Source organism: Falco punctatus (assembly GCF_963210335.1).
Source record: "Falco punctatus genome assembly, chromosome: 1".
Classification (NCBI taxonomy): domain Eukaryota; kingdom Metazoa; phylum Chordata; class Aves; order Falconiformes; family Falconidae; genus Falco; species Falco punctatus.
In genome coordinates, this window is record NC_137580.1 from 25292566 (window position 1) to 25414461 (window position 121896).

Below are 121896 nucleotides of genomic sequence, written 5' to 3' on the forward strand. Positions count from 1 at the left end.
TTTATGTAAGGTATTGTGAGAGAATGACGGAAGCGTGAGTATAAATCTGCCTTTTGGTGAGAGGAGAAAATATGCTTGCTATTTCGTTCAAGCTTATTCAGGGGTAGAGAGAAGGGTAGGCAGGCATAATGCTGAGTAGTAAGGTAGGCGTTGCCAGTATCCACTAAGGAAACTGGGGTGGTTTCTCACATTAGTAATGGTTCTTCCTCTCATTTTCAGGTGAACAGTTAAAAAAAATTCAGCTTGACACTGCCTGAAACTTTTAAGAGCTTTGGGGAAAAGGTCCAGTATCATAGTTCAAAGCAAAACTACAATGCTTAGGAACACCTTGGGTTTGAAAGGATGCGAAGGCTGACGCTGGGGTTAGCCAGGCTGTCCTAGATGCAGCTGAACCTTGTAAAAAGGCTTCTGCCCTTGTCATTCAACACTTTCCCACCCAGGGGGAGGAGGTTGCCTCCCACCAAACTGATCCCTGGTCTTGGCTCCAGGAGGAAGCAAGCTGAAAGCAGCAATTTCATTCACCAGCAGGAGCCTACCTCGCATCTTCTGTGGCCAGACCACACACACCCCTTTCTCGTTCTACCTTCCTTGAGGAACAAATATTGACTTGCATGGTGAAAGCATTCCCCTCTTCTCATGGGCATGTGAGTTACATCCCACATAAAGCTCTGCTAGGTTCTGTTTACCCCCCCTAACTGTCCCTTTCCCAAAACACAGCTCTCATAGGCTCCATTTTCTTCCCTGTAGTGAATTTCCCCCCCTCACCCCCGCCCAAGAAAAACTATACTTCTCCCTCTTCCTGCTTGCCATGTGAATGAGCAATGATTCTGCTGATCCAAACCTTCCAAAGTGCCAAACCCATTCCGTTTGTCTTTTTATTCTCATTGGTTGCACATAAAGATCCTTTGGAGTGTACTGGGGTCAGAGATGCTGGCAACACCTCCTGGGCTGTAAATCTCAGCCAACCCACAAGGTCACTTGTTGTCCAAGAGGTCCATTGTTCTCGCCCTTTGTCACGAGGCTCTTCACACTCTGGGGTGAAGTTTCTCAGCTGGCTTTGTCCAGGCTCCGTGCTTTGTGCCAGGAGAGGGGTGCCTTTGCCCTCAGTGCTCAGCGATCCCCCAACACCTTCCATAGGGTGAGTACTCCTTGCAAAGCCAAGGTCAAGGCTGCCATCTACTGAGTCACCAGAGCTGCCTCTAGTGACACCTGAGAGTGCCTTTGAGGTTTCGACCGTGGCACAGCCCTGTAGAGAAGGATCCTAGTCAGCGCAGGATTCAGCAGGACTCTTAGATCTGATTTTTTCATAAGCAGCATCAATCTCTTGCACTGTGATTATAGACACAATTTTTTTTGATAGAAGGACTTTAGTGTGAGTTTTCTTGATGCAGTCTTGCTTATTAAGGAAGACTCTTCTTCAAAACAACCCCAAGGATGTTACTCTGCGTTACCTGTTCATAATGTGGGGCTCCCACAGTAGCTATTAAAAACTGCTGCAGAGTGTTGTGCCCCAGATAAAACACTGGGGAAACCAGCTGCACGGTAAGTCAGGTAAACGCTCCTGAGCCTTAAATGCTGATGCTCTGACTAAAGTGATTTTTGACAACTTGAAAGGATCAGAAAAGAAGAGCTTTTTCCCCACCTCTCAGAATCTTGAGATTAAAAGCATTTGGTCCCCAAGAACTCTCGTGATCCCTGTCAGTATAACACACATACACAGGCATAGAGTAATTCCTGTGTCTTCAGCTCTCCCAAGTAAGTTTTTAACGCTGTGAGGAATTAATTCTACTTGAGAAGTGCCTCCTCAGAGCTGCATGCTGCCTGGTCTGGTTGTATGGATCGTTAATTGCATGGCTGCTGAAATCTGCAGATTTCCATTTCTGTCCCATGCATACTCACAGAACTTGATACGAGTCAGGTAAATGATACTGATCTCCTCACTTGGAGACTTCTTTGCCGGATGAGGCATCAGTCCCCTTGCACTTCTCACATCAAATTTTAACACTGAAGCAACCTTCTCTTTATTCTCAGACTCAGGTCTCTGTGTACATAAGGTGGGCTTTATTGTAGTCAGCTTCAACAGTCTGTAAGTTAGGCATCTCACACCTATCCTCCATTATAGCCAGCAGAAAGAAACATCTCCAGTGAATGATTCATCTGGATTGTTTTAGGTACCTCACTTTAAATTAATTTCTCTATAGAAATACCTTCTCCTTCACTGTCTGTCTCAAAACAGCTAACTGAAGTTTGGTACCTGTCCTCTCAGCGGGTAAATATGGGGTGGGTGAACACAGCATTAGTTTCTACAGGTAATTCAATACTTCAGAGCCCCCTGAAGTAGAAAAGACCGCAAGGGATAGACTGTATAGCAGTGGAGATTTAGCAACTGACGTCTTTAACAGGAGTGGTACTAGAGGCCAGATTTACTAGAATCATATTCTTAAAGCAATTAAGATCTGATTGTATAATGAATGAATTGGAGATCACCACAAAGCTGTTGAGTTTCCCACCCTTGTTTCAAGTTGCAAGGACCTGGGATCATCTCATTTAAGCATCTGTTGCAAGTACAATTTATTGTGCCATTGCTGGGAGGATTGTGATAAGGGAACAAAGCTGCAGAGTTAATTAATTAATGGAAGTCAGTGGTGGGTGGGGAGCACTTCGAGGCTACGGGGTTCTCCGTACCTTTCACAGGGCTCTCGTTACCTTGGAATGTACTCACGGCTGCTGCCATGAGGTATGATCAACTTTGATCTGCAGTCACAGGCCTGCTTACAGCCAGTGGGTGTGTTAGCACTCATCTGTCGGGCTTGATGGAAGGAGCAATTAAAGCCCATTTATGTAGGAGATAGCCTCGAAACAAGAGAAGTCAACACCCCAAAAAATCACACGACATGGCCTGCGCAAAGCGAGGCTGCATGGGTGGCTGGCAGGGTCTTGCTCTTCAGCTTACGTTCACTGTGGGAAAATGTTTTGTTGCTGTTTGTATTAAGCAAACTTGTTGAGGAAAAAATTGTTTTCCTTGTTTTTTCCAATGCCTGTTTTTAATCAGTAATTGAGTAAGCCCAGATAGCTTTTAGGTTTAGTTGAATGGAACTCTAGCCTGACTACCTGCTGACAGAGGCGAGGCTGAAGAGCTATGAGTGACAGCACTGAAAAGGCAATGATAAAACTTCAAACACATCACTTTATCAAAGCATGATTCAAGGCATCACTCAGCAAGCTGCTACAGACGTAAGTTATCAACTGAATACCAAGCACATTCCAATAACTGCCTCTGAAATGAGGAGAGTACATTTCTTACTCAATATTGGTCAATATTACATCCTTCCCCTTTTGCATAGATATGAGACCTTTTTTTCTTAGCAGACATGGTAGGCCTGGGACTCTCTGCAAGTTCTGGGAATGAGCAAAAGCTTCTAACAAGAAGAGCTCCACATTTTTAAAATGTCTCTATTTGTTTAGAAAAAGAAACAAAGAATACTTGCAAAAGCTACGGCAGTCCAGTGAGGAGTCTGGACTTTCAGAGACAAAGAGGAGCCATGGGAGCTGCTTCACTACATGTGCGTATGGACTGGTTTGTGCTGTCCTCTCCCTACAAGAGCAGTCTCCCCAGATTCAAACCTGAAGTGACGAGAGAGGGAACCATGGGCTGGAAATGCCCTTTGTTTCTCTGCGTGGATTATCATGCAGTGAGTCACCGTTGGAGGAGAAAGCAGCTGTCAAGGGCACAAGGGACGGACAGCCTGCTGGAAGCACAGCTCTGTCCTGACCTATGCTGCCCTGCAACCTGGCCGCTGCTGGCAGGGGACTTGCTCGTGAAGGCCACCCTTACACACCTTTTTCCCCTCTTCGGAGAGAAAGCTGCCTAAAGCTCATGTGCCAAAGTGCTTTGCGATACAGGAACCTTATGTTACTCAGTGAAGCCACAGAAGGCCTGCCACAGTGCTGCATCACAGTGCCGTATCTTTAGCTTATTTTCTGAAGGAAATGAGTCTTGGCTATTGTCAATGCATGTCTCTCTTAGTCCCTCTCTAACAACAAGTCAAATTCAGACACACATCAGGGATCTCAAGAGTATGATGTTCATGTCTGTGTCATGAATACAGCTCACTGGAGAAAGAACAAAATCCCTCCAGTGCCTCCACTAAGTAGAAACTGCCAGTGCAAGCTCACCTCAAAAAGCCTGCAAGCTCCAGCTCTAGACACCAGTCTGGAGGAAACCTGGGATCATCAGTCCCTGGGGAGCAAGTCCTTTAAACAGGCAACACAGGGACAGACAGAAAAGTGAAGATAAGAAAACTGTAGGAAAAAGCCTTTCTAAAGCTCAAGCCCATCCTTCCTTTGTTCTTGCTCTGATCACAGTGTTTATGCAAATAATTTGATAAGCCTTAAGAAGTTGAACCGGTTGGCTGTTGACTTAAGCAGTTGTCAGCTCACTGGCTGAGGGCACCCACTGGTCCAGCAGGATGAAAGGTCAGCGTGAAGCTATAGTCTAGCTTAACACTCCTGACCCATGATCTGTGCAACACAAATGAGAGAGAAAGTCAACAGAACTTTTCCCATCACCTTTCTCTCTGACACCAAGCCACTGTTCTATTTACAAGGCTCAGGCAGCTCATTGGCCACAAAGCACGGTTGAAAGTGGTCAAAAGAGCATTCAACTACAGCTATACGTTATAGACCATATCAAGCATGTAAAAAATAAATGACTGGGCCTCATAACCTTGATACTGCGTAGAAACCATATTATTCTCACAAAAATATGTATTACAGACACTTTCTCATTTGCCAACTGATTTCTCAGCTCGTTGGATGCACTGAAATCATGTTTTCAATTTTTTTGTCCACAGCCATGAGGGACGGAAACCTGTTTTAAGGAAAAAAACCTGAGATTCCTGCCTCATTCAGAAATCCCCATCTTCTGGGGTCTTAAGGAGCACTCAAAATATTGCCAAACTAGCCAGAACTGGCAATTCTTAGTCTAGCATGTCAGAGAAGTTTGCATGGATTGTACATACATATAGTTATGCTTATGCCAAGCATTTTGTCTCCCAGCCTGCTTGAAATTTACTGATGCCTGGAATAAAGTTGTCTGCTCATCTCAGAGAAGCAGCTGCAAACATGGCCAGCGAGTCCTGGGCATGTGAAGTGGGCTGAATGCCGGCTGAGCAGCCCATGCGGCTGGGGATCTCATTCACTCAAATCACAAGTGAAGGGCAGGGACAGTGAGCTGCAAGGGTCCTGGACAATTGTTTAGCAAATACATTTTACTTAATCCTATTAAAACATGCAGCCTTACATATCTCGCCAGCGGTCGTCTCCCTCCTCCACCCAGGGTCCAGTTGCCTTTAAACAGCAGACAAGATTCAAAATAAGATGTGTAGGGAAAACATACCCTTCCTTTCACTAAATGGTATAAATGGGACTCTGTGGAGAGGTCACAAATCCAGCTGTGCATCCCTTCAAGAGCTTCTCTAGGGGAGATACATTTTCTGGATCAAGGCCCTGTCTGTTCTCCTTCTCTTCCTAATTTATGAATACCAGAAAGCAACAGCATCCTAGCTATGCATTTGGTGGGCGTAAAAGAATGACTTATTAGCTTAATGGAGAGTTATCTGGGCAATAAATGCATGAATAAGAATATGTGACAGTGAGTCACCAATTGATTGTATGCCTGGGTGGAACAGATGCAGGTACCGTTTTGCTAGGGATTGGTGTAGAGCAGGGTTCAAGACAGGTTCAGGGAGGATAGGATGCTTTTTTTATAGCTTAACTAAAGATCTGTAGCTGTAAGATACAGTTGCCAAGTTTCTCTAGATTCACTTCACTAGCAACATCACCCAAATAGGATGAGTCTTGCTGGATGCAAAGGTCTCGGAGCTGCTTAGATAGGTTTCCCCTACAGGAGCCATCTGCAGGATCTCACAAAGAAAGCACAGTCTTGTCCAAAGCGTGTCCAAAATGGGAACTAACTCTGAGTATCAGCAGGCTGATTTGGTGCAAGTTGTGCGGACGTACTGAACCACTGGACAATCCCGCACAAGCCCTGCACGTTGCTACACTCAGATCACCTCAGGCTGAGCAGCAAACCCACCTGGGGCCGATGAGGCTGTAGGTGGCAGGCTGCCATGCGGAGGGGCTGCAGCCCCCCGTGTACCACCCCACAAGCTGAGGAAGTGACCGTTGTGCCCCCACGCCATGGCAGACTCTCCAGTTTGCTCGTGGCCCCCATTGCACTTGCGCTCCTGGTTGCCAGCTGGTGAATGTGCACCGAGCTTCTCCTTGCCCGTTTGCCTACAGTCCTTAGTCCGTTCAGCCCTCCTGATGGTCTCCCGAAACAAATGTAAACAAGAGGCCTCCGAATCCCTCCCTCCCTACCCAACAGACAGCAGCAGTTCAGTCTCCCACATGTATGCCGGTCACCCACAGCACACAGGACAGCTGCATGAAGGGAGATAAGCTGGTAGGAAACGCCTCAACTGGACTTATTCCTTGGAGGCAAGGAGCCCCTCTTGTCAAAGTAGATCCTGGGACTGCATACCCAACTTGTCAGGAAGGCTGGTGCCAGCATCCTTCCAGATGTCCCCCTGCCATGCTGGTTTTGATGAAGCACAGCATGTGGCAGGACTGCTTTGAGGAAAGTGTTTGAGGTGACACCTGGCACCTCCCTGTGAGCTGAGTGTGGAGAAAGCTGCGAGAGCAGCATAGGCTTGTACAACTCTCATCAGACCCTCTGTGTCCAACCCTGCCCAGTGTCTACAGCCCCTCTCACATGTCAGCCAGCTGGTTGCATGATCTTCAAAGCCTGACATGAGGCTGAGCTCGGTCATGTTTTGGTGTTGCTATAAGCCTGTCAGGGCTTGTGGCCTCTGCTGATGCTGGCAGGTGGCCTTGGGTGTTCCAAAGCTGTGTCCCTCATGCCTGTGCCACCGCTGTACCTAAAACCTGTATGGTGTCCCATAGCTGTGAGAAGGATGCATGTGCTCCCTGAAACTCTGGGCAGGGATCTTCATCTGGGGGCTTACTGCTGACATTTTGCTTCAGAAGGAACTTTTGTGACTCATCTTGGGTAAGTGGTAGCTCTGCATCACAGCCTAGGGCTTTTGGTTTTGATGCCTGTTATGAGGAGGAGGTTTGGGGAGGAGGATTGTGCATGCCTGCCGAGATACCTCAATCTAAATGTTCAGCAGTCATGAGATCCTAAGTCACTAGCTGCTTTTTAAAGCTCTGGCCTGGAATTTCTGATGGATGGTAGATGCCACAAAGTGATCATGTGATCAAGTGAATCCTCCCAGTATATGAGGGAGTTACAAAACTTCGTTGGCACCATTACACAACAAACAATTGCAGCTGGTTTGGGGAGAAGAGTCTCCACCCTGAAGTATGGTCCATACCACTGCTCTGCTCACGTTTTTCCAGGGACTGAACTGGATTTGCAGGTGCTGGTGAAGTTGCTTTATGTGAGGCTGTACAGTAGGCAGGGGCTGCAGCTGACCCGGCTCAGTCTGTGGGTCTTCTGATAACCATGAAAAAGGGTGACCAGGCCTGGTGATGCAAAGGAGGATGTAGGACTTCACTTCTGTATGGTCACGTGATGTTTCTTGCCTCAGGCTTAATGCTGACTTCTACGAACTCATGTGTGGCCAGTACCAGTGGAGCTGTGGTGTCATCTACAGTAGTGCTGTTAGTCCAGAATCACTGTGCTCCCCACATTAAGCCCATATCATTTATGGAGATCCATCCCATCATTCTCATCGGTGCAGTGACGTCTTCTTAGAGGATGATCTTCCCCCAGCAAGCTGAGCCCAAACCCCCAGCCCACCTGAATCCCAGCAGGGAGTGAACAGGCAGCACAATGCACATGTGACTCCAAGCACTGGTGTTTGATGTGGCTCACTGCCCCAGGGCCAGCCAAATTCCCACCCGCCACGGCACTCGGGGTAACAGGACAAACAAGCAGTACCGACATGACAGCGCTGCCAGGTGTTTTGACACTAATGAGTTGGGGGAGTTCACAGCGGAATAACAAACAAACAGCACCAATGGCAAAAATACTTTCCCGCTCTGTCTAACAACTCTGCAAAAGCCAACAGCCGATCAGTCCGCGGTGCCACACACGTATTAGGACTAGGTAATTGAATGAAATCATACGGCCTCATGATGACAAGGCACAGAAGTCTATAGGGCATATTGCCCAACCCTCTTAGCGTCTTCCTATATCTGGAGTGGCTACTCCTCTAGGAGAGAACTGCCAAGGGTATCTAGCAAGGAAATAGCCAAAGTAATACGATTTCTTGGAGCAAATACCTTCAATCAGACCTCAGAATTTAGTTCAACATTTACGTACATCAATGCTGTGTGTGTAAATTGTGGCATTAGTGTAAAGATATGATGAGTAAACTTTACTGTCTGATATTTTTTCCCCCTGTGCCACATCTGTGCAACACCCAGTGAGGTCAGGGAGCTCTTTAGAACATTCCACATCCACCTTGCCAATTCATACAGTCTCAGAAACTCATAGGATTTGATGAAGCTGAGCTTAAAGAGTTTGTAAATCCTTTCTGAAAAAAAAAAAAACAAAAACCAGGCCACAATAGCCTGTAAAATTTTACACTCTTGCTTATCAGAGACTTAAATCTAGTTCTTTGTGCTGGTTTTGTATTCACCTTATATCTAAAAGAAAATACACATAGCAAAAATGCAAATACTTCATATCTACAAAGCCAACAGTCAGCGAAGGTGAAACAGTTAGTGGCTGTTCCAGTGCTTTCCATATGGCAGTGCTATAAACAGCATTTAGTCTCGGGATGAAAGCAGCCACCAACAAGATACTCAGAAGTAACAATATCAATTAATTTAAAATAAGCTTTTCATTGTTCCCTGGAATTGTATGCCTCAAAGCTTTGTAAATGTGGTACTGATTTAGAGTTTTGTGTGTAAGGTAATATTCACTTTCAGTGGTGCAGTTCTCCTCTCTAGGGTTGATTTTCTAGCTCTTTATATCTGTCTTCTATAACAGACCCTAGTCCCCTTTGTTTGGCAGATCATGAGCAAATTGCCTGTAAGGTGCTTGGTCCATGAAAAACAAAAAAAGACACTGAATGCACTCTTTTTTTTAATTATTTAGAAAGTTTTCTTTCTTTTTTTTTTCTTTTTTTTTTTTTAACTTGTCTTGTTATGTACCACAACAAACATTGTGATTTGTCACTGTAGGATCTTGTTCTTTCCTCAAAGAAACAGTGATAACATCAGTAGGCTGCTAGGGAACAACATCATTTGATGTCTGCCACTGGGCTGGTTTGCGTGTAAAGGTACAGTCTAGCTCTCCTGAGGTCAACACAGAAATTCCTGCTCATCTCCATGAGGATCAGACCAGTATTGCTAAAATGGTTGAGGGTTTTGGCTTTTTTTCAAAAGACCAGGATCCAGGAACATTTAATGTGAATCACGATCAGTGCATGGGCAAGTCATTTGTGCACACAAATGCAAATCAGACATGTGATGGTTGTGGTAATTATGGGTTCAAATCCAGCTGCCATGAAAGTGGGCATTTTCCACTCAGCTTAAGACTTCCCGTGTGATCTAACTTGAGTCCAACAGACAGAGTCCTGTCCACAAGCCCAGTTCATTCACCTCTCTGCCTTTTCTCGTGTGCCACAGAGAAGCCAGGAGTAAACTACTGGGGCAGTGCATGCCTACCAAACAGCTGAGTAACTTCTGTGGCACCTGTGGACACTGGCATTTACAGCCAAAAGTCATTTGGGAAAAAGGATGTGCACCTAGAAGAGCAGTGAATCCAGCTACTAGTACGGCAAGGAGCAAGGCAGAGGCCATGTGCCACCACTGTCCATTTGAAGGAGAAAAGGGAGACTGGGATGACTGAGAAGCGTACTGTCACCCTGGCTTTGAGCTGGCACATCTCTCAGAGAACTGATCTTAGCTGCCAAGGGCTCGAGCTTGCCACAGGCCACTGTCACCTGTGCCCTGAGACGGAGAGGAGAGGAGAGGAGAGGAGAGGACAGGACAGGGGAGAGGACAGGGAGAGGACAGGGGAGAGGAGAGGGAGAGGAGAGGAGAGGAGAGGGAAGGGGAGGCCACTGCTTGTGCCAGGAGCATGTCCAGAAGACTGCAGGCAACCCCAGTAACTTGTGGCTTCCCTGGGCATCAATCAGGCTCCTCTCCGATGAGGTCGGTGGGCATGTGTCAGCCGTGCAGTAGCAGACATAATACAAAAATCAGGGCCCGAGCCTGAGGATCAAGGCTCTTTTCCAGAGGAAAAAAAAAGGAAAAGCTCCTCTCCCAGTGCTACACCCTTCCTTTCCAACCTCTCCCCTAAATCCAGGTTACCTAATTCCAACATGATTTAGCTCATAGCTGCCACTTTGAAATGCTTTCCTCCTGTCACCCTTGTCTGCCCTCACTATTTCTTAACCACTCTGTCACATGCCTTGCATCATATGACTTAATCGTTTGGGACTTTGGACTCGATTTACATATATAAACAAATAAAAAGATACACACCTGCAGTTGCTTTGGCCAGCTGGCAACTGCCTGAGCAGTATCTGCATTCCTGGATCATGACATTTAGCAGGGCACTAGATGTGACTTAGGCAAGGTGCTCCTCATCGATAGCCATTGGCAGCAACCAGTGCCTTTGATCACCCTGGCCCTTCTTCCATGAAGACGAGGCAGAGCAAGAGAAGGCTCAGAGCACCAAATCCAGCCATCTCTGCTCCTTTTTGTGCAAGCACCTTGCGTCTGCTCCAGCACGTGGCCCAGGAAATTCAGCCAGTACTGCAGGAGTGGTTAGGAGTCTCCATGCAGGAATTGAGATGCAGATGTATCCCAGTCATACACACAGGTAGCAAAGACAGGGCATGTTCCTGAAACATCCTGTCTCCATCCGCTAGCTTGCAATAGGAAAGGAGAATTGGAAGGGTGTGATGAGAGAACAGACACATTGATGTCAAACTCAGACTTTTAAATATTTAATAACCTCCTTTTGCCTTCTGCATATGGCAAAAACCTCAGCTATGTTGTCATTATAGTGTGAGCCAGGTGGCAGTTATGGCCCAGGGTGCTTCCTTTGTCCCTGCTACATGAGCTGTTTGAGTGCTCAGCTGTTAAGCTTAGATACAGCTTGGCAAGAGCACGTTAACACCAAGGGCCACCATCAAAGCATCCTGATGTTTAAGTTTGGTGTGCAAATGTCAAAGCTTGGCTCCTGTCTTGAAAACTTTTGACAAAAATGGTTCCAAATATTTCAGACCCCAACTGAACACGGCTCAGAGGCACAGAAAATCTATAGATGGCTATTGCACTGAGAAAATGCAGACATTTCTTCCTGAAAGACTTAAAGAAAAGAAAGATGTAATTAAAGTCCTGCTTCGTTTCAAGGACACATTAAGTGCTTTGCACTTTCTGGTGAGGGATTTTGGGTGGACATGTGAGGAACTGAAGTTAATAAATGATCAAACGTGTTTTTAATAATTAACATTTCTTGTCATTGAGTGAAAAGCATTGGTAGCTCCTGTGGCAGCAATGAGAGCACTCACATGTTTTAAGTCAGGTGTGTGTTTAAACACTTGAGGCAATTAAAACTCCAGGGCAGTGCAAGTTTCATTAATAATCCAGTGTTTCACCACAGGATACCCTAATTGTTTCTCATCAGGAAGATGTGATCCCAGGGACAGAAAGATTAAGCTTTGAAGAAGCTCAAATGATAACATTCAAAGCGCTACCCTAAATGATAATGAATTGCCTGTTCATCTTGTAGACTTTGATGATAGCAACCAAAACACATGCATGTTGGGCAGCTGGTTTTGGGGACAGACTTCCCCTGGATTGCAGCAAATCTCCGGATAGCAACGTATCACAGTTTAAGGAGTCCCAGTACAACATGACACTTTGCTCTTCCAGTTCAATTTTCATAAGACCCTTGGGTGCTTTGCAACCCAATAATTAAGCCTCTCCATTGAGAAATAAGCATGTAAGAGCAACACAGCATCTCAGCATAAGCAATGAAAAATCTAGATGATTGATGTGATTTGGGAAATCCTTTGTACAGATAGCATCGATCCCTAGTCTCAGGTAGCAACTCTAAACTTTACCCAACGTGGTCATCCTTGCCACATGGGAACTGTGCAGAAGGCACTGGCTATGAAGACAGCTTTGGAATTAAAACAGCAAATGAAAGCAACAGAGACCACCAAGAGAGATAAAGACCATCTCAGGGGCACCTGGGGAATGCCTTCTAAGTCAGGATGCATTCTCTCCACTTAACCCCTAGCCATGTTGGCTGCCTCTCCACACTGTGCTGCTTGTGACTCAAACACCTTTAGCCAGGAACCATGCAGGAAGGGTGTCTGAAGCCAGCATGCAACCACACAAGAGGCCAGTGTGTGAGGTAACTTCTCTCTCTTCATTTCTCACATTTAGAGAATCTCTCCCTGCTTCATTCCCTCTAACCTCTGTTGGAGAACCAACCATCCACTACATGCTGCAGCATGAGGCGAGGCGGGTTAATATCCATGACCCAAGCAACAAAACAAATCAAACTAATGGTCATCACAACCCCTTCTCACCGTGGCCCTAGAAGGCATTTACTCCTGTTCCCTGCAGGGCAGCTCAGACAAGTGACATTTGGGACCAAGCCCCAGGTGGTCAGCCTCTGAGGGGACATAGGCAAGGACAGCTAAGTTTCTCACCCAGCAGATGACTCCTCTGGCAGGGTTTTATTCTGTGTTGTGTTTTAAGCTAACACCAATAATTCTTCTGCTCCTCACCTGCAGAGGGTTGTAGGCAAAAGTCATGTTATAAAGACAAGAAGAAAAAAAATATTGCCATAGTGAAAATGAAAGGGAACTGAAAGTAAGGCTGTGAAACTGCTGTGATAGACTAGAGAGTAGGAGAGTTGTGGTGCATTCCAAGGGATTGGAAAGTTCTCCCCAGACATGTGTGGTGCTGTCCAGAGTAGGTTACGCAGTAAGGAGACATCCCCATGGAGCTCTAGCAGATTGATGGCACAAAGAGAACACCTGGTGTGGGTAGCAACTGGAGCTTAGCATCATGGGCAAAGTAATTAACTAATTAGAAAATATAGGATAAACACATGGTAGAAGCTGATAGGAGGATACGTGACAGAAAGAAGATGGAACAGATTCAGCCTACATGAAGGGTAATCATGGGATATATTCAGAGGGCTGGGCAAATGGTACCCTCGCAACATGCTGGTCAGCCACCGGCTGTCACCTGTGTCACCCTGAGTCAAGGGGCCTTCCTGTCAAACCCTCTTTGGAGTCTAGCCTTATGGCTGGGCAAGGCTGGGAGAAGTTGGATCAGAAGCTGTCTCTGGAGCACTTGAGCTATGGCCGGTGTAGGAGCAGCTGCCCTCTGAGCTGCTGATAATGGGAGGGGCAGACCCTGGAAGTAGCAACCACCAGCAGCACCTTGGCATGTCAGCACAAAGCACCTGGGCACCTGGTCATTGACTCGCTGTGACAGCAAACGTGCCTTTCTGCATCGACAAGAACTCTGGGGAACAGACCCCAAAGACAAGCGGCTGCTGCGTGCGCCAGCAGCAGCCATACGCTGCATGAGGCGAGGAGGGGAGTGTGGAGGAAGCCAGGCAGCTCTTGGGGGTCTGTCCAGACCAGTGCTGCAGCAGTGGAAGCTGAGATGTTTTCCCAGGGCAGGTTAAAGCCGGACAGAAGTCAGCATTAAAGGCAGATCTAGAGATAAAAAAGCTCAGATTTACATAGATTTACTTCGCCACATCATTCACAAACACACTTTGATCTTGAGTCATCTGTTGCTATAATTACTAGAAGATGGTTGATGCAAACACACTTCCCACTGTGGCTGGGTCACTGCAGTGGGGACTTGCTTACTCTAGCACTGACCCAAGCCTGTGTTCCCATTCCTGTCTCTGTTCAAAGGGCTTCGCGTGGCGTGTTATCCAACAAGTGAATGCTCTTTGGATATCAAACCTTCTTGACTGGCTGTCAGTTAGCCCATGCCACGTGTATGAAGCAATTGCCATAGAACAAGGCTCTGGTGTAAGGGAGAGCTATAGAGAGAGCTCATCATGGGCAGACAAACTACTAAGCCATGCCTGGGGGTAGCTGAGGATCAGACAGTTGGGGTGCTTATCTGCGGGTGATCGCTGCACCTTTTGATGTTCCCCTGCTGCTGTTTGGACAAGCCTATTAAAGGCGCTGTTCCAGAAAAGCCACTCCACTTTACGGTTTTAGCAGAGTAAGACAGGATCTGATCCTCAATGTAAACATGCCTTCAATAAAACAGGTGCATTTTATCTTCTGCAGCTCCCTACCTCGCAGCCTGCCTCCACCAGTGAGGTCATTCCTGTGTGCCTCCCGCTGCTCCCTCTGCCTGGGGATGGCATTCCTACCGGACAGGCCACAACTTGCCATCGTTTTCTTTGATGCTGCCTGCAGGCTGCAGAAGATATGCCAGTGTGGGGAAGGAATTGCTGCTTCATTAAAAAGGGAGATGGGGAATCATGAGGAGTAAGGTTGACAACAGAAGAAGCCTCTAACCTCCTAGGGACGAGAGAGGAAGGAGGTACTTCAGAAACGCTGCCTCCCTTGAAATGACATGCAACCATTACCCCAGGGGCTGGAGTTCAGTCTTAATGAAAAACAGTTGCGTACTACAAAGCATCTTCATAGAGGAGCCAGCATTGTTGGTTTTTGTCTTGAGAGATAGCTGATGCGAAATGGGTACTGACACAGTCCTTGGAAACAGGCAGCATTAGAAGAGATCAGTTGCGCAAGCACAGCAGCATGGACTGCCGGGGCGCATCTGTGGGGAGTCTGCAGGGCTGGTGCTGAGACACAGACCCATGTGTCCCTAGGGGCTGCCTGAAATAAACGTAACATTGCTCGTTCCAGAAACAGGACCAGAGTGAGATGCAAACATCTCCGGTCGCAGCAGAGAAGAGGCAAAGAAGGCCTGCAGACACACCACTCCCACAGAGGGTTTTCCTTTAGTAATCACTTGAATGTTCAAATACTTCCAGCAAAATAACCCTCTTCGTCTCAGGCTGTATAACCCCCTCCCATCTAGGTGCAAAAATCTTTCACTTTCTACTAGGCATGGTGAAGCCTCGCAGAGAGACCGTGCAGAGCATGGCAGCCACTTACGGGAAAGAGGATTTGGCCCCAGCTGTTTTCTGTGGGGAGGGAGGAGGTGTTTTAATGAGGAGGTGGTCAGGGAGACCGGACACCACTGCCTTCCTACAGTTAAGTGTGCAACATCCCACCCATTGTAAGTCAGAAATTGCCTTGGCCCTATCTGAACTCACTGTTCTTTTTGTCTTTTCGTGCCAACGGCAGGAATGACATCAGAGACACTGAGTCATGAGCAGATGTGCCTTAGATTCTGCCACGTTAGCCTTAACGCTGTGCCCTCTGGTCTTTTAGAAAAAACACTTCCTAAAGCAGGTCTCTGTCACCCATGTTTGAGGCCAGTTTACCAATGTAGTCCATTGCCAGTCAGGAGAAGGCTTTTTACTGGTGTTATCAGTTTGTACTTTGCCGTATCAGTGGTTGCCATCCATGCAGTTTCACTTGCTCCCAGGGCAGTTGCAGTCAGATTATGTATGTTAGCAGTTGCCACATGGTGATTTGACTTAAACAAGTAACGTAACAAGTAGCGCACAGGAAATGAGAGGAGAAAGTATTTACGGGAAGTATGATTTTTGAGAAACAGGCCACTTCCCAGTGAAGTTTGTTTCAGATGCTTTGTTCGGAGGCTCTTTTGCTTATATGTCACATAATTTTTCAGGCAGAAGGGGGAAGTCCCCTGCATACGTAACCGTAAGGTTTTTTATAATAAAACCACAGAAGAGGCTCAAGTGGGAGTACAGGTTTTGAAAGGCCAGGATTTCACAAGCAGAAGATCCATGCTGCAAGTTCCAGGTTCATCCTCCCTCTTGCAGTGGCGATACGATCTTTAAGGAGAGACTTTTCCAGGTTTCTTTTGTCTTTGATAAAACTTAACTAGCTCACTCCAGTAAGTCGCAGTCCAGAAAGCCTTCAGCTTGTCCAAGACCTCAGTACATCTTTGACGTCCTCAAACCTGAGCAGCAAAGCTTGGTGTATCAGTGATCTAGAGCTGGATGCGAGTTCCTCCCCTTCCATCCATGGCTGGAGGGTCAGGGCTGCCTAAATCATTCCGGTGTCGCAGTCCACCTGCCCCAGTGAGGAGCCCAGGACAACTAAGGGTAGTTGTCAGCAGTCATCACAAGCAAATCCACAAGGATATCAATTAAGCAATGCCATTCACCATTCCAGCTGCTTGAAGCCTGAGTCCTGCTCTGCTCCTACACCACCCAAGGCAGCTCTGCTCACGAGAATTCAAAAGTTTTCCTGTAGAAAATCTCAGGAGTGAGGCCCTGAGGCAGGGACTTGACATAGCACTGGCCCTTCACCGCTTCCTGCTCCTCTCCCACTTCCTTCTGTAGATCTTCAGCTTTCTTAGGGCATCCTCAGTACCCTTCTGTGCTCCCATTGTAACACAACAAGAGGGATCTCTTCCAGGCCCTGCCTGCTCCCTCCCAAGACAGCAGTTCTCCAGCCCCACCACTCCCTTGTCTCTCACAGATCTGTTGCTACACACAGGAGTCAAGCCCTTGCTCCCGGAAAGCCAGGTCTAGCTTGTCTTCTGGATAGAAAAGGAAAAAATTATGTTTTCTGTTCCAGTCTACCTGTTGAGATGCACAAATGCTTCCTCAAGGCAAAATGTTTTCTTGAGGCAGGAGGCTGAGACATAGGCGGCAGTCTGGGATCAAGACGCAATACGGGAACATGTTCATCTTTCACATCATGGTGCACGGTGCACCAGTGTTGACCAGGACAGGTGGATCTGCTCGCCTGCCAGCCTCTTGGCTTCCCAACCACTTTGTTGTGTGGGGTATTCTTCCTCTTTCTTCTATTCAGGTTTCCTCTTCATAGGGACTGCTCCCCTTCCCTCATCTACCTCCAAAGACTAATTTTCATTAATTTCTTTGTGTTACAGTTTGCCTTTCACAATTATGTTTAATACTGTCTCAGATCTTAAATGCAATATATCACTACTACCTTTTGACAGACAAATGTTTTCACCATTGTCAAAATGAAACACACTAATGTTATGGCAACAAAGCAATTGCGTTGTCAAAACAGAAAGATCATGTTCTTTAGGATTCCCGCTCTGTGGGAAGTTGCCAGCTCTGGAGTTTTGCTCCTCTCTGACCATGGGAAATTATGGGAAGTCACTGCTGCATGAAAAGAGGCTCCACAGACTTTAATCCTCATGTTTTTCAGACTTCTCTGGTGACTATTAACACAAATCATTGAATACGTATTGCCTAGGTCCATTCCAATTCAGCTGCAGGTGCTTTCTGGAAGGAAGGAACATCTGAGATCTCTCATACCTGAACATAATTCACTTTGCATTAGCATCACCAAACCGATGAGATATTCCAAGCCAAATCTCTGCAAGGATCAGTCACTAAATCTTGTACATGTTGTAACAGCCCAGTTAACAGCTCCCTGGTAGGAAAGCAAGTGGAAAAGTACTGCCAGGACAGACTTCCCTCACTCCCTCATCAAGGGCCAATGACACAACATCGCATGCCTGGTATCCTCCGTTTCTCAAGCATCCTGTGTGCTAGGGAGGGACCTCTTCGAAGTCTGCAATAGATGGAGCTGATAAAGTGTGCCCACAGCAACTACAAGGAGTTGGTAGGTCACATGAGGCATAGTTCAAGGTGGCAGCATCAAGAATTATGTCACATTTCATTGATCCATGTATCACCGCCTCAATTGCGGAAAGGATCAAAGCATCTATAAATAGTTAAGTAACCTGTACCCTTGTGAAGGACTGTAAGGAATACCAGTTTTTAGGTCACAAAACAAGCAATTATGTGCCAAGAGGAAACTGCCCAAATATTTGCAATGCGTTGTTGCTTTTCTCAATTTCACCTTCATGGTACGTCAGTTCCAAAGGGTCAATTATGTTTCCAAAAGATACATGTTTCTGTAATTATACTGGGTCTCCAGTTAAACTAAGATGTGCCCTGCGATCAGACACCTGACAATGGGAAATACTGTGGGTAAGGCAGGCCAGGTAACCCATGAGCATCCTCATGTAATGACCGCCTTTCATTTCATGTAATTGCTGGTCTGCCTTGAGAAGCACCGCAGCTTTCTCAGGCTACCACAGAGCCAAGCTTTCTGCCTCTCCTCCATGCCTTGATCATTTCCCAGAGCCCATCAGGGACCAAGGTTTCTGGTGGTAGTGACAGGAGGCAGCAGAGAAACATGGTGGTGTCCTGAACCCAGAGTGGATTTCACTGGGAGAAGGTGGCAGCATTTTAAATATCTGTAGACCCAGAAAGAAGGCAAATGGGATCTTATAACAGACCCAAGGCATCTCACCTAAAGAGGTGCAATTCCTTTATGTTTGATTCTCAGTTTTTAAGTCACTGGATTTGAAATAGTTTGGGAAAATAAAGGCATGTGATGCAAAGGAAAGCTTGGCCCAAGATCCACACCGAAGGTTTTCCTGGCTCACCCTGCCAGCATTCACAGAAAAGAGCTGTCACATAGGGAGCTGTGGGTCACATTTTCCATCTCGCCTGTGGAAAGGGATGAGTGAAGTGTGGCATCTCCCTCCGATGACAGCACCTGAGCAGTGAGGAGGTGCTGAGCCACTGAGCTGGTGTCCAGACAGCAGTGGAGGGCTAGCAGTACACTCCTCTCCTGGGGACCAGAAAACCAGCGTGGTGGCAGAGCAAGAGCCCCTTCTCACTTGTTTCTGCTCTGCCTATTTAGCCCGTATCCAGCCAGACATGCATCTGACACGCTGGCCTCGTCGGACATGAGTAGTTCTGCTTCTGAAATGAGTAACACTAACTGGGAGAGAGGTGATAAACAGCAGCCCACTCCATGAAGCTGTGTTTACTTATGGCAACCGCTCTTGGGAGTTGTGTAACTCTTCCAGCCTCTGCTTTGAGGCCTGCTGCTCCAGCCTCCCTTTTCAATATTTGGGGTTTTTGTCCTAGAGCTTTCTCATGATGCATGAGGCTACTTTGCTGGGAAACAAAGGGAGGGGAAGCCCACACGTGGGGAGAGCCCCGGCAGCAGGAAGGAGGTGATCAGCAGGTGGCAGCCAGAGCTCCCACCCACAGCAAGCCCTTCCCTACCAACAGGAGTTTCTCCTGTTCTGAAGTTTATTTGGAAAGCTCTGTAAATACTTACTGATTGCCTTGCATAGACCCATTGATATATGAGGAGCACTTGTCAATGTAAATATGCTCCCTTGGTACACTGAGAATTAGATGACGAGACCAAGCTCATACCTCTTGTAGGAGCATAGCTCGTCACCATTGCAGCCCCTCTCTCCAGAAGCCTTAAGTTATTCTTTTCCCTTTATTCATGGTGAGCGGTTTCTGTGCTGAAAAAATGACATGTGAAAATGTGGTGTCTGGTCAGTTTTAGGTCCCATCTATAGCACTAGCCAGAGAACTCTGAAATTCACCCAGGCTAGTCCACCTTTGTCAGCAGACAGTTAAAATGAGTTCTCATTTCCCAATAAAAGCATACCTGGAAAATGAAAGGAGTAACGTGCCACTGCAGAGACACTGTCCTTCTGTTGCAGGGCCTAACCTGTGGGTGTCGGCGCTGATGCACGGAGCTGGGAGCCACAGCATTTTCCGGCAGGACAGGGAGGTCATGGAATACAACAAGCTGTAATGGAGCCAGGTGCCTGGTGGGACAATGTCCATAAAACAAAAAACATTGAGTGAGTGTTTGTTTCTGCAAGATAAATACCCGTAAAGTGAGCTGGAGCCAGTGTGAACTCACAAGGGTATGCTGGGGCAGGGGAGGTGTGTGGGCAGGGAAATGGAAAACTGACCGCTAGTAGGAGTGGGGGGATTTCAGAAAAGACGTGTTACTCTAGTGAAGATTCAGGCTAGGTGAAATGGGATGCTGGAGAGAGAAGTCTGGGACTGTTGTCCCAGCCAGCTTCCTCCTTGTGGAGTACTGGCCATGTTTACAACTGTTCTGCCTTAGCCGTAAAATACGCACCTCTGCCTGTTGCCCTGCAATCTTTGTTAGCTTTTGGATCTCTGTGAAGGAATAGTAAAGGCAGGAGCAAGGATATTTATTGTAAGCAGTGATCCTTGAAACATCGCATCCCGGTTCTACCAAGAAATCTAGCCTTCCTTGCAGCTCATGGACTTAATTCCCTTTCCTCATCCCTCAGCCAGCACTGAATGCCCTGAGGCTGTGACACAGCTGTGTAGAGAGATACTGGCTGGTAGAAGTGCTCCTTTGACACCTGCATCATGATGAAGTGCCATTGACTCAAGGAGATCAGGATCAGGCCTTCAGAGAGGAGGGAGGTAGCAAGGGTTGATTTTTCACTCATTTGATAACGTACTGTAGAACTAAGAGTGAACGTCACTCACATTCAGTCATTTGCAAATAATCGACCTAAAGTAAACCATCCCCAGTAACTTCTCCTTCGGGTGGAGGCAACTTCCAGGTCCTGGCTGGGTGGGGGATTTCCTGTCTGCGTTTAGTTTGTACCTCTTCCAAGGCTTGTGGTTTGCCAGGTGCTTCGTGCCTTCCGTTAACACCTGCTAGATATTTAACCCTTTCTTAATTTTATGACTGGAGGAATGAGTTGTGACTTCTGCGGCTGGCAGAATTCATCCTGGCAGATGAATCTCTGCCACTTTTCTCCCTGCTGTGAGCCAGAGGGTTTGCTCAGTTTTATTTCACTGAAAATTGCCTTGGTAGTGTAGAAACGGAAACCAAATAGACAGAAAGAGAACAACGCAGGAACATAGCTTCCGAGTGATCTTTGTTAATTTGCCAACGGGCTATGCAAGCCTTGCATTCTTTCTGCAGACTCTAAAACAAAGCACCCTCCACCCTCACAAACAGAAAGGAAAACTCATGAAATCTTCCCTGGCTACGCATGAAGCTGCTTCAGATGAAGCTGGATCAGTGGTGCCTGGGAAACCTTTTCCTGGGCACAACAGAGGAACCAAAATCACCCACTTTCCTAAACACCTGTGAGCTGCCAGTATTTATGAGTACACGTAGTCAGTTTGTATTCTGAATTAATAGGGAACCAGCTTAACCCTCTTGTTACCCAACTCCAAATCATACCAGATCAACACAGTCAGCTACAGCAGCCTCCTCTTTGGAGCAGGCAACCACAGAAACTCACTGGCTTTCAGATGGGACTGTCGGTTTCACCGAGCAGAACGGGCACTTCGTCTCGGTCCACTTTTCAGTCGAGCAGCGTTTGCACCTTGTAGTCTGGTGGAGCTGCATCACCTTGGAAGTGCTGCTTTTATTTTTCAGTTTCTGCTTCGCAGAGTAGATATATTTAAAATATATCTGCTGTGAGCAGATACATTTAAAAAGCTAGATTGAAAGAGGCATTTTCCTCTAAGGAGGAACAAAAAAAAAATAATCAAAGACTGTCTTTTGCGTCAACCTGAAAGCGTGTTTTCCCCAGAGTGAAAGAAAGACTCATAAAAACTTTGTTTGGTGTTGACCAAAACATTTCCTTTTTTCAGCATCTAATCCCAGCTATTTTTGCCACAAACACATTCAAAAAGGAAAAAATCCGAAAGGTTTCCTTAAAAAGAAGCAAAATGATATGAAAACAAAACGAAACAAAAATGAAGAGTGCCACCCCCTCCTAGTCCTTGACTCAACCAAATGTATTTGCCAAATCCAAGCTATAATCCATGTTTCCTCGGAGTGTGTTTCTTTGAGCATAGAAATAATCCACTGGATTAAAATAATATTAATGCATCCAGGGGTGGTATTTGAATATATTCTTACCACTGTTCCCTTTCAAGTTTCACACCACAGTAAAAGATCTTTACTGTTTTGACAAATACTAAGTCACAGGCTTAACAGGAGCTTCTCACCAGCAGCTGGGCATTGTGCCGTGGTCCCATGGGGGTGTCCTGGGGGCAGCTAACCCCAGCACCACAGTAGCTCTCTTTCCAGATAGATACTGAAGAGGAGCCCCCGTCAGTACAGTTTCTGAGGTAACGGGGAGGAGCCCCCCACCCTGGTGATGCCAGCTCTTGGCACGGAAGGATCTTTGAGGCACGTGGAGGTGTTCCATCGGACCTGTGGCCATGGCAATACATTTTGAGTCCTAGGCAGTTTAAAGGTACAGTCATGGATGTGTGTCTCCATACTCATGCAAAATCCATTTCTGAGGTGCAGTGTTTGCTTCGCATGCCATAAATCCATCTCCAGGACACATCTCAGTCTGTATCATAAATACGCAGTTGACATGAATGCAAACAAGCTGCTTTTTAAGCACCACCTTTCTTGAGCCCCATTCAAACCTTCGTGTCATAACAATGACAACAAAATGCTTCTACGAGGCCCCTGTTGTAATGACTTTTGAATTGCACGGAGAGGAGCTGGAAGGTGTTAGCTGACAGCATCCTGAATACTAAGTCACAGCTACCACATCTGATTTGCTTCTGCTAAATCCAGAGCAGGCTCACTTTGGCTAACCTCTGGCTTTTCAGCAGGATGAGCAAGTGCGTGTATGTAGATATACACACATACGGATGTATTATACATACATTATAATATATATGCAATTGGTTTTGTTGGTTCAGGGAAAACTGTGAAGTCAGGTTTGGGAAAATACATGCTCATTCTAGTTTCCTCACCGATACCAGGTATAACTAAACTTCTGGCATTTCGGTGTTAAACAACAGGCCTCCCCACACAGCAGAGCACAGCTCAGATAAACCAAAACTACTTAGCACAAAGCCAGAAATCGCCAGAGACCAGGACACCAGAGCTGCAGCTGCCCTGTATGCCATCTGCCATCGTGGTCTTCAGAGTTGCCGGGTCTGCAACTCCCAGGAGTGAGTCGTTGTGTTTTGAGGAAAACAAAGACCCTGGTACAGGAGGGCAAAACTGCTTCTTGTACCCTCTGCTGTCAGCATGGGGTGTGCAGGATGTTAGCGTGAGGCCGTGTTACCTGTAAGTCTTTATTCTGCAGTGGCTGGAAGCTTCTAAAGAAATCCTCCGCCACTTAGGGCTGGGCAAAGGGAGCACAGCTGAGTCAGAGACCAGCTCCTGGCACCAAGGTCTGCGCGGCGTGTGAGGGATGGCTGCACGTGCTCCGGTCATGGAAAGGCAGTGGGAGGGCTGGGATCTGTCCGAGCAGCCCTGGGTTCCCCAGTGCCTTTGTTCACACAAACCGAGCAGCTCCCCTCTGCGGGTGGCGATGGGACAAAACCCAGCTCCACACAAAACAAACACCCCAGCGGAAGCTGTGATTTTACAGAATACCTCCCACTGCCAAAATCTCGCAGGAGATTGCTCACCGTTTACTCAGGAGACAGACCTTGTCTTTGCCCACTTGGTCTTCTGCCAGGCCCACTCAGTTACGGGCTGCTGCCCGTTGCTCTGACATGCAGCTTTTGTCTTCTGAGGTATTACAAGAACCTGGCTTGCATGGGGCAGCTCCTTCCTCCCTAATTTGCCTTCTGCTTTGATCCAGAAAACATTGAGTGACAGGATCTCTCCTGCTTTCGCTCGGCTGAGGTGTTGGAGGGGCTGAGCAGCAAGGGGCTGTGCACAGGTCACATGAATGACATTGTCTTTAGGCCACAACTGCAAGGTGGTCCCCATTTCTCTCCCCATTAGGGTAGCTTTTCCATCACACCAGCAACCCTCTCTCTCTTGCTCTCTCTTGTTCTTTGGACAAAGAATGGAGAGATGGAGGGTTGAAATTGTTTTGTCCCATGCTTGCCTCTGTCCGAAGGGACTGGACATAAGGGGCTGCTGTGGAAAGCACGTAGGTGGCACATGCATGATGTGAGACCTTTTAGGAGAGAAGCCTTTTGAAATGGGGATTTCCCTCCCTCTGTTTCTTTCCTGAGGAGTCTAAGACTCGTGTGTTTCTTTGGGGCCTAGATGGATGCAAGACACGCACACGTGCCTGGAAATCTGCCTGGAAAACCACGGTCAGAGACGCAGGGAGAAAGCCCTTCGAAGTGGCTTCTTCCTTTTGAGCAGCACCACGGTCTCTGGCAGGGCCACAGGCTCCATGTGTGAGCCCGCAGTAGAGGCAGGTCCCCAGGTCTTCAGCAGGCTCATGAACTCTGCCGGGTGCCTGGCACAACAGGCACTTAGAAGCCCATATTTGCCAGCATCCTCCAAGGAAAGGGGTGCTGCTTTCCCCTGCTGGCAGAGAGGGCTGGATGTAAGGAATGGCACTGGCAGAAAGCGGGGATCTTCTGTGCGGTTCCCGGTATCACATTGACTTATAGCTTCTGTAAGTCCTGTCATCTTCTCATAGATGGAAAGATGGGCTACATCAGTTCTGTTGCCCTGACGCTTCATTTGGGACATTCTTCAGGGAAATACAGCATCAAATCTACAAGTATTTGTAGAGAGGTCATTCCTGAAACAGCAGGTACCTGGAAGCACCTGTTTTGACTAATGTCCTGTCACATACCATGAAGCAACAGGGAGGAAAGAATAACAGTCACATTATCTGCTCAATCAGAAGTCAGCACAAACCTCTGACAAGGAGCTGGGAATGTCACCAAGAACATTCAAACAGGAGTTGAAGGCTGAAGAAAAATCCCATATGTTGTACAGTATTGTAAGGAACATGGTAAAAGTTACATTTCACAAGTAAAAGCAGAAATGCAAGGGAATTACTCACTTGGTCTTTTCTGCTGTCTGCTGAGGTCAGAGCGGGAGATTTTGAGAGCAAAGGGCAGATGTGACTCAAACATATATGAAACTTCACCAGGAAATTGTCTCAAGTAGTCACGTCAGAGCACTTCACCCACAGCACTGGGCCCAGCTCGGACACTGGCACGCTTTCGGTGCAGGTGGGAGGAGTACCTGTCTTCAGATGGACAAGTCAGTGATTTGTACAGATGATGCAACCAGCCCAGGAGTGCACATCTAGAGCATAGCTTTGGACAAAGGGCATCCTTTTGAACCTCTCGGGTGTCTGACAGAGCTGCCATAAGTCCAGCCACTTCTGTGGGCTTGCAAAGCGCACTGTAAAGTAACTGTAAAAGTAAATTTGTGACACTTCTTGATGTTGGGATAGCCCTTCAAGGCCACCGACTCAGAAGAACGTAGCACTGTTGGCAGGACAGCTCAGTACCATCCATTCTTCAGGGAACAGTAATGCAGAGTCCTCAGGGCTGCACAGAGGCTTGAAGCGAGGCCACGTGTGCAGTGGCACAGCCACGTCTTGGAGCCCACTCAGTCGGCCAGTGCAGGCAGGACAACCTGTGGAAGTGGGACCTCACCGCCCCCACAGCACAGTGGTGCCACATGGCCGTAGCTGACGTACGCTGGCTTCAGCGTACCCAGCACACAGGATGGGAGGGTCAGGCTGAGGGGTGGCACATGATAGTGTCAGTGATAGGTCACTCTTCAGCATCCCAGCTTTATTTTAAAAGCAAGCCAAACCAACAGATGCCTGTGCTGTATCCAGCTACGGTGGTTGTGGTGGAAACACCACCAACACAACACACCTGGTCACCACCAAGGCAAAGCCTGATCTGCCAAGAGCTAGGAACGACAGTCCCAAGGGGCCTTGTTACCCTGTTCCCCTTTGGCTTTGGGCATGCGCTCACATGTGTGGGGAATCGGGAGCCACATGGGCTGAACATCCTAGAGAAAAGGTGCCTCTAGGTCCGCTCTTGGATTATGAATAACATTTGGAAAATATCGTTGGGGATGAATGCATAATCTCCCTGCTGAAAGCTTCTAGCCTGTAGATGAAAGGTACTTACCCTTCTCGTACAACAGAGCAGACAGTGGGGGACAGAAGAAGCAGTTGCTCCGGGGCGTAGTGGTGGCAGGAGGAAGGCAGACCTGCTTGGGTGGCCCAGAAATTGCCACAACTCCCACTAAGTCAAGCCTTTCAGAGCCCAGCCCCAGCCCCATTAGTTCTCGGAGGGCAGCCGGTTGTGTGGCCCACAGCTACACGTGTTCAGAAGTAATTTTAAGAGCAAGTAGACTGGGCCCGGCCAGGAAGAGGAGTGAGTAAGTGGCTACCTGCAGCTGAGGTTGCTCAGAGTGGAAGCCTTGTGTCAGTTGCCCAACCATCACCCCCTTCCTTCCCATTGAAGTGCATTGCGTGCAAGATAAAATCAGTTCCAGACAGCTTATGACAAAAAGTTGCGTGTAGGTGTCTGAGAGATTTTAAAAAAATAATAGAGAAAGTTTGTTCTTATCCAAGCGGATTTCCTGGAGTGATGAGTGAGCCTGGCATGTTTCTACTCTACCTTTGGCATGTGCCCGTACACCTGGGCGGGCTGACACAACTCTTCCATTTGTACCGGGGCAGGAGCAGTTACGCTTACAAGTACTCTGTCCTTGCCTCTGCTGCACCAGCCCTTGTGCGTCCCTGCTGTGCACCCTCTGGAGTGACTGCGCTGGAGGGAGCAGGGCAGAACCAACCCCCGTGGAGAGCAGCTCAGCGCTGTCGCCTTGGGGTGCCGTACCTGCTGTCTTTGCTTGCTACTCTGGGCCAAAACCCACCATCTCCTACCATGAGCAGCTCTGGGAAATCAGGCCCTTGGCAGCCTCCCGTATTCCTGTACTCGCTGGTGGCTGTGACAGGCAGGAGGAGCCCTTTGTGCATTCACCAGGCATCCTAACAGATGCCCTCTTCTGCAGCCACCTGGGAAAATGTTTTTCCCACCACAGATGTTTGGGAAAAGAGCTCCCCCAAAAAGAAACTAAGAAACAACCCTCCCAACAAATAAACAACTTCCTACACTTAAACCTTTGAGGCAGTCCATTCTGGTTCCTGGTGTGTGTGAGCAGAGAGAAACACTGACACATTCTGCAGGAAAAATGTGGAAGAGCTGGCATTGGCTTTATTTCCAGATTTCTTTTCCTTTTTTGGACTTTAAAGCAGCTTAGAAACTTTTAACAAGATACCTCGAACACCCTCGCCTGCCACTGGCGCCCTGTGTGATCTCAAGCATGCTGATATTTCTGGTCAGATAAAGCTCTTCATCAACCTGGGTGACTTTTTACTAACTCCTTGATTTACTGAGATATAAGGAAACGAGAAGCCCTCCAGTCACCTTTCAGTGAACTCAGGAGCAGCAACTTAACAAAAAGAAGTCGGGGAGAGGGGGGGAGGAGAGGATGGGAGGGCAGCACAGCGCCCGAGCTTGTCCTCAGCCTGGCAGCTCGCTGCACCTGCTTTCTCACCTGCATGTCCCTGGAGCCCCCCAGCCAGGGACGTTTGCTCCATAGCCACATACAGCACAGCGTGCATCACTGAAGTTTGCAAAAACCCAAAGGAAAGAAGTCACGTGGAGGTTAAGGCAAATCAAGCCACTCATTTGTGGAGGTCGCACAGTGGATCACTGGCAAAACAGGTCTTTTGCCTTATTCAGCACTCTCCCTCTTAAAACTGTTGCTTCTGCGTCGCAGAGTGGAAAGACAAGCCTTCAGGTTCCCACGTCTGTCACCACAGCGGTGAATGGCGTTTGGAAGGTTTCAACCCAAGTCCGCACAGCGCTGGCTTCAGCCAGGCAGCTGGAGCACCAACAGGCTTCCTTCTGTCCCACCTAAGGAGTAGGGACAGGGCGACCAACCACCCTGAAACTGCCAGGCACATCCGTCTTTACTGGGGAATTCAGTAGGAGAGCCCCATCCGCTGCTTACCGGATACCCAGCAGAAACCCCAGGATTTCAGAGGCCACCGGGCGGGAGCACCCTAACGGGGCACCACCGTGGGCATGCGACGAGGGTGCCCAGGAGCAGGGAGCCCACGCTGGCTGTGCCCTCCCGCAGGTGCAGGCTCAGTGTGCATGCCCGGAGCAGCACAGCTCTTCCAGAGCCCAGCCTGGCGCAGGGGGCCCAGGCACAGCACAGCCCCTGCCCCGGCCGCACTCTGCAGGTGGGTGCCAAAGCCAGGTCCCATTACCAGCGCCGGTTCCAAAGGGACCTACTGCTCGGCTCAACTCGGACTGTGCAGCTGCTAGAACTGTTTGTGGTTGAGAATGACTAGACTTAGGTAGCGGAAGCTGTATTACAGCTGTTTGCTCTGCAACTCTGTTTAAAACTAAAAGCAGCCCCCGATGGAGCGTGGAGCCCCCCCTCCCCCGCTCGGCGCCGGGGCTGCGCGCCCGGGGGCTCCAGCCGCGCGCGTGGCGACCGTGACCTCTGGCGGCCACGCTGCAGCTCGGCCACCAGAAGCGTTCCCCAGCATCACTGTGGCAGGCCCAGCGAGCTGCAGAGACACGCCGAAGGATAAACGAGGTCTGAGTAATTACCTCCGCAGCTTCCTCCCGCCCGAGCCACACGCCGCCCGCCCGAGCCGCCTGCAGCAAAGCTGCTCCCTTGCATCCTCATTTCTGGGCCTGAAAGCGTGCGGATGAGGAGCGGGGTCCCCCAGGAGGGCAGGTGGAGACCGAGCCTGCGACTTTGCACTGTCACCAACCAGCTTGCCTGTGTTGCGGGAGATGACACGAAGGCAACATTTGGCTGTACTTTGGGCTCAGTTTAGACTGAATCTTGTCATGAGTGGTCAGCAGCGAGAATCTGTCACCAAGGTGCGCTTCACCTTCCTGAGGTGCAGGAAGGCTCGTACCAATAGCTTAAAGCTGAACATGTCTCAGGACACATCACACACACCCCATTTGGGGGGAGCCCCATTCCCCCTTTGCGTTTGGACCTTATCCGTATCCAGGAGCTAAGCTCTTTACCCAGTGACATGTCCAAATCCAGGACGGATTTACTGGTGTAAGTACACGCCGCAGAGGCAGCCTGCAGCATCAGAGACGTGCGCATGCAGCGGTGCGGCCCTTCCTCCGCTGAAGGGGCAGAGATCCTACCGCTTTGCACCTGTTGTGTGTCTTAAGCTGCAAACAAGCAGCTATGCAGACCCTGCGTTCCACACCACGCTTTATTCTGAAAAAAGAAGTGTGAATAGACAGGACGGGCTAAAAGCTGGGGTAAATCAGATGCAGAATGAATAAGAAAGGTCTTTCAGGTAACACCCCTGGAAATACATTAAGATACAGGCAACAAATCTGTTTGCAGGGGGAGGAGCAGGTGACTGGGAATTCAAGAAGCAAATTTAGTCATGCAAGTGCTGGCAAAGCTTCTCCTTAGACTTGTGCACTTCTGCAAGTTGGCTCCTGCTCTGTTGGAAATCTGCGGCCATCATGATTGAGAAGTGCACAGGCACCAGCTGTCTTTGCCCTGGCGTGGCCCACATGGAGAGCCAAGAAGCTGAAGAGCAAGCTGGTTTCCTATTGTGGATGCAGAACTTGCCTTCCTTGGGCTCACCACACGGCTCTGTGGTGTAAGACAGGGTGTTTAGAAATCCCTGCCCTGCCAAGAGACACCAGACAACCCAGCAGCCATCAATCAGGGAAGCTCTGGGAACCCCTCGTTGTGAAACTTAGATATCTAAGAGCCTTCTTGCTCTCTGGATGTGGGGCGTAGCGCTCCCGTGACGATGGGTTTAGATGAGGGCAGAGACTGCGGAGCCAGGCACGTATCCATACTGCCCAGCTGATTTTCTTGGTGATGCTTCCAGGCGCAGCGAGGGACTTGCATAAAAGTCAGATTGTTCTTCCCTTGCCTAAATGGAGACGCAGCAACAGGAGAGTCAGAGACTGTTCATTCCTGTAGCATGGGCCTGATTTTGCAACGTGTGTGCTCAGTGCCAGCCCTGGGTGCTGGGAAGCACCTCTCCCACCTGGTCTGTCACGTAGCCCCAACACCCCAGGTCAGTACGGAGATACTGATCTGGCTGCCGACATGGCTGGGGGGGGGTGTCTCAGCTGTCCTGCACCTCAGGTCTCACTGATGATAGGGGCCAATTCATTTTTCTTTTTGCTAAGCTCATCTGTCGCTTGCTGTCACAGAGGTCAATCTGAGGCCCCTGTAACACTAACCCTTGAGCACACCCTTTCTCAAGAATCTTCCCGGATCCCTGAGAACACAGCAGCCTGAACAGCAACAGCTCTTCTTGACTGGTGCTGGTATCTCCCTCAATCGAGCAGGCTGTCTGCCCCATGATTTATTACCGTTACTAGTGAAACACATGCTGCCTGCAAGCAACCGTTGATGACCACTGCCTGTCCCCTCTTTGCCCACCAGTGAAACTTTCAGTTTCAAGGCGCAACACTATGCACCAACGGTATTTTCAGCCTTGGCCTGACCTTCACATTAACCTCAGGATCCAAGTCTGTTGCATCACAGTTTACTCCCGGTAGGATGTCCTTTATCACGAACAGTGTCATAAGGTTATGGGTTTCTTATAGAAGTGGTAGGAAGTGATTACAGGCTTGGCCAGACCCATTTCTTGTTTCTGAAATGTCATTTCAAACAAACGTCATATTCTGTGTCTGCTTCATGGAGCAAAGGAGTCCAATATGTGCAGAAAAACCTACAGCCTTCCCCGCAGGGCTATATATTTAGCAGAGAGCAGTTTGGAAGTGGCACAGATACCTACGTAGTGACACAGATTTACCACTTGCCTCCAGAGAGGGCCTATGGTTTTTCAAAAACCAGTTTTGTTGGATCGATGAGCTACAGCATCTTGGTTGCTGGGGAGTCGAGCTGTAGCTGTCCCTTCCCAACACCCTTTTCTGCAAAGGGTGACTGACGGGGCTGTGTCACACAGGCCACACATGCATTGCACACACACAACAGTTCCACACAGGTAGGTGTGATTTAGAAACATGCAAAATGGCGTAACAGAGAGAAACAAGTAGTGTGACAGAGTCCCACCTTAAATAGCAGTTGAGAGGGATAGCCAGCAAATAAAAAAATGCATTTCACATCTCTTTTCAGAAAGGAGTTGCACTACAGATGAAAAGCACACGGCTCAGCCAACCGCCGGGGCTTCGCTCTTGTTTGGTGGCATCATCCTTCTGCATCTGCCATCCTTTCACTCATGAAAAGCAAGAACAGGAGACAAGGTCCTGGTTCTCCTCTAGAGTCTCTTGGGGGCTGGGGGAGGAACCACCCTCTGGGATAATGGCAAACCTTGCACATGGGATGGATTGGTTCAGCGAGCAAAGTGGCCAAGGGAGCGCAGAATGGTGAATAATTCCTTCTCACTGGAAGGGAGAATGATGCTGCTGGTGGTATGAGTGCAGCTGACCCATCCTGAGAGGCGTCAGGTTTGCCAGGATCAAGTCCCACTCACGCTGCCGAACACTGACTGCGCTGACAGCTGGCCGAAGGGCTTTAGTGAGCAGCCGTGTCTCATGGACACCCACACCTGCACGCTGCACAGGCCGGGGATTTGATTGCTTGGCAACAAATTCTCCCCCTCGACCAGTCTCCAACCTCTCAGCATTCAAATTTTCCCTTATTCCTATAGTTTAAAGGAAGACATTAATTCTAGTAAAGTATTTACAAAAAAAAAAAAAAAAAAGAATCTCTTCAGCCTGCACACACTGCTGAACACTCTAGTTTGATTTCATTTTCTAGGAAGAACTTCACACAAATCAAGAGGATTTAGCAATTTTTGAGCTTGCAGAAGACCAGCGGCAAGCTGAGACCACGTAGCACAGGTAAGGCTGCTTTTACTTCCCTTAAGTCCTTACTTTGCAAACAACTGATCCAGAAATTGGTGTAGCAGCCATCTTAAAGAAACTACAAAGCCTTCCCATGTTCAGATCAGGCAGCACTGGACCTTTCCTGAAAACCCCGGCACTGAAAGGGTATGTATGAAGTGACCCACACTGCCTGGGTCTAGACATGGTGCATAAGCACCAGCTCTGGACTCCAAGCAGGTTATGTTGTTCTACTGTTAGCATACAATAATGAGTACTTGCTTCTGCTCATCACTGCTGGTACTCGCTGCAGCTCAGTGCCCTTGGCCTGTTTATCTGTATCAATGTCAGTACGCGAAACAAGCAAGCTAGAAATCTGTGATGTATTCACCTCCTGACTATCATCAGCTGCTTGCTTTGACAAAGAGACTATGTGGAAAGGATCCAGACACTGCGCAAAATGAGGAAAAACACCCCACATTATGTCCCAATCACGATGGAACAAGAAAAGATTCCAAAGAACTAAGAAGAAATCTAATTTTCCTGACACGGCCAAGAACGAGATTCACAGAGTCAAGCAAATACCTCCTGGGCAAAGGCCACCCATCTGACAATAATACAGTTATAATCCAGACGTGTCTACTACCTGCAGGAAGATACACCACTAGAATGATGCAATAAAATAATCAACAAAACAGGTTTTCTAATTGGGAAAAGCACTTTGAACAGGCTTTAAAACCTGTTTGTAACCAGTTTGTCTGTCTCCTGAACTTCCTACCCCACCTAGTTGTCTCTTCCTTCGTTTTTTGCAATTTCAAACATTTAGAAGATGCATCCAAAAGGACAAGCCTAACACTGCAGCGAATGGCAACAAAATAGCGTTGCAGCATGCCATCTTTCGGGAGCAGCCCCGATATCCAGGTAATAGCCAGACTAGCAGCTCCTTATTAATATCTGACCAGACCATCAATCCCATGCCTTGTTCCTTCACATACTGAGTCTGTGTTTATGCTTATTTTCCAGCTGGTTCCATCTGATCAGCATAAGGAAAAGGTTCATTTATTTTCCCTTATCTTCCTTTTTCTGTTCCCTTTCCCTCTCCTTTAGAGAGGCACGCCTGCCTCCTAGGGCACGGTCACATTCTGAAGAACAACTAAGAAATACCTGTATATTTCTGCCCACAGCATTTTGAGAGACCTTGCAGAAAGGCACCCAGAAGATGAAAGTAAAAACATCTGGGGTGATGTCAAAGGTGTATAGAACAGACAAAGAGCCTGCAAGGTCACAAATCACCTAGTGGGATGTGGGGAGGGAAAAGCAGATTTCCTGGCTGGTCCAGCTCCACAGGCCGCATCAGCTTTCCAGGCTCTCCATAGGTGACAAAACCACGAGGCCTCCCAGCACCACTCCACTCCTCCACTGCCACCTTCCCTCTCTACCAAAGGATCCAACACTTCCAAAGAGAAGCACTGCTTCGCAGGACAGCTGGCAGTGATGGGGAAAGAAATTCAAGCAGACATAAATAAGTAGGTCTGCCTTGTCAAAGTAGGGTAGGAGAAGCTGTCGCCGCGTTTGCGGGGGTGGTGCTGCTGACAGCAACAAAAGGCAAGGCAAGCGCTCGCAGGACACCTGCGTACTGAAGCTATCGCCTCTACCAGGGTTCCTATAAAAAAGCATTTTTTTCAAACTGACTTCCCAAGACATGCAGAAAGGAGCTCCCATTTCTTTGGGCGATAACACAAATGGTTCCATGCAAGCTTAAACTCCTTAACACGCGAGCCTGCCCTTCCTTTCCACTGTCCTATCGAAGTGCTGTTCATACTGGCATCAGAGGCCCAACAAGCCCAGCTGTGGCCCTGGTTAGATCAAAGCACCTCTCGGTGACCTCCAGCAAGCCCCAGGTTAGGCTCTGGGTTACAGTAAAAATCTCTCTGCAGTTCTTATCACCACCATTTATGTAAAGAGACATTGAAACTAGCAGGACAGGTCCATCCCCAGTCTGATCACTAGCTAATCTAATTGTATGTTTCGACCACAGTGGAATTAAGTCCAGTGGGAATAGTTAACAGGCCTTGCAGCTGGTTGGGAGACAGCACAGGGAGCAAACAAATACAGCAGTAAACGAGAGCAAAACTATCTAATGCTTAAATGCACTGAAAGGAGAAAGGGAAAGGCACATGTGGCTGCCGATGCTCAAAAGTAGTTCAGTTTAAAGCTTACAGAAGACATCATCATGGCAAAATTAGATTTAGGCAAGTCTCACCTCACACGAGCATTAGAGGACCTAACAACTAAAATGGTCTAGTCACTATAGAAAACCAATACCATAAAGCCAGATTTAAGTTCACTTTCTCTTTAATAGATTATAGGCACCATGCTTAAAGACTCCCATTGCATAGTGCCTGAACAAGAAACCTTGTCGCAGAATTTTCAAGGGCTGAGAAATACCAGCCTATATCCATGCACACAGTGGGAGCTCGATACTTAAATTCTTCTGCTATTTGTAATAATCCCAATCTTGTGACTGTACTACCTGTGAGTAAGGATGGTAGTGTACCAATTTACCTACTTTGTTCTAAATCCCAACACAGAAAGCCTGGGCATCAAGTTACACTACTTTCTATTATTATTCCCCTGCTGACTTTAAAAGCCATGCATCTCTCAATCCTGTTTGTCACAAGAGCTCCAAAATACCCTTGGCAAAGCAAATACCCATCACTTCTCTTTGCACTGGAAAAAAAAAAATAATAATTAAGACCCGTTAGCTGACAATGCTGCTATTGTACCACCTTCTGCTTAGTAAGTGGCCACAAGGTACTCTTCTGTTTCATGTCAAGAAGTGAGCGTAGTCACACTAGGAAGAGAGACTTGTCTAACTCACTAAATTGGGCTGAAGTCATCTAATGTCTCTGTGATGACGGTTTGCAAACAGCAAAGCTGTCCGTTGTTTTAGAACTTCTTTACGTCACTGAACAAGCAGCAAAGCACTCCAGGCCGCCTGTGTTGTTTTTTCTACCTGTAGTTTGCACAGCTCCTGCCTTTAAAAAAAAAAAAAAAAGTACTGCCTCAAAACCAAAGTACACTTATCAATAAATCTATCTGCGACTCTTGCCGCATCAGAAAACATGGCAAAGTCATCTAGAATATCGTTCAGGGGCCTGCATGCTTCTGTCCTCATTTTTGGATTTTGCACAGAAAAGAGATGGTGGAGAGGCAACACTTGTGAGCTGCTCACTCACAGTTCCTCGTTGGCGTGCAATGTTCAGCAAACAGCAAGTCACACTGAAAATAACAACCAGGCCTTGTTGTATGGAAGTAAGCCCCCCCCAGTCACACAGTATTTCTGCTCTTGTTCTACTGTTGCTTCGCAACCTTGCTCTTTTCCAGATAAATCTGCCCCAGGACAGAATGCAAGAGTGGAGCTCATTTAAAGTACTCCTTCCAACAATTTTATGTTAAACACACATTTAAGTGTATGACGTGACTTCAAAAAAAAGTCTTTCTTTCCTGGCCTTCCTCAAATTATCATGATTAAGGAATCATTTATTTTTTAAAAAAGGTGTAAAGGGGGTTAAGAAACTGCTGCAGTCTATATTGTCAAAAAATGCAAAAACTGAACCAGCACCCCTATGTACTCATGACAGCCCCAGTACATGGTGTTTTATTACTTTCATCTGCCACCCTAGACTAGTTTTAGACAATTTTACGTGCATATTAAAATATACTTTATTAAAACAGGACAAGAAAATTAAATGAATGAGGACTAAGTAGACATACCTATTTTTATTACCAAAAAATGAAATAGATGCATTTACGGTATTGTTTTTTCTTTTAATTTTTTTTCTTTTATTCACTCATCAAGAGCCAATAAGTTATATAAATCATAGTAGTTTTCATTTCCTTACTGAAGTAGTCTACAAGATTTTTACTTATTGTTATCACGCTGACTCGGTAGCACATTTGAACTCTAGAAAGAGTGTATTGGTCTCTGTTTTTCCGTAAAGATTCTTCTTAAAAACGCTACCTTTCTTGCGCAGGTTTCCGTGAAACCTCTTCCACGTTACCAGCATAGCGTTGCGGTTCCCCCCGGGAGGTTCCGAATGCAGCCATATCAGGTGTCAAGGCACTCGACGCTGTGCAGGTCCGTTCACACCTAGAGAGCCAGCCCACGAGGCTGGCAGTGGCCACCACACACTGCAGCCACCCCAACCCTTCTACCTCACCACGGCTCTTTAAAGGAAGCCACGAATTATACTGAAGCTCCATGCTGAAGGCAGGGGCAATGATTCCATTTGACAGATGTTAAACCAAATACTTTCGTATTTAATTATGTTAAAGAGTTCCAGAAGGTTAAAACCGTAGACAAATGCACAGAACTTCTGCCAATGACAATGAACTGAGGCAGCAACATTGTCATCCCCATGCTTTAAACTGTGTCTAAAGCAACTTCTAAACAAGTACAATTTGGGATACTCATGTAGAACTTAAACAGTGATTTTTTTGTTTGCTTTACCTAGTATGAAGGGGTTTCGAACACTTCAGTAACTTATAACTAGTCCCACGGTTGCCATTTTCCCATCTGCTTCTCATCAGCAGATATTTTGCTTTGTACACCAATAATAGATTATTTTTTCTGCCAACAATGCAATCTAGTTTTCATGGTAACACTCAAAAGCATTCTAGTCTTGCTCCTCTTCATCCCCATCCTCATCTTCATCTCCTTGATCTCCAGATTCTATATCATCCTCATCTTCAATCTGAAATTAGGAAAGATCTGTTGTGAGCAGTAACATCCCTTAACTCTGATCCAACCTTCTCAAGGAAAGACAAATGCTGACAGAGTGAAAATATGCTTAAAACTAACCAAATATTATCACACCGTAACAATTAGTGCTTAATAAGGGCAACAGTCATCTTGTAATGTCACACAGTTTTTAACTTCTCTGCTAAGGACGGCTGACAACTGGGGACAACCGCCTCCACTCAGCACCATCGGTTCTGCCCCATACATTTGAGGAAGCAACTTTATATACGCTTCATTTTCCCATACAGGTGCATGAATTAAACCCCACATTCTTCACCAAATAGGCTGGGGAGGAAAATGTGTCTGTCCAGTGCTTTGCAGTGCCACAAGTGAAACTGCTAACGTCTTCTAGGGTACTTTTTTTATTTAAGTCATTTAAAAGTCAACAGACTCAAAGATTCCATGGCTGCACCTAGAGGATCCACACTTGCTACACATGCCGTTCAACAGAAGTAATGCCTCTGCCCACCGCAGACTCTTTAAAACCTAATTCCTGCAGCTGAAGCTAAACCACATGACTGCCAAATACCGAAACGTACCCTTCCTTCCAGAAGGATGGCATAAATGACAGAATGACAGTCTCCCAGTTGGAAGCCCAGGCTCTAGCCTGGTGTTGATCCACAGTATCTGCAGCACAACAACTAGTTCCATCCACCTTACAGACACATCCCCAGCTCCGAGTCACAAGGATTCTGGAAAGAAACCTCCTGGAAGACAAGGCTCCCAGACACCGCCCCAACAGTCTGCAGTGCTGCTTAAGAAGCAAACTAAAGCTTTCTGGTTCTCACTTGTATTATCTGTGGAACGATCCCTTAGGATTGTAACACAGCCATCATCTGCTTTCTAGTTGGCAACCAGGATAAACTGCAGCAAGGCCAGGTATTGTTCCAGACATACACATGACAAGTAGTTTTCCTCACAGGAGTTTGGTGGGTACCTCTCAACATCCCTAAGCCAAACACTTCCTTCAAGAGGCAGTTACCATCTTTTATTGATGGCTGCCAATACAAGTTGAGAAGGCAACTCTGGTAGATTCGACAGCCCTCTATTTATAGAAAGAGGCCTCAGCAGACTTACTGGATCACGTACTGCTGTACTCAGACCTGACTCGGACCAGAGAACTCACTGGACCCATTGTTCTGCTTACCGGTACACCAAGATCCTTCAATTTGACCTTCAGTGCAGACAGTTTCTGATCCTGGTCAGCCAAGAGCACCAGAAGATCATCCTGCTCTTTCTTTGATTCTGCAACTTCTTGTTGAAGTTTACTTTTCTCATCTTGCAAGATAGCAACCGTACTACTGGATGAATCCAGGTGCTGTTTTAGTGATTCTTTTTCCTCAGAAAGGGCTTTGACTTCACTCTGGCAACAGGAAAAATCCCACACAGAGTTACACCATAAGCACAGGACCAGCTGAAGCCCCGTTTCCTACAAACACATGCCACATGCTACCTGTAAGAGCTCCAACTCCACTAAGGGCCTGGTGGCCTTGCTCCCACATACTTCCTTACCCAAACTCCCCTTATTACCTACTAGGAGCAAGGTAGGCAGGAGTCTTAACAGTGGCTACTTTCTTCCCAGGCAAACTGGACTGCCCGTGTCAGAGTAAAGCTATTGCCTAGACTGTGCCTACCAGCTCTTTGAAGGCAGACAAGGTCTACATTTCCCAAGTGAAAAATGAAGGAGGAGACTCATCTGGCTTCCCCTACGGAGCCTGAAAAACTTCACATGCTGAGGAAATAAACCACTTCCACCCAAAGTCTTTCCTATTGTAGAAGTCCTCCTAACTAAAGGCCGAGTATCAAGCAACTTGGTTTGATGTTCATACACTACCAACCTTCAATTCTTTTATTTCTTGCTCAAGTCTTCCCTCCAATTCAGGGTTGTTTGCTGCTGTTGCACCGCTGCCTCCTAACACAGGATCTGCAGTTGCGTTCTGTGGACAAGAAATTTATGATCAGAGCATCGCATGCCTTGCACACAAAGACAGCAAGCTAAGATGTTATACAGTCAGTCATAGAATTTAAAAGCCTATTTTCTTCTTACAGCATAGCCAAGGTGTGGTAGTTACATACATCCTGCAAGGCATCAGGAAAGATCTGTGCTTCCTGGAGTCTCCATAAACACATAGGCACGTGCGCACAAAAAGGAGCCTTATTTCATCAAAATGCACTCTATAGGAGCTGTGAGGTTTTTTCTAGGCAGACCCTGTCTATTACAGGCCACCAGCCTTCACCGAGATGCTTCTTGAGTGCCAAAGATGATATTTTTTTTATCAGGCTAAACATCCAACTCTTGTATGGGACTAGTAAAATTAGCAATAGTTTAGTCTCAGACAGCCCTTTCCCAAGTTTTACTTTACAAAATGCGGCAGCTGACTTTCAGCTAAAACTGCAACATGGCATGAATTCAAGACAGTTACTTCTGCGGTTATGCCACAATTAAGCCAAAGCTGTAGGAAAGGCAGGCAGTGTGGAGGATGGCAGTGAGGTGGTCTGACAACTGGTGACAGCACGGAGCACGTGAATGTGCCTCTGCATCCTGAGCACACAAGGCCAACGCATGCAACGGCATCCTGTATCGCAGCAGCTGAGACTTTCGACACTGGAAGTGTTAAAAGCTGCCTTCTCTCAGATCATCTGCACATTAAACACCTGGTATTTTGCCCACACCAGTCCTCTCAGAATACCGGAATTAGAACTTGGTACATAAGTCAGAACCAACCAGCCAGAACCAAGAGTTTAAGCAAGTCCAGCTACCACAGACCAGCTACCCTGTTTTCATTACAAGCAGACTTGTCAAGCAGGGCAGGCAGGAGCTACCCTCGTTCTGTTTGAGCACTGAACATGACGCATTGTCATCATGTCAATCATGTGACCCACACTCCTGCAGCTTTATCTGTTAGCTCTGCTGTGGAAAAGTCTAACATTTTCATGCAACTCATCCGAGTTCTCTAGCTCAACATTCACTTTCGAATGAGAGTTTTGAGGACACAATCACATCTATTTAGCTATTCTATAAGGCTTTATTAGGTAATTTTTCAATACATAGCTAAAAAAAAAGCTCTGAGGCATTCAGAGGTCTGTACAGGCAGATGCACCCACCATTCGCCATTGAAATAAATGTATGTCAACTTCCAAATTAGTATCATCAACTTTGTAAGAATAAGGATCCCTCCAACATACATGACACCATGCCTGTGTCACACAAGACTCTTCCTTTTGATTAGGGTATAAGCTTAAAAAACACTGAATAGCTGGTATTTCTTTGTTTAAAAATACCAAGGACCAATGGTCTCATGGTACACTGACTTACCTGGAATTCCCATCTTCCCTCATGAAAGGTGTTGTCAAGTTAACACAGTACTTCATTTAAAACACTGTTGGAATCAATTGCTAATATACATTCTTAAAACAAGACTGGTTTAGGACAATAGCTACAGACAGCATAAGCAGGAAACAAGTCTTCAAAATTTAGTCCCCAAAGAGAAAATAAGGAACTTTCTCACTGGTACCATTACTTGTAGCTTTTGATTTTCAATCTGAAGCTTGGAGATTTCTGCAGACTGTAGTTTTATCTGACTCCTGAGCATTTCTAATTCCTTTAGGAAAAAAAGACAAAACATACTTTTAAGTTAATTCGGTAAAGCAAGGTAGTTAAGTCTTAAGTTGAATGCTACCAGACTAACAGCTTAATACTAGCACACATGAGAGAAAAGCTGTATCCTTCAAGAAGGGCACAGGAACCATTTCTCTGGAAGAGAAAACTAGCCAGCAACACACACCATTCCCCACCCTGCTCTTACGGATCCTTTTCTGTGGCATGCCCAACCAAGGCTCCTGTCCAAGCCTCACTCCTGCTTCTAAAGGTGTTTCACACCACTAGCGCTTCCATTAGCATCCTCTACGCACTACTGTTCTTGGCACAGAAACCCACTGTGACTTATTAATCCAGAGATTATTAGCTCTCCAATCAGAAGCTTTGCTAGGTATTTTTTGAGCAACAGCTACCCTAAATTACTGAATCCACAGATATTTAAACACTTGATCTATACTGTACATCTAATACCTGGAAGATTTCATATCAACATTTAAAGATACACTTTACAATGGATAAATAGATTTTTCAGGTCTGAAGAGTCAGTTAAGTGTCTTCTGCTGGTTCAAACCTGCTTAGCAAAACCAGCTGATTCATTTTTGGATGCATCACCTTGATGCGCCAAGTACTACCATCATCACATAAAGGGACACCATTAAAAACATCGACATGCTCAGGAATCAACGCTCCTCCCTGAAGTTGGGCAAAGTTCCCTTCCCATCCCGAGCTACTACTGTTCACCGCAGCTTGGCTGAAATAACACAGGTTCACCTTCTGTAGTTCATTATTGTGCTCCAAGCCACCAGATTTGCTGGTCTGTGAAGACTGCTCCATTGTTCCCATTTCCAGCTGTGAAGACTTCTGTAATAACAACAGGAAAATCAGCCATAGAACTAGACAGACTACATACAGTCATGTTGTTAGAACACAAAGCAAACCATGTGCTTGCATGATCAAAGTTCCCAGCAGAGAAGGTGCAAATGGGCTAAGATATGCACAGCACAAAGCTCTGATTAAATGAGAACAGCTGGATGGTCCCCTCTAAGCTGGATGCAAGTGTCTTTCACCAATTCAAATACAGAGGACGCGCACAAAATAAAAGCAGCATGTGCTTTGTGACAAGCAAGCCACTAAATGTGTGTCTTAGGCATTACCCTCACTAAGCTCCTAGGAGACACCAATCATTTTTTTCTCCCCAAAACATGAGGGGGAAAAAAAATTTAAAAAAAGACTGATTCTACAGTAAAACAGGTCAGTGGCACAAATTTCTCTTGGGAACAGTGTGAAACAGAAAAGGCTCTGCTCAAGCCATCTCCCACCATATTTCCTATTATCATCATTCTACCGGTTACGTGACTACTGTCACAATGAGGATTTACACAGCTTAAAGCAAATTACAGCTGAAAACAGGAATTGGAAGCTGCATCAAGTTCTGCCCAGATAGTGCTTACCAATTTTTCAATCACTGAATCCTTTTCCCTTAACTGCCCTTGCAGCAGTTCATGCTTGTTTTTCCATTCTTCCAACTCCTCTTTCAATTTGCTCACTTCTTCTGTCTGAATACCATTCATCTGAAATGTATCACTGTGGGAATTATGATGCTGATTGTCCTTTCCTGAAAGACAGAGTTCATAAACAAAGGTCATAAACACCAACATTATTTTGAAGTTAGCTTCACACACACCAATTGAAGTATTTATTGGCTGTTCTCCTCCCACCCCACAGGGCAACACAAGCCATTTAACTCAAGAATGAAAGCAGAGTATTTAAGAATTCTCTACCAAAAGCTGAATAAAGAGCTCTAATTTGCCATCCCTTCAAGCATGTACTCATGACTGCACCTGCATGCTGCTTCAGTTGTTCAGTTCATCCAGAGTAAGTTCATAGACAAGTCATTCTATAGAGGAAGGACAATTGTTTCCTTATGTATTTTTAATCATAAATAATCCTGAAGGCAGAATTACTTTTTGAAGTCATGTCATATCCAGTTTATCAGGCATCTTGACCTGGGAATATCTTGAATATACTGCCCTGATTTAAGCATTCAGTTAGCAGTCTCTCCAGTGACAGTAACAGGCCTCATCTTGCACATCTGCTGTACCACTATTCTTCCCCAATTCACGCTTTCATTCACAGACCTGAACTTCAGCACACACCATGGCCCATCTGTTCACGTTCCGAGTGTTCTGCACAGGCAACAACTGTTTTGGATTAACTTAAGAAACAGAGGTGTAGAAATCCTTTACCAGCAGCCCTCTGGAAGCCCACAGTTCCTACAGCAAGCTTCAGCCCTTACACCTCTTCTCCCCGGGCACACCTGCAGGAAAGTAGCTAGGGTGGCAAGGAAGGGCTTGGCCTGCCATTGTGAGCAACCAAAGCGATACCTAGATCAGGTCAGAAGCTATTGCTAATCCCAGGATTTCCACACATCCATCTAAGTGAACTGTCTGGTTTACAGTGGTCTTCTTCAGGTGCTTGTTTGCCCCAAGACCAGGCCTATGTGGTAGACAGGTCCTAGCTCAAGCGCTCAAACAGATCTTGCAGAAAACAGTACCATTATTTCAAGAGACCCAAAACTTAAGCAAAAAGCAAGAACAAATTGTATCTCATTCACATTTTCAAGTTGTCTTCTCAGTACTCACTGTGCTTCATTCTGTAAGTTTAAAGGCACTTAAACTAAAACCTAGTACTTCTAGATAATGAAGCAAATCTGATGCTTAAACAAAATCATTTGCAATGCTGAACATCAACTTAAAAAAAAAAAAAGAGTATTTTATCTCTACGAATAGTTTTCATATGCTGCAGAACAGCATGCCTGAAGTGACAGAAGGTTGTCTGCTGGGGCTGTAGCTTGCCATAAATCACACAAGATCTTTGCACTAACAAGATTATTTTTTATTATTCTTTCTAAAGCCTACCTAGCTGTACTTTAAGGAGATTGTACTGGTCCTTATGCTGTTGGATCTGCGACACTTGCTGTGTAACTGTTGCTTGGAGCTGTTCATTTTGAGATGTTAAGGTGTTAACACGTTGTTTTAATTCTTCAAGCTCCTGATCCTGTGAAAGGAATAAAAAAGGCACTTAGGAGTAACAACACTTTTGAGTACAATGCTGTTGGGAAGGCAAATAAAGACAGAAAAACTTTTAACTCCACCATTACACACTGTTGCCTAGTGACACTGTTAGCGATACATCTGACAGATGAGCAGAAAAGCCTCATGCAAACCTGGATAGCTATTCCTAGGAAAAAAGCCTGGGAAAGACAGAAGCAGCCTGTCACACCAGACCAATGCCTTCCAAGTATTTTGGAAGAGACCTCCAGCATCCCCACACCAGAGACAGCGGGGCGGGGGAAGGAAATTATGAAATCTGACAATTGTACTTTTTCTCCACCGCACTGAAGCCTGCACGCGCTTGATCCACATCAAGAGTCTTTAAAGAAGTTGTGGTAATTGCAGTCACCCCATGTTCAATAAAGCCTCGCTGGTGGCTCAAAAGTGCCCCTTAATTCCACATGTACCACTATACTCTGCATCCATTCCAGATCCCTGAACTCTATAAACACCTGCTCCAGTTCCCCGTTAGCTATTTAAGTTAATTAGCTTTGCTCCTCTACTTCTCAATCTAAGCTGTGACAACAAAACAAATGAACTACTGTTGGACAAAAATTTTGAGAGTCCAACCACAGGCAGGTATACTCAGCCTTCACTGAAAAACTTAATTTCTTCATTCAGCCACACTTCATCTGTCATCTTTGCAAAGGTGAGAGCACAGAAGTAAGAACTGTATCTCTTTCTGAAGGGCTGTAAGGCCTCCACTTACTCATTTGGAAAGGCACACTTAAAAAACACAGGAAAGAGCAGATGTGCTCCCAGGAAAAGAATTAAACTTAACCAGTATTCTAAACACTGGTATTTCAGTTGAACCAGAACTTGGATTAAGTGTTTTTAGAAGTGCTTCTGCATTGCTATTTTCTTGTTACTTGTTTTGGAACATCAGGTATCAAACCATACTGCGGCACCTCCGAAAGCCAGAACAAACAACTTCTGGAGGCACACATACAGTGTAACTCCCTCTTACCTGCTCTCTAATGACTTTTTTGTAGTGAGTCACGATGTTGTCATGCTGTTCCAATGTCTTCTTGACCTCCTCCTCCTTTTTATCTTCCTCACTTGACTTGTAAATAGCTTTACTTATGACACCTGTCAAAAACAGTTTCTGTTAACCAAAGCCCAGTTCATGTATCCTCAAAACAGTCTCACAGCCTCACTCAGTTTAACTGCGTTCATGGTCTTAGAAACTCAACCTGCACTTTAAAAAATAATACAACTGTCACAAACAGGTTTAAGAAAATAGGAAACAGTGGGTTTTTAATAGCAAGGTTTGCACAGTTACTGCTTTACTGTTTCAGAAAAGCAAATGGGTGTTTTGAGTCCTTCCTATCAGAGAGGGTGCATCTGGCTTGCATTATGGCTCCACTCCACTACAACTGTTACCCAAGTGGCTGTGCAAGTAAGCGAAGGACTTACGACTACAAGGGCAACATACAGAGGAAACATGATTGGGCAAAACTGTCTTTAGTGTTGCTGCTTCAAGGTGTTTTCCAACTCTAGACAGATTTAAGCCAGGCAATATTAAGAAACAGGACATTAGATGTTAAGGATGACAATCTGTCTCTCTTGTGAAAGACAAAAGCCACAAAAGAATGCGCCTATCATTTTCTAACAAGCCAGGAAATTCAGCATTCATAATTTTTCTTAATGACTCAGAAAGAGCAAATATCTAGTTTGCATACTTCCACGAATCAAGCTCCTGTGACCATCACAACGTGCTCAATACTTCAGTCTCTATGTAAACACAGGTAAATACACATCTCGGCAACTCAGAGCATGTACTAACAATCACTTCACCCAAGAACAGTTACCCAGTTTAGTACAAGCCCTGATTTTGGGCTTGTACTGGGAGTATTTTTCCTAAATACCTGAACAGCGAGCTTCGGTATATTATTACTTATAGCTATTACTGTAACATTGTTTTTCAGAATACTCCATTTTAGTATTATCACACTGCTTTCAAGAGGGTTACATTCACCACGTTTAGTAGTTCAGTCATCAGTTCATCACGAAAACTACAGAAGTGAGCCCAACATTCTCACCTTCCAATTCCTTTACAAGCTTGGTAAATTCATGATCAAACATCATGTGGTCTGGACTAGAAAAACTAGGCTGGGGTTTCTGAGCAGCTCTAGAATAAAGTTCGTGTTTGCTAATGAAGCCAAGCTTCTCAATGAAGTTCTCCCTGCCAATCCTCTTCTCAATCAGCTGTTTCAGCTTCTCTCTAAAAGGAAGAAACAAATTAATCACAGTGCCATGCTCAGAAAGAAATAAACCCATCCCTCCCCTCAAGGTGGTTTTTGCAGTTATAACTTTGATTATCTGTCTCAAGTCTTAACCGCACTAGATGCTTTGCATTCAAGATGGGATTTTTCGGTTGCCACTGACATCTGTTCTCAGCCCAGGAATACACAGGTCAGGAGGACCTATGCAAAGTAACTGCCTGCTTTGCCTAGCTAGAGGTGGGTCAGTCATTTTGCATCCCATAAGGAACATGCATAGGAAACATTCAACCAAATTTCTCAACTGCACCACCTCAGTTAAAAGCCTCTTCAACCACCATCTGCTATTCACAAAGCCTTTCCCGACAGTCCTCTTATTACTTCTACATCATACTTACTTCCTATAATTTTCAAGGGAATTGTCATTGTAGTAGATGGAAATGCCAAGCAAAAGTGCACACAGGCCTTGGACAAGCTGCTCCTCTTCTCCAAGGTTTTCGGCTATCTGCCCTGTGAGCTAGAGCTCTTGTTAAGGATATTTTGAGATACTTCATAAGCACAATACATGTAACATACTTCTCCCTGTATAAATACCCAGTTAAAATTATTTTCACATGTAAAACCAAGCTTGATTAGGAAGCAGGCAGAACAGCTGATGAAATCCTTGCAAAAGCTGGCTCCTATTCTGAAGGACTCTGGTAATCTGTGGTTTCCATGAAATTTCTTTTCCCGGTAACTGCTTAACCTAAGAGATTTAGTTGTTGCAAAACAGACTTCCAGTTCGGATCAGGAGACAGTTTAGCTTTATGTACTTCAATCAGATTTTTTCCTGGAAAGCTAGCATAGAAGTAAGCTCCAACAGTAGAAGGAAGCATTCTTTCTACCTCTGGGGTATAAGAGTAAGTCACACTAAAAACATCAACAGGCTTGTCGTAATAAAAAACCCACACTTTGCTAGCAGAATGCTGGCAGCTTTCCACTGTACTTAAATTTACATCCGCATCTTATAGACAGGTCAGCGTATGCAGAGCACTGTCAACAAAAGGCTGGTTACAGCTCTTGCCCCAGCGCATTTTCTTTTATGTCATACAGTATCACTGCAAACTCATCTAGATAAACATTTAAGTGGAATGCGAATAATCCAAATAACTTCTATGCAAGTGGTTCTACTCTGCAAGCAGGTCAAGGATACGAAAGGTATATTGGCTGGATTGTGAAGGAAGTGCGTGACAGCAATTGAGCAGTTGCTTAGCCAAGTGCAAAGCAACATCAGTAGTCCAACCCTGGTCTGTACTTTGCTTCCCTTTGAAAAAAATAAAACCACCCATTGTTATCTTTCCACAGTGGAGGACTAAAACACCAAAAAAATCAGTACTGATTCAGAACTCCCCTGCTTCCACCACAACATTTTAAAAAACACAAGTCATGTCTTTCAAAAAACCCATTCGTTAGTGATACTGAACACAGCTTTAGTGCTTTGATGAAACAACTATTAAACCAGTCACATTTGACTGTTCTCAGAGCAAAACAAGCAACACAGATGTGAAATAGGACTCAATGCAAATTAGCATCAATATAAAATCATAACAAATTAGTTCTGCATTTATAATTAATACTAGGGTAACATGAAGGAACATACACACAACCCCTGTAAAGAATGAACACGGTGTAAATTAAGTGAGCTAAGGATTCCCTGTAATAAGACTTCCCCTGCTGACTAAATATAGCCATGTGTCCTAATAGTATTTTCTAAGTAAAGATAGAGAATACCAGAGTGGCTTTTGGTTCGGACAATACACACGTTAAGCCAGCAAGAATGCCAACTGCAGTATTTGTTTCCGCTAGCTAGGGAAAATTACGTTTTCATCTGAAAATTGACTGCCTCTTTAATTCTGTCTACCTTACCTCTGCTGCAGATATCATGGGCACAGCAGCATTAAGACAGCCATACCTCTCTTCCAATAGTCAATATTCAGAAAGCAACCAAGAAAAATGTTACCTGCATGGAAAACTAAGCTTCACACAGCACCAAGTACATTGTGTGAAGCAACTGGAAGCTCAAGGCAAGTCTTGAAGGCAAGATAAGGCATATAGAACTACTGGGATATCTTCAAAAGAGGGCAAGAAAATACACTGCAACAAGTGGTCACCGGGATCAAGACAGTGGCAAGAGAGAGAAGTATTCATCAATGACAGAGTCTGTGCTTGAGACATTGGACTTCCACCCTTGCTTCTGATAGCCTCTACGCTTCAGGGCCGAAGGCAGTGTAGTTTTTAACTTTAGCTAAGCGTCTTAAAACAAACAAACAAAAAAACCACCAAGGTCTTTGTGTAAGCCAGTTTGCCCATCAAGATGGCCAGTGAGTAGCAGCCTGGTTAGAAGATCTTCTGTAGTAGGCTCCCAGCTACCCAACGGCCCTTATAGACCACAAGACAGACAGGAATTGAATCTAGCAACTCTGGAAAAAAATACCAAGCTCTGAAGAGACTGCCTTCAAGGACTTCCTTCTGAGGTCCTGTGATTTGCTGCAGTATACCACCATCACTAAGACGAAACCATCTCCTTAAAGGAGAACTCAGACTACAGATGGAGACTGCAGCAGCCATCCCTAATGCTGCACACTTAAGTAAGGGAACATCTGGCCCTTTTTTATCATCACCACTACTTCCAGAAACCCAAGTGCACAAAGTCAGAACAGCAGAGAACACAGCTGCCCTCACCAACCACACAGCACCTGCCTGTTGTGTTTCACGAGGAGTACTACATGCCCTACTAGCAATCATTGTTTAGTCTTTGCTACAGGTTTGTCTGCAGCTTTGTTGTGACCCTGTCACACTGCATACACATTATCTTCCTGGCTGCTACAGTTCTAGTTGAATGCCACAACTGGTGTCCACTGACCTAGACCTCACTGCGAGTTACCTAGTCCCCACCAAACTATTTTCCTCTTGCCCTCTCTCTTCCTCTGGACTCGCTCATCTAGCTTTCCCCATCACTACTGTGCATTTCCCATACCCACCCTGTAGCTGGTAATCGGTTAACGACTTGCATGCAATGTGACACTTTCAGATCTCTGCTCATGAGGTGATATTTATTTCCAAGACAGTCTAACGACAAGACACATTTAAGAGCTACTTGCATGCAGCAGGTTTACCCACAAAGGCAAGACAGGATGCCCAAAGAGCTGTCTCGCCACTTTTTACCTGCTAGGTAAGGCTAAGAACTGTGTTCACACCCCAGTCTTCAGGTGAAGCATGAATAAAGACACAAAGTGGCATATCATAGGTTTTACAAGCTTATATAGAAAATCGTCTGCCACGTCACATTGGTGTAGTGACCTACAACAGTATTGTCTTGTCAAGCACCTCAGCTGAAGAACCTGCTGACAACCACACAGGCCCTTCCAGCTGCACCAAATGGCTACATCACCATTATCTGCGCAAAGACATCAGCCACGTGAACATTTGTCAAAAAATCAAGTCGATTCTCCCCTAGCTGAACAAAAACAAATGCCTGCTTCAAACAGAACAAACAAGCAGCACTACAAACCCTTTTCCCCTCACTTACATCTACAAATGCAGGCTGTTACTGTCCCAGTACTATTATGCAGTTCATACTCACTGGGAATTACTATAACTGGCAGTCTTGCCCCGCAGCACATGGGCACACCTTGTGCTTCAAAGAACACTGGTACAAGTGTCCCTTGTCAGAAATGCAAAGTTACTTCTGCGAGCGAGACCTGGCATTTACAGCACATTATCTGCTGGAAGCAGTCGCAAAACACATTTTTTCTCCAGTGCTGCATGATATTCCAAGGTCAAATTAACATGTTCTGCCTAAGTGTTTCCACACAGTCCAAAACACTTGCCCCAAAAAAACCTCCACGCAGCTATTTTCTAGACATACCATGATAACACCTAGTGTGATAGATGACACCTCCCCATGGCTGCTGTTCTACAGTTCAGGGCTGGTAACAATACAGCCCCAGCCCTTAGAACAACTGTGGTAAATAAAGCAGACTATTCCACAGCAGTGGTATTTCAGAACTGGTTTTTTTTCTGCCGCTGATAACCAGCTCAGCAGTGCTGTATGTAGCACAGCCTGAATGTCAAACTCACTTCAGGGGTCTCAGGGGTCATTTGCTACTAATGAGATCCCCACTATTCACAACTAGTAGCTCCAAGTTTAAAAATTCTACTGGTAAGTAGAATGTACGAAGTGGCCAGAAGGCAGGTAAAACACCATTTTTCTTTTAGCAGTCAGGAAATCAGCAGCATGTGCCCACTTCAGATCATACCAGCTGTTTGCTACAGGCCAGTTTGAGAAAACAGTATTTCTAACAGCTACAGTTTTTCTTACAAGAAAGCACATCTGTTAGGCGAACAGATGGTGAATGAGTCCACCCCACCAGAAAGAAAGCACCCGTGCTACCCAAGATCTTTATCCCATAGTTTTGTGGAGCACCCCCCGAGAATCCCCTGGAGACACAGAAAGAGCTTGTTATGCTAGGAAAACCCCAAACCCAACTGCAACACAAAGCTGTAAGTGGAAATATGTCAAAAAGCAGTTAAAACCTCCCCAGCAAAACCCAAGACAAGAGGAAAAGGCCTGCTTTTGGCAAGAAAATGCCGAAGCTGTGCCAAAATATACATACCCGTCTGTCGATCTTATCACCCTGCAAGTTACATACATATTACTTGAGAACCTTGAAGCGGAACACATTTCAGAAACATCCCCCCAGAGCCTGAGTCCCTTACATCATTTAAAGCTAAAGAGCCACAGGCAGTTTTACTGACTCAAGTTTACCTCAGACAAAAATGCCAGGAAAAGGATAAAAAGGAACACTGTCTATTTTCAGGTAAAGCAGATTTTAAAAAGTCGCATGAACAAATTCAGGATTCCACATTCTGCCATTATTCTTAATCACAGACAAGTCTAATTGCTGACAGAATTAACTAGCTTATTATTACAACCATTTGGGGGAAAAGTGTGCCTAACAAGCCAATGTCGCAAGAAAGTGCGGGCTAGGAGGTGAAATTCATGCACTTGCCATTTGCAATGCCAGGTGTTAAGCAAGTTCAAAAAATGCTTTTAGCTTTGGAATAGCAAAACCCACAACAATCAATACATGGGAGCCTGGTATTTTCAAGATGTTTCAAGTTAGCAGTTACAGGTTAAATACTAATCAAGCAGTTCTTCACAGCAACAAAACGTGACTGGGGATCCTTGCCAGTTTGTCTTGTCTTTTAAACCACGTTTAAGGTCTGGATGCTTTAGGACCCTGCCCTGGTTTCAGCTGGGATTGAGTTAACTTTCTTCTCAGTGGCTACTGCAGTGCGGTGTTTTGGATTTGGTGTGGGAACAGTGCGGTTAAGGACTTTTTGGTTTCTCAGGCCTTGCCAGCAGGAGGGCTGAAGGAAAACAGGGAACTGTGAGGGGACACAGCCAGGTCAGCTACCCTGAACTAGCCAAAGAAGTATTCCCTACCACGGGACATCATGCTCAGTATATAAACTGGGGGGTTGGCTGGGGCAGCAGATCATTGCTCAGGGACTAGCTGGGCTTCGGTCACCACGTGGTGAGCAGTTGCACTGCGCATCACTAGCTTTCTTTTCTCCCTTCCCTTTGGTTTTCATTGCTCTCCCCTTCTCCCTCCTTCTCATTATAATGCTTATTGTTATAATTATTGTTCCTTTGGTTTTAGTTTATCTCAATTGTTAAAACAGTTCTTATCTCAGCCCTCCAGTTTAGCATTCCTTTCTGATTCTCCTCCCTGCCCCCCCTGGGTGAGGGGAGAGTGAACAAGCAGCTGCGTGGCACATAAATACCAGCTGGGGTTAAACCACCACAAACCCTCTGCCTACTGAGAGCAGACAACATCAAGCAGCAACCGCTGATGAAAAAGCACAATTTGCTGCTTTTCTCCTCCCCCTGAAGCATAGAGCACTTTAAGCAAAACATAAAAACAGTTCGCAAAACAGAGTGAACAGTCATTCATGTCTTGCTGCCACACGCCTGCACAGAAGCAGCGTTCTTTCTAGATACCGGGAGTTTAACCCAAAGCGGGGGGAAGTCAGTGCTGTACCTGCGAGAGGATGTTGGTGCACTGCTGCAGCAGTGACACTGGTGGGTTGCCGATGCTCGTTGCTAGCTGAACCCTCAGGAGCTGTTCTTTCAGAGTGGCATTTTCCTGTAACGCGTGGGCCAGGGCCACAGCGGCGCACCAGTTTGAAAGAGAGTCCGTAGAAAAGAGGCCCCCACAGAGCAGCTGACCAGCTGAGACAGAGTTACCTGTCGCTACCAGAACAGGCAAGAGGTATAAGCACGATTAAAACAAGCCACAAAACCAGCAAACTATTTACAACATCAACAGTTAAAACACAGAAAAATGAAACCAGTGAAGTTTTAGAGAAATCATAAGCCAGATCATCTTGCTTGGATCAGACACTTCATGGCAGGTAAATAATTTTGCAGAACACATCAGTTGATGCATTACACCTCAGTGCTAGTACACAGCTCACTGCAAAGACGTTAGCTTTGCGTACCGTCAATAGTAGATGGCAGAAGCGTTGAAACGATTTCTCCTTGTCCTTTTTGGTTTTTGTATAAAAAGCACTGGAAACAATAAAGAACGGCACAGCGTAGCACAAAAGGCTGCCTTTCGTTTACCATGGACATGAGAAGTACTACAATTGCAGGCCTGTTTGGAAAGGGAAGAAGAAAACTGTTAGGACAAAGTTGTGAATGAAGACAACAGCAGACAGAATTTGGAGTGTAGACTTCTGTCTACTCTGTAAAACCTTTGATTTTACTACCAAAGTTTTTCAGTTACTTAAACCACAAAACAGCATATTCATTATACATGACTGCACTGAGCTACTGCTCCTCCACAGTATTTTCATTTCCCATCAAGTCCCCTGCTAGGTTCAAAAACACTGTAGAAGATGTCTCATAAGGCCACAAGCAACTCGTAATACAGAATGCTCTTTTTCTATCCTCACACTCATATTCAAATGCTGAGATGAAGATCTCCTTAAGCTAACACTTGCTGCTCCCCAGTCTGAGTAAATATCAATTAGCTGCCTATTTTCTAACCCTCTAAATCCTTTTGTAGACTGGCTAACAGCGGCAGCTTGTCCTGATGTAGGAATTTCAACTATTGCTCTTTCTACTTTTCAGGTACCACAGAACAAATAAAATCAGTTCTAGGCCTCATCTCTGTGGAAACACACCTGACACCTTCATGCTATATCTAATACACCCAGTGTGAACTTGAAGCTGTCACTCTGTATCATAATTCCAAACTCTGAATTCAAACAGTCCTCTGGATTAGACTACCATTCTCCCATACCAATACATCATTACCTAACACAGTTAAACACTTTTCTTCCTCTACCTTGGTGGATTAGAAGGTGCATTTACAGAGGCAAAGTAGTCTTGGTTCATCTGGCATCCTCGAATGACTTCTGATACTGTATTAATGGTCTAAGAAAAGGCAGAGAAAAATATTAAATGGATAGTTAATTGTGAGCCATAATTTACTACCTAGATCACTCAAAATTATTCAAGACTACCCTGACAGCTCAGTATCAAAAAACACACACCAAGTCTCAGCATAGAGATTTGCTCAATAAAACCATTTCAAATGAAATCCCAACAGCTAACAGCTGTGAAGCATGCTGAGCAAAGCTTAAGGGGCAGAAAGCTCAGATGGGTTTATTATACCCTGTTACCTCCAGCTTTATTTTCCATGTCAGATCAGTTTGGCTATGACAGCCAGTTAAACTGGATATTTTAAAGAAGTCAAAAGGTGAAACCTTTTAAGAACTGGAACAGAGGCTGCTCCAAAGGAACCGGTCTATGCTCAATCTAAGCACATCATTGTATCAAGAGGCAAAAACACCTCATCCTAACTGCTGACAGGGCTTTCTAGAAGCTAGAAATCCCTCATCACTGGAAACCAGCTGAGGCAGAATGGTTCTAGACTCTCTAAAAAGAAAAACAACAACAAAAAAACCTCACCCCCAAAACAGGAATCAATTCAGCCACTCTGGGATATGCTGAAATCCAACAGAAGGAATAAGCAAACCCAAATACTTCCAGGTCACAGAATATCATGCAGAAGACTATCTTACGTGTACATTGCCCACACAGGAAGCTGACATCTCTGGCATCTGAAATACTTTCTTAGCAAATACTGTAATTTCAGTTTGCAGCAACCAGCTATCCCTGTAGACCCCTGCTTTCACCCGTTTAGTTGTCCCCACCCCTACATCCTTTTGCTCCCTCTTACTTCTGTCAGGATATCAGCAGGAACTCCAGTTGCCATCAGGATTGTGCAGAGCTGCTCTAACAACCCACAGTGAAACATTGCCTTCTGACAACTGCTGGTAGCTCCAGGAGGATTTGTGGGAGACACGAGTACCCGCACAAGCTAGAAAAAAAAACCCAAAACATTTCTATGTGAAGAGAGCCTGAGGCCTTCTGAAATGCAGACCAAAACAGATTTACCCATTTAAAGTTTAGCCATGAAATATGTTTGTGCCTAAAAATGGAGGTAGAAGACAATTAAAGCACATTCATCTCATTACCACATGTGGCTGTTTGACTTCAAATTCAGTGAAAGCCTCTAAAATCTCCCAATATTGGACTCTGTTGCAAGTAAGCGATGAGAAATCAAGCTGTAATTATTCTGTTGTCCTGGCAAATGGTGAGCCAAATTACATTTCATGAAGTGAGAAAATGCCTTCATTACAAATGCTCAGCTTCCACACAAAGTGCCACAGAACAGAAACAGCTTATTTCATTTTTTTTTTGAGGGGTGAGCAGAAGGGAAGATGCCCAACACACAATAATTACGAACCCATAGTGAAGACAGCTACTGAAATTCAGTTAATGCACCACAGCCATACATGAATTCATACAGAAGGACTCTTTATGTAGAACAACCCTAATTACGTATTTAGCTTAAATCACTGTTACATCTTGTTACGTGAAATGAAGTTACATGATACGCCAACTGTCACAAATTGACAATTTGGCAATAGTATTTGTGCCAAAAGCAGTACACCTCATGCATGTTGGCAGCTAATTCTGAGCTAAAGACAACACGTGGATTTTGTAGTCACCTGTTACCTTACACTTATTCTTCATTGCAAGAGAGCTGAATAAGCGTTGACACGCAAGCGGCACACAGGAGTTAGATGAGGTGTTTTACCTGCAGCATTAGATGAAGATTAGTTACTTTCTGTGCAGACCACCCGCAGTTGTCATCTCCAACTTCAAACCAAGGCTTCATACGCTGAATGTATGAGCCTTCTTTGAAGAAATTCTGATTGGAATTATTATTCTTCAACAAGTTTTGTAATAGGAGGAGACAGTCTTCCACTACTATTCCTGGTGAGACAAAAAAACCCAAAAGATTAAGCAAGAGGTAACATGTAGAAAACTAAATAGCTTCTCCACGCACTAAGTATGTTCTAGATGGAACAGAGCACACACCTCTAAACTCTTCATTCTTAACAAACATTAGATTTGGATCAAGAACTGTGAACCTTATGCAAGAAAAAAAATAATTAAAGGTCGCTCTAAATGAAATACATCAATGTTGATCCAGCATATTTCCAAGGAAGCTGTATTTGTGTTTCTTCCACAAGTCTGAAGCAAAAATGTTATTTCCAAAGAATATATAGTTTGTATGAGTTAATTGGGTAGGAACGATAAGAACTTCAAAGCCTCACAATCGCTTTGTGTCTTGAAGTATACCTACTTCAGAGTCAGGCTACATAACTGTCTCTCAATATTGTAAGCACTAAAATGACGTTCGTCTTGAACTGCATCATGATACAAATGGCAGTTCTTACTGGGTTACAGATTCATTCTCTTTAATCACTAGCTACATCTTCAACTCATGTCAAAGCTACTTTTCAGGTTATTTTGGTGGAGAAGAAATTCTTAGAAGCAGCCCTTAGAAAGAACCAATTCAAACTCAACACCTTGGATTTGCAACAATTTTATTTTTTTTTTATTTTTTTTACCCTCAGGTTTTATCTGTACTTTATAAAGCACTACAGCTGCTAATCAACTATGTACTCTGTAAAGAGAAAAATATTCAGACAATGCTGCCCAGACAACAACATGAATAAAGGCAGCCTGCTTCTGGTATTGCTGGGGTGCCTCCAAATCTGGACTCAACAGAAAGGATAAAGACTTACTCCTTGCATTTCTGAGAACACACAGGCAGTGCCAGACCCAGGAATGGGAGAACAAAGACAGACCAGCTGTCACACTCCCCCTTCCCACTCCTGCTGCAGAGCCACAGCTGGTAACCCAGCCCTCGGCAGGGCTGTGGACAGGAGGAACAGACACGGAGCAGGGAGGAGGGGGAAGCAGAGAATTCTTAGTACTCAGAAATTTACATACCAAGTCTCCTAAAATTATTAGCTGCCTAAAAATAGCAGCTTTGAATCAAAGGCTTGCTTAATCCTTCCATGCCAACATACTTGGAATAATTCAGCTGGGAGAGAAGCATTAACTGCTCCTGCAACCCACAGAAAGGTCACGGATCAGCAAAACTGTCTCGTTACTGAAATAGATACTGTACCAAACTACAGTCGGTGGTAAACTCATCATGTGTTGCTAACCAAAAAAAATAAACAAATCACACCTGAAGTGCTACATCATTTTTGCTCATTTTTTTTTAGCCTTTTTTCCTATGCCCTGACATGTAAATGATTTGGCAAGGAGCTGACCAGAAAGGTGAAGTTATTAGTGAGGCTGAAGAAACTAAGCAAGCTTTTACTTCCAGTCACTCCAAGCATCCAAGGATCTTGCAGGAGGAATACACATGCTTAACTCTGTAAGTGACAAATGCAACACACACATATCTGACACTGTCATTCAAATCATACACATTCACAGACTTAAGCCAAACAAGAACACACACACTCATGCTCAGAGAAATTAACTGATGTTTTAACTAAGTACCTCAAGACCAGTTTTCAAAAGATGCTGAAACCCTGCCTACTTGCTCAATCAGGTTTTGCTTGTTTTGTTACAGCTAGGCTGTATGTTTTGATCCTTCTACCCACTAACCTAGCTCCAATTACGTACTAATGTCAGCCTGTGAACATTGTCACCTAATAGAAGCACAAGAGCGTAAGTCTTAGATTTTTCTGTACCTCCATCACTGTTTCCTTCTTCTGTTATGATATCCAGAAGTCTCTCAAAGGCATTTTCAAAGGCAACAATCTTCTGTATGGCTGCATTGCTTTTTGTCAATTGCTGTAACAACAGGACTCCCTTGACAGGTTGCGGAGAGAAGAAATCAAACTTAAGTCTTATTAGAACTACATTGCTTTTCACAAGTCACAGCTCTTACAAGGACGCTAAATCAGCAGCATAATTCTTGGCCAGAATCACAGGACAGAACTGCATCTAACAGCTCAGCGCATCTAACAAAACCCCCCGTGGACACCACAGAAGAGTTCCCTTGTGCCTCACTGCACTTCGAAATACAAGCACAGTACTGTTAAAAAGGACACTAAGTGGCCATAGAGAAGAAAGAGGAAACCTGTAAAGCAACTCATCTTTTCTGTAGTAATTAAAGCATTTTGGCATCCAATGAGTGAAAAACAACAACTGAAGTTAACCGGCAGAAGGCCAAGAGAAAGATCAGTTAACACACCAGAAAAACCCTACCCAAGGGTCAATGTTTGCATTTAATACACAGTAACAGTTTGCCTTTCTTAACGTGAATTGTGGTAAGACATCTGAAAACCACACAACTGACATCTTAAATATTTTCAATTAGCAACCACAATGAATTATTCACATTTGTTTAACTTAATCCAAATTCTGCACAAGTACTAAGCAATTCAACTGGCAGTTACTATTTATTAAGAGAATAAACTGCCTTTGTTCTGTACTTACATCATTTCGTATAACCTCCCTGGAGTCTGCTAGTAAATCCATGAGTCTGGAAACACCTGTAAGAAGTGCATAAAAAAAAGTATAAAAAAGGTGCCGGGTTTTTTATCCTGCAAGTCTTTAAAACACCTTGCTTGAGACTCCTCTAGCCTTCTGCCATAATGTGTGCTGAGCTTCCAGCTTCAAATTTAGCAGCAGTAAACTCAACTGCTTACCCATAGGGCTGACAAGAATTATCTGCTGCACTTGAGGTCCTTGCTGCTTTAAAAGAGATGTAAGTAGTTTCACTCCAGGCCAACGAACATGGAAATCAAATTCCTGCAAAGACGAAAAGGAGTACATTAAGTAATAAATTCCTCAGTATTCGGCTTTCTCTTCTACACACCAGTTATGAACAGACACCAAACAGGTAAGGGATTTCATCTCTTGTCAATTGCTTTTTCCATCCATCCTATTACAGCACATGGCCAGCAACTCAAAACACTGTTGTATTCTGTGGTTCTTTCTATTTTATTATCAGCAACATGAACTCCCAGCAGTTTCCTTTCCTCCATCTCCTCTCAGGTAGCGTTCCTAGCTATTTCTTCCTTCAAAAAAACAGTAAGTCACATACTCCAGGGGTCAGCCCATACTCCCCAGAAATCCAAAAGGGAAAGGAAAGCAAACCCTTTCGTATCTTTTTCCTATTCCAAAACAGCAGCTTCTTTTAAAATTGGGTCTCATCAGCAAGAGAAAGCTCAAGAACTAAATGAGTCCATTGAGTTCAGACTTGACCAACCACAACCCTTTGGGCTCCCCAAGTCAGTTCAAACTCAATTCAACAGCAGTGACTGGACCTACATCTCAACTGAATCACCTCACAGAGCTTTCTGTACTTCTAATCCTGCTCATTTTAAAGCATCACCTTCAAGTAAGCCAGCAGATCACTAATTTTGACAGGCAGTCTTATTTTAACTCTGTTCCAAGTTACAAGTGAAAGATGAGTGCATGTCATCCTTTCCTCAGCACCCTACCTACCTCAGTCACTGGCTGAGAAAAACACCTCCACCTGCTGCAAAAGAGAGGTGGCGGCTAATCAGTCTTCTAACAGTCTCACCAGACTAGATGATTTATAAAGCTTTTTCTAAAACTGACTCTTGTACACAACAAACCCTGAATTGCATGTATTTCTAGCAAAGAGGATGCTGAACTAAGGCATCTGTAGAGAAAAAGAATGGATAACCTACAAAACACATTGCAGGCTTCCAGCTCTGCAGAATGCTATACACCTTTTTATCAAATGACACTTCTGTGTGCACTTGTACACCAAGCTCATTTCAACAGTCACGCAGCTACACCTATAGGTTTCACCCATCTTTAGGACAAATGCTTGCTGTTTTGAACTTGCAGACCTCAAATTTGGATCAATAACATCACCAGCACCCTGCTGCAGAATAAGACCCTAGTCTACCTTGTAACAGATACATCAAACAAGTACATCCTGGATTTTCCTAAAATACATATTGCAATTACGCATCTCAGGAGTATATTTATAAACCAACCTTTCACACTCACGAAGTAGTTTTACAGGACTGTCAGCCACAAACAAAAGTTTCAGAGATAACTTTACTAACTCACTAACCATAGTCTACAAAACTGCTCCTGATTTGCATTTCTATCTATTGAGGCCATAATTTGGCATTAGGGGATATAAGCCTCAGATATACTGACAAATGTTTCAAACCGCTGAAAACATGACTTAAATTCCATATGGAAAGAGTAGAACATCATCTTTTTACTAAAGATGGACTCCAAGGAGGGAGAAGAAAAAGAAGAAGGAAAAAAAAAAAAAAGGAGGAAAATAGATTCACATTGCTCTTTCTTTCAAGCAGGATCATATTCTTAGTTTTCAAACAAAATTTTTAACAGCTGAGAACAGAGACAGTCCTTGAGGATAAAACCACTGGAAAAGGAGTTAAACATCATGCTGATAGAAAGCAGTCACTCTTTCTACTTCAACTGCATTTCAACATATGATATTATCTCATTATCATTTAATGATCACCTGAAAATTATACTTGCACATGTGACAACAGTTGCAGTTTGTAGAGCAATATTTTTCACTGTTTCCAATCAAGTATCTAAAACCCTTTCAGTGTTACCCTGCTTGAAAAGCTGCACTAATGGCATACATCCAGGTCATAGTCTTCACTCACCTCCAACCCCATGTTCACTATGTCTAAGAATAGCTCACAAATGACACAGGCTTCACTAGAAAGACAAAAACATAGCTTTATCCATCAAAATAACCTCCCTGGACAGTGCTACACATCCCTCAGTATTGCCAGTATGATACTGTTACTCACCTCCACAAGAGTCAACAAGAGTGTGACATTTTCTTGTTGTTTAATGAAAATCTCTGTGAACTGACTTCCCAAATCATCAACTTGTTTTGGTAAGTTTTCTTCTGTAATAGTAAAGAAGTGTGTTACAACACATAATTAGAAGGACTTCAGGTAGCTGTGATTTGTATTGTTACAAAAATAGGACCATGGGTGACAGTTTTATAGAGTCACTGCTATAAGGCTAACTGACTTATTTTCAAAACAAACACTGCTGGCAAGCTTTGCAAAAAAGAGAAAACCTGCATTATTCTAAACATAACTTCTATTGAGAGATACTTTGTTTTAAATGCAGGAGGAAACCAAGAATCTACTAAACAAATTCATTTCATCATTAAAAGAAAAAACCCCACACTATTTCCATTGATCATATCCAATCAGATTCACAGTTCTCACCCCCATAGCTGCCTGTTAGAGATATAATCAAGCACATGCCTAAGTGAGGAGAGAATTCCAGGAGAAAGAGAACCCTCCCAGCAGAGGAGGCACAGAAAGTCTCAAAGCAGCTACGTTCACATGCAGCTGAACTGATCTGGTAGAGAAGTTCCTCATAGGGACCATTCACTAACGTGCAAAAGCGAAGTACATTTCATGCCAAAAGGCTTGAAGCAAGCGGTGGGGAATATAAACCATCTAAAGCTAAATGGCTCAAACACCTCATTTACTTATTTTGGTTTAGCAATAGAAAAGACTCAAAATCAGGAAAGGAGAGTAAATTTGAAACAGATGAGCATCAAAACCTCTCAAGTCTTGAAATCTGAATTAATTTCACATGGGTGAGGAAGTGCCATTCTGTTATTTACTCTTCAGTTGTGCAGAATTGGGGTAGCACACAAATTCTGTCTTACACCATTGCTTCATGTGTCATTGTTGCACAAACAAAAAACAAATGCAAAACTGTCCCACAAAACAATAGGAAACATGCCAACAGCATCTCTGCACTGCTGCTGTTTTTCTAGGCTGAATGACAATTTACAAAGCTATTTCACAAAACAATGGCATGTAGGTACTACTCATTAGTGTAGTTAAGGAATTTCCATAGAATTGCTCTTCCTCAATTTTTCAAATTAAAAGGGAGGTTTTTCACTATACTTTCATTTCGGACAGGAAGAGAAGACATTTCACTCAAATCCAGCGGAGTTTCTGAGACTTCAGCATTTTAACTACTCAAGAGGAGTTCAAATCCAGCCCCACTCAACAGGGATGGGAATTCAGTTGTACATGACACCACTGGCTACCCCGTGTGAAAGGGGTCTCTCACTTTCTTAAAAAAATAGGTTGGTTCTTTGCTTGGTCGTCCTTACACAAGGCCTCTTGCAACAGTACAGAAGAGTGGTGAGCACAGAGTAACTGCTGGGAGGGCAATACAGAAGGACATGTGCACTTATGTCTGACTCCAGCCAAGCACCCTTCTCCCTACAAAGCTTCCTCGCCCTGCGCATCCCCTAAACCACTTGCTGCTTTGCTGCCATCTCTCTCCACAACCTCTAAGCCCCTCCTGTCCCACAGAGCATACTGCCACCCACCCAGGCTCTGCTCTGTATTTTAGGCAGCTCAGAGAGCTCAATGCTTCATTGAAGAGCCACAGCAAAGGCAATACTGTACATCTTCTGAATCAGGTTGCCCTGCAAATCACGCAGTGCTGTGCCATCCCATGCTAACTGATCAAACCACAGGCACAGGAACAGCTTGAAGCATATAGCACAGAAAAAACATGGAAAGCCACTGAATTTCTGACCAAACCCAAAGGTCTGATTTGATTAAGTGAAGGCAAAACAGGGATTTTCCCTCCTCCTTACACTGCAGGATTTACAGCCTTATCAAGGAATCACCAACAAATTGTTAACAACTAAGCAGCTATAAAAAGGGTCAAAAACCACCTGTAATTTTCAAACTCTGTACTTTGTTAGGGGTATGGCAAAACAGAGAAATCAAAAGACTCTACCATAAAAATCTGGCACCAAGAAAACAATTCTAATTCCACCAACGCAATTCAAACTGTTGGCAATGACAATTCACTGCAAAGTATCGGGTTTTAAGATATAATTTTTAAGGATTTCCAATACAGGAAAGACATCAGAGAGTAGCCAATAATTTCTCTGATGTAGTACAACTAATATTTCTCCCTTAAAGCAGACTTACTGGTAGGTAGCTTACAAGAGGGAGAGAAAAGTAGCATTAGTCTGCTGTAAATTTTTAGCTGCAGAAACAATAAAATACTAACAGAAGATGACAAAAGGGATAACAGACTGGGAAAATAACTCTGGCCCAGGCACATAGCATCTAGCAGAACACAAGTCCAATACTGAGCTCTCTGAAGCTGAGGGGCTTATCCAGCCTGGGTTGCTACTAGTTTACATGAACAAGCAAAACAAACAAACCAACCAAACCAAAACCACAAAACCAGGTAAGCCAACTCCACAGAAGTTCAGTTGCTGCGCCTGCTATGGTAGAATAAGAGGCAGCTCAGCTGAGAATCACACACACTACAGCTTGCTGCAAACCAAGGAAAGCCCACAGACTTAAACTTTTTTTGTTTTAAGTAGATGCTTAAGTTAATATTTTACTTCGAATTTTCTGCGAGCTGTGACTTAACACCTTTTCATTTACCCAGACGCAGCTACAAATAGCAAGTATTTGAACTATGTATTCCTCCTAATGCCAACTCTTAACCTTGCACAAACTGCAGGTGCTAAGGCAAAACCTGAGTAATATACACAGCCTCTTACAAGTTTGATGTAGTTTCTATTTATTCCAAAAGCTTGACTCTAGTTCAGGATGTTTAGGGTTCTTCTGTAAAAGGGTCAAATTAAAGTTGTGGTAGATTTTTTTTTCCTTCTCTCGACACTTGCTTTTTCCTGTAAGTATTTCTTCTATTAAACTTTAAAATTAAGAAACAGACAGAGGCAAAGAGAAACTGCATCTTCTGCTTCTGTGGATATACCACAGATCTCACAATCACAATTCCACCCATAATTGCTTCTTAAATCCGCACATTCACAGTGCTCAAATAAAGAGAATTACTTCAGTTGGCTAAGATTAGCTCTTAGGGATTCACTAACAAGCAGCAACACAAACTAGAATTTAATCTTAAAATAAACAGATGAAGTGCATTTTGATAAAACCAGTTTAAACAAGGAGAACACGTTAGTGGTAACTTAGGGGAGAAGTGAACACTGTATTTTAACATGCATTGCTTAAAACAGACACTGTGAAGAATGCTTACATGCAGCGCATGCACTTGTGTCGAACTTCAGGGCTTCTTGAAAACAGAAACTCTGTTTACAAACTTTTGCCCATTCAAATCATACCAGCTCTGAAGCTGCACGCTTTCATGACATCCCAAATGAGAATTTATCATTATTACAATTGCTGGTGATCTGCTGGCATTCAACATGCCCAAGTCACGTAAGAAACAGATTTGGGAAGACACTTCAGCTCCAAAGAAAATGCGTAGAGCAGAAAGCAAAAAAGCTTTCAGTAAGCTGCAATGCAATTCTTTACAGTGTCCTTTTCAAATGGCAGTGAGTGTTATGGGTGTGAGTAGCAACCAGGCCTAAAACAAAGAGCCATATTTATGTAAGTAAAGGTTCTTTTACCTTCAGAATCATCTGTCAGTGCAGATAAAAGAAAAAGAAACAAGAGAATGGTTTACAAGTTGAATAGCTTTCCAAACAGCACAACCAACAGCAGCATAAGCTCAGATTTTCAAAGCAGCCATCCTAGCTTTCTACAGCAGCAATTACTCCTTCAGGTAGTTCTTATGAAAGTGGCTGAACTAAACAACTCTGCACTCTTTCAACACCGGGGTTGTCACATACATTAAGTCTGTCAATTGTTCGCTCTTCCTGAGAGTGCTAATAGCATTCTTGTTGAGTCCATAATCAAGGCCGCTACCATGAACATATGGATTCACTAGCACTGTAAAACTCTCATCATCTCGTTCAAAACCTCTTTCATCAAGATAAGGCCACTGGATGAACAAGGAAAAGAAGGGCAAGTAAGCAAAGCAACAATTTGAGAGATGGTTAAGAATAACGTATCACAGAAGTATTTCAGCTTGTAGCTACCTAAGACTAGACAGTTCATTGTAGAAGGCACTATGGAAGGACATACCGCACAACATAATGCCAACATATTAGCAGAGATTTATTCTTATTGGAGAACCCTGACCTACCTTCCATAAGGTTATTTATCACTTAAGGAGCCTTTGAAGAAACACTTTGGGGTAAGTACTGCAGACAAGAGACTTCAACTCAAGCAACAGTATCACCTCATATTTTGCCCATTCACAGGAGCATTTACACTCCACTACAAATATCTCATTTTTTGGTTACCGTTACAAGTGCCATCGAGGCTAGAAATACTCTTGAGATCCACAGCAAGCGCAGGATGTTAGGAACCCACAGATATTTCATGACCTTAAGCGTAGCCTTCTCACACTGTATTCACGCTTGCCTAAAATCTGATATTTTTTTTTTGGACAAGCTGGTACAATGGATTTTCATATTCATTCACTCAAAAGCAGAATGGATATCCTACAGGTCTTTTTATTTGTTTTTTATATTTTCCTCTTAAAACCTTGGAAAAAAGTCTACAACTGTTTGGCTTACGTCCCTGGTTTAAACAGTGATCAAGCAAAGACTTGATTTGCAAATACTAACAGAAGTGGTGTTCCAACTAACACCCACAACAAGGCAGAAGCTATACATCAGAAAGGTCAGGTGAATCCCGCAGTTGGCTCTGCTACACAACCTGCTTCAGATTAGCAAATAAGTCACCTGCTGCATGACCTTAACTAGTACCTGGTCTCCATTCTCCCCAGTGATAGCAACGAGAGCAAGCCATACAGGCTCAGCATCTGACAGACATTGCTCTTGGATTGAGGCTTCCTCCCAAGGTAGCACTTGCATGGCCCTCAGCCAGATCCCATCCCCACTCTCCAGATATGTCCTTGATGAGAAAAACAGGGAAACTTGGACTGTCCAGCTCTCTGCACCATTCACCCTCCAAGAGCCTGAAATAGTTATAATCAACAGATGTTTTACTTGCCAGAAGCATCTGGCTCTTCTTCAGCCTGGGCACTTGTGGCTCCTGCTCACATATTTAGTTTTAAGAACGTTCTTCTTGTCCCAGCCCAATTTGGGTTACCGCTGTCATTTTCCTCAGCCTGGTGGTCCTGTGAATAGGCTTATTTTTGAGAGCAGCAACCATTTTACTGGCCTTTGAGACCAGTTTTGATGGCCTATTAAGAAAGGCCTTTATAAAGAAAAAGGCAGAAGAGGCAGGGAGTTGGACAGCCCAGCTGTCTACTTCTGCATCTATCTTGGGAAGGTCAGGTCAAGTCTCTTTGTAAAATGGCACAGCAGGGCTGGAAAAGAAGGTTTTCACACTTACATATAGCCACCTTATACAATAGGTACCTGAGATTTTTATCTCTCAATATCCTTGTTCAATCACCAGATAGCAGTGTCCCATTTGACAGTAACAGCCAGAACTGTCCTTTCCCAATAGCAAAGAAAGTCACTATTCTTTATGTACAAACTAGAAAAAACAATTAATTACCCCACTCCAACCTGGCTGCTGTTCACAGAACACAGATTTTTTAATTAGTAAGAGATCCAGTATTACTGTAATGCAAGCTCTGTACAATGAGATTTTTAGCACTGTCGTAACAGCTACACAATAACAAAGCAAGTCTCAGCATTAGTAAATCACAGAGTATTACAGTTTATAATTTGAACAAAACCACCAAGGAGAGCACCCCCACAGTTAATACAACTATGATTACCAAGTGCTTACCTTGCTCCTCCTCTTCTAGGTCATTCGATATTACATTGTAGAGAGTGTCCAAGGCATAGCCAATTATTTCAGAATCTGAACTGCAAATGAAAGAACCATTTTTCTTTAGTAACTTATTTCCAACTACTCTTACAACATTGTTTTTCTGCACAGGCAGTTCCCTTTAGATCAAGTGAGAAGGACTGATGCTGACAGACACGTTGTTATGCCATGTAACCATGAGCTGTCTGGTCTCTGAATGGAGTCAAGCTCCTTTTCCCAGTTCCATTTCCTCAGGTGGCCACATCCAGAAAGTCTGGTGACTCCAGAGGACCACAGGAAGCTTCGCTATAAGCGTGCCTTCCATTTTCAGAGTCACTCTTTCCAACCCGCTCCTCAGGTATACCAGAAGTCTCTGGGATGGCTTCAGAACCCTTCCCAGAAAGTCACCCAAGGAAGCTGCAAACAAGCTTCAGCACCAGCCCAGGAAAGACCCTCTCCACTACGTCATCAGTGAGAACTAGGGGCCAAAAGCTTGCACTCCCCGTGAATGAAATGACAACAGCGGTGGATTCTGGCCAAATAGGCCAGCCTCTGTGTCACCAACTCTGACTACACCCAGTTATTAAGGGTTTTTGAACTCCAAGCTTCCCTGGGAAGCTGCTGGGCAGCCAATCCAACCTCAAAACATTGGTTCACCTGCTTATGTGAAGACTCTTCTCTTATTAGGCCCTGTTTTAAGTGAGACCCATTTCTGCATTACAAAGACCCAACAACCTGTAAGCCCTGCAACAAAGACACAATGCAAGAGATTGGCAGGGGGATGTAACCACTGCTGCTGCTTGCTTTGCTGCTCAAAAACTAGCAAAGTACGATAGCACAGCTGGTCAAGAACCAAAGGAAAATAAAACCCAACATCACAAAGGAAGGCACCTCATTGAGCAGAAGGACACACCTCACAGCTATTTTCATGTCTTGCCCAAGCATCAGAAGAGCACACTGCCAAAACAAGACCTTTCATTCAAGCTTTTATTTGCTTCCACTGATCTCCAAGGCATACAAATAAGGCCTCCACACCAAAGATAAATTTGCATTTTAAGAAGCTATTAGACCAGTTCAGAGCAGAGGCCTAAAAAACAACCTAACCAGCAATCTTAAAAGTCAAGCCTTAACTGAAGCCACCTATCTCTGCTAGACCACTACAGGAGAGACCTATAGTAGTAAGAACACTAGAGATGCCTCAAGGTGATCCACCATCTTTGAGAAGAGAGAATGGGTCAATTTGTACCTGCATTTCTTGTACCACTAATGCAAGGGCTTTAGTGAGCTGTCAAAGTGACACCTCACCTCCCTTTCTACCACTTTCACACTAAATCAAAAGCTAGAAATCATCAAGTGCCAGTGTAGTTTGTTCTTTCACATTGTATTTTGAATTTAATCCTTGTGCGGCTGATGCCCTCCCAGGACACATCAGTTTCTCCTCAGCATGTCACTCAACTCATACCACCTGCTTTTAAGCTGGGCTGTAATGGAAGCAAAAGGGGAAAAAATTATCTCCTCCTCTGCCAAACTGTTAGTCAAGGCAAGCAAAGGAAGCTTTTAGTCCGTGTAAACCAGGGGTCCTCAAACTTTTTAAGCAGGGGGCCGGTGCGCGGATGAAGTGGCAGGCAGCCATCTGCGGCTGCTTGGTTTCCCCCTCCCCAGCCCCCCGGGGGGGGGGGGGGGGGGGCGGGAGGTGGTCAGGGGGGTTCTGTAATACCGGGGGCCAGATTGAGGACCCTGGGGGGCCTGTAGTTTGAGGACCCCTGGTGTAAACAGTCTCATTCAGCAGGTATGCTCGGGTTTCCAGCCTGCTTGTTTTCCATTCATTGCAATTACAGTTCTTCAACACGATACTACAAAGCCAATCCTTTCCTTTTTGTGCAAGTGAAACAATTCCACATCTGAAAACCACTTAGAAATTACTATTCCTGGAGAACTAAAAACCAAAACAAAAGCAAGCTGTAGCCTTGCTTATCCTTTCCTTTGTTAAGGAAATCACAGAAGCTACAAAAGACCAATTTTATGTAGATGTGGTTAAAAGCAGGCCTTGTTTCTTATGTTGAAAGAGGAACACATCACAAAATTAGGACAGCAGCATCCTGTCTTTGCTGTTCATTGCCCTGCTACCATCGATGTGCTGTTCACCACATACAACATTTACAACATTTTATTGATTATTCTGTTCAGACTGAAGCTGTGCAGCTTTTGCTCTGTAGTGGAACATCAGTAAAGACAGAGACTTCCTGTCTCTCATGCATCCATAAAAGATGCGAACTTTAGACAATGCAAGAATCCAGCATAAGCCACCCTGGGCATCTTGCCTCTGCTTGTTGTGCTTTTGTGTGGCACTCAACCCAGATGTCAGTGCAGCACTCCATGAGTTCACAAACAATAGCAGGGACTAATCATATGGAAATTAAGGCACCCACGTATTGTCCTGCCCAGGTAGGGTGCCTCAAAAATCCTTTTACCTATTCTTCTAAAATTCCGGCATTTCACTGTCAGAACAGAGACAAGCATCATCTATATTGTCAAGAAAAGCATGGAAAAGCACAGTGTTTCTATCATGTCATCAATCACAGCATGCCTAGAAAGGAGGGCATTTTGTTACCCCTAAAAACTCAAGTCATGGAAAAGTTATCAAAGGGGTAATGACATTTATATTTCCTCTTAAGAAAGTTTTAATGAGAAGTGTATTACAATTCGAAAATTTGGAACTAACAGCACATAAACAATTGAGGTTTGTGCCTTAAGGAAAAAAAAAATTCTTAGGTTCGTATTAGGCTTCAAATTATTAGAATCATCATGTTGAAATTAAAAACCTTGTTAGATAAGTAGAACCAAAGCAGTAAAGATCAAGCCGACTTCTGGCTCTGGTGCTTTCTGCCACACCAACAGTTAAGTGGTACTGGCCCGTTCTACAGCTGATGCCAAATTTTTTTCAAAATAATCCCTGATGGGATGTGGCAATATCTAGACAGCAAGTCAGGAAAAGTCCTCTAGTAGATCACAGTTCCTACTTCATTATTACAAAATAAATACATGGCCTAAGAACACTGGTGTGTACCGAAGTCTGTAAGATTAAAGGCTGACTCAGGAGCGTCATCAGGTTCTGGGATGGCTGATGCACACAGAGCTAAAAAAATAGTGAAAAGTCAGTTTTCTATAGAACAAGTTTTAAGCACTTAGGCAGGAGCTAGAGCTTAAAACAATCTTTAAGTAAACCATTTAACAAGTGAAATGATGTCTTCATGTGAGAGACAGAAGTGGTGCATTTCTGTTCCAGTATAAAGCCTGTAAATAATTCCAAGCAACAGCATAAGATCTGAGGACAGAACGGAGAACAGAGCACAAGAAGCACTAACCATTTCAGCACAGCCACACAAACCAGGCCTCTTCCCTACTAAAATCAGGAGGTGAAGCTATAAATGCTTCTCACCCTGTACTAACAACTTCAGAATTAAGAAAATATTAGTATGCCTTATAAAGCAAAGAGCTGCAGAAAAGATTCACTACAAGGGAAGTAAACATGCTGCAAATGGAAGGAAGGAAAGAATGAATTACTACTGCAGAGCTGACACTGTACTTGTGCTCATCACTTCAAATTTCAAGGGAAGGAACAATTGATTCACCAAATCCAGGAGATAACTGGCAGTGAAAGACAGCTACTTTTTACTCAAGGGCTACACTAATAATAGTTAACAATTCTCAGAAAAGAGCTGTGCTATGATACTTGGCTGAGAAGGTCTTAAAACTAAATTACTTTTTGATACTGATTTCACAATGGCCTTATTTGCATTAGGAAATAATCAACCCCTACCAGCAAAGTTGCTTCAGTTTTTCATATTGCTATTACATATTCCAGCAAGACAAATGCTGAAGATCGAACAGTTGTGCATCTTGAACTATTCCATTGATTTCTGGTAAATACATAATAGGAAAGCACATTTGCACATCACTGTTCTCATGTTACAGTACTGTGTACATCAGCTATCCATTCCAATCACACACTCAAGTTCTGCAAATTTAGAGACCTATTCCTGCTGCTGGCTCATCTCCCATAATTCATGCCACCCAAACATCCCATCCCTACAGAAAAGGCTGGAGAGCCGATCAAGCTTCACCTGACATGGCCCAAACGAGCCCTGCTTCTACTCAGCTGGGAACTAAGAGGAAAATCCCATGGATTATGTTCCCACAAAACACAGCAACTACAGGCACATATCCCAGATGACACACAGATAGGAGCGTACCATCTCCAGTCCATAAGCTAACAACCATCAGCACCTTCATGGCCAAAATGCTTCACCTCAGGATCTCAGTCACCCATCTGCAGACCAACCTAGGATCAGTGAAGAAGCAGACCTCCCTAAAGCTAAGCTACAGAGAAAAACAAAAGCCACCATTTTGATTTTAGTATACTGGTTTCCTCGTCCTTTCATATTTCTAATCAAATTAGACCACCTGTAATCTTAAACTCCACAGCAACACAGTCAGTGTACAGCACCAGCACATGTGAATCACTCACATGAATACAGTGACATGTGAGAAGACAACCTGAGTCAATCACCGACTCCTGTTTTCTCTGAAGTTGCATTGCTGCTACTTATTAAAAATAATCTTAAGCAGCTACAATGCAAAAAAATAAAGGAGGAAATCAGCATTTTCCACTTCTGCAGAAAGCTTCAGGGCACCTCAGGTGGACACTGGAAAAGTCCAAAGGTCATACCTACATACACACGCTGCAACAGCAGCGACAGCACAACAGCAGTGACCTCCATCACACCACCATCCTCTCAGTCCAATAGGCCAGTCAGCCCGAGCACTGGAGACAGCTGAGCCTGTGACTCAGTTATCAACCAGTTACTCAGATGAACTGGCTTTGATTTCTATTCCTACAACTGCAAGTCCCCAAAGCCTCACCTCTACAGCCACTGACACCAAACAGTGCACTCACACCACCTGTAACACGTACCTGAACTTACACAAGACACAGTGGCTACAGCTAAACATCTCTCAAATGAACCACAGCATCTAACACTGAGGACAGCTGATGTGCTGGTCCACTGACAAACATGCAACAGGAAATCAGCCTGTCAATATTTGTGGAAGACAGCTTTTTTTTCAGCTGGAAAACCCCAAAACCAGAAAAATGTATTTACTGTTTCTTGAACTGCAGACCAAGTCACACAAGACATCTGCACAGAGCCCCAGCACACACAAATTCCAAAGGGACAACTGGAGCCCTAAAAGCACAGCTCTCAAGTTCCTGCCCGGAAGGGTCTGGGTTAGTCTCAAAGGAAAGGAGATCAGCAGAGCCCCGCCTCCCTTCTCAAAGTTCAAATCTGCCCTCAAGAGCAGATAAGTGGATGAAAGCAGCCTCATTGACCTAATTTTTCTGAAGGGTTTCCCCTTCATGTCAGTGACAGTTACTCCTATAACCTTCCCTCTAACTGTTCGCACCACACAAGCTGCATGCAGGCCAGACATCCATTTTTAACTACCCAGCCAACAGAATGGAATACACTGCACTCGCCTAGACACCAGCCCCAAACCTTCCCTTCCAGCCGGTGTAACTGGCCAGGCAAGGGAGGCCCCCAGCAGCCTCCAGATGAGCACCAAAGGGTTTCTTGTCCTACACACGTAAGCAAAGCACAATGCCTCCTTCTAGACACTGAACTGCTGCTTTTCTAGTTCCTCCCTGTCTTGACATTAGAAGACACATTCCTGCTTCCCATGTACACACATGTAATTATTCCAAGTATGCCTTTATGACTGTTTTTTAATATATATTAAATTTACCAGCTTTACATTCAAATCTAGACCAAAAGACCCTACCTAAGCACCAAGAATGCGCAGTACTTGAAGCTTAAATCAGAGCACTGTAAACAGGATCGCAGTCACGACATGTGGGTACTATCAAGTACAGCAATGCAATTAATTGCAGAAGGAGATGGATAGTAAAGACACTTCAATTGCTAGTTATGTAAATTCTAGTCCATGTAAAGTATTTAGACTAATGTCATCGGTCTTAACAGCAACCATGGAGTCCAGCTCTCCTATTTACATGAACCCTTCAATATAAATGCATTACTCCCCATGACGGAATCGTTCTACCAATCCATCTGATGACACACATCTGAGAAAACACACATTTGCTCACTTCATTCGTTTCCTCTTAATTCTGTCTAGTTCACCTTTTACCCGGTAACATGTTGATTTGGGTTACTCCAAACCCTGCATTGAATTAATACTGTAATTTTGGATTTACCTTTCCAGAGCAGTGGAAACCAACCACTAGAAAGCATTAAGACATGCTGTGCTACCACCTTCACTCTAGAACTGGTCTTTCCATCCCTCATCCAAGTTTCTGGAATTCTGCTCTTTTTACCTCTGATTACAGTCTGATTAGGTTTACCATCATAAAAAGCCACTGTGACAAAAGAGCTGTTAGAAACCCTACTCCCCTCCTTGCTTTATTAGCACAGAGAACAAAGTCTGTGTTTGTTGGTTACAGCAGCAAAGAAGGGTTGGGTTATCAGCTGCAGGCAGCTGCCAAAGTCAGCAACGTGCTTACCGGTCTGTCTGAAGAACATGGATGAGATGTTCCATAGCCTGTATGCCTACCTCCAATCGGTATTTCTGTTTGGAGAGAAAGGGAACAGTTAATGCTCTAGGCCAAAATCCAAACACAGTTTTTTAAGCAACACATCAAAAGAAGACGAAGAGCCGTGCGGCTCTGCAGGAAGGTCGGTGTTTACCTTGGATAACGATTTGAGAGCACGCACAGCATCCCTCCGGTCATCCAGTAATGTGGAAGAAGCTACTCGGTCACACAGCTTCTGAATCTGGAAGTGTACAAGACACGGGTGATGAACGATAACATGCCACGACTCCAAAACGCCCCCAAAAATCACAGCTCGGCGGCGGTAACCGCACGGGAGAGCGCTGGTTCCCCACGGCCAGCCGGCGACTCCGTCCCTCAGAGCAGCAACGGGCCCCGTGTGCCAGCAACACCTGAGCGGCCCAAAGGCTCCTGGCGCGGCCCAGGCACAGGCGGGGAGGCGGCGAGAGCCTCCCGCGGCTGCCCCCGGCCCCCGAGCCGGGCGGGCAGGGCGCTCCCGGCCCCGCAGGGCACCGGCCGGCCCGCCAGGGCCCCGAACACGCGGGCCGGGCCGGGCCGCGCCGGGCCCGGCGCCGGGCCCCCTCGCAGCCGCCACCCGAGAGGCACCGAGGACTAAGCCGCCGGCCCCGCCCGGCCCTGCCCCGCCGAGGGACCCGGGGCCACCGCTAGGCCCCGCCGAGCTGCGGCCCTGTCCCGCTCACCGTCTCGGCGCCGGAGGGCTGCGGCCCGGCGCTGGGGCCGCCCATAACGCCCCGCAAGAAGTTCATGGCGGCTCGGCGCGGCCAGCGCCGCTCGCCCCGCGCCCCCGGCCCCCGCCGCTCCCGGCCCCCGGCCCCCGCCGCCGCCCCCGCGACGGAAGCGGGCGCCGCGCCTGCGCCGCGACGTGGCGCCGACGTGGCCTCCGCCCGCGGGAGGGCGGGGCGGGGCGGGGCGGGGCTGCCAGGGCCGCGGCCGAGCGCTGCCGCCCGGCTCGGTCGGGTCGGGCCGGCATGGCTCGGTGCCCTGCTGCCCGTGCCCGCAGCCGCCTTATGCTTCTCAAATACAGTGGAACGCAGGAAGGAGGCTCAGCCTTCGCTCCCAGCTGACAACGCTTTGCGCCAGTAGGGCTCGCTGCCCACCTTCGGCCTGCATTTTTCACTAGGGGAAAAAAAAAAAAAAGCAAGTGCAAACCAGAAGGGTTTGCTCAGGGTAATCCACAGGGGCTGCAGGCATGAACCTGCCTCAACGCCAAAGCCAGCCATCCCCTGTAAGCCAGTTACACACACACCCCCAACATCTCTGGGGTCTGCGTGCCCACAACAAATCAATGAGGCCTGGAATTCGGAAACTGTTGGCTTATAATGGAAAAGGACAGTGGTAGCTGGGAGAAGAAAATTACAGTACCACATTTTCGGAACCAGAATCAGCTCAGTGAGAAACAGCAGCTTAGCCAGACACCAACGATAGTTCAGCCCACAAGCAGAGCACGAAGTAGTTCAATTTCTTTCAGATGCTTGATTTCCTCTCGCTGGATGCTACTGCAGCACTTTCTGTATTCCTGCTGAGGAACAACAGCCAAGGACCAGCCCTCCAAACACTTCCCACACCGCATCTGCACGTGAGCTCCCAACCTGGTGCGGCCCTCCCGGTAGTCACCCACAGGATTTATGGGTTCCCAAAATATGGCAGTATTTTGGGGGGTTCTGCCTCTCAAATTACAGCAAATTTTCTAGCAACAATGGCAAATATTGATTTGCAAATATTGCAAATATTGCAAATATTGAAAGAAACTGATCATCTTACTTGGGACCAAACTAGTTTGTTTTACTCCAGGGAGAAAACGCCTCTCACGTCACAATTTAAGAGCTTTGGGGATTTTATTTTCTCCATCAACTGAGAAATTAAATCAACATTTTAAATTATGGAATTGAAAGCAAACGTTTACTCTTTCCGTATTCTAAAACTAATAGCTTCCTCTCCCATCTAAAGACAGACACTAAAAATCAATTCATTTGTCTAAAAAGATGAGCTATCACAGCAGTCATTACAAAATGGGCTTTCATCAAGCAGTTTGGTTCATCCCTTGTAACATCAGAAGCGAAGCCCTGAGCACCTCCGGTCCTTGAGCTACATAGGGTTTTGGATGCAGCAAACCCCCCAACCTAGTAAAAAGAAGCTGCAGGGCAACCTAGTCTCATTTCTGTGATTTCACACACACACACCTGCAATTCATCTCTCACCTGCCCTGCATTCCTCTCTGAATTCCACCTGGCATCATTTTCCATAACGGGCAAGAAAACCCAAACTTACTCTGCAACTCACAGAGCTCTCTGAGGTGCCACTAGGAACACACCGAAGCCTCAGGGCTGGCCACGGTTTCCTTTGCCATTACCCCTTGTTTCCCTGCACAGACATCCCCCAGCACATGGCCCAGAGCACTTCTACCTTCCCGGGCAGCAAGGAAACCTTCACTGAGGCTTACTCACACAACAACCAGGTGCTTTTCTGCCAGCACAGCCGCATCAGCAGTTTCATGAGCCACAACAGGGCAAAGCCAGGCTGCAGTCACAGCATACGCCTAATGCTGGCTTCACTGTCCTCCCCGATGCTGCGACCTAGCACAGCACGCTGACCTGGAGGGGCTTTGCATTGCTGACGCTGCTTGCCCACTTCCCAGCAGCAAGCTGGCTCGGCAAAATTGAGCTGGAGCCAGCTGACACACAACTGTCCTAGTCTGTAAATTCCTGGGATGCTATCTTGCACTTCATTGCCCGATAGCAGAAAAACAGGTTTTTCTTGGGGGGGGTGGGGGGAAGTCCTTCTTTTAAGTAAAAATGCTTTGGATACCATCAAGGTCAGGAAAGGCTCCCCTCCTTCCCAACCAGGACAGGTCAAGGTACTTACCTTTCAGTGGCAGCCACACAGCAAAACTAATCAGTAAGGTTAGGCATGAGGAGATTCTGGCCCACATCAAGAAGAAAAAAACAACATAAGCCAGGTTCTCACACAAAGCAGAGTTCTTTATTATAGTATTTCAGTGCTTGCATCCTCACATACACAGCCTCAAAGAAAGGAAGGGATTTGCCCCCCCGAGAGAGCTGTTTGATGGGCCCCAACTGTTAGCAAAGCCCAAACACAGGGTTTGGTGACTTAATACACCACAAGGTCAAGCTTTTGTCACACTAGCAAGGAGTTATTTGATGTTTGACCTACAATCATTATTTTAGACCTCAACATAACTCAGAAATTTTCTCTGTTTCAGTGCAGAGATCTGAAGATTTAACTGAGCTACAGGAAAGGGCAGAGCTCTAGGCTGACTGCACCCCGTACTATGTAGGCTGCCGGAGATGTCCGCCAAAAGCAAAACGGTGGTCCCGTTGAGACACCGCCAAGCCAAAGAGATGAAAGATGTCAGGACAGCGGCTACCGCGCCCACCCCGGTGCACTCGCTTCCAGCCAGCCTCCGCACCAGTACCCGGGCGCGCCACCGCGACGGGCACCTGGGCTCTAACTACGGCAGGGCTGACAGCACAGTAAGAACCGGCCACACAGACACACCTTCCGCGGCACGCGAGAACGCCACAAAATTAACAAGGAGCACAAGGCCCCTCACGCCCTGCCAGAGACCCCACTAAGCTGGGCCGAGCCCACCGCCTGCCCTCACACACGCTAACGACCACCCGACCCGCCAGCGCTCGGCGGGAAACGGGCGCTGCGGGGTACGTCACGGCGGAAGGCGGCGGCGATTGGCGGAGGCGCGGCCCCGCCCTGCGCGGGCCGAGCGCAGACAATACGGGCGGCGCAGGCGCGCCCCCCTTCGCTCCTCTCCTGGCGGCCCTGCCTGCTCTCTCCCTCCGCGCAGGCGCGCCCGCACGCACGCACAGGCACGCGCGCCCGGGAGCCGCGGCCGCCCCTCCCCCGCTCGGCCGTGACATCGCTGCCGCCGCGCCCCGTCCTGCCCCCGCTGCGGGACACGCCGAGGGACACGTTCGCCGCGTCCGACATCAAGCCAGGCCCGGGGGGGACGTGCCCCGGCCCCGCGCACCGAGACTTTTTCCCTAGGTGAGTGGGGGGGAACGGGGCTAGGCCCTGGGGCGGCGGGGGTGGCGGCCGCTTAACGGCCGGCGGGGCTGAGGGGAGCGGCGCGCACGCCGGGCGACAGCGCCCCGGGGCCCGGCTTTGCTCTTCGCCGCCCGCCCCGCCTCGGCGCAGCCGGGCCCGGCTGCTGGCTCCCGGCCCGGCTTCTCGCCCGGTGCGGCGCGGGGGCGGCGGGGCCGGGGCGCGCGGGGGGGGGAGGGCTTTTGTTCGCCGTCACCTTGGCGGCGTGTCGCCCGCCGGCGATGGCTTCTCCGCCGCGCCCCGGTCGGCGGGGGGAGGCCAGGGAAAAGGCGTCCCCTCGCTCGACTGCCGCTGCCGGGCGGAGCGCCCCGAGCCCCGTCATCCCTGGGGCTGGCTGCGGCGTGCGGCCCTGCGCTCGCCCTCCCCCGGCCGCCTGCATCGCCTCCCGGCGGCCTCGGGGGTGCTGGGCCGCTGGCGAGTGCGGGGCCGCCGCCTCGGCCTCGCTGGTGCTGCAGGAGCCGCCTCGGCTTCCCACCGTGGGCGCGGGGAGCCCCCCTCTTCCCTGACGGTGGTACCGCGGCGGCATCTCCAGCTGGGAGATGTGCCGGCTCCGCAGGCCTCGCCTTCCTCCGCTTCCTCTTTCCCCGGCGGCAACCTGGACTGCTCTGTTCTCACACCTAATATGGCTGAAGTGGGTGCGAGCACCTTTTATTCTGCGGATTTCGATGCCATGAGTAAATCTCCTCCGAGCTGCTCTCGTTTATAATGAGCTGAGCTCGGTGTGTTTTCAGGCTTTTGCTCCCCTTAACCTCGGAGGGCTGAAGTAGAGGTCATTGCGGATCCAGTGTGGGTGCGCAGGAGCAACCCCACGACAAAGCTTTTACATCCCTTGCTTAGTGGGGTGACCCTGGATCTTGAGGTTGGTGCCAAGTGCCGCTGCGTGAAAGAGCCAACACAGCAGATAATGAGAGAAGACGAGATTGTTGTTTGATTTCAACCTTAGTCAGTCACGCAGGTTTTGTTACTGTGGCCTTCCATGTTGGTTTAGCAGTTCTCTAGTCCTCTGTATGTTCTAGGCGTTTCAAGCTCAGTGTGCAAGTGTTCTGCTTTACTACGGGAAGAAATGTAAAGATACCCAAGGTATTTTTGAGCTGTTGAAAAATAGGGTAAGTTATTTTGTTCCTTGCTTAGTTTGTGTGCGGGTAGACTACTTATGCACAACGTGTATGTGTAAAGCCAAGCACCAGTATTCTTTGGTCTGTAATGGGATGGAGGAGTATGAAAGATGTCCTCTCTGAGTAAGCTTTTTTTTGGGGGGGGCGATAAAGCACTTTCTGCTGTCTCAGATATCTCAGGGTGGGTTTTTTGTTTTTTTCTCATTTCTCATATGGCCACTTTTAATGAAGGGGTAGTAGCAGAATGAAGATCGGTGACAAACTTAAGCAAGAAATGGAGGAAATGGTTACTCTGCAGTGTAGGCTGTGCCATCCTGCTCAGTGCAGTGTGGCAGCCTTCGCGTGAAGGAATATGGAGCAAGTGCTGCTATGTATACCCAGGTTCCTGAAGGTAGCATAGCTGTATTACCATAGCACTGTGAGTGGGTATTGAGTTTGTCAACTTGCATTCTGAGCCAAGATGATGTTACTGACAAGCCACTATTGCTTTAGCTTTTGGAGTTAATTTATCATTAACGAGTCATTCTGTGTTTATTGTGATTGTAAGTGTGCCTACATACCATCCCTAGGAAAGCCTTTTCATTCTTAAGGATTCCTTCTTGTTGTGGATTCTGGTAGCTTGGGTGTAAGAGATGTCATCTTGGTTCATGATTTGAAATGTTCTTCTAATGTTCCAATTGGCAGGCAGATGTGGGCTCATCATGTGCAATGACCTGCATCAGATGATTTTTTCATTGACAAAATCTTTTCTGTGATTGCTACCTTAAACTGCGGAGAAAACAGCATGAGCTGACCATCCAGTCTACTTACCTGCCCGTGCCCCTATGAGTGAAATGTTTTCCTTTGTGGAACTGAGGTTTCAAATTATACATCCATTCTTACACTTAAAGAAGATGTTATGGTGCTGAAAATGTGCTGAGGAAACATGGGATCTTAATGCAGTGTTGAACTGGAGTCTTCCTTCTTACTGTAGCAGTTGTGACACTGGATTTCATTCTTTTTGAGAGTATTTGATAAATGAAGAACTGCATTGCATCTCAAGGAACGTGTGAAAAGGTTAATACATCAGACTAATAGATCTGATGAGGTACCAGGAGAAAGGCACTGAGCCTGGCATTGGATGATGACAGAGAAAGATGCAGCGACTTCCCCAGAGCGTGTGGTGCCTTTGATTACAGTAGCTATTGTTACTGCTGTTCGGGTGGGTGTTAGCTCTTTTGCATGGTGCAGCTTAACTGCCCGGAATATGGTCCCTTATAGAAGTCACCAGCCTAAAATAGAGGGCGCTATTAAGCGCCTCTCAAGAAAAAAGAAAAAAAAAAAAACAAAACAAAACCACAGACAACCAAAAAAACCCCAACCCTGCAGGACAGCTTGATTTGAAATCATTGCATGCTGTGCCTTGAGGCTCAGCCAGTTCAGATTGCAGCAGATTAGGTAAAGGAGATCATGAGGTAAAGGGATTCCGGTAGATTATACAGGTTTGATGGCCCTTACTGCAGATGGAGGATGGTCTGAGTGCTTACCTTGCAGAGCGTGAAAGCGAGAAGGTGGTTTCAGTACTGAACCTGGTGGTTTGGAACTTCCAATTGCTCTTTCAATACTTTTCCATTTCAGTTGATGCTTCTTTTGCTTTACCGTGGAGTACCTGCCAGTCTTTGCAGAGCTGTGTTACAGATGCCCTGGCTCATGTCAGCTGGACTGTCAGTTGCTGTTTGGCTTTTTTAGCTTTACTCGAGGTGGCTGCTCACATGATGTGTTGTCATAGTGGCATCTGAGTCGTGTGTATGGTTCACAGTAGCAGGTACACTCTTTAAGGCATTGTTTGCGTGCCTGCAGTAGGAATTGCAGTTTGGAAGTGATAATCTGGATTTAGGAGAAACCTGCCCAAGATTGTGAAAGCTCCTCTTCCCTTTTCTTCTCTTTTCCTCAGCCCTTATGGTGTGGGAAGCAGCACAGTGTCCCTTGTGGCTTTACTTTCTGTGCCCACTGTGTGGGGGGCATCTTTCTGATTTGCAAGAGCATTTTGGCCAGTTTTATTTTCAGTTTAAGTGGTATATTCAAATCTGGTCAGTCACTTGGACACAAGTTGCAGAATTGTGGATTTGAGCAAACCACGCTATTGCAGATTTATGTAAAACTATAATAGCTGGATGTCTATGTGCCTTTAGTCACGGACAGATTGTTCTATGGAAGATTGAGGAGATTAAATTTGCTTGTCAATAAGACAAAATATTTTACTTGCGTGATGAGGCCTGCAGGTCCCTCCCAAAGTTTAAAAGTATCTTGATGGAGGTTGCCTTCAAGTTCAGGTGACACTTCTCTGAGATCCTGTCAGAACTCTTTGGCTTTTTATTTTAGTAGAATTAGTGAAGCATCCAGGCAGTGCCTCTGTTGTTGGTCTGTCTTGAAACAGGATGGAGGTGGCTTTGTAATACCTCTTGGCACAACCAAAAACTTTGTGCCAAAGTTTATTCTCTGGATACCTAGATTTGAGCATGTATGCCACCGTTTGCCTCAGGTAAACTTAATGCATTGCCACAGCTGACTAGTCATGCTTCTGTTTTTTCTACAGAATGAGGGAAATGATAATGAGAAAGCTTACATGTATTTTAGGGAAAAAAAAGATTTCTGTAATGGTAGAGCTACTTACTGAGCAAGATGCCTGCCAGTGAACATTTTGACTACTCGGCACATGGTGGCCTGCAGTACTTCAGAAACACATTGCTGCTGCCCTCCTTTGCAAACTGATGAGTGATACTCTGGGGTTTGGTTGGTTTTTTTTACTCAGTTGAAGAAGTGACAAACACAGTTTAATAAATAAAGATTTATGAATAAAGATAATTACAGACTGAATGAATTTGCACGCTGTTAATTCAGTGTGGACTTGAGAAATTACTGTAGCAGTTGGTTCCCAAGTACTTCAGCACAATTGTCCTAATGTGAGCTGTATCTCATCCTTCTAGCCCTTAACAGTTTCAACTTGTTGCAAAGGCTAACTTATTGCTTTATTTGTCATGGCTGGTGTGTGTAATCCCAGACCATCAAAAGATGCTTTTCACAGAGCTGAGGTAAGTCTGTAATAATCTGGTACCTCAATCTAACAGGTTGTAGCTGGAATGTTGTCACAAAGTTAAATGAATGGTACTATTTAGTTCAGCAGTACCCTGCAGTTGCACTTGGTGTTGCTCTTCGGAGCGAAATATCCTTTCAGCTTTTGTCCATTTGCTTATCTTTGCATGCAAATAACAAATAATTCCTTTCTGTGCTAACTTTGCCATTGTTTTTATTTTCTTGAAAGAAGTGACCATGGACGAACCTTAGGATAGGAACTTGGTTGTTTGAGGTAATGGTGACAAGCTTGTCCAGTCCCGCCTGGAAGCTGAAGTTGTTATGGACTGGAGTCATGCCAAATGAAGTTGCAAGAAGCAGTGCACTGGTGTGTGTGGATGTTCCTTCAGTTTTAGAATCCGGTCCCTTGGATGGGTGCCTCTGGGTCCCTCACCTCTGAGCCTTGTCTGGAGAAGAAAGAGATTCCACGTTTCAGTTAGTCCTCCAGTACTGAATAGGGTGGAAGTTAAATCTTGTTGATTAATCGTTATGTCAGCACAATGTAGGCAGGATTACCTGTGGACGAGCAGCAATTGCATGGGTGTTCATGTTACCCTGTCTGTGTGGCTAACAGCTTTTATCAGTGTGCATGGTGAAAACGGGGGGCTCTTTAACAGTACAGCTGCACCATAAAGAAACCAGAAGATAAATTTATTTGATTTCTGGTGTTTGACATCTCAGTTCCAGTATTTTGTTGCTGGCTGGTATGTATGTGAGTGCCTCAAGCAATAAGTTCTCATTAAGACACTTTCCTAGTGGCTGCTCAGGCTGATCTAAGAATGTGACTTATTTTGAGTGAGAAGAGTGCTCAGATTCTTCTTTCTTAGCTGTTATTCCTTGACTCTTCAGTATGTAGCAGTGAAAAATGGAAAAATAGCTTTTATAGAGTATGTGTATCTATGGGGCTTCCATTAGTGCCTGGTAAAACATGGTGCATGGTAAAACTCACAAAACGTGCATAGCACATGGTAAAACTCACATTCTCTGTGAGTTTGGACTATTTAAATTTTTGATGCCAATGCCTTGGGTTTTGGCTTAAATTTCACTGTAGTCTTTACCTCCAAACCCCTCGGGCCTGCTAAGACTCAGGCCCTTGACTTTAAGGAGGTGCTGTACAAATTGGGGCGCATGGAGATTTTTAATCTTTTTTAAACCTGGTTTCATGGCACCCATGTTGATAGCAAGGAGTACTTGCATTTTTGTTTTACTGCCTTTTAATGACTTGGAGACCTGAACAGTTTATTAAACCTCTGCTACCCGTTTTGAGATCTCTGAAGTGATAATGAAAGGAAATAATACTGAGACAGGTGAAGAATTGTACTGAGATACCCTGTAAAATACTGTGGTTCTATGATGTAAATCAATAGTGCTGTCACTTGAAATATGGACAGAGGTGGACAGTACTCATCTCTTTGGCAATGTAAACAGACTTCTGTTTCAAGTTGTTAGGGAAGAACTGGCTGTGTGTGATCATTGCCTACTTGCCTTTGTCAGATTTTCTGAAAGCTTTCGGTGGCCTTTCCTGAAATAGGGCAGCTTCCAATGAATAAAAGTTCTAGTGTGATACAGATCTGATGTAGTATAATAACTTATCACAGGTTATTATGTTTTGTACCCAGAGGCATTTTCAGTGTTCCTTGTGGTATGCCAGAAATTTGTTAATGCACATACTTTGATTATTGCTAGATTCATAAATTTGTGTGTTGGCTATCATCTGCTTATTCATAGGTTCTTTAAAAGTAAATACTTTGTGGTGAAGCTCCATCCTTGTGTATTCTCACAAGTGCTTGTGGTGAAGATTGTGTCACCAATTTTTTGTTCATGAACTGCTTGGGGGGCATGGGTGCAGAAAAAAAACAACAGTCTCATCTGTAGAAACCGAGGTCCGTATTCTTTTAAGGTTGGTTGTGAAGTTTCTGGAGGGAATCTCATGACTGCAGATGCTCACCATTCATGAATTCAGCCTTCCTGTCATGAGCTGGAAGAAGTGACATTTCAGTTGCTGGCAAGCCATCAAAAAGACTTCCAGGTGCTGAAGATCATTTTATGACATGGATGATCTGTGAGATGGTATGGATGGGTAGGAGCATAGCAAGTAAAACTAAGAACAGTTCGAGTCAGGGAGAAGTGGGGGATTTATAGGTTGGCTGGCTTCTTGATCCCTGTGAAGGCTTGTAAAGCAAATCCATGATCCATAAAGGCAAGAAGGTGTTTGTAACGGCCAGTGCAGATTTACCCAGGACACGTCATAACTGACCAAGTAGCTGGCCTTTTGTAGTGACAGGAATGGCTCGCTGGGTGAGGCATGTGCAGTAGATGTGGTTTACCTTGATTTTTCTGGAGGGATAGGATGGAGAAATGACCATCAGGAACATCACAAAGTTCGGTAAAGGCAAGTTCCCAAGTTCTGCAGATGCATGGAAGGACTGTGTGCAAAAGTAAAGGCCGGGAGATGACTGAGTATGAAGCAGCATTGTACAAATGGACCTCGATGTGCTGGCAGGAGAGTTGAACTTCAGTCAGTGATGTCCCTTTGCAGTGGTGAGGGGCGGTTACATTCTGGGCTGTCTAAGCAGGAGTATAGCAAGCAGAAGTGATTCTTTCTTTCCATTTGGACTCTTGTGACACCCCAACCCTGAGTATTGCTCCCAGTTTTAACTCCTCCACACAGCAGAGAAACCCTGTGGGATCACCAGGATTGTTAGAGGATTGGAGCACCTGGAGGGAGGAGACTTTGAGAGGGCTGGGCTTGTTCAGCCTGAAGAACAGAGGACTGCAGCCAGGGGATGAGATGTTACTGCTACCTACATCTATCTGGTGGGAGTGGGTGGATCCATACTTGTCCAAGGTGCACCACGTTAAAATGACAGCTGACAGGCAGAAACTGCAGATGGAAGTTCTGCTTTACATGTTAGCAAATAACCTTATTCAGAACTTGTTTTAAGGAGCAACATGTTAGAAACTGGTCATGCTTTGCTCCTGCGATTGAACCTGGTGACCCTCACAAGTCCTTTAAAACCTAAATTATTCTGTGGCAAATGTGAAATGCAGTTAGGTTGGACAAGTAGTACCTAAGGCTTTGGTCATCTCTGGAGCATAAAGGTTTCTGTTCCCAGACTTCAGGGAATGCGAATCCAGCCCTCATAATCACTTCAGAATATTGGAGCTACCATCTTCATGTTACAGATGTGACAGCAACATTTTGAAGCAGATGTGCTTCAAGGTAAAGGAATGTTACTGGCCGATTTAAGACAGTATATCCCTGTTTGTTTTGCAGTGCTGTTGAACTTGGATTTTTAATTGTTCATCAGTTTATTGCCAAAGGGTTAAATAAATGGTGCTAGAGGTTTTTGACAGGGTTTTTGTTTGTTTGGGTTTTTTTTTAAAGCACCTGTTCTGTAAGGGACTTTGTCAATATAACACAGGAATTGACTGAAATCTTTTTGTTTACTTAAAGGATGTGGGGAGGAGGGTGTCTGGAATTGGTGGAGTAGTTCTGTGTGAATTAAGTTACTGTTTGCATAAATGTTTCAATTCTAAAATCATTATACTCATCCTTTTATGGGGAAGTTGTAATACAGAGAGCTGTCTTCAAACTAACCTGAATATTTCCAATTACAGCATTTGACACTGTGTACCAAAGAAATGGTGATGGAGAAGCCAAGTCCCCTGCTTGTAGGGCGGGAGTTCGTGAGACAGTACTACACTCTGCTAAATAAAGCTCCTGACTTCTTGCACAGGTAAGACTTTCACACACACCAAGTGACTAATGTTTCTGAACAAAAGTCTGTACTGTTCATTATAAATCAGATAAACATTAATTTCTGAGTGTAGGAGGAAATGGACCTGGCTAACTTTTGGACTCTTGTAAAACTATTTCATCTTACTGACTAGTCCTTAGGCTATAGAACAAAGTCTGGTCATATGGATGTATGGCATGGTATCAAGGTATTTCCTGTGTGGGGAAAGTGAGCTGCTTCTCAGCTGATAAAATGGCAATGTGGACATATTCCAGAAATACTTTTTAGAAAAGACAGGAAAGGAGATAAAATGGCAGAGGAAACACTTGCATTTGGTAACAAAGGTAAGCATGGTAATTGTTTCAGGTTAGTATATTGTGCATTGCCTCTGAGAAGTTTTTATTCAGATCATGATTGGAGATGTAAGTATGAATGTCATGGCCTGGACAAAGTAGGTGGATAATACAATGGGGTTTTTTATCCCCTGTGTCCACTATTTAAGTGGTGCTCTGAATGTGTTTCTTCCTTCTTCTGTGGTTTGTGTGATTTTGGTTTGGTTTTTTTTGTCTTCCTCCTTTTTCTGGTTTTGATTAGCTATTTACATCTTGTCACTTAAGATTTTGCATTTCCACATTTGGATTTAGATCAGCGTGGAATTGTAATAAATAAAAGTAGCTTTGCCAGTATACAAAAAGAAAATCCCAGTCAGTGGTTGGATTGTCTCAGAACTTGACATAAAGTTGATGGGGAAAAAATTGGACTGTTTGAGCACAAGTTAGACCTCTCAGATGGCTTGCTTTAGAATTCAGTCTTTTGATTAATGCCTGTTTTCATCTATAGCTTTGAGACGGGGAAAATTAATGGTATCATTTTTACCTATATCACTGAACTGCTGTGGAACCAAGTTGTTTTCTGTGTTGAAATCTGTTTTTAAGGTGTCTGAGCAGTGTAATCCAGACTTTGCTAATCTATGTTTAGTAATCTAACAGAAAATTAAAGGCAGGATTTTTAGTGATTGCAGATTTTCCTCACCCCCAAAACTTCAACAAATGAGTCAGATCAGATCAACAACTGGAGAAGCATGTCCGTGTAACACATCAATACCTGAAGTACAAACTGACAGGTCTCTCCTGAGCCCAGAACTGTGTTCCTTCGGAATGTGTTGTGCTGGGGTGTTTTCTCAGGGTGGCCTGGGAAGGGACATCTTGCCTTGGAGTTAGCTTCAGAGGCACCTTTTAGGCAGGTCTGTCAGCAGTTAACATTTTGTAATAGCCAAGCAATTTAAATTATTTTAAGAGACTTAGAAAGGGTGTGACTATACCAGTTTTTCAATGCAAAAATTACGTTGTGAGCAAACAATGCAATGGAAATCCTGATATTGGAGCAGCAGGGTAATTTTTGAATGGTAGAAAAGCTCAAGTTAAGAAGACAAGTTTCATGTGAAGTGTATCATCGTTTTGCTTTGACACCCAGAAATTGTTTGCATAAACAAAGAGATGGAGAAGAGTTTGTAAGGGATGATGAGGCCGTGCTTCACAGCTTAACACCAAAAGCAAGGGGAGAATTGTATCGGTTCTACAGCGAGATTGCCTTTTCCTTTTGTAACAGTTATTTTCAATGGTGTTTAAACCGTATATTGGTATAAATCACTCATGCCTCAAACTTGGTGTTGAAAGTAGTCTTTGATTTTGCTCATAAGAGCATTTACTTGTAATGTAACCTGTAACCTTGGCAGGATTTGGAGGGGGGTATGTGTGTTCTGATTTAAGAAGTACAATACTCTGTTATGTTTTTCCTCCCTAACTGCTGCAGTCAAAGAGCAGCCAGCTGTTCCAGGTTTGCCTTGCCTCCTGCTTTCCCTTGCTATGGCAACGTTACTTCCGTTGCATCAATATTAACTCATGCTAGGGGAGCATTATAGAGCTGGTGTTCCTGGTGCATTTGGGATGTAAACTGATGTTTCCAGATGGGGGTGATAGGAAATTGGCAGAAGTGTATATGTGAGGAAAAACGGTGTCTGCAAAAAGCCTGTTGGAAGATGACATCGGTGTTTTATAGGAGGTACTCCCACCCCTCTGAATCTCAGGCTTTACTGGAAAGACTGAAATGGAGCTTTCCAAATTATGCTGTATGCGTGGTATGTTGAGTGGGATTGGAGAGTTGTCCACAAAATTTGCTGTCTTGCAGGAATCGTGTTTTCATCAAGGGCTCTAGTCCAAGAATGTTACAGAATTTTTTCTTTTCCAAAGTGGAGGGGCTGTTGATGACCGGTTGGTTACCTGTTTCCTGGAATGGCCCTGCCGAGGTCAGGGGAGCTAGATAGGCACTCATGAGGTAGGCTTCCGTGGTGCAGGTGGTACTCTGTGCTCACAAATATTCTCTGTCTGCTTGAAAGGTGGCACAAGTGTCACTAACTATAGCATCGGTGAAATTTCTCTTAAATACCTCTGCATAGAAGCATCCTAGAGGTTTTGATCTGGTTTGGTTGAGTCACAGCTGATTCTTGAGCTGCTGTCTTCTAGCCAGTTTTAGTCTCTGCTACTGCTGTCCCTTTTTTGGGGGAGTGGAGGTGGCTGATTTTTTCCTAGTCAGGCTCAGATGTGGAGATGTGGATGCCTTTCTGTTCTTTGGTCCCACCTTGTTTATGGTGATGTTCTTCTGAGAGGGCATCTTCTCTTCCCTCTTTCTCTTGCTGTTAGACTGAACAACAGTTTGCTCACTGCCACAGAAGGATTTTGGTTTTCACGGCTTCCTGGTGTTTGATGTGCTCCTTCTACTAAAAGCTTGAGAAGAGCACCAAGTATCCTGTGGCTAGTCATCCAAAGCTTATCCAGGGGTTACGGATAAGCAGAGATCAGTTTGCTCTCTAAATGGGTGTTGCTCAGTGTAGTTTGCATGCCTGTTGCACTTTAGGTGAATTTATATGGCTTTACTTGCCCCTTAACTGAAAATCTCTAATTCCATGTACCGGGGACTTAACTTATACTGCTTTCCTGATCTGCAGTTCCCCCGTCTTAGGTTTTCTGCCTACCAAAGAGTTTGAGCAGTTCCTTAAAAGCAAGTTACAACTCTTGGTCCCCCTGTGAAAGCACTTAGTAAGATATGCTGACTGTCAGAGGGGTTACTTTAGAATGTAGAGAGTGAAAATAAGTTTTCCTATCTGCTTGTGTACTGCTGCAGCTGAACCTCTGTTTATCCTTGCTGTTAGGAGGTGCTGGACCATGCTCAAAAACTTGGTTATGCAGTTGGTACCAAAGAAAACAATCTAGTATTTCCCAGACTTTCTCTGGATGTAGTCATGGGAGTTACAATCTTGGATTGGTGTTTTCAGGAAAACAGACCTGGAAAGACTTTCTAGGTTTAGTAGGATAAACCAAGAAATGGCAAATGCGGAAGTTCTAGTACTTAATTCTGTATCTGAACACTGACTCTCTGCATTGGCTTCTTTGAGAGAAATGCTCTGTATCCTTGCTAATCTGTGTGACAGTGAGTTTCCAGAAGTAGTTAATGAAAATTTTATTTCATATATACAGTACAAGGGTGGATTATAATAGTATCTTGTATAACTAGGGCAAGTCTTAGCATTCAGACGTCATGGGAATCACTCCCAAGGCAAAGCATGCTTCTAAATAGAAAAAAAGGTGTGATATGATGATTTTGTCTGATCTATTAATGTAAATGTACAGAAAATACTAAGCATTTGTCACATGCTTTATAAGCTGGGAGTAAAAATCCAAAACAAAACTTAAGACTATTCTAGGCTCAAAATTTGGAAGTGGAATAAAAGCATGAAAAGAACTCTGAAATGTAAGAAAAATATTGAAAGCATATGTATGTATATTACATATAAAAAATATGAGATTTTAAAATCTAATCCAGAAGCTGGGTCAAGAAAGGATCTTGGGGTTTGTTTTTCTTGGAGTGGTCCAGAGATCTATGCTATTTGAAACAAAACCCACAATTACTACTTGTTGAGTAGTATAAATAGGGAATATTAGTTTTCAGTCAAAAGTCACACAGTAGAGGCTGCGCTCTAAGTGGTGATTTAGTGATTGTACACAATAACATGATTAATGCAAATGAAATACTGTTCACTGCCTAAATGTAAGAAGCACAGAGAGAATGTTGCTTTTGGGCTACACCTAGTACTGGATTTATCCCTTGGTGTGGCAGCCGTAAGATGCAGTTTTGTTTGGCCTTCTTTTGTTCGCTGTTTTTTTTTCACTTGATTTCAGACATTTCTTCTGGGGGCTTTGTGTTCAGCTGTGGTGCCTAGGAGGAATAAGGTCTTTTCTAATACTTCAGAGGTTTGTAATGAGTCTTTGCCTGTTGCTTCTGAGAAGCCAAGTGTGAAATAACAGCCATGGATAGCAGAGATACAGGATAGATGGGGAGGTGGGTTGGCTGGTTGGACAAGTTGTCAGTACAGCCTAAATCTAAGGCAGAATCCCTCACTGTTGCCCAAAGCTTTGAAGAGAATGGGGGTTCGGAGGAGAGGCAGGTGGGTTGTTCCTCCCTAGGCTAACACCTTGGCTGGGTAGCGCAGCTTTAATGCAGGCAGATGGTTTTGACGATGGGGAACCTTCAAGCCAAAATGGTCACCTTGCTTAAAGGAAGCAAGTGAAAGGCTGAGATTGATTTAGGAGCTTGCTATGTATCTTGAGCAAATGGGAATACTGAACATTAAGCTTGTTTGTTCCTGTATTCTTGGAGCCTTGAAGCTGAAAATATAGCTTGAATTGCTGTTTGTGCTGAAATTCCCAATGCATTGAGCTCTGCAACTTTTGGCTAAAATACTTGCTGAATTTGGTCCTATTTTTTCACTACTATGACCTTTATGTCTCTTTACTTGCAGGTTTTATGGCAGGAATTCTTCTTATGTCCATGGAGGGCTGGATGCCAGTGGGAAACCACAAGAAGCAGTGTATGGTCAAGCTGTGCGTATCAGAATCAGTCCTGTAGTCCTCATTAACGTTTTCAAAACTTACTAGTATACATCAGTATTTTCTTTACCAATTATTTTACCCATTACTTTGACTTTCTAATCTGGTAAATAACATGTGACACTGCCTCCTGTTTGGAGGCAGATAGGAATTTGTTGGCCTGAATTTTTTTGTTTGATTGTTGCTGTTTTTACTGTGGGATGTGTTTGATTCATCAGCTTTGCATCTGGACTGCAGAAAATATATTTAGGCTGGGAGACAGAATCAAGAGGACCTCTTAGACTGCTGCTGTTGATGTATCTTATTTCAGTTAGAAGTGGTTTCTTGGGAAGGGTACTTTGATCTTTGTGAGTTACATGGAGTTCTTGGTGTTACCAAGTTCTTCTGTGAATGGAGTTTTCTTAAAGTGGAAGATAATTCACTCTTCACAAGTCCAGGAAACACAAGTTTTCACTTTAGTTGTAGCGCTTTATTAGAATAGTGTTTGTCACCTAGGGGCATCAGTTCATGTGGTAGCCCCATCTTTGAGCAATGTGGCTTTTAGCCCAGGGCAGGGTTGGTTTCTCCTTTCACTGGCAGAACCTGACTTGGCAGCACAACAATCATGGCAGTGCAGATGTTACCCCCTCCTGTGACATTTGGATACTTTGTGAATGCATAGAGGGTTGCATTTTTCCTGTGGGAGGTGGTGTTTTGGCTTCTTTTAAAACACAAGGTAAATCCTGGCCCTCTTGCAGGCCCTTTGAAAAATGAAAGCCTTAAATTAGGTCATATGTTATAATACAGCTGGAAAAATTGGATAGCAAGTTGTGTGCTATTTGACCACTCTGAGCAGGACATGAGTTGCAGTGGAAAACTTCAGAATAAAAGTTAGATGTGCTCAGATAGACTGTTCCTGGCGAAAGACACTTCTTGGTTCCTGTATTTCATTTACCTTTTGAGCTTCAGTGGGGTGATTTTTTGCGTTGGCTTAGATTTCGGTATTCATAAGGTGTAAAGCTCTGTACAAAACTCAGTGTAGCTAAAATGCAACTCTTTATTTCTAGGAGATACACAAGAAAGTGATGTCATTACAGTTCAGCGAATGCCACACCAAGATTCGTCATGTGGATGCTCACGCTACTCTGAGTGATGGAGTGGTTGTGCAAGTAATGGGAGAACTGTCAAACAACGGGCAGCCGATGAGGAAGTTCATGCAGACTTTTGTGCTTGCTCCAGAAGTAAGTATATATAAGATTGTGTTTAACTTGAAAATAATGATAGTGGAAATCTCACTGGTTGCTACAGTTTGTCATATTGGGGCAAAAAACATGATTTGGCTTTTACAGCTTGGCCTGAAGGCTATCATTAAATACATAAGGAAGTGTGGAGAAGCAAGTGTATCGGACCCATCCTGAGCTGTTTTATTTTCTTAGACTCGAGGTATTGGAGCAGTAATACAAAGCAAATTGGAACTAGCATTTGGGAGCTGACATTGGCCAAATAAATTAAAAAAACCATGTTCAGCTCTGCAGATCGAGTCTCTGGCGTAGTTCTGTACTTTGTTCCGGTCTGCTGGCAAATGTGAGTATGGGTTGATGCTGCTCAAGTTATTGCTCAAATTTAGCTCTTAGCAAAGGCAGAACTCTGTAAGGGTAAAAGGTGTTTTGTGTTCTTTCTGCTTCTTTCCCCCCAATACATCATAAACTATTGTGTAGTTGGTGATTAATGTGTTAGAGTCTTATTGAATTTGTTCATTGTTTCCCTGTGCAATGCTATAATTATACAGTCACCTTGTTAAAGTTCATTCTGGCTTTTTTTTATTGCAAGGTTTTTGTAATAGTGTAAAATTCCAATTCCTTGATGAAACTGGGGGACTTGATGTTTATTTAGAACCTATGATTGCTGTGACTGAGAAAAATTGGTTTTTTTCTACTTGAAACTTTCTTTTTCAGTTGGGTAGAAGTTACCATTCAGTTGTTTGCTTAGAGAAGAGGTGGTGCTTGGAAAATGGCTTTAGTGAAATAGTCCTGTTCCAAAATGTTGGTGTGTAGCCCAAAGCCCGTATCTCTCATCTGTCCTTGATGTTGACTGCTAGTATACCATATATGCAAAAAAATGCACATTGCTGTTTTACAGGGTTCTGTTCCAAACAAGTTCTATGTCCATAACGATATCTTCAGATATGAAGATGAAGTATTTGGGGATTCAGAAGGAGAACTTGATGAAGGTGAGGAAAACTATACGTGTAGAGTTTGTTTTGTTCTTGTTCTTCTAGCATGTATGCAAAGCTTTCAGAAATATCCAGAGATGGAAAGACGTGAACTGTATTGCATTCTCATGGATCATAGCAGTTTAGGAGGTGGCTGAGGTGGGGAGTGTAGGTTATGTTGCTGGAACTATCTGCTGGACCAAAACTTTCTGTAAAATGAAGGTCATATGCTAGTACCTTATTCCTTGAAGGGCTAAACTGGCTCAGGGTGAGTGAGGCTTGGCAGAGAATGGAAATAATGAGCAATGGTACTTTTGCTGCCACTGGTTTCATCAGGTAAACTTAATTTCTCTGATCAGTCAAATTTTTGGGTGAAGTGATTTGAAGATAAAAAATCTAATTGGCTTTGCATTCAGTAATTAATTTCTGTTCAGGGGCTGAACTTGACCTGGGTGGGTTTTTTTGCCCCCCTCTGTTCACTGAGGCAAAGCAAATTAGAGTGCAGCCAGAATGAATGTACATGTGTTCACTGGATAGTTTCTGGAACGTTTTCATCTCTGTTCTGTGGAACAGACCATCTTAGGCAATCATCCCTGTATTTGAGGTTAATCTTTTTAGTTTGAGGTACTGAGATTTATGAGGTAATAGTACAGGCTTTCTCTTTTACTGCCACCCAGTGAAAAACATGTGCTGCTTTGAGACCCTCAAACCCTCCTCCCAGAACTTCCTAGCACCAATATGTCTCTAGTTTCTCCTTTTTGTGAAAATAGTAAGAAACAGAGCCTCTTGAATGAGCAGAAGGGTCTTCTGTCTTTTGCAGCTAATTTTGCCTTTTTTTTGTTGATGAAGCTTTATTTTGATTACTACTAGTTTAATATGCTTTTAAGTGTGGCTTGTGTACATCTCACAGAGATGTATAAGAAGGTTTTTCTTTTTGTGTCAGAGTCTGAGGAAGAGGTGGAAGAGGAGCAGGAGGAAAGACAACCATCACCTGAACCTGTGCAAGAGAATGCAAGCAGTACTTACTATGAAAACCATCCTGTAACGTAAGAAGTCCGTTTTATTGTATGAAGCTGCTTTTTTTAATATAAATGACAGCATTGCTTTGGCGCTTGATTCTGGATATGATCTAACAGGCAGTTTAGGAAACTACACTGAAGTTGATACAGATCTGTGTTATGTTAACATTGTATTATTTTGAAAGGTTGGTTCTTGGATGAGAGAAGATGTAGTTGATGTTCTTACGTTTGTTAGTTATTTTCATTTCTGGGTACAAATGTGAGCTGAAGACTTAGCAAGCATGTTTATGTACACAGTTAATGGAGTCTTTGTTACATAAACTTGTAACAGTGAGTTGATACAATGTAATTTATGTGAACAGATGGGTTAACAAGGGGGTGGTTAATCGTGGTTACTCCTCAAATTTGGGTAGCACTGGAAACTCAAAGAAAGGTCCCCTTTTTGAGACGTTGCTCTACAGCTGTATTGAAAGAATAAATCTCTGTCCTGAGTATCTTAAAATTTACAAAAAAAAAAGGTAGAAAAATGTTTCTTTATGTTTTTATTAGAAAGCTACATTTTATTAAAAAACAAACAAAATTACCCTAAAAAACCCAACCCACAAATACAAAGAAACGAACTGCCAAAACCCTGTGTTTTTAGTTAAACACAGGAATGCTTTTTAAAGGGCCAGAACTGACTTCCTGGTTTCCTTGTTAAAAAAAACCCAACAAACAACACTTACAACATCACTACATGATGTCTGTGAAGTGTACCAGTGATAAATGGTAAATGCTGGTCATCTAAGGCTTTTCATGGTAAAACATAGGGAAGAGGAGGGGAGCCTGCTGGAATTCTGACAGTGACTTACTTAAGATAATGCAGGAGGTTTTGGGTGCCTAAAAGCTTTGTCAGGTCTTGGTTTTGGGTTACTGTGCCAAGAAGTTGTAAAGGCGACATGCATCAGGTAGTCACCTGGGCATATGCTAGCGTGTGGCAGGAGCTGCACAGATAGAAGTAATCAGAATTCGGTAAGCTTTGAGGATGGCTTCAGAGAGAAGTAAAAAAACTTCAGATCCCCTTACATTTTGAACACACAGAATAGAGAAGAAGTTGTGTGTGATCTTCAGTAAACAAGACTCATGAAGCTTTTGGTAAGGAACTTATACAGCATTTTCTAAATAAGCTGTGGGTTTCATTCCAAAATTGTCTTCATTTATGTGTATAGCTTAATCTTCCACTGGTCTCTCACTGTGCTTCTGTTCTTTTAGGAGTGGCAGTTCTTGAGTTTAGCATATATTCCTTAAAGGGTTTATATGTCTGTGATTTTCATATTCTTTGCAGAAAACTGTAAAACATGTCTTCACTTCAGCAGGAGTAAAATCTGGCTTTGTACACAACTACAGGGGTACAGCTTAACTTCTAACAGTATTGTATGTACCATATGGTAGCAACTGGAAATAGAATGATCTTTCAAATACCAGCTGTTACCATAGCATAGCTTATAAAAAGTCATAAAATACAAAGCTATTGGTAAGCTGCATAAAATGCATTTGATTATCTTAGCAATGGGATAGAGGAGGCGCTAGAAGAATCGTCTCATGAACCTGAGCCGGAATTGGAATCTGAAACGAAAACGGAGGAGCTGAAAGCTGAAGTAGAAGAAAAGACCCTTGAGGAGCTAGAAGAGAAGTCTCCATCTCCACCTCCTGTAGAACCTGTTTCACTACCACAAGAACCACCAAAGGTTAGTTAAAAGTAATTATCTGTGCTTTTAGGTGCAGATGGTAAACCAGATTTGGTTTTGAACTTAGCCTTTTGGAGTGGCCAGACTGGTACCTCTTTTCAGTGTTGGTACTGTATGTAAACAGCTAGACTTGAACCTTGAACTTGTAAAAATGCAAAGTCTCACTAAAAAAAGAAAGAATGTTATTTTTAAGTGCTGCTCAAGTCACCTATCGTAAATTGAATGCTCAGCTTGTAACGTGCGTGTGTGTGGGTTTATGCATGTGTAAACCTTTTTACATGTGGAGTTAACATACCTTAAGAGAACACCTCAAGCTACCACCACCAAATATCTCATACAATGGGAACCACTGCTCTTCCTTGAAAAGAACCACATAATGCATTGACACTTGCAAAATTGCTGGCAGTATAGGTTTAAAATCCATATGGGGGCATTGGCTGTCTCCCTTAGAGGCAGGATGCCTAATCTTAAAACCCACCGAGCACACTGTGTCTCATCTGGTATGGTTACACTTAGGTGGTTTGAAAGAGGTGGGTGGAACCAGTGGAAGCTGGAGAGACGTCTAGCTCCAGCGTGTCTCCCATATATGTTTTTTCCAATCCCTTTTCTCTTTTCCATTTTTACTTCTAACTTCTGGCACCCACTTCCTTTCTCTGTGTGGAAGACACTTCACACTACAGGGTTTTCAGTCCTAGGTTTGGTTACATCGTGGAAAGCAGTGATCTGGGGATGCTGAGGGAACTGGGCTCACGCAAGTAGCAATAGTGGACACTGTGCACAGTTGCTTCACGCTGTTGAAGTCCACAGATGGCTAGAACTGGAAATCCCTCTGTATCTTCGTTGTAATGCTCGCACAACCGTGATTTAATAGTCAGATGTGAACCGAAAGTGTATTTTCAGCAGACGAGTTTCCCTGTAGGAATGTCAGTGGTTTGCCATGATTAGTAGCCTAGGTTTGTTGCATTTCCTGCAGGCTTTCTCTTGGGCTTCAGTGACCAGTAAAAACCTGCCTCCTAGTGGTACTGTTTCTTCCTCTGGAATTCCACCCCATGTTAAAGCACCAGTCTCACAGGTAACCCATCTGTGAACACCTTGGATTGTCTCATTACTTCTGCAAACTGCTTCCGTTTTTTAAAATTAACAGATCACTTTGTTTGACTTAAATTGCACAAATTAATTGTGTCTTAAATGTTAATGCACTCACCTTCTTGTCGCAAGCGAAGGCACGTACTACACGTAACAGGTGTAACTGGGTGATGGTGACGTTAAAATCTGTTCATTTGGAAACAGGAAATGGCTACTGAAATTTTTTTGACCTGTCTTAATGGGATATGGTTTGGTTTACAAGGGAAAACAACAAAAACCCAGCTCCCCTCAAAATGGTATTTTTGTATGGTGTGTTGGAAAGGGATATTTCATTGGTGGGAGTGCCCCAGCAGTAAAAAGGAATGGCACCGTTTCTGAGAACATGCAAAACTGCTTTGTAAGGCTAACATCTACACAGAAACATGCTGGATTTCATTATCCATTTTACATTAACTTGTCACAGAACCCTGTACCAACTTATGACTGTGTGAGGAATGGAAGGATTCACATTTCCTTGACAGGGCAATGCTATCTTTCCATTCCTAGGTTGACTGGGTGAGGAGGGGAAAGAGGAAGGGAAGTTTGACCGGGTGGTAGCTCATGTCCTGCACATGCCAAGCTGGTGTGAGACAGTCTGAGACTCTCAATTCAGCTTCCTCCATCTGTATAAAAATCCTCAAAATAGAAAATGTGTGCTTTAATTTTTCTACTGACGCTGTGTACCAAAGCCCTGTATGTTGTGGTAGCTCACGTCCAGCCTTTTAAAAAAGACTGCAATTTTCAGTAGACCAGCTGGGTTATTGCAGCTGTTGTTTTTGCACTTGTTTCCTCTCTGTTTTTTACTGACAGTGAGGAACCTGTCTAGGATTGCCTTTCAGCCAAATGCATGTTAAAAAAGAAAACAAAAAAGAAAAAAAACCCCAACCAACAGAAAAACAACACCTTGTATGGTGTTGCTTCTGATCTGACACGGCTGTCATGGAGATAAGATACTGGCTATGTAATGAGTTGGGAAGCCTGTCTGTCTTCATCAGCTTCACCAGGGCTTTGAGCATTTGGGTGGTATTTGAGCTGTAAAAACTGTCGGTTTTTTCTAGTACAGAATAGATTTTCCTTGTGCAAAACCAAAATTGGTTCTGATTTATTTGCCCTAGAGAGGGTGGATTTTTGTAATATGCCTGCAAAAATAATTTAAAATTATCTGTAAAAGGCAGCAGAATATAGATGTCCCCTTAAACTCCTGCGTTGCCTCTGCAGTTTGTCATGCTTTCTGTCTTCTAGATTACTTTTGCTGTGACTTGGTGTTTAAGTAATTCTCTGTGGAAGTTTCTGAACAATACTGAAATGGCAAGAATTTCAACTCTCAGCCCTTCTGGGGACAGAATTAGTCAGTTCTTAGCTCCTTTTCTTGCACACTTTTCAGGCATGGTATACAGAAAGCTGGTAGAAAAAGCACCAGAACAATTTGTACAAGGGGTTACGGGATCAGCAGCAGCTTTTTCCTGTTCTCTTAAATCCATTTGCTGTGCATGTAAATGGGGACAGTAGATTGCACTATTGAGTGGGTGGCTCCTTTGGGACGCTGCTGTTCTAGCCAGCTTCAGTGCTGTTACAAAGTAGCTGTTAACTGTCCTTCTCATTCATTTCTCTGCATCACTCCAGTTTTTCCCCCATCTTTTATGAAGTTAAAAATATAGCTTCTGTAGTATTAACTCTGAACCCCTCAAAGGACTGCACATGTACTGACAGTTCAGTTCCTGTTTATTTCCAGCTGTGGACTTAAAACAGGTCAGCGTTTCTTGCTCTTTTTCTTGTGGACGGTTAGAAATCATCCTACACTGATAAACTGGGCCTTCTCTTTATAGTGTTTTCAGGTATTCTGACCTTCTGTTTGCATTAACACATCCACTGTCTTAGGGGTGCTGGAGGTGGGCAGGGTGCTCGCTGACTCTTGTCTTCTGGCTTGGAAGTGGTGAGTTCAGGGAAAGATTTGTTTATAGACACTGCATTCTCTCATTGCCTTAAATCTGTTTGGACTGTGGGTAGATTCTTCTGTAATCTATAGTGCCTTTATGGAGGTGATTGACAGGTGGCTTTAGTAACTTGTGCAGTTCACGTTTACCTCAGAGAGTAGCTATCTGAGGTACACATCTAACCTAGCTACTGGAATTCTGGTGAGATGATGTAGGTTTTTTCTTTTGTTTCATGTCAAGTGTGGTTTCTTGTTTGCTTGGCTAGTTGGTTCTTTGCATGTGTGCATTTTGATTGTGGCAGGCATCTCACCCTAGAGAAACTTTTAAGCCTTGTAAGATTTAAAAAATAGAATTGCACCAGCCTTTGGAGCCACCTGTTCTCTTGCTTGTTCTGTCCCCCTCTGTTTCAGGGGGGTATTGAGTTCCAAAGTTGGTGAGTAAAGGCTGACTTGCAGCTGGTTTTGCTGTCATTGCTAGTAGCGTTGCTGTAGGAGAAAGAGGTCCCTTTCCCTCCTCATGTGAACTTGTGAAGAGATGAGATGATGCCACCTTTTCCTTAACTGTTCTCAGAGCTCCGTTAGGCTGAGGTTTTTGGCACCCTTGGCTCCTGGGCCGAGGGCTCCTTTAGCCACTGTCTATGGAAATCCTTATTCTGTGCCTTTCATCCACTTGGTGCAGTCTCTGTGAAATGAGAGTTGCAGTTAGCTGCTGCTGGGGCCGTAAATGGCAGCCCTTAACAGGCATCTTGTGTTGCTGCTAATAATTACAGCATTTTGGGGGAGCACGGTTTTACACAAGCGCTTTCCTCTTCAGGCAGTGCCAGAAACTGAGGCAGTCTTCCTCTGTAAAAAGGGGTGGTAGTGATCAGAAAGCAACTAATGAGATTAGCTTTCTGTTGTTTGGGTAGACAGAGTATTTGTGTGATAGAGAAGTTCAGTGAAATGCAAAGCAAGCGGGTGGAAGTTAACTGTTGTTCGGGATTTAACAGGAGATCAGTGACCTAGCAGGTCTTTGCTGTGGTTGACAGAAGGACTGTATTTAAGCCTGATAGCTGTAAGTAGCTAAGAAACGTGGGTCTGAATGTATTGAGTTTGGCTTTTGAGGTATGCTTTATAATGCAGTAAAGACGTGTGACTAAAAGATGGCAGGGGAGCTCCAGTGACCCATGAGGAGGTATAATGAAAAGAGATTCTACAGTAAGGCTGATTTTTCTACCTTATTCTTGGAATTGAAAAAATGATCCTAGAAGTGCTGGAAGAACAAGGTAATGCCTAGCTTGGTAGAGCACAAGTGAATAGGAGGGTTGAAACATTTATTTGTTGCATCATACCTGCATGTTTCATGTAAAATACAGGGGGTTTTACCCCTGTGAGGTACTCTCTGGCTGGAACCGTCAGTTGTGTTGTCCTTAAAGAAAAGTAAAGGAGATGTTTAACATAAACTACTGCTCTGCAGCAGTCTGGGCCTACAGCCGTTGTCCTTGTGTTTATCTTCCTTGGAGGCTAGTGTTCTTCTTTACAGTCCTAAGGATAATTTTGGTTTTCTAAGATAAGAGCCCAGCACAGCAGCAGGTGCTGGACTTTTGTACAGAAAATGGAATTTTAAATGTTGGAAATTGCTTTGGTAACCAACAGGCTGCACAGAAATATTTTTCATTGTTACATGTCCCCCCGTCCGTCCCCCCGGTATCTTTATAAATGTATGTTTTGCTTGCAAAAAAGGGAATAGCTGTTCTAGTTCCTGAGAATATGAAGGGTGTGCTTTGAGCATCATGGTCTCGACATCAGGAAAGTTAAAGAATATCCTCAGCAGGTAGTTGGTAGAAATTGCCATTTCAGGTGGCTTTGTTGTATCAGAAATACTTACTGCAGCACTTTTGAGGGGTTTTGTTTTGTTCTCCTTTGTCTTTTTGGTAGTTTCCTTATAGTTGTTCTGCACTCAAGGAAAAGAATCCCTCAGGGACTCAGACAGAATGTGAGATTTGCCCATCTTTTCATGTTCATCTTGGACCACCTCCTATTCATGGAAGTTTGAGCTTGGCATAAGGAAGCTTTTCTTTTGTCTATGTGGGATTTTTAGTCAGGTTGAAGGATTCTTGAATAATGGAGTACTGGGATCTCAATGCCTGGTCAAACATGGAAAATTCACCTTAGCCATGTTTTAGGGAGATGCTCTTGAGAGATGCTTGCTTTGCACCTTTTAGCACAGATAACTGAACACTGCAGTCCTGGATTGGTACAGAGGAATTTATAGAGGTGAAAAAACCCACGTATTCCCAAACACATTGACATGGATATATATCTTCTGGAATTAATTTTGTGCATGCCACTTACCTGTCTTGTGTTGTGGGGTTTTGTTTGTCTTGGTGAGTTGTAGGGTTTTGAGGTTTTTTTGCTGGGCTGGTGTTTAATAACGCATGTTCTCCTCCTGTTTTAGCCAAGAGTTGAAACTAAACCTGAAGCTCAGTCTCAACCTCCTCGTGTACGTGAGCAGCGTCCCAGGGAAAGACCGGGTTTTCCACCCCGAGGACCTCGACCAGGTAATGCAGATCAGCTTGTGTGTCTGCTTGGGACTAGTTAATGAGAAGTTACTCTCCTTGACAGGTCTTGTCTGTAGCTGTATTGTATTTGCCTGATAATGAACTCTCTTATTCCTACTGCCGTCAACTAGAAATGGGGGGATATGATTTGGAGTCCAAGCTGGTGGTGAGCTGTTGCAAAGATCGGGCGTTACTTCCGATCTTATGTTTTGTTGAAATGTTTTTTAATAGTCAGGCCACTCGCATATATGCTTGAGTACTTTTTATGTGGCTTGATGCCTTTCTGAAAAGCTGGTATGGAAATCTGATGCTTTTTTCCGTGTCCTCTAATTTTGCTGAACCTTGGAAGCAAGAGCTCTTGAATGCCTGGTATTGCTCTTTGTTTTGGAAGAAAACCTTCCCACTGTGTCACCCTCAGTCAGTTAATAATTTTGTATGTATTTTTCCATCTTGTGTAAATGTCTACAATACCGTTCTCAGTTTGGCTGCCTTGTGTTTGTCTTAGTTTGTGAGCAGCCAGCTCTGTGCATTTTCTTACCAATACAGAATATCCAAATACATAGGACGGGTCTATCTAGGAAACATGCTTGTTACTGACAGCTGTCAGAAGTGGTGTTGAGAGGTGAAAGCCTGAGTTGCATTCATCACTCCAGCCTGGTTGCTTGGCAAAGCTCTGTGCAGCGCTGGGCAAAAGCTATCTAGTCAAAGGCCCAGAACTACAGGTTGCTGAATAGTTCCTCATCTTACCCTAAGTGTGAAAATAAGTCCCGAGTCCTAAGGGGAGGGGTGGTATTTGTGATTATCGTGTAGAGCTGGCAGAGCACTGCCTGCCAAAGTGTTAAGTCTCAGTGACTGTAAGCATCTTCACCAACTCTAGCTAAAATTGGTTCTAAAGAAGGTTTTCAGTAAGTGCATACCAAACTGTGGTACAGATTGGGCTTAAAAGTGCTTTTGGCTTTGATCAGTGCAAGTATATCTTTGCTCAGGGACAGCACTGAAACTTGAAAGGGTTTGAGGCACAGAGACGGAATCATGACATCTGTTAAAGGTTAACATTTCTTGTTATTTTTTAAACATGTCATCTGGAGCAGGGAGAAAAAGCCAGAACTTGTGGCTAAACCAAGCTGCAGACCTGCAATTCTACTACTCTTTGAGTGTATACAAGTCATACAGAAAACATGTAACAGAGTCAGAGTCTTTTCATTTTGATCCCAAAACTGCTGGGGCTGGGGGTAGAAGAGTCAGGGGAGAAAAAGCTGAAATCTCTGTTGACCAAATGGTAGAGGTTTCAGCTCTGTGGTCTTTATTTTCAAAGGAAGTCAGCAAGCTGTTTTATCTGCTTAAGGAAACCTTTCAAATGAGCTAGCAAGCTTGCTGCAAGTGGGCTTGTAGGGGAAGCTGTTGAAAGGAAGGGGTACATACCTACGCTGTAATACTTTGGGTATAAAAAGGGTAACAGTGTGCTTCTGTCACACTGCAAGCCAGGTAATGATTTAGTAGGGAGATACACTCAGAAAGATTTTATCTTGCATGCTGCTAAGCCTACTAATACTTCAGTTGAGCTGGAGAGAGCATGAGGAGCTCTCACTTGTGTTTGGGACAAAATGGTGGAAGATGAAAGCCAGAAGAGGTGACTGGCAAACTTTGTTGATAATATGAGTGCCAAAGTAAAGATACTGTTATTGTGCTAAGGAGTTGATAGAGAGGTGACTTAAATCCGTATCTTTTAAAAAAAATTGCATTTAAATAGGTACCAGGTTGCTCTTCAGTGTATGATTTAAGATATAACAAGAACCTCTTAAACAAATTTGCCCAGTATGCCAGCTGTTTTAGTTAGCATGGATTTTATTTAGCCTAACCACGGAACCCAGACCAAAAACACCCAAATACTTTGTTGTTTTACTACAAAATTGTCAGGACTATGTAAAGAGGAAGTTAGTGTCCTTCCTGTTGTCACCCATGGTAAACATATGCTTAAGAGCTGAAGGTACAGCACTGGTTGAGCAAACGTGCCTGGTGCTGTCTGTATGTGTTCGTCTGAATCTGCGCACATCTTCTAACTCAGTGGCTCTGCCTTCTTCTTTCTATTGATGATAGGGAGAGGGGACATTGAACAGAATGAGTCGGATAATCGTCGAATAATTCGCTATCCAGACAGCCACCAGCTCTTTGTTGGAAACTTGCCACATGATATTGATGAGAGTGAACTGAAAGAGTTCTTCATGAGTAAGTAGCAATTTCAGCTGCAGAGACTAAGAAGAAAAAGTGTGTTGAAAAGTCATAGTGTTCACTTAGGGCCACACAGGGGAACTTCATGATCTAATGCCACAGGTGTTGTCTCGAACAAGCAGAGGAGTGATGAAGCTGGTACTGTGGTTGTTGGTAATGGGGCTTCTCCCTTGTGTTTTCCCAGGCTTCGGAAATGTGGTAGAACTTCGCATAAATACTAAAGGAGTTGGAGGAAAACTGCCTAATTTTGGTTTTGTGGTATTTGACGATTCTGAGCCGGTCCAGCGAATTCTGGTTGCAAAAGTAAGTGTTGGCATTGAGTAGCCTTCAAAGGATGGACTGAATTCCCTAAACCCCAAGTATTGTGGGTCATCCCAGTTTGCATTGCAGCTGTTTCTGGCATTCAGACAACAGTTGTAAGAAAAACATAGTTTTGGCATACTCGTTCTGTCAGGAGTGTTCTGTAGCTTACAAAAGTGGTGCCAGCATTCCTCAAACCACATCTTACCAAATTCAGGTTTTGTACCTCTGCACATAGACACCACACAGAGGTCAACACTTACTTTTAGAGATTCTTTAAGCTGAAAGTTGAATACGTAACCTTTTGAAGAGCATCGCACGGATCTCTGAATTCTGTATCCTGGGGCTGACAAAAAGGAGCAGGGTTATTTGCAGTTGTGACTTGAGGAATTGGAGAGGAGAAAGCAGCAGTTTTCATGTCTAGTATGTGGGAGTGAGACCTAGTAGAGCAATTTTTCAGGAGCTTTAGCCCTGAAGTGGAAAAGCTAAAGCCGGCAGTGGAGAGGCTAAAAACAACACTGCCCTTATTTGAGAAAGACATTTAATTCCTTGCATGCCAAATGAATTTTAAAATGCTGTTCCATCTACCATAAAACTCTAGGGCGGGGGTTGTGTGCTGCTGGGAGCTGTTAACAGTTAATTTTTTGTCTTTCGCATGTAAGTGAAGGTAGGCTGAGATATGCAGCAAATGCAGTGTTTTCATATGGGTTGTATAAATGGACTTTGTGAAATTGTGACTAATGTGTGCCTTGAATGCTTTTCCCTATAAGCCTATTATGTTCCGGGGTGAGGTGCGCTTGAACGTAGAAGAGAAAAAAACAAGAGCCGCTCGTGAAAGAGAGACCAGAGGTGGAGGCGATGATCGTAGGGATATTCGTCGCAATGATAGAGGCCCTGGGGGTCCCCGTGGAATAGTGGGTGGTGGCATGATGCGAGACCGTGATGGAAGAGGACCCCCTCCAAGAGGTGGCATGGCACAGAAACTTGGCTCTGGACGAGGAACCGGGCAAATGGAAGGCCGTTTCACTGGACAGCGTCGCTGAAATCACCACTGTGGGCAGACGGTCTTGGCAGTGGTACATAATCCATCGTGTTTGCATTCTTGTTAATTTTTTTTGGCTTTGGAATGTGACACAGCCCTTCTGATCATTTCTTTGATGTGAAAGCATCCTTTTGGTTTCCAGTTTAAATTGAGGTGGACGTTCTTTCCCCAGTTTCACAACAGGAGTCACACTGTTAATTTATAAATGTAGACTTGGAGAATTGAGGACTGAAAAAAAAAAAAAAAAAAAAAAAAAGAAAAGAAAAGGAAAAAAAAAGACCGGTTAACTATCTGCAACAAAAGTGAACTAAAGGACATGCCCAATAGAATTCAGGTCCTTTCAGTCAAAAACCCTCTGCTGCACATTTTGTGTAAGTGTTACTGTTTCTGCCTATTACTGTTGGAAACACAGATAGTGCAATTTGTGCAATTGGAGAAGCTTGCCTTTTTTTTTTTTCCTTCTTAGAACACTCGGCTCCAAACAAACTCGTGTTTACGCACTCATCAAAATGCACTAATGGGTACTCTGAACTCATTTATATTGACATCTGCAGGAGGCATCGGAGGAAAAAAACCTTCATCCTCTTATTCAGACAGAATAGCTTGTGAAACGATGCGGGCATCTGATCTGCTTGCTGTGACCAACATATGTACACACACAAACCTTAATAAGACTACAAGTTTATTCCAGAAGGAATCCATTTAGCTGTAAACTAAACAGAACCTAGAGTTTCAAAGTCGTGGCCCTGAGTACGCAACAAGTTTGATAGCTCACGTCAGATTTTTCTATCTGCCCCTCTTCAGTACAGGGATGGCTGCTCAACACACTCCTCCTTCCCCTTTCCCCTTCGATAAGCATTGTACAGTGAATTTGTCTTGACTGTATTTGAGTTCTCTGGTAATGTAATAAGCATGATGGTGCCTTCTATGAATACATCATTCCAGTCTTGCTGGTGATTTTGTACAGTATAGTGTATGAATTTCTGTGCTGCAAAGCCAATTGGCTGCAACGCATTTAAAGGAAGTAATTGAAAAATTGTATTAAAAAAATTGCAGTATCTTTCAATCAGTAAACGTTGCTAAAATTATCATTCACCTTGCTCTTCAATTAACAAGTTCGCCTGTTTTTTTGCAGAGGGGGGGAAGGGAGGAAGAAGGCATCCAAGTAGTCTCCAGGTTGTCTCCTTTTTAATCAAAGTTAAAGAAAATGGAGTTGAAATCTCTCTTGGACATGAGTTTCAGAAGTCAGTCAAGAATGGTGAATGCTTTTGGCCAGCTTATAATTAGTAGAACTGAGCATCCTTTGTGAGGGTGAGCTTATCAAACGAGGATACTGCAATTTTCAGAACAAAACAGCAGCTCTTAAGTATTTGCATTTTCCAGTTGCACTTTTTAAAAAAACTCTTACTCATTTTGCACATAACTCTCAGCTGAAGTTGACACTTACGTGGCTCTGGACTGAAGGATAGAAAGGAGACATCCTCTTCTTCATTTGACTGGTGCGTTTTTCCAGTGGAGAGGTCTGTTTCTGGATGACGTTCTGGAGCGCTTTTCCGTAAGCTGCAGCTGCAGCAGACAGTACAGTTTGGCTCGATGCCAGGGCGTGCAGCAAGCGCCTGGCTCTGAGGCGGCAGGAGTAAAAGAGGGGGGTGTGTTTGTGTGTGCGTCTGTGCGAAAGTGTCACCACTTAAAGCTGCTTCTAAGCACGGAAGACCTCAAATAGAGTAATTGCAATTTCAAGCAAAAGCAGATAGGGCATCATAGCAATCTGTCTCTGGATTATGCAATCATTTGCTGTTTTTTAGTAAGTTGGAGGATTTTGCACATACTTTTCTGATACGTTAGGCAAAGTGAAGCGGCATCTTTCCATTTTCTCCCAGACTCGAGGTCTTCTGTGTTCAATGGTAAGTCTTGCACTATTTTCATACTCTTTATTTTTTTTTTTTCCGGGGCACATTTCTACCAGTTTTCATTTTCATATTTCAGTTTTTTTGTTGAAGGTCTTACATTTTCATCTGTTACCTGGAAAACTGTAGTACTTGAACTGCTCGCCACACAACACCACTACTTATGTTTTAAGCCTTCAGACAAATTGCTGTCATCAGTTTGCCACCAGTGTGGTTTGCGTGGCTTTTTTTTGTAATTTTTTTTTCCTTTTGTAGTGCTGCAGTGTTTTGCTGCCACCTAATTAATTTGTATGGCAAATGGCACTGGGAATAGTTTCAACACCACAAAGCGGAGTATTAAAAAGAGCTACTGAGCCATTCTGCTTTCTGGCTTGCTTCTTGTTTAAGTGACATGAACAACCATTGGAACGTCATCCAGAGAAGTTTACATGGTGATAGCTCACCTGCTGTACTGTGGACTCTTACGTGTTCTTGACCCTCTCGATAGTAAATGTACCTCTTAGAGCAAAGGAAGGGATTCACTGACCATTACTGTTAGTTGCTGATTTGTGGATGGTGGGAGTATTTTGTCATTACAGTTCTATTTCAACAAACTTGGCTGACCATCTTGGCTTTAGTAGGTATACAAGACAGTGGATTACCATCTTTATTGCTGTAACGTGTCAAGCATTATATGCTAGTAGATTCTAGTTTAATTGTTGCAGGTGGAAAGTATTTTTACTTTTAAGTTTCCATTCTGAATGTGTTTTGACTAAACATACCAATAAACTACTGATGTCTGCAGCATTTATCCATGTCCCTAATTCTCTTAAATGCAGGTCACTGTAGAGCACTGTTCCATCCCTTCCTATACAGAAAATGCTTGTTTTAAGAATGTTGTTGCTGGCTTGTCAGGTGGCAGTGGGAAGCCATAGTAGCACAGCATCACATATTTTGGTTGAAGAGTCTTGACTTGAGCAAAGTTGATAAGCTCTGGCTCGTCGTGGCTGTATAAACTCCTTTGCTGGGACACTGGCTTAAGAAGACACAAGGGTCAGAAACCCTGCCTGTGCCACTGAGAAACCATGCCTGGTCCCCTCCCAGCTTGGGTTGCTCTGGCTCCAGAGCTGAAAGGCAAGGAAAGTGGGCATAGTTTGTTCATTCAGTGGTGGCTGGTAAGGCATGGCCCCCCCCACAGGTTGGTCCCCTCAGTCTGGTGGCTCCTCTCACCTCGGGGTGCAAGGAGGATGCAAGCTCCTCTCGGACATGTCCCAGCTGAGTTGTGGGGGCTGCATCATCCAGCCTGGAGATATGGCTCACGTGGAGGCTGTGATGGTACTGGGAGGAATGTGAGCCCACTTGTCTTAAAAAAAAAAAAAAAAAAAAAAAAAAAAACCAACAACAAATCTGGAGTTGTTTGCTCTCAAACTTTAGTGCTGCTTACTCTTGATACTGTGGAACTGATGGTTGTGCTGCAAGATAATTCCTGTTTTTTCCCTTCTTGTGTTTGGTGGCATTGCCGATGCCAGCATTTACCCAAAAAGGTTGGTACAAGGGTTATTCTTGCAGTGCTTGTAGATAAATAGTGTCGAGTCATGGAATCTGTGCAGAGCTGTATTGCTCTGGGTTTGGTTCCTGGTAGCTGCTGCCTGTTGAAGTCCTCTGCTGAGTGCCTGCCTTGGCTGTAACGTTTTCTGCTAAACCGCACTTCGGAAACATCTGAAAAGTTCTGTGGTTGTGTGAGTTGAAATACTGAACTGGAAAAAGGAGATTCTATAGAGGGCTCCTTAGCCCAAGTCAGCAAAAAATCATCTGAGGAACAGCCTCAACAGCGAAGAGATCTGTGGGCACCAAAGATCCCTGAAGAAGCAGGATCCCGTGGGTGCTGTCTCCCGATGGCCTGCAGCATTCAGAGCCATATTGCTTTACAAGGTAGGCTGTGGAGGCCCCACAAACTCGTGTTTAGCTGGGGCTGGGGAGGAGATGGCAGAGAGAGCGGCCTCAGAAACCAAACAAGGTCCGCCACGGTGGACCTTGTGCCACGTAGTCTTTGCTCTTGAATGATTTTGAAGACCACGTTTTATCAGCACCTGAGCTGATGTTTAGGCTTTGTGAATGACTGTGCGTACTGATCGGCCTGCTTGATGGTTTTGGTTGTTTGGTTTTTTTCTTTTTATGTGGTTGAAATGGAGCAGGGTAAAAGTCAACCCACATGCCTACTGTAGTGATAGCTGGGGGGCTTTTAGTGGGGATTAAAAAGTGAGGAAATGCCTTGGGGGCAGCTGGAGGGTGTCAGAAAGCAGTGACACGTTGAGTGCTGCTCCCTTGGTGGAAACTTTATGCGGACACAGCCTGCACTACAGTACCGTTAGGAAATTTTGTGGACATGATTTTAGAAGGGCCTTTGCAGTCACCGTGGTTGCTGGGGCTTTGCCTTTCATATGGAGAAATACAGTTTGGGAAAGTGGATTTATTGGACACGATGGAGAAAGACAGCAGGCTGCCTGATAGTCCTTGGGAGGGCTCCTCTTGGTGCCTGTGGTTAAAGTTTGGGTTCTTGCGAGGGGAAGAAAAACGGCTTGGGACATTGACATACCTTTTGCTCGCGTTCTGACTGGCATCTCCAGGGCTGGAGCTGAAATGAGACATATGGGTGCTACTGATGGCCGTCGCCACGCTGTTCCTGTGACAAGCAGGTGCGACGGGAGGTACAGCCCGCGCAGGGGTGATTGCCGGTGGGTGAGTGAAAGTCGAGGACAGCTTCTGCAGGTGCTGAGTGGGGCTCTGCCAGGCCGCCCGCGTCAGCGCGGGTTTCACTGCAGCTCTTGGCGTCCCTGAGCGCCCTGGGCGGCAGGCAATTGGACCCGCGGTCGGTAGAACAAGGCAGCAGGTGGGTGTTGTGCCCTGAGAGCTCTGCGGCGAGCGAGGTCCCCCTGCGCCTGTTCTGGGACACGTGGGCACCGTGTGGCACCGTGGGACCAGGGATGGGACCCCCAGGACCTGCCGCGCCAGCCCCGGCCGCCTGGGGGCGGGGAGCCCTTTGGGGTGTGCTGTAAGGCGGTCAGGGGGGCGGTGGGGGGACCAAGTCCCCCGCTCTGGCTTGGCTCCCCTCCCCAGCGCCTTTGCGCAGGGCAGAATGCGGCCCCCGGCAGCGGGGGACTGCGGGCCGCCTCCCCCGCCCCTGCCCCAGCATAGTGCGTAGCCGGGGCCCCGCGGGCGGCCCTTCCGCCAGCGGCGGGGCCAGCAGGGGGCGCCGGAGCGGCGCGGGCGGGGCCACACGAACCCGCGGCGCCGCAGTGGCGCGCAGCGGCCGCCGGGCGGCGGTACCGGGGCGGCGGGGCCCGGCCGTGGGCTGTGAGGGGCCGGCAGCGAGGCCGGGGCCGCCCGCAGCGGGGGGGGCCGGGAACCACCGGGCCCGGGGCGGGCAGGCGCTTGTTTCTCTCTGCCCGAGCGTGCCGAGAGGCCGCGGGGCACGGCCGAGGCTCTTGGTCAGCCGGGCCGCTCCTCAGGGGGGAACGTGCCGCCTGACTGTCCCCGGGCCGTGCCGGCAACCCGGGGGACCCCTCAAGGCTGCTGCTTCTCTGGGGGACGAGGACGCGTCAGGAGACAGAGAAGGGGCCCGGGCGGGGGCCCGGAGCCGTGTCCGTGCCTCCGCGGGTGCTTACCGCCCTCCCCCCGCGCTCGTGTAAGGCTGGTGAGGGGCCGCGGGGCCGCCGCAGGGCTGCCGTGGGGCCGGGGCTCGCGCAGAAGAAGCGGGACGACCTGGGGAAAGGCCGCCGGTCAGCGCCCGCCAAACGAGCATGGGAGGGACTGAGCCTCCTGAACGGGCCCAGCACGGCCCTGCCCCTGGGCCACCAGCTGCGGGGCGGGGGGCGCTGAGGGGTGCGGGCTGAGGGGAGCTGGGGGGCGCGCTGAGGGGAGCAGGGGCCTGAGGGGAGCAGGCAGGGTCCGGGTGGGGGGCTGAGGGGAGCTGCGTGGGGCGCTGAGGGCAGCTGGTGGCGTCTGAGAGGAGCGGGTAGGGTTTGCGGGGGGGGGCTGGGGGTGTGGTGGGGGCAGAGAGGAGCGGGGGGAGCCCTGCAGCCAGGGAGGAGAGGGAGGCAAAGCCTCCACTCTGGCGCCGGGCCCAGCAAGGCCAGGAGGAGCTGCCCGAGAGTGTCTCCGTGGCTGCTGCGGGGTCAGGGTTGTGGCTGCCCGTCACGTCTCTGTTGTGCCTGGCTGTTGCTTGGGTAGAAAATCTTTTTGCTTGCAGCTTCTGGTTGTGTTATGTGTCCTGCTGCAGGGCATTTTGGGGCTGTGCTGGCAATGCTCCTGGACAAGGAGCCCCGACTGCGGTGGGCCAGGTCAGGGATAGGGCTGTGCCCCACGGTTCTGGGACCGGTCACTGTGGGGCAGAGCCACCCGAGGACGGCTTCTCCCCACACCATCAGCAACCACCCAGCCTGCACCCAGCAAGTTCTGGCGTGGCTCTCCTCACAGCCACACTGGGGACAACCCTGTCCTGCTCCTCCTGGAGCTCCTGATTGGTCTGGGCCCCTCCTGAAACCCACGTGGCTTGGTTCAGCTTTATTTGATGTTTAGCACTGGACGTGGCTATGACATCTAGCAGGATGTGAAGCGCAGCCTGCAGCTCCCCCAGTCCCACTCCCGGGCAGGGTGAGGGTGACAGGTGAAGAGGGGGCAAGTGTTGTACCAGGCCATGTTCTGGATGGGAACAGCCCATCCTTGGCCCCAGTATTGTGCAGTGTCATAAGTGCCCCTTGCTGAGCAGGGGGGGTTCAGCAATGTGCACATTCTCACCTGCTCTTGGGGGAGGAACATGTTTTTTCTGGCTGAGCCCTGAGCTCTCTGTTGTCATTTCTCCCTCTCCTCCCTGTTGCCCATGTGTGGTGCTGGGCAGCCTCTGCCAAAAGCAAGGGACAGCAGGGAGGGGAAGGGCTGTCCTTGCCCAGGACAGGGGCAGCCATCTCATGTGAGTTATGTGGGGTTGTGCTGTGCTTCTCAGGAGCCTGGCTCAACAGTTTTGCTGCTCTTTCACAGGTACAGAGGAGATGCTGGCACTGCCTTGCCTGCCCCAGGAGATCTGGGGCGCCCCCAGTTCACTTCTGCCCTAGGGAATATAACTGGGGGAGGCCCTCTGTGCAGAGAGGCATCTGGTGTGGATTTAAGCCCCAGTGGAAGAGGCTGGGCTCCCTGCTTCTCAGAGCTCCTTGCTGGGGACAGCCCTGCATGTGCCTGCCTCGCAGTACAGATCCAGCTGATGGACACCTGGGCTTGTTACAGCTCCAGGTAATTTGAGCTCCAGCCAATTTGAGCTCCAGCCATGAGATATTCCTGCTAATAGTCACTCCTTCCTGTTACAGTTGCAGGTAAGCTCGGCTCTCTCTAATAGAGGGGATGGAGAGCAGATGCTCTCCTGTTCAGCCGTGCTGGGAGTGTAGCCCTGGCTGACGGACATCACAGCTTGCCACAGCTCCAGCAACTTGATGCTCTGGATTAGAGATGTTCCTGCTTCTTTCAGCTCCTGCTGACAGACTCTCCACCATGCTGCTGCTCAGGGTATGTGAAACTCCAGCTAATTTCAGTTCTTGCTGCTTGTTCCAGTCTCAGGTAATTTCAGTTCTAGCTGCTGGGTGTTCCAGCTTGTTAACAGTTTGAGGTAATTTCAGGTCCAGCTTCTTGAAGCTGCAGCTCTGGCTATGAGATCCTCCTGCTGATGGAAGTTCCAGTTTGTTTCAGCTTTGGCTGATGAATGCTCCAAGGGGGTAAGTGATGTTTCTTGTCACCAGCTCTGGCTTAATAAATGCTCCTTCTGTTAAAGCTCCAGGTCATTGCAGCAACTTGGGCTTTTGGCAAGGTTGCAAATCAATCAACCAATCACTGTTATAACTTGTATATAAATATGAACTGTCATAATTACACATTGTCTAAATATGTACTCTTGGGTTAATAACTGTTTCGGTGGTTGTACACACCTTGAATAAGGAGTTGGATACACAGTGAGTGTGAAAAGCACCTTTGACTCCAGAGCTTAGACGTTTAATTCGGTCTGATGCATGCTAGCATCCCAAGCTTCGGGGACCAACATGACTGGACACCCACCTCTGGCAGGGGTACACATACCCCCTCCCCCCCCTATCTCCCACCTGCCTGCAGTCCCCCCAGCGTCATCCCAGACTCTGTTTGGGGGGCTGAAAACAGCCAACTGAGCCTGTTTCCAACTCTCAAAACCACAGCACTTAGGTTTGGTAGTTATGTTTGGTTTTTTCCGGAGCCCAGAAACACAGGACTTAGCCTGCATTTTCAAGAACCGAAAATGCATGACTTCCGTCTTTTCCTAAGCCTCAGAAAAGCGGCAGCCACCCTCTGCTTTTGAGCCCCAAAAATAAAGGACTTAGACATTTGGGTTTTTTCTGAGCTGTGAAAATGTGGGACTTAACACACATTTTCAAGTGCTGAAAATACAGTACTTGATCTTTTTTTCTGAGCTTCCGAAACAGAGAGCTCTGCCTTTAGTTCTAAGGCCCAAACCCAGTTGCTAGGGCTTGTGTTCAAGGACCCAAAATGCAGCACTTCTTAATCTCTGTTTTCAAAAGATGAAAACTCAAGACTTGATTTCTGGTTTTAGTGCCTGAAATACTAAAGGACTTGATATCTGTTTCCAACTGCTGAAAATCCAGGACTTGACCCCTTCTGGAGCTCCAAAGCCAACCCACTCAGTATGTTTCCAAGCCCCCAAAACAGAACACTCACTCTTCGTTTTAGGGGGGTTGAAACCCAGCACTGAAATTCTGTTTCCTGACTGCATGTGTGATGTGATTGTGGGGGGCAGGGGAGGAGTGGAGCCCACAGCAATGTGGGGGAGTGCTTGGGAACTGGGGTGGAGGCACCCTCCCTGCTGGGTGTGTGTGTCTAGTCCTGTGTCTGTGGGGCAGCACCAACAGATGTAGAGAATCGCTTTATTTCACTAGCACCGGTGGCCCCACACCCCAGACATCACCTGCCAGAGCACAGCAGCTGCAGCCCCCCACAGGGAGCCTTGCCCAGGCACCCTGGTAGCACAGCCTGGCCAGGCAAGGAAGGCTGCAACCCCCTTCCAGGGAAGCCCTCCCCAAACCTCCTCCAGGAGGAAACACACCCCAGTGGTGAGCAGCCTGGGGTGGGATGGGGCTGCCCCTGCTCCCCCACCCAGCCCTGGATCTCCCTGGATGCCCTGAGAGCCCCATAGGCTATCCACAAGGCTGTGTGTCTCCTGCCCATGTAGGAGGGGGTCTCTGTGCCCTGTGGGTGGCTGTGCCCCCAGGAAAGGGCTGGTGGGACCCTTCCCTTTGGGCGGGGGGCTGTGTCTCCTGAGCTGCCAAATGGGCATCTGCCCTAGTGCAGGGGGGTGCTGGGGCCCTGGGCTGCCTGCTTCCCTCAGGAGGGTCCAGGCTCCTGTGCCTTCAACAGCCATAGCCTACCAATGCATGGCATCCACTGTCTCCGTGGAAACTCTGGTGGGGAAAAAGCAAACCTCAAGAAGTCATTAAGTAATTACCTAGAGGAAGGTGTGTCTTGGGTAGAGCTGAGCAAGCTCAGCTGCTTGGGGGTGTCCACTCATTCGTGCTTAATCTCACCTGGGGAGCAGCTGGGTCCTGCTGAAATGACACATCCTAGCCCTCAAGCCTGCAGAGCTACAAGCAGACTGCCTTTCCCACCCAGTCTCGAGCCCCATGCACACTGGCCGCACCAGCGAAGCCAGCGCCAGAGGCTCTAGGGCTGCTGAGGTACAGTCCCTTCCTGACACTGTTGTGAGACCGGTGAGAGGCGTTGTCATCCACGCTCCCCCCGGGGAATGGAGCATCAGCAGGGCACAAACCTTGGAGAAAGTGCAGAAGGAGGTGTCCCCCTGAGCTAGACATAGGCTGCCGGGGCAGGAACCCACCACCGCGGCAGGTGTCCTGCCCCTCGCCCACGCCTGGGCAAGACTGGCACTCGCACCTTGTAAGGCCAAGAATTACCAGCACAAATTCTCTCCATCTCAGCCTCGGGGGTGAGGGAGCTTGATGACAGCACATCTGGGGACACAGGGATAGTCCTCAGCCCCCAAAGTCCTGAAAACTGGGATCCCCTAGAGACCTGCACTGCAGAAACAGCAACAGAAACCAAAGCAATCATCAAACTAACACTAACAAAACAAGAAATACAACCAACCAGACAAACCCAAACCAAAATAAACAAAGGCTAGAGGAAAAAACAAATCTCCCCAGGCAGGCATAGACCAAATAAACAAGGCAGCTTTTGGCCCCATGGAAATGCTCCTTTCCCAGCTGCACCAGTTAGCCCGGACTGCCAGGCAGCACACAGCTGCCTCCGGTTTGAGGGCAGCACGGCAGGGCCACCTGCAGCAGGCACCAGGAGAGAGGGGAAGGCAGAGCACCTGGCAGTGAGGAGACATGGGTGGTGAGGCCCCAGCAGGCAACCATCATGAACAGGCCAACATCTTCCTCCCAGAGGGTCAAAGCTTATCCATGAAGAAAAATGGAAGTAAAAACAACTGGAGCAATCTGCCCAACCAGGCGGCGAAGAGGCGGAAGTGCTGCCTCAGCACCACGAGCAAACATGACCTTGTCCTGGGCAGTGAAGCCCAGCCCAGGTGCCCATCCTGTTCGCTCCATCTGCAGGGACACCCATCACTCGTGTGTGCCTCAAGGAGCAGCCTCCCCTGGGGCTGAGCAGGCAAAAAGGCATCTGCCTTCCCTGGGTGGCACTGCTAGACTGCAGAAGGATGGGAACCACTCCAAGAGTGACAGCCTCCATGCTCTGCCACAAAGACACCACCTCTGAGGTGGCATGGGTGATCTGCAGAGACACTCAATAGACCAAAGGCCTATTCCCACCAGCCTGCACCTCCCCTTCTGCAATGGCCCCGCAGACTGGGAGCTGCAAACTGCCTCGGCTTCCCCACCACCAGCACTGCGCAGCACCCCGGGGGCTTTGTGGGCATTCACACCGTGCCTCAGGCTCCCTTGGGATGAAGGGTAAGTCAGAAAGGCGAAGGAGCTGCGCAAAGGTATATGCCAGAAACACACCGAGCAGCTTCAGCGTGGCCTCAGGTCAGCAGAGCTGGGCCTAGGTCTGTCCTTGCCCGAGTTCTTTAAGTGTTCCATTAAAACCTTTAGGATGAAGCGTTTCCTCCCCAGGGATCCTCCACGGTTCCATCACATCACTCCAAGGGAGCAGAAGTTACCCGTCAGCCTGTGGGCTCTAGTACCTGCATTGCTCTCGACACAGCCAAGTGCCGAAGGGGCTGTCGGGGACCAGGCTCTGGCACTGGATCTGCCTGCGCTCAGGCTTTCCCTCCCCAGAGGGGCAGGACCAGCATCTTTGCCAGCTCCTCCTCAGCCACCAGACCGCCAGTCCCCACCTGCCTGCAGGGGCTGGGGCAGGACTCGTACCTGTCCCGGGGCAGCTGCGTCTGCAGCAGGCTGTTGACAATGGCCACAGGGTGAGTGAGGATGCGCACAGACACCATCTTGATGAGAAACTGTTAGAGAGCATTGTGTGGCGTCATCAGCACCTGGATGTACAGAATACTGAGGATTTCTGGCACCTGGTTGAACAAGACAAGAAGAGCTCTTCTGTTCATCCTTACCCCATCCTCCTACAGTGTACAGACGTGACCATGCAGATGATGAGCAATGTCAGTTCCCCTGACAATTTCTCAAGATGCAGCCCTAAATGGCACCCCAGCAGCTTGCAGTGAATCCTTTGTGCACACAGAGAACACACACACTGACTCAGCTGCATTGGTCTGATCCCCTGCACAAGGTATTCGCCAGCTCTTCTGTACAAACCCAGCTCTCTGAGGACTTTTTTCTTCCCTCCAGCATCCTCCTTTCCCCCATGCCCACCCCCTCCCCCACAGGAAAAGACCTTCCCCCGGGTCTTTGAAGCTCGAAACTGCAGCTGGGATCAGGACAGCCAAACAATGGGATCACCATCCCATGGAAGCATTCGGCTCCTTCTGATGGGGCTGGCCCCCAGACAAGTGACATGGGCACCAGTCGGTCTCTCTCTTCACTGTGGGTGATGGCCGTGCAGCCCAGGGGACACAGGATCGCTGGGAACAGCCAGGCTGAGGGAAGACAAGAAGAACCAAAAGCTGGTATACAGTATCATAACATGCACCAAACACGGGGAAGATCATGGAGCTGGGGACTGACAAAGCAACAGCAAATAAAAAACTTGTTAGAAAAATGTGTAAAAAACCCTCAGCGGTGCCAGGGGTGAGGAGGATGAAACCCCCAGTGTCAACATCATATTCTTCCTTGGGAAGGACTCGGGGGTGCCAACAACTCGCTGCAGCCCCCCCACCTTCCTCTTGCAGACAGTGGTGCTGTCGCCCTTAGGGCCCAGGGCAAGGAGGGCTGAGCACCCAGCCAGGAAATGGGGAGCAACTGGGAAGTCTGGGTGTCTCAGCTGTAACTGTCTGAGTCACGGGAACAAGCTGGGTTTAGCCTGGGAGCGTTGGCGCCACCAGACTGAGAAGAAGTCCAGAAGGTGGCTGCCTGCATTCGGGTCGGACAAAGCCCTCGGCTGGCAACACCACGTGTGGCTCTGTAGCCCACAGCAACTGCCCGCGGTGCGCTGCAATAGCTGGTGTGGGAAGCTCAGAGCCAAAGGGGAAAAAGTGTCTATTCGACCTCTGTCGGTAACTGCCCCCCTTGCATTTCTCCCGAAGGTCACCAGCCACTTGCTGGCTGCCTGAACACAGGTGGCTCTGACGGGCAGCATCCCATCCAGCACAGCAGAAGTGAAGTCTGCGTGGCCTGTGCTAGGGGGATGTATTTTACGTCTCCACAGTCTAGAGAGAGATCAGAAACAGGAGAGATCGTATCGCAATTCTGGCTCTTCATAAAAGGGAGGAAACTCAGGGGCGTGATTAGTGGGGCAGCTAGTTAGTCCTTGAGGGCACAGCTGCTTTAATGACCAGCTGTGCTCGCGGGGCTTTTGATATTCTGTGTAGCTAAGAGACCTGGATGTGCATCCCTGGCTCAGCTCCAGACCCCAGCTGGGAGCAGGGCCACGGTAGCAAGGACCTGCCACATCCCCATGCCACGGGCCCTGTTAGGGTAATGAGGGCTGTGCCTTGGCATGGGCTGACACATCAGCCTCCTCGCCCCTCACCACGGGGCAAAACAAAGTTGCAATCTACCCTCTCGCTGGCAGCTGCCGCTGTGGAGAAGCTTGGGCTGATGGATGTGCTGCTTAGGGATACTAGGAGCTCATCAACAAGAAGCTGCTGTTGATGTGAAAAACTTGGATATGAAATTGGACACAATGACCTGAAACCAGGGTGCTTTTATTGTCTTGCCAAGGTGGCGTGTCGCACCCAGTCATGGGAAATCTCTGTTTCTCTGACCATCCTCTGCAAGAGGAGGTCCCTAACATCTCTGACCCTGCTACTGCCAAGCTTGAAGCTTTCCCCGCCAACCATTACTGCAGGCCACCACCTCACTCATCTGCAATGCTGCATGACAGCCCAAAGCAGAGGAACACCTCTAAATCATTCATTCAATTCTCCCCCTCTCTTGGGGGTCTCAGTAGATGAGCTCCCACTGTGGGAAATTCACTAAACAAGGGCCTGTAGGAAACCACTGGGAAAAGAAGAAAACAATGCTAGCAGAAAGCTAGGGCAACCTCAGAGGCTGAGGAAAGCTCCCTGAGCACCAGAAAGGCTGTGCGCCATGTCTGACACCCGTTTCTCACAGCCCCGTGGTGCGGCACAGCAGGGACAGGCACTGGCAGCGTTTCAGTGCAGAGGCAAATGCTGGGGATCAGGGACATCTGGGGTACATGGCAGCTCTGGGGATCTGTGACACTGACTCATGGCCATTCTGGGACTGCCCGCTGTCCAAAGGAGCTTTTCTGCAAGCCACATAACAAACAGGTCTCAGGTACAGTAAGAAGCCAGAACTGCTGGAGGACGTAGGATTCAGGTTGGAAGAGGCAGTGGGAGGTTGCTAGTCCAGCCTCCTGCTCAGACCAGTCAGCCATGGGATCAGACCAGGTGGCTCAGGAACTTATGCAGTCGGGTTTAAAAAAACCTTGAAGGATGAGGATGCCGCAGCCTCCCCAGGCAACCCATCCCGGTGACTGACTGTCCGCCTGATAAAGCACTTTCCCTTGCATACAGTGGGATGCAGGAGCTTGTTGTTGTGCAATTCATGAGCAGCCCAGGGGCACCCTGCAGTGGGGGTCAGTACGGATGCCTGCTGCAGAACTCAGTTATCAGTCTCCTGGCTTTTATGAGCTGCCCCTTTACCCCCTCACTGCCAATTACCTCTGTAAATAATGCAGCAGATCAGCTGTGAGCGTCCCTGGGGTACCCATGGCCACGCTGGCCAGCTGCCAAGCAGCTGAAGAAAGGGAGGATCAAGCGCCACAAGCTGGGCTGCCTTTCCCGTGCAGCCTTTTCCCCACAGCCTCACCGAGTGCCTCTGGCTCCACCATGAGGTTGGGAACGTGCTGGGACCCGTGTGTGAGCATGGAAATATCATCTGCGCAGCAAAAGCTGTAAGCCAGCACTCGCCGAGACAGCCGAACCTGCTTGCTCTTTTCTCCCTGCCTCCTCGCTTGCTCCTACCCAGCACGAGCAACAGAAGCATTTGTGTGTCCCCGCAGCGAACTGCATCAGGGAGCTGACTTGTCTTACGAAGGACTCGGCTCGTCCCCCGTGCTGATCTCGCTCTGTGCAGACTCCGTTTCCCCAGGAGCGTCACCACATGGCTGCACTGATGCTGGTGCTGGGGCACGACAAGGAGCAACAGGCTGGGGAGGGGTGTCTGGCTAGCTGAAGGAACTCCAACGCTGCACATTTAGTATTAATGGACCCAGGCTAACTGAGTTTGTGGTAGATGTGCTTTGATCTCCTTGAGACTTCTTGCCATTCAGGTATTTATGAAAACTTGCTATCTCAGCTTCACAGCCCTGGGAAATATTTGGAGCCAAAGCAAGAATGGTCTCAGGTCCTTCCACATCACACATTTCATTGCCTTGCAGAGCAGAGGGGACAAAAAGCAACCGCAATGCTGATCTCATTTAGCACACAGATCAAGGTCTCGCTGGGGCCAAAGTTACCCTTGCCTGAAGGTCAAGTTCAAGTTCTTGCCATTTGCTCTGCTTTCTACCTGCCCCTGTTGCACTTCTGTGGGACCAGCAAAGGGTGTTTGAATCAAGTGATTGTGTATCCAAGTGAGAAACTGGTGGGTGCTCTGCCATGGCTGTACAGTGCCCACAGGACAGCGGTGGGGGGAAAACACCTGAGAATGTGCTTTCCAGGAGTGTCTTTCATTGCTTCTTTCAGTTCACCCAGATCAAATCCATGCAGAGGAGTTGGAGTGGACAGGAGCACAGAAATGGGAGAAAGCTGGATTGTTAAACTGAGCAACTAAGCATTCCTGACAGACTGAGCTCATGCCCTGCCTGGGGTTTGCTTCCCCACCCCTGGGCATCTCTCTCTGGTTTTCTGTGTCAATGGTTTGAATGCTAGCAAGAGAAAGTGAGATTTGATTATGCGTATGGATCACTCTCTCTTTTCCCCCCAGGTATGGCTTTCACTAAGTCCCTGCTTTTCCTCCTGATTGTTGGTTAACATTGCTTTACAGCAAAGCTCCGGTGCAAAGTACTGCAGTCCTTTCTCAGGGTACAGGACAGAGAGGTGGGTGAGAGGAGGAGGAAGGAAGCCCCTTCTTCCCTGCAGGCCAGTGAGTAATTGCGAGTGAATGAGAAGTAGCTGTTAGCAACTCTGCCTCCTACTTGTCACAGATTCATCTGAGAGACCTGTCAGGTAAATATCTGCCATTTTCATGAGCATCAAAATTCTGTTCAGTATCCTCCTTCTACCCCATTAACCCATTAACCCCTGTATGTGTCTTCCCCCCCTTCCAGCATGCTGAAGAGCTGAAAAGTGCGTCGGCTTCTCAAGGCTTTGACAATATGGTGCCTGTAACTGAGAGCTACTTGACTGACATGTTCCAGGTCTTAATTTTAGTACATGTAGTACAGCAGGACCAAGCTGCTGGCTGGCAGGTGACCCAGTCATGCGGAGCACTGCATACGCTGCAGCTGGGGAGTCCCTCTTCTAAGCATCCCCCCCTCCCCAGCCAAACTGGTGAGTACATGGACAAAAGAGAGGTCCCATTTCCACAGCTTTGCTGCTGGAGGACATGGGCCCGTTGCCTTGCCAGAACTTTTCTTGCTCCCTTCCTTCTGCCTACACATGCTGGGTTACGTCTCAGGCGTGTTGTGTGAATATCTGAGCCATGCAGGGAAGGGGGTGCTGCAGGAGCTGGGGAAACACAGCCCAGGGCAGGAGGGAGAGAGGGACTGTGGGTTTGCTCAGGCTGCAGCCCCCAGAGGGACAGACAGACTCAGTATCCCCTCCAGCATCTGCCTGCCCAAACCGTTGGCCACTGCCGAACCACAAGAGCTAGCTTGCGCCTTCCTCGCATCCCAAGGGAATCTTGCAAGCAAGCGCTGCGCCTGAGAAGCTGCCCCTCTTCTTGTTACAGGCTTGGCCTCAGGTGAGGTAGCAGACCAGGAACACCGGCCCTTTGTGCCACAAGTAATAGTTTCTGAGTGCTCTTACCTGCTTTCCCCCAAACTGTGTGAATTCACCCTTTCTTGGTTGGGTTTTCCAGTTATTAAAACAAGTTTTCTTGTCACTTCATCTTTGTGATGTTTTGTTGATTTAAGGTCAGCTTGTTAGATAGCAACAACCTCCCCCACTCCAAGTTCCTGGCAATGCCCATCAGGAACACTGAGTTGCTCAATTGAACAACCCAGAAAATATGCTTTCTCCCAGGTTTGTGCTCCTGTCCACTCCTGTCCTCTGCAATGTCTGCAGAGAGAGACCTCAAATGATGCAAGCGTGGAGATTAAATTGTGTGCCTTTACACAAAGAAACGGGCTCTGCATCCAGACCATGGGTTGGACAAAGGAGGAAAAGCTGTGCTGCTGCCTGCATCTCCTCTGTGACTAAGCAGAGCATTTAGATATCCGAAGCTGTCAAACAGTAATAAAAGTTTCACTGCATGTGCTAGAAATCTTTCAGTGCAGATTAATGCATATTAAGTCAGCCTACTTGTCATCTTTCTTCTTATGAAGAATTAGCATGAGTGTTAAAGCTTGTTAATGTGATATGAAAATTAATCTGTGAATATATATGTATGCTACAGCTCAATTTTGGTATGTTGCTACACTGAATAATGTAGGAGGGGGCAGTGACTGTCAGTTATCCTTATGCTACTATTAAACACAATCACTGCAGTTGGCCTACACACGTAGGAGACCTCTGGAGGGAAAGGCAGAGAATGTTTATAATAATGAAATCTTGGCATCACAATTGTTATTCCGAAGTACGTATTTCTTACTGATACCTTTTGTTGAGGTAATTACTCTGGATAGTATTCTTGATCTCAGGAAGTAACTTACATGTATGGGCTTCCTTGCGAGCGCGTGTCAGCATGTTCCTAAAGGAGTATGTTGGCTTCTCTTAGGCATGCAGTGTAGGGCGAGCAGGAGTGGTGTTTATGCAGTAATGCTATAGCACGACTCCCTGCCGAGCTGTGCTCATGGCAGGCCAGACACAGGCACTGAAACTCGCGGCTTTCGCTTTCAAGTACCTTTGGATCTGACTCCAAATTAATGCTGGATTCTCTTGTCTTTACATCTGTACCCAGCAGTAACAGCAGCATTTAATCAGCCAGAAGCCCAGCCAGGAGAGCCCTTTCGGAAAGAGACGCGGGCTCAGTGCCCAGCACTCCAACAGACCCGGCAGCCCCCTGAGGCTGTCTGGACCTACAGCTGCTCACTATTACTTTAAAACATCCAGCCTGTGACAACTGATGCAGGCTGCCCAAAAGTGGGATACAGTCAAAAAATAGGGTCATGCTTGTTTCTGTAGCTGATCCTGGCGCTACCCGTATCAGCTCACAGCTTTTCACCACAAATCTTTCTATTGATAAGCACCCGTATGATTTTGGTCTAGGAAGGCGACTCACCCTACTTCCCTTTTTGTATAGGAAGTGTTTGAACTTGATGGTGTTGAAACTTTTTTCTTATAACCTTGACATTCAGCGTTGGATCCATGTGGCCCCAGACCACATTCACTAGCCACTGCTATAGCAAATGCCTTTTCCTTCCCCAGCCCCTGTACCCAGCTGTGCTTGCTTTCAGATAACCTTGCTTGCTTGCTTGCTTTCACCCTCCCCTGCAGATCAGTGACCTATGGGGAGATCAGCTGGGATGAAGCCATCCCCCATTACCGTCCATTGATCTCTTTTAGTTCTTTGAAATTTTGTATGCCAGCTACACGTAGAGTCTTTGTTTAGGCTAAATAAGACTCAAGAAGGTTTATTTCAGTTTTCACAGCACCAGCCTTCTACAGTGATCTTTTCCCTCTATGTCAGGACCAAACTGAGAGAGTTTTCTTTCAGCCTGAAACAGAAAATGGTCTGATGCAAACCTTAAAAAAGAGAAGTGAATACCATTTTCCTGTATTTAGAACAGGATGAGGATTTAAAAAAAATCCTCATATAAACAAAATAGCTCCTGGCCCTCAGGGGGATAATTTTGTACCACCCCTGCTGATGCATGTGATAATACAAATATTCTCTTACAAAAGCACATTATAAGAACCACTATGCCATCATGCTTCAATCAGAAAGGCCCAAGGGTGGGTAAAGTGGTTTGGGAAATGATACACTTCGCTGTGTTGATTGAGGTTGTTTTGGTAATTCATTTTTGCCTTGGTTTCCACAAAAACAAAA

At 45.8% G+C, this 121896-nt stretch overlaps 3 protein-coding genes across 6 annotated transcripts; 2 read left to right on the top strand and 1 right to left on the bottom strand.

The window, feature by feature from the left end:
- Positions 1–35893: 35893 nt before the first annotated feature.
- Positions 35894–72945, bottom strand: USO1 (USO1 vesicle transport factor). Of its 2 annotated transcripts, XM_080408590.1 has the most exons (25): positions 72788–72945; positions 72223–72309; positions 72039–72103; positions 65441–65520; positions 59603–59703; positions 57473–57575; positions 57261–57316; positions 56510–56630; positions 54547–54725; positions 53623–53763; positions 52726–52814; positions 51875–52029; positions 51415–51626; positions 49984–50004; positions 46521–46631; positions 45727–45845; positions 45149–45330; positions 44074–44195; positions 42912–43050; positions 41445–41608; positions 40765–40854; positions 39911–39997; positions 38234–38332; positions 37543–37758; positions 35894–36348 (listed from the first exon to the last, which is right to left on the bottom strand). In XM_080408590.1, the coding sequence occupies exons 1-25, from the start codon at positions 72851–72853 to the stop codon at positions 36271–36273; spliced, it is 2883 nt and encodes a 960-aa protein (XP_080264716.1). In that variant the 5' UTR covers positions 72854–72945; the 3' UTR covers positions 35894–36270. The 2 variants fall into 2 exon arrangements, with proteins under 2 accessions (XP_080264716.1, XP_080264717.1); XM_080408591.1 differs by lacking the exon at positions 49984–50004.
- Positions 72946–75956: 3011 nt separating this feature from the next.
- On the top strand, positions 75957–105892 carry G3BP2 (G3BP stress granule assembly factor 2). 3 transcript variants are annotated; one of them, XM_080409136.1, is made up of 12 exons: positions 75957–76127; positions 84032–84150; positions 89006–89087; positions 90140–90313; positions 91212–91302; positions 92228–92330; positions 93850–94030; positions 95004–95102; positions 99526–99628; positions 101726–101854; positions 102042–102160; positions 102928–105892. In XM_080409136.1, exons 2-12 carry the CDS (start codon positions 84056–84058, stop codon positions 103198–103200), a joined length of 1449 nt encoding a protein of 482 aa, XP_080265262.1. In that variant the 5' UTR covers positions 75957–76127; positions 84032–84055; the 3' UTR covers positions 103201–105892. The 3 variants fall into 3 exon arrangements, with proteins under 3 accessions (XP_080265262.1, XP_080265261.1, XP_080265263.1); XM_080409135.1 differs by lacking the exon at positions 75957–76127 and adding an exon at positions 77481–83633; XM_080409137.1 differs by lacking the exons at positions 75957–76127; positions 95004–95102 and adding an exon at positions 77485–83633.
- Positions 105893–106980: 1088 nt separating this feature from the next.
- On the top strand, positions 106981–119237 carry LOC308071068 (uncharacterized protein; the record flags this gene model as incomplete). The annotated part of the gene is made up of 5 exons (XM_080405960.1): positions 106981–107017; positions 108143–108770; positions 110123–110371; positions 110752–118913; positions 119015–119237. 4 exons carry the CDS (start codon positions 106981–106983, stop codon positions 110783–110785), a joined length of 948 nt encoding a protein of 315 aa, XP_080262086.1. The 3' UTR covers positions 110786–118913; positions 119015–119237.
- Positions 119238–121896: the final 2659 nt, after the last annotated feature.

What these genes read in the sequence shown, in the direction of transcription:
- G3BP2 (XM_080409135.1), top strand. An exon ending in TATGAAAACCATCCTGTAAC is followed by an intron (nt 92,331 to 93,849) that starts GTAAGAAGTCCG and finishes TGATTATCTTAG; the next exon opens with CAATGGGATAGAGGAGGCGC. An exon ending in TACCACAAGAACCACCAAAG is followed by an intron (nt 94,031 to 95,003) that starts GTTAGTTAAAAG and finishes CATTTCCTGCAG; the next exon opens with GCTTTCTCTTGGGCTTCAGT.
- USO1 (XM_080408590.1), bottom strand. Translation starts at nt 72,853, where the DNA reads ATGAACTTCTTGCGGGGCGTTATGGGCGGCCCCAGCGCCGGGCCGCAG. An exon ending in GCACCTTCTAATCCACCAAG is followed by an intron (nt 52,030 to 52,725) that starts GTAGAGGAAGAA and finishes CTTTCCAAACAG; the next exon opens with GCCTGCAATTGTAGTACTTC. An exon ending in ATCAAAAGCTACAAGTAATG is followed by an intron (nt 38,333 to 39,910) that starts GTACCAGTGAGA and finishes TCTTGTCCACAG; the next exon opens with AACGCAACTGCAGATCCTGT.